Here is a 127,314-nt window from a genome sequence, read left to right as displayed (position 1 = left end):
TGTTGAGCTGCCAAAACGAAGGAGAAAGTCATGGCTCACAGTTGTGTGGTTGATGAAATTGTCTTTAAGTGCCATTTCAGAGGGACGTGTGTGCACCCTGGACTTCACCCCGCTGGATAAATCTGTCAAGACAAGTTGTTGTTCTTCTTCTTCTTAGCTTTGCCAGTGCTGCTTTATACCAAGCAATGCAATTATTCACTAGTCTTAATTGATGTGTTTTGCTAACACCCTTTTTCCTGAAGGTCTTTCAAGACGCTTCTCACCCCAATGTCAAGTGCTATTCCCTCATGTCCTTGATTGGTTGCTTCAAGTTGACTTTGAATTATTGAGCTCCATGGCAAAGCTCATCTGTGTAACTTTAATAAATGAATACCCTCGAGAAATAACCTGAAATAACTACTTCGTTAATTTGTCCTGTAATAAAGATATTTCTCTCATGACCATGAGCTGCCGGGGGTAAAATGGGTCTGGTTTCTTCAGATTGATCACTGGGAAGAATTTAATGGCACAGGACCTGAAATGTTAGCATTAGCACTGCTGCACTGTAAGGTATTATTACAGTGCGGCAACTGGGTTGTTAAGTTTGTTAAGATGAAGCTTAAATTACAGTTTCACTCTCTTTTAATGGGAAAGGAATAATTATTGTGGTTAATTAAGTAAGACCCGTGAATGCTCTCTGGATAATACAAGCATGAGTATTTATGCAGGGCTAAAAGTGAGGCACAGCTGTTTCTGCTGTAACCAGAGTCAGAATGGCCTTAAGGATTTGCTTTATCCTTCTCTGATTTAAACAAATATGGTGAAGAAAAAAAAACAACCTCTAAGAATAGCCTTGAAGACAGGAGGATGTGTATTTTGCCATTGACAGATTGCCGTGGTTTGAAGTTACACTGGAAGTCCAGGGTTGCAAACTGCAGAGAGCCTGAGCAGGTCACTGGTGGAGAGGAAGTCAGTGAAACATGATATGTATTGGTCAGCTCTTTCCTGAACCTAAAGGTCAGAAATCTCAATTGAGCATTCTTTTTATAGGATTAGAGATCCTTGACTTCATATACAGTGTCCTCTATATCTAATAGCTGTATTTTTGGCTCTTTATAAGTCATCTGGAGTAATAAAAATATATGCTGTTTTTAACCATGCTAGCGCCATGACTCTAGGGATGGTGATGTCAGTAGATCCACCAGTTTGGTCCAGACTAAACTCTCTCAACAGTCATTAGATGGATTGGCGTGGAATTATGCACACACATTGATGGTTCCCAGATGATGAATCCCACTGTCTTTCATGATCCCCTTACTTTTCTTTTATAGTGCTACAGTGAGTTTGACACGGTCTTTAGTGAAATATCACTACACCTACTGTATAGATTGCCATAACGTTTGCTACAGACATTCATGGCCCCCACAGGATGAATTGTGATAACTTTGGTGAGACCTTGGTGACTTTTCATTTAGCACCATCATCAGGTCAAAATGTTGGTTTATGGCCAAATACCTGCAAAATATCCGCTTCTGTTTTTTTTTTATTGATAAGTACTAAATGTTGTTAAATTATGACGGTAAACATTACACCTGCTAAACATCTGCATGCTAACATTGTCATTGTGAGCATGTCTGCCTGCTGACTCAAAACTTCACTGTGCCAAAGTGCAGCCTGACAGAGCTGTTGGCGTGGTTGTAGACTCATTGTGTTGTTTTAAATTCAAACAGCGTGAGTGTTAAGAGGTCATCATTTCACTGTCTCATCAGTTTGCAGTCACATATTTCCATTTTGAAACAAGGAAATGCAGTATGTCAGCTTAAATTGTTCTTAAAACCAATCCAGTGTTTGCACACAAGGTAACGTTACGTTAAAAATGACTGATTACTTATCCACTGAATTATAAAGAATTACACGAATGACTAATTTGATGTGATCACATTGTCAGTGTAGTATTACACTCCTCCCCAGCCTTGATGACAACCCGGCACTGTGTTTTAAGCGAACACAGTAAGATGAGTGTGCAGGGCCAGTTTGTAGCATCAACACCAACAGCGGAGCAAAGCAGTGTCAGGGTGTGTCTGCGGCGGGACGTGTCCAGGCTTCAGCAGACCTGACAGGCTGTGGCTCATTAAACCCCCATCAGACACAGGAGGTCACGATAACAGCTACAGCTCGGGCGACACACTCTGCCTCCATGCGTATTATGTAGACACACTGTGTAGGATAGGATAATACCGCAGACCTACCAGTTGTTTTATTTTTAGCCATTTAATATTTTTAGCCATTTAATCACTGCTGTCAACTGCTCAGAAATGTAGAGAAATCTTTAGATAAAGCATGAAGAGACGAACAGCTTATAGAATTATTATTCAGGACTGATGCACATGAGGATATGTTGTGTATGATAAAATGGAAAACGTTGAAGCTTTTGTTTTTACTCCGCTCTCACGACATACTTAATGCTACTTGTATTACTGCGCTTTCTGTGTGGGTGGATGGCTGGCTGGCTTTGGGTAAGCAGGTCGGCAATGTTGCTGCAGAAGGTTTCACAGTGGGGTAGAGAGAAAGGGACTGGGGGCACTGCTTGGCAAGGATGAAGTGATAAGCATAATTTCAGGTTGAAACATGCAGGCATAAACAGTGCTACTTGCTCGATCGTGTTTTATTCAAACGTGCGAGAATAACAGTGACAGCCATTGGCTTTTAACCAAGACTGAAATGCAAGTTATGTGTTTTTGGGTTCTCGATGTTGCGGCAACCAGCTCAACCGTTTCCCAACCTCTGACTCATGTCGCCTGAGCTGAAGTCCTGTAAGGTCAAACAAGTGAGTCCGATGCCAACCTCAGGCTGTGTGGCGCCTCTCGATCTCTATCTGACCTCTGTGCTTCCCTTTTTTCTCTCAGAGAGTGGGACAAAAGCACACACAATCCATATGCATCTCATAGCATTTCATTCTCACCCTCTTTCTGCTTTTTGTCTTTTAATCTCTCTTTACTCCCCACCTTCCTTATACCATTTCTGTATATGAAAAAACCACCAGAGACACCCTCTTTTGGCCAAGCATTAGAAGGGAGGATGGAAGAAGAGGATCTCTGTCAGATCTGCCTGTCCAATGACCAGTCAAGTGGAAAGGATTAGTTAGAGCCTGTCCTTCTCTCACTCTTTAAAGCAGTCTCATTAGGTCTGCCGGACCACAGGACCCAGAGTGCCCCTGCTAGCGCTGGACTTGGTGTTGCATTTAGGGAGGCACTGGGCACGATATCCCCACCCAGCCGAGTGTCATCATAGTCACACAGTCGCTTAAGAGGATTGGATCTTGGTGAGGTGATGTGCAATTGCTAATCTCCTGACAGTAGAACCGCAGATATTGGAATATTGTAAATACGTTTTGTATTACTGTAGGTGTGCTAAAGTAGGTTTAAAGGAATAGTTTGACATTTTGGGAAATGCAATTATTCATCTAATAAAGATACTGCCTGGAAACAGCTAGCTTGGCTTTGTGTGAGGCTAAAAAAATCCACCTACCTGCACGTCTGAAGTTAACTAATTGACATGACTTTTATTTGATGTGCACAAGAAATCTGATTGGATTTTTGGGTCAATACTGAAAAGGTTTTGCTAATGATATAAGTATATATAATATATATATAGATAAATACCAAGCAGGAGATTTTACCGCTGAAAAAATAAGCTTGTCAGTTCTCTCTTGCTGGCAAACTATGTAATGATGACGCTGTGTCTAAATTACTTCAAACCATAGACTATATATAAAGATAGAAAATATCGCAGATACAGCCACTGCCATCTTGTGCTGTCAAATCACCCACCTGAGCCAACCCCGAGTCAGAGATGGTTGTCAATCAAGACATTTCACTCCCTTTTTTAAAGCATCAGATGAAAACCAAAGTGATGAGAAAAATGAACATGACACCATCTTTGGGAAAACGTTTATTTATACCTGCAGTTTGAATTTTAAGTTTAACCTTTTTTCCATCTGCTAACATGGAGGGGGCGGGCTTTATGACTTGTACTGCAGCCAGCCACTCAAGGCAAGAAACCACAAACATATTTTCCAAAGTGTTAAACATTCCTTTGATAATGAGCTTTCTCTGTTGTATAATGTCCCTGTTTGTCTTTGGGATTCTGTTCCCCTACCTTGTGTATCTCTGTAGTCCTGTGTGTCAAGGTGACAGTGCCGCTCTGATAATGTCAGAGGAGCGTTGTCCGCTCTCTCCGGACATCACAGCTGTCAGGTCACTGTTGACTCAAACCAATCTTCACCATGTCAGCTACATCCTCAGCCAGCACGCACACACACATACACACACACACACTCACACACACACACACACACACACACAGCTGCTCCCCACGAAACACGTTGCAGCAAAACATAATATTTTTAATAGAGCTTTGCCGTGAGACTTCTCACCTTAGCAGCAGCTACGCCTGCCATTAGCACATAGAACATGTCATTACATATGGTGACTGAGCAGACAATAGGAGAATATGTCCTGCAAACAAACGGGGTAATTATTCATTGGCCGGGAAAATCTATAAAGATCTATATTTGTGTGAAAGTGCCATGCATCGCTGTAGATACAGAAATGATTCTGTGTAAACCAGCATTCGACTGCAGCTACAGGTTGTTAGCTTGCCTGTCAAAGTGTGTGTGCATTCAATGACCTCTATCGAACGCAAACTAGATTTTCCCATGTGACCGAGGATGTGCTGGAATGTGCACTAACTCCTATGTTGTGTGTTTACATAAAAACATAACGTCATCTGCAGCAAGCACAGTGAACATGAGGGAGTGTCTCTCCGTTTCTTTTGGTTTAGACGGTCATGTAGTGTGCTGGATTATGTTTGCATAAAACAAAGACACAGTTCCCATGTTGTGTTATACCTGTCTTTCAGGCTGTCACACTCTCTGAGACCATATCCTGAACTATGAAGCCAGAATTATGCATGACTTTTACACGTAGTGATGTGAAACACTGCAGCTCTCTAGGCCTCAGACAGCTGACAAAGGTTAAATAACAAAACAGCCTTCTGCCTGAAGTCACAGGATCTTTCCCGAGCTCGTTATGCAACAGACACTTTTTTCCCCTTTTTCTTTTACTGTCTCACACGTTCTCCTCACCCTCCAATGCTGTTTCTTTTCCTCTCCAGCTCATTTGCCATGTCTAAGACAGCGGTGAAGAAGCTGCACTGGCGTTCCAAGGTGCAGGACAGCTTCGTCCCCTTGCTGGGTTCGTCTGGGGAGCTGGGGATCGCCATTGGTGGAGGAGCAGATTATGGAGAGTTTCCTTTTGTCACGTCGGCTCCAGGGGGCGGCCTCACAGTGGGCGACATCATCCTAGAAATTGGGGGAACACCAGTACTAGGGATGACATTAGGAGATGTCCGCGGCGTCCTCAACTCCTGCCCCCATCCTATCCGCATCAAAACTGTGTCACCAGGTATGACTCAGCACCATAACTCACGCCTCTATAAATTAGTCTGCTGCTCATTGTTTTGTTAGATGTGTAACCACCACACAGTGAAGGAAAGGTGTGAACAAAACAGACTGCAAGGCCTTCCCCTCTGCTAATGGCATTTATGTATTACACATCGCCCATAATGATGCACTCAATCTTTAATTCTCGCTCGAACACTGCATACCGTTTAACTTGTTGCTGTTTATGTTGCACATCATTGCATTTACTTCATCACGCTACACCCAAACAATCTGTTACACTGGCATCCAAGCTGTCATCCATAATAATCTTGCCCTCCACTCACTCACCCAAATCTGCAGCCAGTAGCATTCTGATGTTGATTTGCACTCGTCAATTAGTCTGGATATGTCAAGGCAATCGGTCAATATGTGGTCAGGAGTTCAGAATTGCTGATGACACATGACAAGAGCGTGACGATATGGTTGTCTGTCACCCGCAAGAGGCCTTGATGTTTAGAACAGGGGGCTGGGAGGTAACGGATGTCTTTGTGGGCTCAAACAGAGCTATATGTCACTGGAGTGTCACCTGACCGCGGCTTCCGATGGCCTTGCTTGCTAGATTGATAGCTGATTCGGCCACAGGGGTGTAAATGGGGACCTTTGCTCCTGGTCCCTCTGCTGCTGGTAGATCCATTATCATTTCTGAAGTCTGCCTAGCCCTCCCTGAGCAGCCTGACTGCGTGTAGTGTGGACAGTGATGGATGAGCTGATGCTTCGGGTTGCTGTACCACACCTCCTCCTAGTCCTACTACTACTACAACTCCCTCTGCTCCAGCCCTCAAATACAGGACACCAGGTTGCTGTCTCCAGAGGCAGGCAGCAGTTTAAAGGTTTTAGCTCAAATACCGGTGCTCCATGGACAAAAATAAAAAGCAGTGATATAATCTGTCCATCAGGTGTTTCCTTCAGTGGTTCCTGACAGTGTAACCCGTGTATAGTAGCTCCTCTTTGGATTGCCAATAGCCTTGACATATGACATCTTTAATGGTCGCCTGTATGTGACATGTTTGCACAATGTACACGGGATCAGCTCGTTCAGATTCAGAGAGCTAATGTTGAAATCTGAATTTTGCTCTTTAACAGACTAGAAAAGAGCAGCTGTTTCATAACGTGATGAACAAAAGCCCCCACAATGCAGCTGGCTGGATTCATTTCCCTTTACAGGCAGCAGCCATATGTGGCCAGTCATATGTACGTGCCATCGACTGCCTCCACTAATAAAGTTATACCACTGTGACGTTTTTTTAATAGTGCACAGCAGATTCGAGTGTGCTACTGGGCAGAACCACTGCAACAGACGATGGGGGTGGGGGGGGCAGAGGGCGACGAGGGGCGTGGATTGCTGGACGGCAGCCTGTAGGGGAAGCACCGGCGGAGTGGTCGTCTGTCAGCGTGACAAGCTGGAGATGCTCTCAGCCCATCCATTGCAGCAAGTGACCTGTCATCTGAGGCCATAAAGCACTTGAAATGATATCGAGAGATCAGAGGGAGGAAACTGAGGCCCGGTGATCAGCTCTGCCTCCCCTGGTGACAGCGTTAACTGTTGTGCCTGAAGTGATTAACCTCAGTGGGTTGTTATGTATGCATGAGGGACTCGGGAAAACACATTTTATACTCAGGATCTCTGTAAAGTGATACAGTGAGATCAGTGGTTGTGAACGTGAAAGTCTAGGTTGCAAAATGGTCGCATTAAATCAAGCCTGCCAGCAGTAAAGATTAGTACTTTAAATAAATTTCAGTCTCTGTTTGACGGGCTACAAACAAATCGTACAGTAAATATACATCATCAGAGTGTTTGTGCTTACTGGGCTGATTTCTTTATGTCTCTCTCTCTCTCTCTCTCTCTCTCTCTCTCCCTCTCTCTCTCTCTCTCTCTCTCTCTCTCTCTCTCTCTCCCTCTGCTTCTTCCTTTCCCTGCCGTATGTGTATCTTTGCCCTTCCCTCAGGCTCCACATTGTGCAAGGATCTCAGGTTGTATCTGAGTAAGTGCTTCACACCCGGCTCAGTGGACAGCCAACTTCAGCAGGTCATCAGAGAGAACCTCTACCTCCGCGCTGTACCTTGTAAGTAATCTTCAATATGTTGTGTCTCTCTGTGTACCTTGTCTTTATATTTCTTTAACCTTCCCGCTCACATATTGTGCGTTTCACGTTTAAGTCTATTATTAAGTTGGTTTTCACCTTGCTCCTAACATTCGTCTATCCAGGCAATATCTCTCTTAACTCACTAATCTCATTAATTCTGTGATAACACATCTCATGCTGCTGCTGTGAGAATATGGTGGTGTTAATTGGCATTTAAGCCTGCACAATTGCACTTCCTTGTGTCAATATATGCAAGCAGAGCTAGGTTGATTTGGTGAAATAATAGCAAGATTAAAAAAAAAAAAGACTTATTATCTGCGCCTGGTTATAAGACTGAAATATCTTCGATCAAATTTGAGTGAGAGAGAACAGAAAATGCCACCGGTGCAATAAGTTTGGACATTGCCACAGCAACAGTCTGTATTGTCACAACACTGGGTTTATCCTTCATGGCAGCCCCCCCCTGCAATCCTCACCCCTATGCTCCAGGCTATTACTTTGTTTGGGTGGTGGTAAGATGGTATTAAATGTGATAGTAGTTGCGTTTGACAGGTGCTTTTTATTAGTGCAGCTTTTGTATGATCCCCTGAAAAGGAAGCATGTAGTCTACACAAGAAGTCTCATTATGATGCTCATGGATAAAATCAAGCACAATGGCAGCCAAAGGCAGCTAGTTGTAGTACATCTGTTGCTATCTTAATCCTCTATAATGTGACGTCATTGGAAATGGCAAAGGGATATAGCAGCCGGTCAGGCTTTTCTGAGGAAGATCTGTGTTTTTCATGCAATTTTTCAACTAGTGTTGGCCCGTTTTGCTGTTTTCCCTTTGAGGGGGTAGTATGGAGGAGACTGCCCACCTAGTGTGTCTGTAGTCTTAACCTTGCCGTGGCAGCGTGGAGTTGCTGCTAATCTCTCCTTTAGTCCACGAAGTAGGTCATGTGGGACAGTCTGCCACCATGCTACACCACCCACTCGCTGACAGAAAAAGGCACAGGTCAAAACTCCCAGGATGGTGCAAGGAAGACAAAACAGCCCCTCTCAGTATGCAACATGCATATTCATATTAAAGAGTAATTGCAGTTTTGTTCATCTCAAGCTTTCTCATTACTTAGCCATGCATGCGTGCATCCGGTTACATCTACAAGCAGCTGCTCGGGGGCTGAATTACCCAAATAAACAGTAGTGCTTTCAGCCATTTTAGAAAATGGATAAAGAGAATGGAATGAATAAAGGAGGATTATTATATACAAAGCTAGAGAGATAGTGATTTGATGTTTACCAAGGGAAGGTTGCAGGCGTTGTTCTAAAGACAGACTATATTTATCGGCAAAATATTGTAATATATTACATAAAGAAGTCCTTCTCGTGCCAGTGGTGTCAAACTTTGGAAACAACTTCTCATCTCTGAGTGCTGTCTTTTAGTAAGAGTGACAACAAGGCAGGCTCAGCCCCCGGGTGTGTAATCCTCTGATCTTCTGGAGATGACACTGTAAGATGCTGTTGTTCTCATGCCGATACCAGCACACGCATGCTGTCTTGATCCCGAGACGGCTTGGAAACCATCACGTCTTATTTCAGACCACTTGCAGATATAGACAAGCAGAATTTTCTTCTATTTGTTGTTTTTCCATCAAGGAGGCAGCTGCGCTTGACGCAACAGCTGAGGAGTTTTCATCAGTGGCTCTTTGTGGCCCCCTTCAGGATCATATGTATGTTCCTCTTGTTTCAGGAGACTCTTTGCTGTAGTTTGTTGTTTTCTCAACTTTGAAATATCTACAATTAATTAGCCTCAGAAGCCCATGGTACCTAGCTGAAGGTTTTAAATGTTTGTACTGTAAAGAAGCAAAGATAGTGTGATTGTTGTGGAATTTTTATTAAAATTTAGATGCTACTTCTTCTTCTGAAGCTGTAGCTTACTACTGGTGTGCTATTTAGAGAGTATCTCAGTCCCTGAATCCCTTTGATGAGACAATGTTCTCTGATGTGGGAGCTGGCACCGGTGCAAGAAATATCATTACAAAGGCTCAGTCAGGAGGGCAGTGCATAAAAATGGAAATGAATGACAGAGTTAAGTAAATGCAGGCTACTGTATCAATAATCTAAAGGGGGGAATGAGATTAAAAGCGAATGTGTATCAGTGCCAAAGAGGAGGAGGGGCTGACTGTGGTCTAATGGGTCTGTGTACTCAAACCCGGGGCAACAGGATGCTTACTGTGTAGCCTTTGGACTGTTGTGGTTCACAAGCATGAAAACTACCCTTTATATCCCTCATTCATACCGTTTTGTTCTGTCTGTGGGTTTTACATTACCCTCCTGAACTTTCCCATCCATATTTGTGTAATCGCGCTAACCATTTGTACATGTGCCCTTGGATGATTCAGAGCCAAAGTCATGTTTTCAAGGCTGCCTGTGTCTCTGTCTCCTCCATTAAAGACTTTCCTAATTGTCTTCAGAGTGAGTCAGAGATAAGAAACATCATCATTTAGTTATTCTAATATGCCCACTCCAGCGTTGTCAGGCAGACCGTCTGTGGCCTTTTCAACTGTGCGATTCATTGTTATCTATTTGTGTGCAGTGAACTTGACAGACAGCTCTCTCCGGGTGTTGATACAGAGTTCTGAGTAATTACCTCGTCAATCCCTATCTCCCCCCTCTCCCTGGGGATCAGTGCGCGGCGCCTACAGGGACAGGCGGGGAAGAAGAAGATGTCAATAATCCATCCTGTCCCCCCCGCTGACATGTCATATATATTTCCTAGGAGGGTGCATAGATAATGAATCCCTGCTTTGCACCATATCAGCTGGAGAGATACTATGTGTCCTGAGGGGAGGAAAAGAATTACACACACGTCAGATGCCATCAGGAGATTTGCTATCAGATCTTTAATTAGACATCGAGACCTCTAATTTCCTTTAACTGGGAGCAAGTACAAACCAGTTAATTTTTGCATTTTTTTGGCGAGCAGAGGTGCAAGCACAATCCTAGTGCTGCATGGTACAAAGCGGAGAGAAGACTGGAATTATTCAATACATTATACAGTATCAGCAGGCGGAGGTGGAGCGAGCTATAATGATGACCAAACATGCCAGCCCCTCTCATCCCCTTTAAAAGCCTCCGTTTTCTAATGAGCCGGGAAGCGAGGGCCAGACTTCTCAGGGAAGCACAAGGCTCAGCATAGTAAAATCCAACTAGAGCTGAATTCAATCGATGAGTTGGTTGATGAAAAATCAATCAGCAGCAATTTTGATAATTGTGTTGAAGTGTTTGTCATTTTTTAGAGCAAAAATGCCAAATATTCAATGTTTACAGCTTCCATCACAAATGTGGTGGACATTTTTCACTATGTTCGAACATTTTATAGATCAAATGATGAGTCAATTTATCAAGAAATAGTTGAAAAATGAATCGATAATGAAACGAAGCATATGTAGATATATATATATATATACATATATATATATATATATATATATATATATGTGAGGTTTGCTAGGTCTGTGTTGCATTTGTTACCTTTTTAACGCCATGAAAATTGCTTTTTGCATCAGCCTTTGTGATATAAAGCAATCAGAGCGGGTGTAATGTGTAAAATATACAAATTACAAGTTCTGGTTCTAACTGCTAGAACAAAATCAGAGGCCAGTGCCTCATCCGTTGTGGCTGATTGAGACACACACTGTACAGCAAATACACTTGGTGAAGAGGTCGGGCTTATGGTGATGCCTCATACTCTCTATTGTTTGTACATCCAGTCCTTTATGTCTGTGTGTCTACATGTGTGAGGTAGCTGTAGTGTGTGTTGGCACGCGTGCTCTGTGCTGTCCTGCATGTGTCATTGTGGCTGGGAGAGCAGCTCCCAGGACAGCAGTGCATTAATCATGGGTTTTATAGGGTAGCTGGGTGTGACTCCCTCCTGCCGGCCCCACGCTGACATCACATGTGGTCCTCCAAGAGAAGGACAGAGATTCGTCCTTAGTTTGGGCATGATATGATTGTGTCTTGGGAAAGGAATTGCTTCTCTCAAGGTCAGAAGGAGTGCCTTGTACTTCAATTTGCAAATTCTAATTATAGTGATTCCACAAGATCTGACTTAATGAGAATATCAGAATGTGATATGTGTCACTCTACATGCCTACACACGTATTTAATGGTGAGTGAGGAGATCTTGGTCCAAATACAGCAAACACTGAGCCTTAGCTCTGTGATTCTGTAGCGATGGGACGCTTTTTCTGCTGTGGTTTAGAATCGTCCAGGCCAAGGTCAGTGTGAATCAATTATGATGACAGACCATTGATCATCTGAGTGCTCCATCTTTGCAATAGTGATAGAAAGACTTTAAGACTTTCACAGGGCCTCATTAATGTTTAATTCTGTTCTTATTGATCTGTTCATAACAAAGAGGCCCTGGTAAATGCCTACTTCACCTTGCTCTTCATACCAAAGGCCAAATGGGTTTGTGGGTGGATGCTCTGTTGACATGGAACTAACTTTACATCAAAGTCAAACGCTGTAATTGAAGAGGTTACTTGTTATTTGTCATCAATTTTGAAGATTGTTTTTAGCTTTAAACACAACCAGAATAGATCCATAAGGCTGTCAGGTTTTGTTCTATAACTTTAATTTGCCAAACTAATGCTTGGACTATCTATGGTTTGCTGAATCGTCTTTTTTTTTCTAGACTCTGGATTCATGACCCGCGATGAGAGGAAAAGGTTTTAATTAATTGATGCATCATCTACATTAGACCTGGCAGTATTTCTAGCCTCATGGCTGTGATCTTTGGCACATACACAATATTTCCTGCTGTCTCCCTCTCCCAGGTACAACCAGACAGCCCAGAGATGGGGAAATCTCAGGGGTAGACTACAACTTTGTCTCCATTGAGGAGTTCTTCTCCTTGGAGGAGTCAGGAGCGCTGCTTGAGAGCGGAAAGTTCAAAGGTGAGGCTGAACTACTTGAACATTTCACCAAACTGTCCCGGCAACTTGAAAGACTACAAGTGAATTACTGAATGCTAAATTGAATGCATGGAGACGAAATTATACAATGCACTAAATAATAACAAGGTATTATCGTAGTTACAAGAGACACATACAACTTCTTGGAGTCTCTGCTGGTTGTCTGGCGATGTTAGGGCAAAGATGTGTTCATTAGTGAGCTTTAGAGGTTCTTGTAGGTGGATTTTGTCACCTTTTGTCAGGCTAGCTGTTTCCACCTGTTACCAGTCTTTTTGCAAAGCTAAGCTAACAACTGGCTGCTGACTGTAGCTTCATATTTACCATACATAAAAAAAACAAACACATAAATTCCCCCAAATCTCAAACTATTCCCTTTTGTCCTTTTTTTCATACCCTAAAAAAAGAACATTAATTAGTCTTTTGCTGTGACAAATGAAGTTCACGTATTTCATAATGGGACAGTCAGTGGTAAAGCCATCTATTTTATGCATATTAATGCCATCAGGTGGTGCCAAGCTGGAATCTCCCCCGCAGACTCCTCCCCCAGTAAGGGTTAGAGTGCTGCCTCTGATTAAAAAGCCTCCATACATTAGCATCCATAATTTATAAGAGTTTAATGGGAGGAATAAATGTCATCCTCACTTGCCTTACACGTGACATTGACAGACACATCGCTACAGCAAAGCAATCAGGAGTATCAGCAGCATGGTGCATGCAGTAGCCTGCAGAAAACCACAGTCAACGGTGACGGCTGGTGACCTTGTTGTTGAGTTCAGTAATCTAATGTTTACCCTCAACCCATTTGGATCTCCATGAGCCAAATGGAGGCTTTGAGGTAATTTAATTTGTTCTTTAGCAGCTGGAGCAGATGGCTAGAACTGAGAATATGGAATATATACAGCAAATGATCTCAGGGGATACATATGCACATACATACACACGTGTAGTATGTGCTGTATTATATGTGCATGATGATATGAACCCTGTCTGCGACTGAATATCTGAATACCTCATGAACTCATATCAGATTTGGATATAGAAACATGCTAATGCAGACTGTGTGCTGTCACTGACCACCTTTAGATGGATGTCAATAGATTTTATCAGTTATTTTATATCACATATGACCGATACTTGTTTTGAGCAAATGCACAGTTCGATTTTACAGTTTGATTATGTTCATTGCAATTCCTCAAGCAGTTTCTCAAGGCAAGACGCCTTTCTCCTGTCGTTCTGTGTCTCAGGGAATTACTACGGCACACCTCGGCCCGTTCACATCAGTGCAGAGAGCCCCCCCATCACCTACCAGGAGCACCGCAACCTGCTCAGAAACTTCCGCACACGCAGCAAATCACTCAGCAACCTGGAGAAGGCTGCAGAGGACGGTGAGAACAGCGAGGACGACTCCGGCCTGTCAGGCAAGTATCTCTAAACCTGGTGTGTATGACCGCATGTGTAGCCAAGGTCATAGATGTAAGTCGAAATATGTGGAGTATAACATAGTTATTGGAGCCTTTTGTGTGTTTTTTTAGACACATGGACAGTAGAAATCACATCTGTTAAGCCATGCACAGTAGCCAGCAGCTAAATACTGCATTGTCCCTCTATCTATAGCTCCAGTCTCTGATACCCAAATTAATCAATCATTAGCACGATTAGTATGCTCTAAACTCTCAGTGGGTCCGTGGCCTCATCGATTGCTGGATCACCTCCAAACGAAGGTCAGGCTACCTTAGGTCGAGGAAGCCAAGGAAGTAAGCAGATAGGCAAGTGTGCACACAGGGAGGTGTGGGGAAGGAAGTAGCGTGTTTGAATGGACACCGAAGCGTCAGCACACAGTCGTTATAGAATTTTTTTTCCTATCATAAGGCAATAGCTTTGTCTATTCAGATGTGATGGATGACTCATTGTTCCAGACATGGTTTATTATGTTAGATAGAAGGCTGAAAATGCTTTTTAATCACCAGTGCTGGAAGAAGTACTAAGTACATTTTTTAAGTGAAAGTACCAATACAAAAATGTAAAAATACTAAAAGTACACTAGTATTACTGAGTGGTGTTGTCCAGTGATCCCCAACCTGGGGGTCAAGTTCTGCTTCAAAATGCTTCTTTCATTTTTTGGACTGGTCTTTGCCTTTTTGTGACACATTAATAACTTTGCAGCTATAATAATAGCTGCAAAGTTATTTAAATGAAACAATGTGAGAACTGTAGAGGGAAAAAATCTCCTTGACTTTAATAAGGGATCACAAGGAATCAGTGAAATAAAATTTTTAAAGATGAGTAATGTTTTATAGGGGATAATATGTTGTTTCTATGCAATATCTTCAACTTCAAAGTGTGCAGGAACTATAGCAGTCAAATAATGTCGCTGAGACAGAAGCGAAAATTACATTGTACCTCAGAATGAATCATGTCCCCTTTACAGATGAAATCACGCAGGCAGTGCTGGAGACTAGAACTAGAACGCCAAAGCTGAGCAGAAGGCGAGCATGAGATTAGACGTTCAGGGTAAGGGAGCAAGGCAGCGCCATAGGGTGGTGGAGGAGGCAGGTAGGGAGGCTGAGTGTTAGGAAAGGTGGAGGCAGGGAGCCAGAGTGGTACAGAAGATAAGAGAGTGGGAGGTGAGAATTGCAGGCAGGCATAGATCCAGATAGTTAGAGATGGGCTCCAAACAGGCAGGTAGGATTAGCCTGGACTGAGGGCGGAGCGAATACAGGATGCAGGCAGGATGGAGTTTGAGAGAGCCATCCAACACCCTGACCTCTGCTGAGTCATCTTCTGAAGTGATACTGTGTGGGCGGATGGGTTCGGCAGCACTTGTCATGTGCAGCAGGACTCGGGACGCCTGTGTTATGTCGAATGTCTCTCAGATCCATGCAGGAGCTCACAGCTGAAGGACAGCTACAAGGACAGCTAGGCAAAAAATATGCTTATTTGTCTCCTGCTGGACGTGTGGCATGCATGGTCACACACTCTGCCTCCTTAGAGGGAGGACAAAGCCGACTGAGATGCTGACCTCAGGTCTTTTAGCCTGACAACCCCCTGTGGAATTGCCAGCATCAGGTCGTTACAGATTGAAGGAGAAACTTTTTCACCTACTGCAAATGTTGATATACAGTATATCACAATATATTGCTGATCATTATGTTCACTATAATTAGGAGGCTCTGCAGGTGTCAGCAGCAGCATCCCTCCTATCCATCGGTCCCCCGGTCGGCCCCGGGCATCCAGCAGCGGGAATGGTCGTGCCATAGCGAACGGGATCATCTGCAGCAGAAGTGGTGCCAGGGTGAGAGGTGTGATGCCTGATCACTGGGAGCAGGCCTTCAGTGACCCGGGAGAGTCTCATTACATAGAGTGAGCATCCACCTGCACTTCGCAAGTCTGTTAAAGGAATAGTTCAACATTTTGTGACCTACAGTTATCAAGCTCATCTCGCAGGAAGTTAGATTTCAAAATCAATACTGCACACATATCTGTTTGCTAAATATGAAACTGGAACCAGGAGGTGGTTAGCTTAAAACAGCTAGTGTGGCTCTGTCTGAAGAGCACACCTTAAGCTCACTGATTGAACACATAGAAACGTATTTAAATCCATATAAAAACTAAACTCTGGGAAGAACAAGTTGTGATTTCACGGTCACTGCCTCCGGCCAAGTCTGGTGTTTTGTCGATTTCTGATTCCCCTTATCTCAACCTAAGCACATAACCTCAATTGACTTTACCCTAATGCCAACCAGTCAACTCTGTGATGCATAACCATAATCTAACCTAAGCGCTAAGCATTATTTAAAGATGAAGGAAACACTGTCACACTGATACATTAACACCTATAAACCACGTTTATTTGTTTGTTTTTGTCTGGATTATCAAGATTTTGATTGTTATTTACTGAGCTTCAGAGGTGCTGGTAGTCAGATTTTATTACCTTTGGTCAGAGCCAGGCTAGCTGATTCTTCTGTTTCAAGGCTTAATGCTAAGCTAAGCTAACTGTCTACTGGCTCCAGCTTCACCGATTTTTAACCGATATGAGAGTGGCATCGATCCTCGCACCTAAGTCAGGGCAAGAGAGTGAATATGTATGTTTCCCAAAATGTGGAACTGTTCCTTTCAACATCCTCTGACTATGCAGAGTTGTAATGACTATCAATGGCAGGCATCTCTGTTCTGAGCGTATTAAATTAAAATGGTGTCAATTATATCCAGAAGTATTATGTTTCTGAAGAGGGAGGCTTTTCTTTTGCTGTCCCCCTTTGTCTCTCCAAGTCACAACCCAAAGAGGAGCAGCTGGCAGAGTCCTCGAGCCTCAAGCAGGGAAACCGTCTACAAAAATGAATGTGAGCGTCTTTGTTTCTTTCTCTCCCTTCTCTCTTTCTTGATGTAACTATTGAAATGCACTTAATTGTTGAAAAGCCTAAATGGAGCTTCATATTTGTGAAGCACGGAAGTGACAGACACAGCCAGCTCGTTAGAAATAAATGAGATGAAATGAGCTTTTAGCCGAACAGAGACATGTTAGTGATTAAGGCCTAAAGCTCGGAGATGCTGGCAAAGAGCCAGACCCGCTGCAGAGGCTGGCAGGGTCGACACGTGGATGGCACGTGACTGGCAACTTAATTTCATAATATGATCCCATGATTCGCTGTTAAAAGAACAAGGACAAAATCTAGTTGTTGACATCTGTCTGACATGGCTGATTGCAAAACTGTAAGAAACCCATCTGTTAAAGTGCTGTGGCTGCAGCTTGCCTCGGTAAAGTGCAGTACATGTGTGTCACCAGCAGAAGGTGATATAATCTCCATCATGGCCACAATTACCTGCTTGTGAAAGGATTATTGTAAAATCTGGTACAAGTGACAAACTGACACTGTCGTAATACGGTAGGGCGGACAGATGTTTAAATTGACATAACCTGAAATGATTGCTGGTCCACTTTACAAACATAGGGCTAAAATATGAAATGAAAATGGGAGGAAAATACATTTTCCACAGATCTGCTGATGCAAAGTAGAGTGAACAGTAAATAAAACGACCCAGATTACAGTAGTGAATCGGGTCAGTCTAATGGATTATGTGACTTATTTTTGAGGGGGTAGTAATGGATTCTGCTTCAAATGCAATCTTTCCACCAAACACTTTGGTTTGTGTGCACGTCTATTTATTCTTAAGTAATTTTTGTTAAAAGCCATCTGGCGATTGGTTTGCAACACTCTGACTCTCTCTCTTTTCCCTTACCCTTTCTAAAAACGTAGAGGAAACTGTTATCACTCCTCTCTCTCTCTGATATTACTCTGGTGTTTCATTGTTTTAATTCCCGCTGCACTGAAGACTTTTACAACTTATCCTCAGAGGTAAGCGTCATCATCACATCATCCTCTCCGCTTCTCTGCCTCTGTACATGGTGACTATCAGGGTTCACAGACCATCCTGGTGAGCTCAGGGGTTTCCCCGTGCACACACACTTGACCAAGGGCTCCAGAGGGTTCGGTTTCAACATCGTCGGGGGCAGCAGGCCAAGAGAGTTCCTCCAGGTCTACAGCGTGACTGCAAGTGGACCCTCAGCACTCAAGACAGGTACATTTGCAATCAGCCAGGGTTGATAACTGCATGAGGAAGCTTGCTGAAATGTATCGCTAACACAGATATGAGAGAGGAGAGGACACATTCTCAGATACCAACACACTTACTGGTATATTATTAGAAGTACAACACTTGCCATAGCTGCCGACTAAGAGCTGTGACCGCTGTTGCTTAAATCTTGCAAAACAGAAAAAAGTCTTGATCAGTGGTGCGTTTTAGCAGCCCGTCTCTCTAGTTCTCCGTCTACACTCTTTGGGATTATACTTCTGGAATTTTCTGACCTCCCTCAGCAAGTGTATATCACAATCAGTCCTTAATCCTCAGGGCTAGCACACCATGATCGAGCTATCATAGCACACACGCATATGCAACGGTATGCATCCACTTCACAGACACACACACACACAAATACTCATACAGGCAGATATCATCGCTCCAGGAAGCCACAGCGCAGGCTGTGTCTGCAGGGACTGATCTAGTTCATATCTGTTAATAGGCTGGTTTAGAGGGATTAGTCAGGTGGATTAGTCAACACCCACACAAAACATGCAGTCAGTGTTTCATGTACAAACTACACTTATTTGCACACTCCAGCATATGAAAGCGGTCATACTTAAAAACAATTACAAAAAGTAACTACAAAGGTAGAAAGGTGTGTCATTTTGCTGCAGATCATTAGAAATGATGTTATGTTCTGAGTGTTCTTCAGTAAATGTGTCGTAATGATATCTCTGTGTCTGTGTGCTTTCTTTTGTGCTTTATTAGCCGACATCCTGGTGTATGCCAATGACGTCTGTGTGTTGGGAGTGTCTCACAAAGAGGTGGTAGAGATGCTCAAGTCGGTGCCTGTGGGCCACAGTGTGGACGTAGAGGTTAGAAGAGGGTATCCCATGCTCTACAATCATGACGGCTGTCCCAAGCAACCCCCGCCGAGGCTGATGGACAACGGGGACCCCATTATACCACCCACCACCACCCAGCCTCAGCCTCTTCACCAACTACCTCGCCTCCCGACACCCACTCCCCAGACCCAGCACTTTAACTTTAACGGGGTCCACAGTGACGGGAGCTACATGGAACCAGGGGTGACTCAAGACGCCAATGGGAATGCCATGTCTTTCGCTACCAGACAGCCGCCCTCATACAGACGCTCCAGTATAAACAACGCTGACTCCTCCCCCCCCGTCCGTCCTCCTCGTTCCCTGAGAAGTTTAGCCAGGCTGCAATCGTTTGACCCAACACTTGCCAGCCAGAGTGACAGTGAAGTTGTCTCTGCCATTGGCTCACACAGGTAACACTCACATACACTGTTTCATCAACAGTTTTGATAATCGATTAATCATTTTCAAGCAAAAATGCCAAATATTTGATGGTGCCGACTTCACAAATGTGAGAATTTTGGTAAATTTTTTCATATATGAAATATCTTTAAGTTTTGAATGGACAAAAAAAGTAATTTAAGAGGGGACTGTGATGAGCATTTTTAGTCTATAACCAATCAATCAAATAACAGGCCAATTCAGTGATAATATAAATAATTTGTATATAAATTATTTGTAGTTACAGGCCAACATTTCAGTATGAGAGTGTGAGACAAAGTTAACACTTGCTGGAGAATTATTGATTTTAACTCTTCCCATTCTTTGTCATCAGGGCATCAATGATCCGTAATCACAACAATAACTCCCTCTCAACACCCCCTCGTCATCTTCGTTACGGCACATCCAAGTCATCTGAGAGTGACCTGTCCACCTGCACCCTGTCGGGGTCCCGGCTGCCCCTGCCTCAGTCACCGAGGAGGCCCTCATCCTCCCCCGGTGGGCCTCACAGCGCTCACTCCCGCCTCTTCAGACCGCAAACCTCACACCTCAGACCTCCGCCCACCCCTGACAGCCCCCATCACCGCAACTTCAACGGTTTCCATGGCAACTCCAGCCCCACTGCGAGTCCGAGCAGTGTGTCCTCTCCTGGGGCGATGAGTATGGGCAGTGGCGTTGGCAGTTTCAGCGGCGGGGAGTTGGTACCAGTGGCCCTGGCCCAGAGTGAAAGAGACCGAGGACTCGGCTTCAGCGTGACGGCTGGCGGTCCAGGAGGCAGGATGACCATAGTGAAAAGGGTCTGGGACAGGAAGCAGTGCAACTCCCTGCAGCCAGGGGATGCTATTGTTAAAATCAATGGAGCAGATGTCCAGAGTCTCAGCTCTGCACAGGTAGCACAGGACCAAATGGGAGGGAAGTCAGGAGAAATAATGTGAACCACAGTCCACAGTTCATAGTTGATGGGTTAAAACAGAGGTTTCTGACCTTTTTTGCTCAATATGATGTAATGTCTGCTTGCCACCCCTTGTCACAGGGTGGATGAACTGTAGTTTGTTCAATCAAAGGGGGATTTTCCCCTTAGATGGTTCATCTAAATAATTCTGGTGGCCTAAAGAGATCAGAATTTCACAAAAAGCTAAATTATTATTATTAATTATGTAAGAATTTAGTTTTTCCTTCTTACCTTCACAGGAATTCATCTCCCTAACTAAAGGTTGTGAACCACTGGGTTAAAAATGATAAATCATCAGTGTGGTGATTTAATTCAGTCTGAGAAATGATTATCTATCAGGAATGATCTGAATGATCACCCTGTTGTGTTCAAAATAACCCCCCTCAAAAAAAATTCTGAATGCGTCACAGTGTTATTATGTTTGTTCATAGGTACAAACAGTTCTCCAGGAACACACCAAACAGGCAGAAGTCATCTTGTTGGTTTACAGAGGAGGTAAATGATTCTCATTTGTTGTAGAGTGATTCAACAAACAAGTATTCTCTGTGGCTAAATTTATCTCACCCTTTTTTTCTCTCTGATTATTAGGCATCTATCACTCAACCATCTCCCCCGGCTCCATTCGGAGACTTCCTCCTCCTCTTCTCCGCCCCCCTCCTCCACCTGTTGGCTCAGACGGCTCCTCTGTACTCCCAGAAGCGCTGCCTATGCCCCGTGCTTCCATCAGTGCCCCTCCCTCCCCAGCCCCGACGCGCTCCTCGCTGATCCAGAGCACCAGTTTCTTGGAGTCGATTCCAGTGACCCTGACCATGGAGCCCAAAGACTGGATCAACACTGGCCTGGAGGACGAGGCGGGCGGTGTCACAGTGCCTGATTCGGGTCTGGAGAGGCAGGGTGGTGAGCGAACCCGGCCGCTCCGAGGGTTTGATGTGGAGCTCAGGAGAAAGCCAGGAGAGGGCTTTGGGTTCGTCATTGCTTCTCAGGACGTGGAGAATGGCAAAGGTGACAGCCAACTACAAAGTCACAAATCATATAGTTCAACATGTATATCAAATGAAATACTTAAAAAGTAGAACAGGACAGCATTACACAGCATTCACTTAACTTATTTTTTGGCCCAGTAGAACCATTTGGTTACCTGCCCAGGGAAACGGTTTTTATTTGGATGCCCTTGTGGACAGAAACACCATTAGACAATTACAGATTAAAAAGTGGTCACCGTGGCCACATGCCACCAGATGAGTCATGGTGCATCATCAAGACTCCAGGAAATCACTATCATGAAATAGTCTGGCACATAAGCCCCCTTAAAATTACAATGACTCATTCTACCACTTCAGTGGTTGTATTGATTAAACAAACAAGATATAATGTGTTAATAAGTGAGGTTTAGAGGTGCTGCTAGGTGGATCTTGTTACCTTGGGCTTTATGTTTCCCCTCTGATTACTTATGCTAAGCTAAGCAGTGCAGCGAAGCTGCAACTTGCTGTTTTCAGACTTTAGTTTTTGTGTGGCTCAAACAAACTGGATGTAACATGTCAAATCAGTGAGATTCACAGGTGCTGGTTTTGACCTTTTGACACAGCAAAGCTAGCTGCGTCCAGTTTTTATGCTAAGCTAACATAACCACCTCCTGGCTCCGGCTTCATATTTATCGTACAGACGTGGGAGTGGGATTGATCTTGTCATCTAACTCTCAGCATGAGGTGAAGCATATTTAAGCAAATGTCAAACTTATTCCCATATGAAGTTATCTGCAGGTTTTATATGAAGCCATGCTCTTTTTAATCTACTTTTGCAGCAAAATGACCTTTTGTATCATATTACTAGTATCTGACTCTGAGTCTCTCCATCCATTCTGACCTGACAGGACGTTGAGGCTTGTTTATGTTCTGTCTGGGAAGCGGACACATCCTGCCCTTATTAGCTTTTAGTGTAGTGCTTATGAACAGCAGGTTATCCAGCGCCGCCCCATGATGCATTACCCCCTCTCCCCTTCCTTTGTCTTGTATTGGCTGCCCTCTGTTCCGGTTTGATGCAGCTCAATTTGCTTTATGGCCCAAGCGAACATGCATTTATGTTGTCATGGCGAGATTAAGGTTGTAGGTGCACCCATCTCCGCAGTACACAGACCCTTCCTCCTTCCTCAGACCCTCATCTCCGCTGTGTCCTCACTCCCCCCTTCATTTCACTCCTGTCATGTCACAGAGAGAAGTCCCCTCTGTCACGCCATATCTGCCTTTATCCTCGATCGTTTCCTCTTCCTATCTCTCTCTGTCTCATTCTCTCATCAGTCTTTCTCTCCACCACTCTTCTCTCACTCTCACTGACAGGCTCTCTCTCTCTCTCTATCCCCCCTTCTCTCTCTCTCTCTCTCTCTCCCTCACACCCCTTTGCTCTGCAGTAAAAGCATCCAGCCTGGTTTTTCAAAAGATTAAAACTCTCCCTCTCTCTCTCTCCCCCTCTGTCTCTCCCTCCCTCCGCCTCCCACCTACCTCCTGCTCTCTCCATTGCTCTCTGAATGCTCAAGAGAAATGCTACGCTGAACATTTCCCTCGCAGAGGATGCAACAGAGGGAACAGCAAGCCTGTGTTTTAGCTCCTGTTAACCGTTACACGTGAATCTCAACACCTCCAAGCTACCTGACAAGGAATTCAGGATTTTTCTTTTTTTTTTTTTCTGTTTTTCTGCACATGCAAATCAAAGAGCCATGCTGGAGAGACTGCAGTCTGCTTTGAAAACTGTGAAGGAGTCTAAACGTAATTATTCACTCCACTTCTCGTTTGGTGTTTACTAAAAATGGAAGGGCACTGGTTTGGTGCAATGTTGAGCTTTGTGCACTAGCTAGAGGGTGTGATTCTGTGTCGTACGCTAAAGTTTGCTCGTGTTGACTTTGGCAGCATGAAAGTTGGATCCACAGGCTCACATGTTCTAGATTTCAGATAGCTGATCAATGCTGTGATCAATATCTACTGTGGTTATTTTCACTGTAAATACTGGATCAGATTGTAGTAACAACACCAGATGAAAGTGAAAGTAATAATTTAGAACATGTTTTATCCCTTCCAGGCTTATTGCGGTACACAACATGGTGTGGTGGTAATGGCCTGTCAGAGGTCAGAGCCATTTGTGAGCCACACAGGCGGTAAAACGAATGGAGTTAACAGTTAGTATTAGCGTTGCAGAGTTCAGCATTAACTAACCCGCATGCACACCGCTGTATGAATGATCCTACTAAAGATCAACAGTGCTCTCTCCGGCCTCCAGTTCTTAAAGGCATCTGCAGGCTGCTGTGGGGACATCTGCACCGGCTGATGCATCTGAGCTGCAGAGTGGGATTTTACGATGGCGGGGAGGGGGGCTGCTACCACTCCTGAGCGTTGATCAGTGCAGAGCGTCAGAGGCTGACTGGCTGCTGGGCATTCCGCAGTGGGATTACTCTGGACAGGAGAACATGGAGAGCCAGAGGAAAAGACACTAATATAAAGCAGTCCATTTGGATGCATCTGTGTGTAATTTAAGCGCCTGTGTGTGTGTGTTTATGTGTGTGTGTGTGTGTGCAGCTGAGTACATCTGTCCCAATCCCTCTGAGTCACTGTGCATGTATGTGTGCTTTTGTACATGTGTGTGCGTGTGTGTGTGTGTGTGTGTGTGCACAGTGGTGCTGTGTGTGTATGAGCATGGCCGTTGCATGTGTATTCATGCGTCTGGCAATTGCTGATGTTGGACCGATGTATTATGCATGATAAGAAGACTATTTACAAAGCTGCCTTGGCTTTGATTTGACCTGATTGCTGTTTCTGCCTGGGTCACCCAGATTAGGCCCAGATTGGAGATGCATCTCTGGGCTCTGAATTATAGGCTGTGCCTCTCAACGGGATCGTCACTCCAATGTGACATACACTTTGTTTCATATCCCTAGCTCCAACGATTACTATTTTCTCTAGAGGACAATTTAAACATGCTGTTTTTATCCTAGAGGGATACAGACTGACTATGTACCTCAGCTGAATGAGAGTATCAAAATGTTTATGCTGTCTGATGGGTTACATAAGGATACTGGCAAGACTCTAGAGGGGCCAGCTGTCACCAAAGCACAGCATAACCTTAAAGAGGGGTCAGAGAGAGAGAGAGTAGTAGTGAGTTTACTAAGATACGGAAGGAGCAGAAGACACAGACAGACGGTCCAGCCAAAAAACTGTAAGAAGCTTTTTATCTGGTGCAAGAGATTAATGGAAGCAAATTTATTTTTAGGCGGCTTGATATTTTTCTCATCAACCTCAGACACTGACCAGAGTTAAGCTTAATTACGAGTGATCTCTTTATAGAAGATAAGACAAATTGAGTTCATGATACATGAAGCTAATTGTCCCGCCTCCCATTGTAGCTGCCCTGCAATTCTAAGGTCAGTTGAATCTAACAAGAAGAAAACATGAACACTTGCACATCATCTGTGACCTCAGCTACACTCTCCTGTGTGTAGTAGCTCTCTAGGACCGATGTGTGGTGTGTTTGAGAAGCGTAGGGGCTGGTAGGAGATGAGAAAATTAATTTTGGGATACAAGCAGAAAGAGCTAAATATTCGCATGTATTTTTTATGTGTGTGTTTTGTATGCTAGGGCCATACTAATGCAGACAGGCTGCAAGGTTGTGCATCTTGTGCAAGAGCTGAGCGCAAGGACCACCAACGCTATGTAAACTGATGTGTAAATATCTTACGTCTGTTGCTATCTTGCCGTTTGACAGATTCGGGACAGAAAAAAATATTTCTGCAAAGCTCGTGTTCCATCACAGCTTGTTCTTGAGGAGGAAGACAAATCATTGAACAGCAAAAAACAGTTCCTGGTGTGTCAGCGGATGCAGAGATAGGTTGATAGATGGGAGGATGAAGGAAGAGGAGAGTGTTTCAAGGAGACAGTGGGCGAGGTGTAAAGAAAGGCTTCTGTGGAAAGTAATTTATAAAGTGAACCCTGCCAAAACGATCCAGAGCTTAATTACAGCTTGTTTTAGGAATTTTGGCAAACACCCTGGTGAAATAAATCTTCCAGCTTTTAAATTTATCCCCATTTGACCCCATTTATTACTCACTGCCTTCTGCTAAAAGGAAAGTTTTGTAGCTGGATGGAGTTTTGTTTTCAGTATGAACCACTCAACAAGTAACTCGAGCAACAAGTTATTTAAGGTGGTAGTAACTGTTGCATGTTTCCTGTCTTCTCTTCAGCGGCGTCACTTCTCCCTCACCGGTTTGTGACGGTCCGTCGAGGCAGCCCAGCGGCCAAGAGTGGTCAGATCCGGCCTGGAGATCGATTAGAGGCGGTAGAAGGACGATCAGTGGTGACTCTGCCTCATCGGGAGCTTGCTCAGATCCTTCGCCGCGCGGGAAATACTCTACGCCTAACGATCGTCCCCCGTCCCAGCACCTGTAAGCACAGGCACACATATCCAGGATGTACACACACACACACACAAATATACAGCCTGGTTCTTAATTCATAATCAAACGTTAATCTTTTTCAGATTCTTCGAGCCTTTCAGAAACCAACGAGTATGACCCCGGTCACAGAAGCAGAAAGGGTCAGAGGTCACGTCCAAAGGTGAGGGCAGCACCGCAATTTATAACGTGTGATCACTCTGCTCATCCGATCCACAGCCAGTGTTTAATATTTGCTGCATGATGATCACCTCCTCTGCACTCGTCCCCCAGCGTGACTCCAGGTATTACAGCGTAGACCTGGATCGTGGCCCCTCAGGCTTCGGCTTCAGCCTCCGAGGAGGCAGCGAGTACAACATGGGCCTCTATGTCCTGGGGTTGATGGGAGGGGGGCCAGCCTCACGGAGCCAAAAAATGCAGGTCTGTCCTCTTGCTGTGTGCATTTGAGATTTTGTCTTTGAACATATACTACTCCTTATTCCTGTTTCCTGTCTTTTGAATAATTCACTGCAAAAGCTCAGCAGCCATTTCATGAATTTATTAATGACAAGATGCTTGTAATGACTTATACTTCTAAATACAAATAATTGTGTAACCATATTCTCTTCTGTTACTTTTAATGGCTGTAGTTACAGTATATCTATTTAAACGTGCAGATGAGCCTTACTTTTGGTATATTTTCCAGCCAAAGCAAGATACTGAACAGCCCTGAAAACTTCAAATCAAGGAGTTCAAACTCAAAACTCAGCTAATCTGCTTCAGATTTGATTGACAGTGACTTGGCAGCTTCTGTTTGCTGCTGCAAACCTGCTAAACTAAGCTGTAATAGTGCTTAGAGTCAGCAAATGATAAAACTAAGAAACATCAGCTTGTTAGCATTGTAACTGTAAGCATGTTGCCATGATAGTGTAGCACAACTGCACACAGTAGCTGGTATTGCTGCAGATTAATCTTGTTCAGTCTATCCACACCAAATAAGTAAAGTAAGTAAACACAATGCAGTGTACACAAGTGTTACTGTTTCATGTTTACGTTACAGATTATTCAGTTATTTTAATGAGAATAATAGATAACATATTTAAAGGAATGGGGATGTTGCATGTTGTGGCTGCAGGTCAGTGATCAGCTTGTGGAGATCAATGGGGACAGCACAGCAGGGATGACCCACAGCCAGGCTGTCGAGCAGATCCGCAGAGGAGGCCACCGCATCCACCTGGTCCTCAAGAGAGGCAACGGCTACGTGCCCGACTACGGTAAGATACAGTAGGAGGATTTAGGACTGTTTCAGGACATCACCTCCATGTGTTTACAGGGGAAATTATAAGTATATGAGCATTAAAACAAAGGGAACCTCATGTCTTTTGCATGAATTTGTCTTGGGTGTGTACATTTTTCTTCTTCTTTTTCTGTGGAACTAAAATACTTTCTATCCTTCTATTCTTCTTTGTTTCCCACCTTTTAACCCATGTAACACTCCCGCACCACATTTTCCCTCCGGACTTGGCCTGTCTTGACTTCTCCTTGTTTCCCCTTCCAAATGTTTCTCTCCTTTCTGCTCCACTCCTTCCTTCCTTCTTTTCCCTCTACCTCCCTCTTTCTCCTCTTCTCTCAGTGGAGCTCTCCAGTTTGTCTCTATGTATGACCAACTCCAAGCTAGGAGAGCCTTGCTTCTATGTCATTGGACGGACAGAGAATACGCGGTTGGTAATGGTTCCTGTTAGTTCTCCCATTTTCTGTCTCTCTACATTCCTCTACTCAGTCACCGCTGCCGTCTTCACTTGTAGAGAAAGATACCTATCAGCCTGTGTGTTGGACCTCCTCGTTAGACCATAATCCTGATTATCAACTTAAGTAATGGTGTAGAAATTCACTGTATTATACTGAGCCCTGGCCCAGTTTAGTTTGAACTGACTTTGCCAGCTTTACAATTTGTAATCACACTGAATTATTTAACGAAGAGAATGGCTTACTTAAACGATTGTGGCGCGTACCGTTAATCAGATGTCTGCTGTATTTCTAATGTAGGTTTGTCTGAAGGTTGCACTAAAATAGAGAAGCAGCTGTTTTTCTGCATCTGATCTGATGCACCTCAGCAAAAAAACAAACACTTTCTGGATTTCAGAACTGCAGAATAGTAGATTACGTAATGCTTTCTGCCTCAGATTGTGCTCTTCCTCTCTTTTACCTGTGTATTTCTCTTTCTCTCTCTCTCCAACACCCCCCACCCCTCCTACTTATAATCTGTGTTTAGGCCGTGAGCACAGAGTCACCTCCCCCTCCCTCCTGCATCACCCCAAGGAGCAGAGTTTGGCTGCAGTAGACTCCACCGGGCGGAAGCGGCACAGCTCCAAGCAGAAGAAGAGAAGCAGGTCTTCAAACGGACACGAGAGAGGGAAAGGGACGGGAAGAAGGAAAATCCGGGGCAAGGGCGAGGGAGGAGGGCGCTCGGGTTTACAAAGCCCCGTCTCTGAGCGGGGAGAGAGGTCTCGGGAGGACACGGACAGGAGGGGGAGGAGGCGGAGAAAAAGGGAGTCTCGGAGTTTACCCAGAGACGCCCTCAGGAGTTATGATGATAGCGAGACAGAAAGGGGGACGGTGACGGGAAGGAAAAGGGAGAGGGAGAGAGGGAGGAGCAAAAGCAAAGAGAGGAAAAGCAGAAGCAAGGAGAGGGTGAGGAGAGCAGAGGAAGAGCCGGAGCAAGGGGAGGAGCAGGTGGTACCGCCAGTTGAGGAAACGGTGGAAGACCAGATGGAGGAGGTGGAGGAGGGAGTGAAGTTAGAGAGAGAAGAGAGTGAAGAGGATGAGGATGCTATCTTACCCATTCCAAGTCCTCAGCAAAAGCTTCCCAGACCCAAACAAAACTGGGAGGTGGAGGGTGATGAAAACTGGGACATGGCAGCAGAGTACAGGGAGCTGAGGAGAGAGAAGGAGGAGGAGGAGGAGCAGGAGGAGGAGCAGGAGCAGGAGAGGTCATGGGATGACGACAGGGGAGAAAATAGAGAGGCTGAGCTGAATGAGGATCATAAAGACGACAGCGCACAGAGCAGGCGTGTCCAGGGGCCTTTACCAAAAGTTGCTGTGGTAGATCCGGTGTCACAGAGAAAGCCCTTCTCCTTCCTCACCTCCACACTGTCCGCGGAGCAGCCAGGGGACGATGAGTCAGAGTCTGGAGGCAGCCAATCTGACAGCAGCGTGTCGGCTGCCAGCATCTCAGGCCTGTCTCTGGCCGCCACGGACGCAGGCGGGCGCAGGGCCGAGGTGCTGCCAGGCCCCTGGCTCATGCCCAGCCAGCAGAGGGCGGCTCAGGTCGTAGAGGGGAACGGGCGCCCCGGGAGGCGGACAGGGCAGGGAGGAGGAAGAAGCGGCGTCTCTCTTGACTTTTAACAGGAAGTAGAGCGTGCAGAGGCTGAATGATCGTGCGCCAGATTCCGTCAGCCTCACACTGTTAGACCTCGACTTGTTTTCTGCAGCTACCCACACTACCAACATCTTCTCTCAGTCACTTTGATATCTACAGTAGTATGAAGTCATGTTCTTTGTGCCTTTTTACAGCTGACCTCTGGCTGAAATCCACTCTCACATTTTAACTCATAAATGACACCAACATGGTAAAGTGAAATCTGTTTTCCAGCTGAAACAACCATGACACTGTCTTTTTTTTACGTTGCACTCCTCTCTTTACCTTTGCAGCATTTATGATAGATGTTTCTAGGTCAACAAGGTATACGAGACACCTTGGTTTAACCTACTTCCTATCTCTCCCTCACCTCACTGCATCTCTGTTTTCGAGCTACTTTAGCGGAGTGTCCCCCCCACCCCCCCGAAGTACCCCCTACTGTACAAAGACTGCATAGACATTCACTTATACCTCATGGAGATACTGAGCAATAATAATGCAACTTTCCAAGACTATCAGCCATCCATTTCCGCGGCAGCGCAACGATCTGGTCTGAGAGGAAATGGTGTATCGTGCTTGTACAGTATCCTCTTCATCTAATGTGGACACTTGCCTCGACTTGTAATGTTGTTCCATATAACTGAATATTTGATTGTGATGATGCAAATCGTTTTCGACAGCAGGTGTGAAATCTATATTCTGTAAATATTTGTAGAGAAATAAACGGCAGAACCTACTGTAAATACTATACTAACCGGAGCCAAGCCCTGATTGGTATTACTGTATTGTAATACATCATGATAAGTCTATGTATATATATATATAAATATATAATATATATATGAAAATATACAGTATATCTATATATTACATACAACAGCTTCCCATTCATAATATTTATTATTGAGTGATGAGAAATTTTGTGAAAATTGGTATATAGCTTTCGTGAAGGCTCAACATGTAAATACAGACTAAGAACTATATTGTACCTGCCCTGTTCATACATGAATGTTTTGTAATATGCTGCTTGAGTGTGGATAAGGATACTCTGTGTTGTACCCTACTTCAGAAGTCAGCAAAAGATGCCAAAAATATGCATCCGGCGTGCATATTTCGAGTACTGTTAATATTGTGTATGTGGGGTCGAGACAAAACCACAATCTAGATTCTAGAGAGTGCTGTGCCCATCGTGCCACGTACAGTTGCCTTGGTAACATAAACCACTTTATCCTATCCACTGATTTTTCTTACTGTGAAAACCCTTTGCTCTGAGGTCTAATACAAGAGAGGTGGGCGGGCCGTTTAGTAATTTCAGCCATGCCAAAAAAGGCCCTTAACTGTAAATCCACAAAAACAATAATCATAAGCCTCTACAGAATCTGAGCTCAGTGTCGCGTCGAAGATGGCAAAATAGCACATCATTATATTTTGCTTTTTTTTTTTTTTCTTAAAGATTCAGTTATAAAAAAGAATAACTCAAGCTGAATGGAAACTGTGAGATGTTATTTTTCTATGAAATTGTCTTTTTTGAAATACTCAGGTTTTCAGATACTTTGCTCTAGATTATAAGCCATTAGGAGGAAAAGCTACAAAGTGACTTCACGCCATTTTCATAGCACAGAGTGGATTCATATTATTTAAATGTTAAAGCAATCATGTCGACTCTTTTTTACGACAGCATGAGGAGACGCAGACTGTTAAAGCTGTTCGTTACCAGCCCATTAATTATCTAAAGGTTGATGCTATCAGTGAAGTCGTTCCTCCGTTCGTACCCACTCTGAACAAACCACAGAGCTGACATGAATCACTTGGTGTGCCCTGCCTATTTGTTTGCATTGCTGTGCTGCCCAGAAATGGCACCACAGTGAGCAAACCAACACACTATATCCCCCAACCAATGACCATACAGAGTAGCTTGGTAGCCTATATGTAAGACTTATTTTATAACGTTTGCTAATCTTTTTTTTTTTTTTTTTTTTTAGACTTTCATTTCCTAAGGGAGAGTATATGGCCGAACTGTATACATGTTCTAATAAAACTCCAAATAAAGTGCTGAACAAATTTCCTCAGTGGTCACGCATGTCTTTTTATTTTATTGCTTTTTTATGAACAGCAGGCAAGCCACAGTAATGGACAGCAGAGGGCAGCAAAATTACAGCATATTCAGAGGAGATGCAGGTGCATGTGTGAGTGTGTGTGTGTGTGTGAGATTATTTTAAGGATCCCATAGGATAGACTATATATTCAGCAACAGGATGAGGTGTGTGTCTATAAAATCAAAAATAAGAAATGAAGGAAATCATAGAATTGACACAAAAAGGGGATAAAAAAAAAATCTGATCATTTTCCACAGATGAAATATTAAACCTGCTTTTTGCGAGAACAGGGATTTTACATTTTCCTCCACTCAGTCTGACATTAGTCTCCTGTTCGCAGCAGCAGCATCCTCACCTGCGAGCTATCAGAGACAGAATATATAGCCCGAGTCTCAGTTCAGATACGAGCACTTAAGCACTGCCACTAAAAATAGCACCGCTCTGAGGCCTGCCTTTCTCTCATGTTGTCCTAAGCCGCATCCTTCTGTTCAAGTCCGCTCAGACGCAAAAACAAAAAAAAATAAATATATCACCGCAGTAAAAACACGGATGCTGCCCGTTTTTATCAGCATTCACAGGCTGTGGAGTCGGAAAGATGTAGACTTGAATAAGTAGATCTGAACTGTTCAAGTTAACTCAAATAGAGCTTGTGTGTTTAAACTATAGAAAAGCAGAGCAGAATGAGGTCTATGATGTCTTACAGGATTTGCATTACAGTCTATTGTATTGTTTTCTTCATGTGAACTCCTGATTCACAGGCGCTCAACAGGGTTCCCGGAGTGTGTAAAGTTACAAAAACTCATGCAAAATAAGATTCTGATTGCACCTTCAAAATAAAATGTTATATGGGGGCTACGCTTGGTCTTCATTCCTTTAGAGCAAATTTTCTTTGTAAAAATGTGTCTGTGTTTTATCTCTGCACATCATTTGTTGTCTCCCTAATCTGGCCACTTACCCTGATGATGAATGTGTGCTTTATATAGAGAGGAATTTATGGGAAAATACTATGACCTGTGTGATTTGGGGAAAAATGGAAAGTGATGTTTTTAAAATGTCTGAAATATTCTGGTGTACAGATGATCAAAAAACTGGAGTGGTTCTTTAGTTATATTTTTTTATAATAATGATAATAATTTTTATTACCATGATTATCATTTAGATGAATCAGATCATTTTAATATGTTTACTAATTTTGTCTCTCAAAATCCCAGAAAAGAAGTCAAGATTAACTATTTAACTAGTATTCTGGTTTCTCCTAATTTATACAACACACGCTTTAAATCAGCAATGTATACATTTAATTGCAGACATGAATTAAAGTCTAAAAATGTGTTTGACAATTTAATCTTTTCTTTGTTTGTCTTACTTAAAAAAAAAACTTTCATGGCAAGTAATAATGATAATCATCATCATCACCATCGTTATTATGATACATGCATTTATTATTGTTTTGGTTGTGATCAGTCTTTTCCTTTAAAAGGTATCATGCGTGTATGTTCCTCTTTTATTTTGAAACTCTTTACCGGAAGTCCGGTGTTATTGTGGCGGACTTGACCGTGATGCGCTCAGAGGAAAAGCCGCACGCATCTCTACAGTTCAGACGCTCAAGAAGCGACACCTCTCCGCATTTCTGCGCCACCGCAAAGAAGACGCACCGCTGCTCTCCTGTGTGATGGATTACCGACCTGCTGCACCCGAAACTCTTGTCAGATAAGTAGGAAATAACTCAACCTGTTCGTTTAAACCGATCCCAGATCAGCGTAGAAGTAGGCTCCCACAGTTTAAAGATTTGGCACAGCCTATTGAGACTTTCGGGCTGTTAAAAATATTCCGGATAGTTGTTGGTCCTTAAGTGGTGACACGTTTTTATTTCCAAGACCTGTGTTTATGAATACGCGACGTGGAGGTAAACTCTGCATTATTCTCGGATGAAAAAGCCCAAAGACGCACATTGTTTGGGAGCGAATCTGAATTTTAAGCGCTAGGATGTAGTTTTGTCGGACCAGAGGGGAGGATCTGGACCTCGACAATGAACTTAGTAAAGCACCTCTGCTCACTTTCTGTGCCGTAAAGACACATCAAGCCATGGGTTGAAAGCAACCATGATAGACTGCGGGGATATTCAACGTGGGAGGGAGCAGAATTTTCTCTGTTATGTAATGATTGACCGTGTCTGATAATTATTGGTAGATCATACATAACATTACCCCCCCCCCCCCCCCATTACCCCCACTCCCCCCTCCCCTGTACGTCGAGGAGGCTGAAGGTTGATGTATTTCAGATTTATTGTTTTTAATGCACAAGCTCTGAGAGTCAATGAGCAGGATATGTCACAGGTCAGTGGATTCATTGATAATCTAATTATTCAAGTCTGTATTTTTTGCAATGAAAGCAGCCTGAGTCCACTGTAGATCTTTGATCAGCCTCGCTCAGACAGTACCCCCTCCTCCAGCCAATCTCAGTCTTTTTTTCTTTTTTTTTTAAATATTTAGCTTAATGAATTAATTATATTCACCATGATGCCCCAAACTCCTCACCCGCCTCATGCTGATTTGGGATGGTCTGTAAAGATGACTGCGACTTCAAGAAATCAGACAATCAACAGTGTCTTGAGCTTCTTTTTGAGCTTTGAACTCTATTCTCGGCATTGCAACATTTTCAATGGCTGCTAAGATGCTATAATGCTCATTTTTGCCCTCAAATTTGGGGATATGTAGTCATTTTGACCTTCTCAGCATCTTTCTCTCTGTGACTTCCTTTTTCTGGACATCTGAAGCCATTAGTTAATCTTCATTAGAGACTTCGTCGGTCCCTCCCTCCCCCCCACTCTCCAGGGCTGGTGGGGGGGGTGGATCTCGGCCCCACGGGGTCGAAACTGTGGTGGTGGCTGGTGGTGGTCTTACCCCCAGAGGCAGGGCTCCCACCATGGAGACCAGCCCGGAGAGCCCCAACCGGGCAGTGGAGTACCTCTTGGAGCTCAACAACATCATCGAGAGCCAGGCCAAGCTCCTGGAGACCCAGCGCCGGCGCATCGAGGAGCTGGAGGGCCAACTGGACCGGGTCAGCCAAGAGAACCAGGACCTGAGGCAGGAACGCAGCCCGCGGACGCCTGGTTCGGACACCCCCGATCAGAACCACAACCACAGCCAGCCTCTGTCCCTCCCCATCCATCATGGCAGTGGTGGTGGCGGCGGTGGCAGCGGGAATGGTAGCACCTCGACGTCTCAGGCCACAGCTGGACCAGCCGCAACCCCAGCGCCCAGCAGGGAGAGGAGGACCCACACCAGGCTGACCCGAGGTCTCTCCTGCGGCTCCTCCACCACAGAGAGAGACCGGCTTGAGCGCACCGACAGCACAGACACCAACGCCAGCTCCACCATACGGAGAAAGTAAGTTCTTTGCAAACACAGAAGCCTCTTCTGTTGGTTTGATCTCCAACCAACGAATGATGAGCGTTGCTTCATGTCACATTACATGAATATCAGTGTCCATGTTGCTCTGAATCGTGGTGATGACCACAGTGTCCACGACATCCAATGTGACAGAACATTTATATGTTAAGCTCACTTAATGACAGGCTGTATGGGGCTGCAGCCTCTCTAGTCATCAGAGATAATCCTCACAGTAATGGGACTAAACCTAAGAAGGGATTTTTTTTTTAATACACCGGCATGAGGAAATATTCAGAGTGGTGGAGGATTATGGGTAGAGTGATAAGTGCTCAAGGTGTCCATTTCATCGTGCTTTGTGTGATTGTGCCTGCAGAGGGTTTGATCACTGTAATGATCACAATCTATTATGTGATGTGCGTGGGAGTTGCATAGTAGTTTGCTGAGGAAAAAACTGGAGTCCAGGCAGAAGGGGTTATGGGCCTTTTTTTATGATGATCTGTACTTTCTGGACCAGTGAAGCCCTTTTGTGTGAAAAATCTGCCCACAGGTTGCGAAAAAAGTGTGTTTTTCTTTTCCTCTTCACTCTGAACTGTAGGCTGGTCGCCCCCCCCCCCCCTCCAAACTCAAGGCTGACCTGAAGTTAGAGTGCTGCAAACACAGCTTTGGCAAACAGCAAGTGCATCTGTCCTTGCTTTTACTTAACCACGCACAGAAAGAATCGGCTTTTGTTCCGGAAGCATTAAGCTTGGAGAGTAGGCAGCAATACATGTGAAATAGCACACAGTGAAATACATTGTTTCAGTTTTAGCAGCAGGGACCATTAGTCTGCCTGCTTAAGATAACATGGCTCTACACACAATCATCTCAGCAATTATCACTGGATTTGCTCGCTATCTGTTTTCTTACGGTCCCCGTCGTCTTATCAATGATTGATTCAGACTTGACCAAATCCCTCATCGATTAGAGTTGTCTTTTCCTCTGCTGTCTGCCTCTCTGGCCCCCTCCCCTCATCCCCAGGGGCAACTTAGTCACTAGACAGAAGCACATATTAGTTATTTATGTAGGTGTTAAATGCGGTGATGAATTGCAAATGTAGATCTTGCTGATCCTCCCTTGTTAATTGCCTGTAGCTCTGGAACCAGGCTCAGGCAAGCGAATCATATGAAGTGTCACATTTAATAAAGAGTCACCCGCACAGTAGAGCCATATTGTCCCTGTCTGGCTGTGACCCAGCCTCTACTAAAACTGGCCTGTTAGCTTAGGTCAGCGACTAAACCCTCTCCTCTAATAATGGATCAGATACGAACACGGATTTCTTCAGCGTCAGTGCCTGTGACGCTCTGAATATGGCTCTGCCTATGGATCAGAGGAAGAGACAGAAGGAAGATGTGGGAAAGGTTTGGGGAGAAGAGAAAAATGACAAGAGGGAGGAAAGTGAGTGAGCGACCTTACTCAGCGTGCCTCAGTCTAAAAGAGAAAAGGTGGAACACACACACTGATTCGCCATCTGTCAACAGAGTGTGTAAGAGAGGGAGGGAGAGAGGAGAGGGGAGCCTGGCCCACAGAAGGCAAGGCTCAGAGAGCTGCCTTTGTTTTTGTCCAATTAGTTTTTTCTCCTCCAGCAGAGTCCTCATCTCTGCCCTGTGCTCTCTGCGCCTCACATAACAATTTAGATTTTGGACAAGGAAACTGAATAAACTTGCCCCATTTTTTACCCATGCATGCAGCAACTGCATCAACAAAGTCGCTCCCTCTTCCTCGCCTTCCTCCCAGCGGCACGCCGCACACAGCTGTCCCACATGCTTCACCATTCCATTCCCCTCCTCCTGCTAATGGCAGTGTGAACAATGTGAGTCGGAGGCCTCAAGGTGAACTGATTTTTGACGTCAAGTCACTCCTCCGAGAAGCAGCAGGTTTGAGGGCATCGCCGCGGCTCGCTGTGAGCGCGGCAGATGTTTTTTTGTTGTTATTTTGGGAGAGGTCACGCAAGTGCATTTCGTATGAGGCTATGTGTGCGTGTGTGTGTGTAAGTGTCTCTTTACATAATGTATGTGTGCAACAAATGTGTGAAAGAAGGAGGGCGGTCCACACAGAGTGCATGAGAGATTAATTAGTGTCACCAGAGTATAATTACCACTAGTGCTGTGGTGATAATTACAGCTGTGCCTATATCAATGTGTATGTGTTTTGTGTGTCTTTTTGGAGAGTGTGTATATGTGCACTGTGGGCTATAACCTGGGATGTCCATTAGTAGACAGCTGATGGGACCCAGCAGTGTGCCATGCAGGCTGCCACGTTATGACGGTGTGTCAGTTCTCGCCGCATGGGTGTGAGATTGTGTCCTTCATTATGTGCTACATGCATGTATGCAGCTGTCCACATGCAGGGGTGTGTGTGTGTGGGGGGGGCAGCTACAGGTCTTGGCGAAAGCCCCAGTGGTGATGATACTCAGCAGTATTATTATATAACAGCAAAGAAAAAGAGGAGCTGAGCTATCTTTTCCCTTCCTCACTTCGCTCTCACTGTCACAGTGGGAGTGTTCAGAAGCTCCGAAGAGCCCTGTGAAGGTACTTGTGTCTCGGCTCGTCTCTCTATTCCATCATCCGCCCATCTATCTTCCCCTCCACGCTGGGCATTGTGGGCATGTGCTCGACTCTCTGTGCTCGATTGACATTAATTCCGTTTGGGAAGTGTGGAGAATGGTAATGGTGTTTTGTTTCACAAGGAGCTCCACTACACACAACCCCATCCCCTTTACAACCTACTCTCCACCCCTCTCCCTCCGTCTTTCTTTGTAACTCTCTCTCACATACCCACGTACACAGACTCACTCTCTCCCCCTCGCTGTTTCTGTTTCCCACTGCTGCAGATATGACTCAGAGACGCTGCTGAAATTACTTTTGTGCCGTTCTCTTTCTCTTCCCCTCTTTTCACAGTTATTGTTCCCGACTAGGTTGATAGCATATTCCTCCATTTTGCTAATGATGAATACGCAATTTCGGTGGTGATTTGGTATTTTTGAGTAATATTTTGCATCCTATAGTGGTTAAAATAGTGCAGATACAACTTCGAAAAATGAGCTGGCCCCAGGCAAATGTGTGGGTAAGCTCAGCTGAGCCTGTGCTGACCTGCTCGAAACAGTCTGTGTGATGTGATGTGATGGGAGGTAATCTATCCTCTCCGGACTCACTGTGAGTTTCTAGAAGAAATGCAGTGAAGCTGCAGCTGCTGTTTTCTCAAAAACCCAGTCTCTCTCTCTCTCTCTCCTTTAAATGGTCTATTTCAGGATTGAGTGGATTAAATGATATTTAATTTTGGTCAGAATTAAAATATCGCCATAGTGCTAATGATTACTGTGTTGCTGTTTAGCTTGATGTATATTTAAATGATAGATGTGTGTGTGTGTGTGGGAGGCAAGTGTACGTGGGTGGTGTTTTTTTGCCTTCTTGAGTGCAGTGAGTGTTCATGGCTTCATACAGTGTGTGCAAAATGGAAAATCATACTGGGTTCTCATTTATATTTAGTCACATGTTACTCAGGAGTCACGAGGATACATATTTTCATTTATCAGTGGCCTAGTGAAAAGTAAGCGCCTGCATTTCATGTCCAGAGCGGACTCGCGAATAACCTCGGCTCTCTCCGAAGATAGTCACGCTCCACTTAATGAGACACTCTTTTTTTTTCATATTACATGTAAAGGCAGAGGGATTCTCTGTGGTGTTGAGTTTCACCTATTTCTGAATAGTTTATTGACAGCATACACTGCCCTGTACAGTTATATTCTACAGAAGCGACAGCACATGTGACGTCAGCAGACAGACTGACGGGCTATGTGACATTTCATTTTCTCATTTTGAAGTGCTACAAAACCTTTAACTAAAGAATTGGAGGCGGCACATTTTTGTACCCAAGATGATATGCTATATGCTACATGCCCTCTGTCTTGCCTCTGTCATTCTTAGTGCCTGCACTCTTAGAAATAAAGGTTCATCCTGAAGGCCTGTGGCTCTACCCCAAACCATTAGCTTCTGAAGACGACTTTCTTGAAGAAATTGTTCTTCAAGGGTTCTTTGTAAACCTAAGGGCTCCATTAAGAACCGTCTTTGGAGGAAAGAGTTCCTGAAGTATTGTAGAAAGCAGGGACGATAAACTGAGTGCAGTTAAATCAAACCAACTGAATTGCCACATGCAATCCAACATAGAGTGACACAGTTAAATCTGATGTCTGCATCAAACCCATCCTAAGCATTGAGAGCGGGGGGGGGCTGAGCACCTGCAGGAAGCACACATGAACACGGAGAGAGCATACAAAGGCCCTTCCAGCACCAGCCAGGCACACACCGCTAGGCAGCACTAGCCACAGAGAGACTGATTTTAAAGGTGTAATACATTTAAGTGTATCAACCTGGAAGGAGCCGATTCCATGAGCATAATCAGTCCAACTACTACTGAAGGAAACACAAACAAACCACCCTGATCCCACTGCCCTGCATATTTAGATCATTCAAACCAAGTATACAGTTGTACTGACTTTTCTTAAACGCGGTGAACATTAATATGCCACAGAATTAAAACCCCATAATCAACACTTGATATACAACACTTAGTGATTACTATAAAGCGTGATTGAGTTGTTGGTCAATCATGCACTGAATTTGAAAAAAGGAGGCAGGTCTCTTTGCCTTTTACCTCCCCCAGTTGAGAGGGCTCAAAGCTTAAGTTCTGGTCAGACCCCTTGTTTAGAAGCCGTTTGTGACAAATCTCTGCTATAGATCCTGATTGGACTCTTTTTTTTTCCAACAAGCGAAACAGCTCTGAAGAGTTGAGACGTGAATTTGATCAAATTTCTGATATTGTGCGGGCTCATTTTTAAGACAGTCAGGTTTTCCTTTGGATCCCACTGTTATATTGAGCCGACTATTTCAGACAAATACGTGCAGTGAGAGAAAAATAGGGTTGGGCTGAGACAACAGAGAGGCAATTTCTCAGGAGTTGAATTTAGGAATTATGAGAAAATGCTCAAAATCTCACTTGGATGTTAAACTGAGCTCAGGCATGTCTAGGAGAAGTAGGCTGGGCAAAGAAGAGCTCTTATTTTGAAATCTCCTTTCCTCATACGTCTTAACCGCTACATTAATGACCCACCCTGACAGAGGGTGTTTCTAAGATCAACATTCAGGTCACACAAAACAGGTGAATGCCTTTACAATTCAAGTACTTACCCTTGATCATGAGTGTGATTACTTGGGCTGATCTCTGTATGAATTGATACCAAAAAGGTGGATTGAAGTGACAGAAGATCATAAACTTCAGAGAATGAAGGTAAGCTAAATCTAATATCTTAAATCAGCAAGCTTGAGTTTAGCTAAGGACTTTTATTGTTGAAGGTGGAGTATTCTAATGCTGGCATTTATTTCTTGCTTTTTTGTAGAAATGAACTATACAGCGTGGATAAACAGTGATTTGTGCCAGTGGCTTGAACAAGAGGGTTTGGGTGATTACACCAACGCCTTTTCTATTGAGACAGTATAATGCTTTATCAGTGCTCGTGTTGTCCTATTAAACCTAAAACATGAAAGCAAATCTGACGCATCTTGAATTATATCATCAAAGTGCAACTCATTTTGTTGTTAAATGGATGCCCCAGTAAATATACGTACAGAAAAACACCACACCGCAAAACAACAAGAAAACACTGTAGTTGAGAGAAACATGGAAGGAGTCGAATAAGGAGCCGGCATTACTTTGTTGTTTGTAAATGGCTTTTGATTCATCTGGTGTAGTAAGCAGGCCTTGGCATGATGCTACTAACTATCTTTTTTTTTTGCTCTTCCCTCTTTTCTGTGTCATTATTGCTGGAGATGATATGAATTCACCTGCTGAGGAAAGCCTTCTTTCTATGCCAGCATCTTTACAGCCTCTTTTGCTCTGTTGGTTTATCCTCAGAGAGTCTCCCCCTCCTTATCCATACTCATTAAAATTGGTTGCCTTTTCAATTTAAACGTTGCTTATTGTAATAAACATTGTTATGATGGATGACCACAATAAACAATATATGGGATTTAATAATTTTTTGCTGCATCTGTTGAATACAATATGGTTCTTCTTAGAACTCTTTAGAGGACAAAAGGGTTATAGGTGGTTATAGGTTTCTTAGAGCTCCCCACAGTGAGTAGGAACATAAATGGAGATGGTTGCAGATGTTTCTAGGTATAAACCTCTTATGTTAGGTTCCTGGTGGAACCTTTTATAAAAATGTTCCACCAGAAACCATAAAGCTTCTCCTCCTTCGCCTGAAGCTCCTTTATTTCTAAGAGCGCACCTACAGTTATTTTCCATTCAGCCTCTATCTGTGGACGCCATCGCGCCTGACTTTGCTGAGATGGAAAGGAGACAAGTGAATAGCTGTGATGTACAGGAAGTGAAATGTCCTTGGACCGGGAGTGCTGTGAGAGATATAGTTGCTGTGGAAACTGTAAAGCTGTCCTCAAGGCACTTACAATATTATATTTCTGTCCACGCGTCATTTACTACCTCCCCCCACTTCCGACGCCCCAAACCTACCCAGGTTTGGAAGGGGAACGAAATTTACTGATCCTGACACAACCGCCTCCTGTTTTCCTCCTGTTACCCCTCAGAGTGGAGCTGCCTCCTTTCTCCTTTGCTTTGTTTTAAATGGCAGCTGTGTACAGATAACAGTCGAGTCCGAACAACAGCCGTGGTAAATTAGCACAGAGATTAGCAGCCTTGCTTTGTTATTAGCGAGGAAGGCAACGCACTAAGCCCTCTGTCCATTCATCAGTGGGTTAAACATCACTGTGGATCTAATCACACTCATGAACACTTCACAGTACTGCACACACTGCCTCTTTCTGCCACTGCCACTTTTATTTAGGGAAAAGAATTGATAAGATTCCATTGATATGAATGCCATTATCGACTCTTCTCGACTCTCTAATTAACTATATTACATTAGTTAGTTACAGCTAGCAGTGTTGTCAGCTTTCTTTGTGGCCATTTCTTCCTCTCTGTCTAAGACTCCAAGTTCCCAGCAGTGTAGATGAATGAGTTTGACATCATAGTTTTGCATTGGCAACTGTCAAAAACATGCCAACGTGAATAAAACGAACTGATAAGCTTGGAGCTATATGAATCAGATGGATCTGACAATGTGGAACTGCTTCTGAGCTGGAACCAGTTCTCAGTTTCCATCTATACTTTCACACCAGGTTACTTTAGCTGTAAATGCTGGTAGATTCTGGCAACTGGTACCATTTGTATGTTTAGATTATGTATTGACATATAGTTTCACCTTGTCCTGGTAATTGTACCTATTTTATCTCACTTCATTTGCTGATCTTATTGATATTTTCTTGATCACTGATTTGATCAGCCTCCCCTTCATTTCACAGCGTGTTTTACTTTGTATCTCTGCACGTGTGACAAACAGGGAGCCTTGAACCTTGAACTTTTAACCAAAATCATGATGAGCCCCTGGTGTAGTATGTGCATGTTTCACACTACCATTCACACTGGACTCTGTCGGTCAGCAGTAGATCAAGGTGCCCTTCCCTGGTCTTTTCCCAGCTGCTACTATAACTTTATTCATTGTCTTTCCCGTTCAAATGCAGAGAAGTGGCACTTTTGAGGCGGGATGTTTGTCAAACACTCATGCACACGTTCGGTGGAGCAGAATAGGGAGACTGGTTACCGTGGGAACGCTGTGAGCTCTTCTGTGAAGAACTCTGTGGGCGAGAGACACAGAATAGAGAGAGGGAGAGGAGTGAAGAGAGGGTAGGAGTGGGAGCAGGAGCAGGGTGAAAGACAGAAGCAGGATTGAATGACGGCTTGATGGGGATGGAGGAGACACACTGAAGACAGATGAGTGCTGCGACGTTTCGTTTATCACAGGCCACAGACTCTCTTTCATTTAAAAGTTGGGATGTGGTTTTTCTGGCTGGCAACCACAGACAATTAGTCATGCTTTATGACCGAGATCTGTTACAGACTTTACAGAATATCCCTTTGGTGATCTGTAAGGATATCATTTTCTTGAATTACTCCTTCTGTGTCTCCCACAACATATTTTAATGAAGTCTAATTGTTCTTTGCTGGGTGAATCATATCCATTTCAAACACACCTATACACAAGCGCTCACGTGTGCACACAAACTCACAGGGTACAGCAGGTGCCTGGTGTGCGTAGTTGAGTCGTAACTGTAACTGTGCCCCTCCTAGTCAGTGCTTTTGCCTGGCACTCAACGCCAAACGCCCACACAGGCAGTCCACACTGTTGCCAAGCAGCAGGAGACTCAAGCTCACAGTGGAAAGCAAAGGAGGGGGGGGGGGGGGGGGGGGTTTAGTTGTGGAAGAGCTGGTGGAGGAGAAGGGGAAAGGGGGGGTGTTGTGTATAAAAACACACTTAACTTTAGGCCACAACGCAGCGTGCGTGGTTATCAAACGTCTCTGTTTGTCAGCAGGAGTCAGGCGGGTTGCACACTGGAGGTGGGATGACGCAGTGCGCTCCCACACTCTTATTTCATAGACAATGGCCAAAATAATGTGAAAACACAATTTGAAATGGGTCGTACTGTGGCTGAATTGGACGTAGCGATTATACCTCACAAAATCCGTATGAATGTAAATGGAAGTGCTCTCTGACCGTGGGCTGCTTTACGAAATAGTTGTTTTGGTGTGTAAGCGTACAGAAAAAGCTTGCCACACCGGTGTTTGTGATGTCTTCCTGTGATCGCGGCATGTGAGCCTGGCTCCCACTCTCCTCACTCATCTATACATAGCCTCACCTACACGCTCGACACCCCCGTGCCACGGCACAGGTTCGAGGAAACACTGATTCCAGTGAAACATCCTGTTTCCATTTCACATTCCTCCTCCCCTCTCCGTCCTTCTCCCCTCCATTCCTGCTCTCTTGATTATTTTCACCCTTGCCCTCCTCCGTATTCAACCTCTCCCACTCTCACATGTAGCTTGCTCTCCTCCCACTCTTCCTCCTGCCTCCAGCTTCTGTCAACTAACTGCTTTAAATACATGCCACCTCACACATTCTCCCAATGTACCACTTTTCCTTTTAGCCTCGACTTCCTGTGTCCTCCCTGCTCTTCACTAATATCTTTTGACCTGCGGTGTGTTGATTCATCTTCTATCTATCTTGATCTCTTCTTTTTATTCCTTTGTTCCTCTGTGTGTGAGCCTGCTAATGACAGAAAGAGAGATGTATACATACTAAGAGCGTGTGTGGGTAGTATGTGTGTTTTGTTTTTCTATGGAGGAGTAGGAGCCGGAGGAGGTGCGATTGGGGCATTATGTCTGTTTTTATGGCAGTCAGGGATTCAGGCATATGAATCCTGCTCATGAAGCAGAAATCACATCCTAGATGAGCCTGTCAACACTTGCCACACTGGGGATACTCTAACAGGAGGCATTAGTTACCGCTGGTAAAATACAAATCTTGGCAGTCCAAGAGCACAGTGTGTACAATCATGGCTTGGGCTTACATAACTGCACCTCTGCCTCTCCTTGCATCTCCATCCAAAGCTGAACAGGTCAACGGGTTCATTTGTGCAGAATATTTAGTTTCTCTGTGTTATGGACACCTAATAAGACATAGTAACACCACATGGGCCACATCTTGTCAGGTTATTTGGCAATATAGAATCAGTGCTTGTAAATGAAGCCTAAAACTCGCCTTAACAACCCTTAGTGTAATCTTCATAAGTAGGAATGAACAAGGCGCTCTTGTTCCACACCCCACACTTCCACAATTAAAACAGCCACTGACAGCTTATTCTCATTTAATTGGAACTTTTTATCATTTGCACTAAGCAAACGAGTGCCCTGCCTACATGATTATATCCTTAAATGCTCACTTTTACTATTCTCTCTGGTGAGAAACCCTTAAACTCTTACTAAGGGCCCTGTGTGCTACACTTGTGTCCTCTCTGCACCGGAAGTATATGGCAGGTGGTATTCTATACTTCCGTCATTGTTAACAAATCCAAAGTCAATATCTTCAACTTCTTTTCCCTTCTGTGGCTCTCAGCGTCAAGCCCATTTGCTCCTACAGAAGAATCATTAAACCTGCAACAACTGTTAATATGTTAATATAGTTATATAGTTAATATGGGGACCTTATTATCAATTATAGTTTCCAGCAGTTACAGAGCAACATTAACATTCATTTGGAGTCCAATATTTAGTTCTGTTTTTGATCTCTACCAACTCCTGAGGGAACTATCTGATTCTTCAGTGGCAAAATGCTCCACTGCGTTCACTAGCTGGTCACTAAGTGTGTCTGTTGGCTGATTGGTGCTAAGCAGGTAGTGCACAGCAGTTTTTTAGAGTGAGAGTGAAAAAAAGTAGCAGTAAAGCTGATTTGAGACTGTTAAGCTCAAAAGCAGAAGGGACCTGCAGATTCAGGCGATTATACTCTGTGGTTCACTGCTATGACCGACCCCTTTTACATTGTCACATCGTTTTTTACATTGTTAATTGATAACATGGTTATTATTTCTAAGAAAGGTCAAGTACATAATTTCACTTTTAAAAAAGGCTCAGTGATTTTCATCATTTTAGATATTACTCAAACAGGAGTAATTATCGTATTTGTTTGGGACTTTTTTCAGCTGCTGATTTTCTGCACTTATTTTTTCTGCAATTATTTTTTTTGTGGCAGCAGGAGGGTGTGTGTGGGTTTGACATAAATAAAACTACAGTACCCTGGTTCATGATAATGAAGCAATGTGTTACCCAGTGCAATATTGCTCATTTAATAGTTTTTGAACCACAATGGAGCTTTATGGCACATATGAGCTACAGTGGGGCAAAAAAGTATTTTGTCAGCCACCAATTGTGCAAGTTCTCCCACTTAAAAAGATGAGAGAGGCCTGTAATTTTCATCATAGGTATACCTCAACTATGAGAGACAAAATTCTGATTTTTAAAGAATTTATTTGCAAATTATGGTGGAAAGTAAGTATTTGGTCAATAACAAAAGTTCATCTCAATACTTTGTTATATACCCTTTGTTGGCAATGACAGAGGTCAAACGTTTTCACAAGGTTTTCACACACTGTTGCTGGTATTTTGGCCCATTCCTCCATGCAGATCTCCTCTAGAGCAGTGATGTTTTGGGGCTGTCGCTGGGCAACACGGACTTTCAACTCCATCCAAAGATTTTCTATGGGGTTGAGATCTGGAGACTGGCTAGGCCACTCCAGGACCTTGAAATGCTTCTTACGAAGCCACTCCTTCGTTGCCCGCGCGGTGTGTTTGGGATCATTGCCATGCTGAAAGACCCAGCCACGTTTCATCTTCAATGCCCTTGCTGATGGAAGGAAGTTTTCACTCAAAATCTCACGATACATGGCCCCATTCATTCTTTCCTTTACACGGATCAGTCGTCCTGGTCCCTTTGCAGAAAAACAGCCCCAAAGCATGATGTTTCCACCCCCATGCTTCACAGTAGGTATGGTGTTCTTTGGATGCAACTCAGCATTCTTTCTCCAGAAATCTTGCTTGTTTGTAGGCGACCAAATACTTATTTTACCGAGGAATTTATCAATTAATTCATTAAAAATCCTACAATGTGATTTCCTGGATTCTTTCCCCCCATTCTGTCTCTCATAGTTGAAGTGTACCTATGATGAAAATTACAGGCCTCTCTCATCTTTTTAAGTGGGAGAACTTGCACAATTGGTGGCTGACTAAATACTTTTTTGCCCCACTGTATATGACTACACAGGCAACACTTGTCACTAGGAACAAGTCATGTTAGTTTGATTAATTGACAACAAGAAAAATATAGAATATCCCTAAACACATGCTTTAACAGTCGTGTTTGTAGCTTATAATAAAAGTCGTTTTCTTTGATGCAGTCATGTTTTTTTTTTAAGTGAATATCAATAATAATTTTGAACTTCGTTTTTTTTGTCCTTCACAGCTGGCCATAAAACAAGCTGGTAAACTAAAGTGAACTGCTTAAGTGTTGCAATATCTCACTTACTTTCTCACTCTCTTTGCTGCATCTCGTCTCGTCCCCGTGCCTCTCTGAGAGTGTTTCCATGCTAAAATGACAGGGACTGCGTGTCCTTGACAGCAGCTGGCCCCAGTGAGAAACCAGCCATTTACATGCTAATCTCAACCACTGCTCACTCTTCAGCTGCTCACTCACAATCTGCAGATGGAACACCTCTAATTCCTGCCAAAGTAGAAGGGGAGCAGAGAGGCTTTTGTGTTATATGTGCACTTTTGCATGCATTACAGGAAGTGGTTTCGCATTTTCAGATGATCCACAGAAGATGTAGACCAGAATAGAGCTTTATATAATCCATCAAAGTGGTTGGAGTTTCCCACACAAAACCCATTTATGAACTCTGTCTATAAGGATTTCTTGATGTTTCTTTCTTAAACCTTGATCTTGAACTCTACTCTCTTAAACCTGCACCCTATTTTTACATCATTTGAGTTTGAAATGATCGGAAGGTACAAAAACTTTTGGTTCAGTAGATGGTCTCCACTGGCAGGAGGGTCAGCGAATAAGCTGTAATGGCTGCAGCATAATCTTTCAGGACAATTGCGCCAGATCAAAGTACGGCCACTTAACCTGCTTGTTTTTGCCACTGACGAGCCCAGATCGTCATTCAAAATGTCCAACAACATTACACAAAGGTCCCTACAGAGATAAACATGTAAGATCCCCTTTGTTTAACGAGAAAGAGACATTTTATTGTGTTAGTCAAGCTTACCAGACCCCATTGACAAAAATAGCCAATTTTACCTCACAGAACACAAGAGTGGCTGGTTTGCTTTGATCTGGCACTATTGCCCTTTTACTCTGCAGCCACAGTATCTCGTTTGCCAACCCAAAATTAAAAATAGTAAGGAGTTATCCATTTAAGTGTAAGAGGGAGAGTAGAGTTCAAGGTCAAGGTTTAAGAAAGAAAAATACAGAAATCTTCATAGCCAGAGTTGATAAATGGGTTTTGTGTGAAAAACTCTAACCACTTTAATGGATTACATAAAGCTCAACGCTGGTCTACATCTTCTGTGGAGCTTCAAACGTTACCTACCAGTCATTTACAGCCCAAACTTTGTAAAAAATGTAGCACAGGTTTAAAAGTACAGGAGTCATCCTTTAACTCACCTGTGACATATCTGCAAGGAGTTGGTCGACAAAACCCTGTGGTGTTTGTGAGAGTCTCTCAAACCTCGCTGTTGTCAGAATCTGTACCAGTTGTCACACATCTACCTCTCTTTACTCCTTTTAAACGTGTCATTCCTTGTACGACCATTGCTGCTCTATGATTTGTCACTATCAATGTGCAGCTTCAAATCAATGCTCTCTCTCTTTCTGTCTCTCTTTCTGCTTCGGCGCTGACTGTTTGTGTGTCTGTTTCTCTGCTTTCTCCATGTCTGTGTGTGTCGTCTGTCTGTGGCCCCTCCTGTCAGTGTCCAGCCGTCGTCTATCTCAGGGCAGCCCATCTCGGCTCCCACCACTCCTACGGCTGCCTATGCCACTCTGTTCCCCACCAGTCTGACTGTTCACAGCTTCGTCAGCCTCCATCAGTACTGCTGCCCCTCTACTGACCAAAACTTACAACAGGAGGACAGGTAAGGGTCACTGCAGGGCCTGAGTACAGTGAGTACGAAACAATTAAGACTAAAAACCCCTTCAACCCCTCAAGAAGCCTTGAAAGTCACCTGCAACAGTCCTAAAAAATCTCAAGGTCTCTGTGACCTGTCACTATCACTTTCTTTACATTTCATCCTTGTCTGCCTGCTGTCCTGCTTTACCTTTCTGCACCCCTGCCTCCTAATCCTGACTAAGAGCCTGTGCTTCAGTCTGTGACTAATAGCTAGAGTTAGACCTTTCTGCCAACTCGAAAAGCACACAGCTCCTCACAGAGAGCAAGAGGAAGTAGTCATCTTCCATAAACTATGGGACCAAGGTAGACTGAGTCACAAGTGAACCTGGTGAATTCTCACCCTCTTTCTCTCTCTCCCTTGTTTACCCTCCACCTGATGCTGCTTTGAGACACATCAGTGCATGATGCTGCAACACTGCCATCTAATGGCATCAGGCAGCTGTGATGTGCACATACAGTTTACCTTTAATCTAAATGCCTGTTTTAACTAAACCTGCAGCCTGCTCCAGGCTTTTCTAGTCCCCACCTGTTTGCTTTCTGCATTCTCTGCTTTGTTTGTGTCTCGTGCTGTTTTTCACTCTGTCCTTCTCTTTCTTTTTCTCTCTGTCTTGTCTGTCCGCCTTCCTGTGCAATCTTTTTTGTGTTTTGACTTGCCCCGTGTTGCTTTCCAAGAGAGGAGGGTGAGGATGAGGGTGCCCATCAGTTCTGTTGCTCTGCCTCAGGCTGCAGCAGCCCCTCCTCCCGCTGAGCTGAGGTGTGACTGACCACACAACAACACACTCGCCCATTTACCTGTGAAAAGACTATCACAGTTAATGCTGCCAGAAAACGGAGACCTCACTGTGGACAGAAAAAAAAACAATGATTTCAGAAGGAAAAAAAACAGCAATGCATGCAACTTGTAGTGTTTGTGACTGCTGGTATATGTGATATCACTGATTTATTTGTGTCTCATATGGTTTATGCTTTAATTTACATCTTAAGGAATCTTGATGTTGTCTTCTCTCTGTATTCTTTGCTATTTATTTATTTTTCTTGCAGCCATAATAAGCTGTCAGAACGCATAACCATCGTCTGCTCATTACTGTCTCACTCGTGCTTATCTTGGATCCACTAGTTGAGTCATGTCAGTTTAGATATGCTCACTAGTCCCCATTTGTTATCTGTGCAAATCACTATACAGTCCTTTCAACAACCATCATGCAATGTCAGACAAGCTAGCCTCCCATACGATGTAAAGACATTATGTCCAATTTGTTTAACATTTGATTGTTCCTACACATCAGATGGTTATTGTCTCACCTATTATCCTGTTTACTCATGACTTTGAATAGAATTATCATGTTGATTTAATTCTGGACAAAATAAAACTCTCTAGTTCCTGAACACACTTCATTTCTTTCTTTTAAAATGTCTGAAGGTGAAATATGCGCTGATGTAATTGCCCCGTGTTGTTTCGGTCTTGGTGGAATGCTGCTCATACACACCCACCTCGCTCATCTCCACCTCGGGTACAATGTACTCATCCACATGCAGAAATTAATTATACAAATTCTATTTTTAGTTATGTATTGATTTTGTGGCGCGTATAATCCTTGAATGTTAATGCTTCGTCTTGCAGAACACACTGTTCGTACCCAATCATTGTTTTTAACCTGATTAGCACATTGCTATAGTTGGTGGAAACCTTTGGAAGATAATCAGCTTTGTTTTCAGCCAAACATTGTACAATGATATAAATGCACACAGTAGTGTGTAATCTTTCAGTTGATGGCAAATCCCAAAAAAGTGTAAAGTGTTTTAGTGTTGTTTAATGTTGTTTCTCAGGACATTTATCTCTGTGCACTGCAGCAAAACCAACTACTGAACCACACAGAGCATCATCTACTCACATCTAGAAAACATAGCACTTACATTTTGCAGACAATTCTTATTTGATAATACTTTCATTCAGTATCTAAAGCATCTTTCATTCAAACTGTCTAATTTTCATCTATGCCATCCATATCAGCTGCTTCAACACACTACCCATGTGTTTTTCACCTGCATTCATATAGAAAGCACGGACCTAAAGGTTAACCAGTGATGCAACCTGTCATATATATTTTTTTATCTTAAAAGTGGGATATAAAAGCAAAAGAGAAAACATACATGTCTTATTTTTCTCCTCCCCCTTTTTTTCAATAAATGAATTCACTTCTTCTCTGTGTCCCTTCGTCTGTTCCTATTAGCCATGTTGCTGTGACGTGTTTTTGTTTGGTTTTCTGACGTCTGACTAGAAATGACTGCGCCTGTATCAGTGATCTGGCGCAGGGAGGGTGGAGGGAACAAGCTGGGCAGGGTGAGGGCAGTTCTTAGCTGTCAAAAGGCTGTCAAGAATGTAGCCTGTACAGCTTTACAGGACGCGCAGAGGCCAGTGAGTGTGTGTGTGTGTGTATGAAAGAGTGCAAAAGAGTGAGAGAGTCAGAGGGAGAGAGAGAGGGTGTGTTTGTTATTACACTGCTCCAGTTATAGTGTGGGACCTTTCCCTGCCAGTAGCAGCATGGTAAGAGCTTGGCTTGTTTCACTTTTCTTTCACTTGAAAAACTGTCAGAAAAGAGCATTTCGTTTGGCAGTGAGAGATGTGTTTGTATGGTGGCTTTCACTACAGTGAGGAGGTGCCTGTGACATGTGGGTTGTACTGATCATCAGTCTGAGTGCTCTGTGTAAGCAAAATGTAACTGAATCATCACAGACAGCAATACACAGGTAAACTGGTTAATGCAAAAGATAAATGTCTGTAAGTGTCTGTAGAGTGCTTAATAATAATGAAGGGTTGTTGTTGAGTTGTTTAACATGTGCATGTGTCTTTAACAGAAGCAAATATTTTGGGAAGAAACTAGATGGACAGAGATAGAGTGATTAACGAGGCACCTGTGTGACTGAGTGTACATGCCGCTCAGATGACAGATCACATACCTTTCAAAGTCAAGTCAGTTCTGTGTCATGGGTGTCACTCTTTAGGAAATGTATAATCATTATTCAGAACAAATAACATAATTGCATAATTAGTTAAAATAACAAACACTTCTGCAAGGGTTTGCCACGGTAGTTTAAATGCCTGTCAGGAGGATATGTCGACTACAGTGTAGGTCTGCAGTCAGCACTTTGATACATGAGCACGAGCTCTGCAGAAGACAAATCAGCTGAACCTCCCAATCTGGAGGTGAATCAGTCAAACAGCATCAGAATTATGCAGTTTGTCTTTGGGAACCATCTCAAAAGTAGTGGCTAATACAGACAGGCTTCCATTGCACTGTGATACGAGACATCATTTTCTAATGAAAGTTTACATTCTTTTGTCTACCCGCCTGTATATACAAGATTTATCTCTTCAGTCTTTCTTGCTTCAGTGCCACAGATTATCTGATATGTTTATGCTTACTAAACACTGCCAATTTTCAGCTACATCACTCCACAGGCCCGCAGATTTTATCTCGTTATTCACTACCTGGACTCAGCGTGAAGAGTCATTCTCTGCTGACAAAACCATAGAGCATATTTAAGCTGTGAACTGCAGGTTCTGGGTCACAGAAAGAAGTGAATAGTTTGTGCGATGGGAAGCTCACAGCTTGAGACAGCGATGTGGCAGAGGAGTGTTGGCGGTGGAGGAATGCTCCGATCTGACCCATGAATGATTTGATTGTTTCCTTTCAGTTTGGCCATTTGAAAGAATGAGATCACATGTGATAAAGAGTATCCGGATTGTTCCGCTAGACGATTTGACTAACACCCTGTTTTTAATATATTATCACAACACCAAAGTAATCAGCTGTGATCTGCTCCTTTCACCTTTCACAGTCCACATTGAGGTCACTATTTATATTGGCTGCTAAGCTTTGGAACAAATGGCAAAAGTTGAAGATTAAGAGATTAGAAAAGATATGAGATAACTGCGCTGAGTCAATGTGAAGGAGGAAATTATTCAACAGACAGATCCATGGAATTTTTGGCATCTCCATGGCAGACAGAAGAGGGGTTAATCCCCCAGCCTTCGTGTCCTGCTGCGAGTTCGATGGCACAGTCAGACCTACTGCCACTCTTTCATACACACACACTCTCACACATACTGTCAGCACATCAATATTATATGAGTGGGGGACAGGAGGCAGGGGACTGCTGGCAGTTGACATTGTACTTTACTGAGCACGCCCCCCATTCACTTTTCAATTTCTCTCATCTGAGCTCTTGTCAATTTCCGCCCACTGCTTTTATTCCTCTAACAATATCAGCGATCACTCTCCTGTTTATTACATTCCAACCATCTGTTTTAGCTCCAATTAGGTGGTTGGAGGTAGTGAAACTGTGTGCTGATCTTTATGAGGGAGCCTCTAGGGAGAACCTCTCCCTGGCACTGTAACAGGAATACAGGGTTTCTTACATAAGTAATGAGGTGCAGACGCCAGCTGCGATATGGCCACACTCATGTTTTATACAACAAACTTTTTACTCGTATATCATCCTCACCTTGTCTCTCACCGCATATTACTGCTTGGCTCTTGCTGCAGGCAAAACCAAATGAAAAGTCTTGTTAAATGCATACAGAGCCTTCAGAGGGTTGCAGAGCCTTGCATAGGGAAAAAGTCAATGCTGAAACCGAACTCATTTATTTCATTACAATGCTGTAAGTATCTCTCTAACTTGAAAACATTCCCCCCAATGCTCAGATGAAGAAATAGTGACAGTGTGACAACTGTGACATTTGCAGAGGTCTTGCTGCATATAGATGGTGAAGAGTGTGTGTGGATACTGTCACATAATCCATACAGTTGATCAGTGATTCAGTGGTAGTAGAGCCACTGCAGAAAATATCATTCTTGTCTGACAAATGTTGATTTTCCCTCTTGCGAGATGTGAACAGATGACAGCTGACGTTTATTTGGAGGTCAGATCAATCCAAAGAACAACTATGAATATTCAGAGACAAACTAATGAAACTTGTGGCTCCTTAATGCTATGTTGCATGTATTTTAGGTTTCTGTGACTCACTTGAATGAAAATACCATCTGCTCCTGCTGATGTGCATGGCAGGAAGTTACAGTGGAGCTGAGTCCCTGCCTGCGTCTACCTGTTGGCACTGTGCAGAGGCACTCATGTGGCTAGTTTCCATTCCTTAAAAGGAGCAGTTTTAAGCAGCTCTGAAGAAGACAGAATTTTCTATTGAAATATAAACTATACAAGACAATATAGAGAATACAACATAAATGCTAAATAAAGTTCTGTATTTAATAAACTAAGTTATTTAGACAATTCTTTTTTTATAGGTTCACTCTGCACAGATGTACTATCAATATGTATTTTATCGGTTTTCATAACAAGACAAGTATTGTGTAGACTGTCATTCACAACCTGTGGAGCATCTTCAACACCTACCTCAATGGTGATAACAGTCAATGCATCGTCATGGCAACTACGCTTCTAGTCCTAACAACTGCCTCACCGCCCACAAAGGTCCCACAGCAACCGTCACCAAGCAACCCCCTCCCTCTTCTCAGTGTCTCTATTTAAGGAGCAGAGGAGGAGGAATGATAAATGATGCTGCACAGAGAAAAAACATTTTCAAGAGAAAGAGAGAGAGAGTTTTGTACAACAAGTTGCTTGTAATTAATTTTCTCAAAATGGAAACAAATCACAGCTTATAATTGTTGTGATGAATTCCCTGCAAACAGTACAAATACAAATATGTAGATATATGCATGCCGTATGTGAGATATATATGCTAAATATTGACAACTAAGCTTAGCTGTGGTGATATGTACATTCCTGTAGATGTCAGGATTGTGTCTTTTTATCGCTGGGCATTTTGACTCCTGTGTTATGCAACATAATGGAGTTGTCCTGAGTGTTGTTGTTACATTCAACAATAATTTAGCCGGGTCATGTGACGCTGGAAGGCACAGGATGTCCTGCTGAAAAACCCTACATTGTACAATGTGTTCCCCTCTATGCGCTCAAAAGACTCCCAGCCTTGTTAAATGAACTGACATGTGGTGTGGTGTATTTCAATGTAACTTAACAAGATCAAAATCTTAACAAATTAAAATAGTTACAAGTTATTTTCTTGTTCCTTGAGAAGGCTTTTCCTTCTTGGCTTGTTTCTACCAACTCAACACTAACGCAGGAAGCCTCTGTTGATTCATGGACAACTCAAGGAGGAAGGGAGGATATTAGCTAACCCACTGAGAGCAAAAATGATCAAAGTCAACAAGGCATCATTTCAGTCCTTTTTTGTTATCGGCATCAAAATGTGATGCCAGAACCTAAACTATGCAAAAGGTAGAAACCACTCAAGCAATGCTTTACCACCAAGGTCTGCATGTTTGATGTGCTGTATGTGATGTAATGCTCGTGCACATCTCTGACCCTGGCTCTCCACTCTGCCTCGTTATGGGACGGGACAGCAGACAGAAGGGGGTGCGGCCAACACCAGCAGGAAATGTGGACAGGAACATGTGACTGCAGTTGTTCTCCCAAACACAGTCAGACTAACTGACTTGGGGTGGATTTTGTCTGGACAAACGTGTGTAACAGGACACTGGAGGACTTGTGGACGTACTCTAATCCTGATAAGTTTTGTAGTTATTATTGTACTCACTGCAAATTGGATGCCATTTGAATCAAGCTAAACTTAATTGGCGATTTGGTTGTACATCTCTGCTGCTTGCTATTACTTACTGTCTAATAGACTGAGTGAGTCTGAAGGTGGAAAGGGATGGTAATTGCATGTGTTGTTTCTCAAGATAATTCAGTAAACTGAAGTGCCTGTTTTACACCAGCTGCTAACATAACAACCTGGTCTTTCCTGTCAGTGTGGTGTTGCTGGTATGTGGCAGTGGAGGACTGTGTTAATGACTCCTCGAAATGCGCGACCACTCCTGTGTTTGTCAGACAAGGATACACTGAGAGACAGACAGAGATGGAAAGAGGAAACAAGAGAGTGAGAAGCAGGATATGTCAGCGCATTGACACTAGCAGGCTTGGCTAAACATAGTAGTATATTAACTCATCCCCTGGACTCAATAAAGGATGACGATAGGGGGCAGAGGCCTTTGTGTCTATTGGATCATCAACTCATAATGTAGACAAGGAATGTTGTGAGACTTAAGGCTTTGGCACCGCTTTGAAGCAATAGGAATTCACAAGTGATATAAGTTCAGCATGAGTTCCACGAGGAGATGGTTAGCTTCTCATCGCTCCAAACTTTACATGTAAGTCCTTTTATGTAAGCTCCTCAGTCCTATTTTACATAATTTAGTGACCCTATACTTATTCAATCATCCATTCAGCCTCTAGTTTGCACTTGTGTTATATTTTGTCAAGACACTTACTGTATGACTCACTTTAAAAGCTTCTGCTCATTTTCTCTTGCAGTGTGGAAGGGGAGTCCCAGTGTCCAGAGACGGGCACCCACAAAGACAGCTCATTCAGTCAGGCACCTTACCTGCGCGGCTCAGAACGCTACACTGACAGCAGCAGCAGTGCGCCCTCAGGATCCAGGGACCCTTCATGTGTGGCTGCCTCCAGTTCAGCCAGCTTGGCGTGGGCACTGCGGACACGCCACCAACCTGCAAGTCTGGCCCTCCGAAAGCAAGAGGAAGAGGAGAACAAGAGATGCAAAGCCCTGTCAGACAGCTATGAGCTCTCAACAGATCTGCAGGATAAAAAGGTATCAATGCCGAGGATGCTGGTGGTCCTGTTGCTGTTGGAGGATTTGCAAATGTTTGTGTTCTTTGGTGTTTCCCAGAAGCTGTGAGCACTTTTTTTTCAGTTGGGGTGTTAATGGGTGAAAGACAACCAGAAAGTGATGTGATCTGTGTTCCTCTTTGTTTTTTTCTTTTCCCCAACTGTTTTCCAGGTGGAGATGCTGGAGAGAAAGTACGGTGGCTCCTTTGTAAGTCGCAGAGCAGCTAAGACCATTCAGACGGCCTTCAGACAGTATCGCATGAACAAGAACTTTGAGCGCCTCAGAAGTTCCGCTTCCGAGAGCCGCATGACGCGCCGCATCATACTGTCTAACATGAGACTGCAGTATTCCTTTGACGAGCGGCAGCCTCAGCAGCAGGCCCAGACACAGACGAACTTCACCCACAGTGTGGCCATAGGGCCTCCTCACTCCCCCGACACAGACCGCCCAGGAGACTACACCCACTTAGAGGACACCTTCTCCAAACAGGTATAAGTGTTGTGAGTTTTCTGCTTGTGATGGCCTTTAAAGTGACTGTGTTTTTTCGGTCCATTTATTTATATATAACCTTTTATGATATAAAAGTCTCAAAGGTCTTTACACTGACAGAAAGAAACAGACTAAGGAGAAATGAACAGAAGGAAAAACCTAAACAGATCTAAGTCTGTTACCCACCTATTTTAGATATGTACCAAATGTACTATGATAATAAGTTGTACTGTCTGACATGAGGAATGCTGAATTCCTACCCTACTTTGTGTCCCCTCTAGGTTAAGTCCTTAGCTGACTCCATAGACGATGCACTTACCTGCCGCGCGGGTCGCGATGATTCCCAGGAGGGCAGCAGGGAGGGTGGAGGGATTAGTGAAGACTTTGGGGAGTGTGTGTGGAGCAGCAGCAGCAACCCCTCTTCCCAAAGAGGCTTGGGAGAACGAGCCAGGGGTGCTGGAGGAGGACACAGCATGCATGGCGACAGCACCGCCACCTCATACAGTGACGTCACCCTTTACATGGATGATGGCATGCCGTCATCCCCGCTGTCCCTGGATCGGGCCCCCAGCAGTACAGATACGGAGTACTGGGGCCCTGGTGGTGGTGTCGGAGGACGTGAGGATAGCAGGGACACTGAGGGAGGGGGCAGCAGCAACAGTCGGCGAAGCACCCCATGTACTGAGTGCAGGGACTATCGTCTAAGGGGTGCACATCTGCCTCTCCTCACTATTGAGCCGCCCAGTGACAGCTCAGTGGACATGAGTGACCGTTCAGATCGTGGCTCTCTGAGCAGACAGCTGGTCTATGAGCAGGAGCCTGGGGTAGGGGCTGGCTCCCCTCAGGGAACCCTCAAACACTCCCCCAACACGGGCACCCGGCCTTCCTCCACAGCAGCTGCCCAGGGTCAGACCCGGGCCCCTGGCAGACCCATACCCACACACATCCCTCACCAAGTGGCAGCACACCACCACCATCACCACCACCCTATCCACCACCATCAGTACCCTGACACACCCTCGTCGTCGTCCTCCCCTCAGCAGCCCCCCACCACCCCTCTGTCCTCCTCCTCCTCTACAGTTCTGCCCTCCGGTGGTCTGGAGCAGCCGTGCTGCTCGGACGGAGACAACGACTCACTCAACTCCACAACCAACTCAAACGAGACAGTCAACTGCAGCTCTGGCTCCTCATCTCAGGACAGTCTGCGGGAGCCTTTGCCACCTCTGGGAAAACAGACCTACCAGAGAGAAAGTCGCCATAGCTGGGACTCCCCACCCTTCAACAGTGATGTGGTGCAGAGACGGCAGTACCGCATAGGTCTCAACCTCTTCAACAAGTAAGATGCTTGTACAATTAATAACCAGAAGTACTGACATTTTTATGGTAACCATACAATGAAAATGGTCAAGTTGTGGTGAGAAATTTCTTTTTCCTTGACTATAGGAAGCCAGAGAAAGGGATCCAGTACCTGATAGAGAGAGGCTTTGTTTCCGACACTCCGGTTGGGATTGCTCGCTTCATCCTGGAGAGGAAGGGCCTCAGCAGGCAGATGATTGGAGAGTTCCTGGGGAACCGACAGAAACAATTCAACAAAGACGTTTTAGAGTGAGTATGGGAATATAAAGCACAGGGGATGCAGGAGTTTTTGAGAGTTGTAATAGATCAAATATAAGACAAACATGTCAAAAACATCCAGAGGAATATGTATCTGTACACACACAAACATGGAGTGTAATAATGCATGAAATGTCTTACAATCTGCATGGGTGGATGAATACTGAGTTTTCAGGGTGAGAAATATGTGAGATTACTCTGTGACTTCTACTGTGTGTTTCAGCTGTGTGGTGGATGAGATGGACTTCTCAGGTATGGACTTGGATGACGCTCTCAGGAAGTTCCAGGCTCAGATTAAAGTTCAAGGAGAAGCCCAGAAAGTGGAAAGGCTCATAGAAGCTTTTAGGTTTGTATGTGTTGGATACAGTGACGTTACAATATAGAAATGTCCGAGTGATATTTTATAAAAAACACACTGACTTTTACAGCTGTGCAGCTGCAGTATCAACATGTTGTCTCTGTCTCTCATGCAGTCAGAGATACTGTGTGTGTAATCCAACCCTGGTCCGGCAGTTCCAGAACCCGGACACCATCTTCATCTTGGCCTTTGCTATAATCCTCCTCAACACAGACATGTACAGCCCCAACGTCAAAGCAGAGAGGAAGATGAAACTAGAGGACTTCATCAAGAATTTGAGAGGTGCTGCTGGACAGAAAATACACACACTTAACACATGACTTAATTTCTTGGTTCCATGATGGTGCTCCCTAGTTTTGCATTAATTCAATGAAATACCATTCTGGTATCTATCGATGTAGATGGAATTTTATTTTGATACAGCCAATCAAATCTTGCACAAAGCGGCCATGCACATGAGCCACAGACCCCTTTTTATATAACTTAACGAACGTAAACATGTCTTGTCCTGCAGCTTGTAGAACAAGCGACCAAGCAAGTATTCGCCAGGGGAAAGCGTACTGCTAACATCAGTTTGCAGGCTGGATAGCTAATTAGCTATTCAGCTGCAGCATGTGCAGCATATGGTGCAGCTGTCACATAGGGTGCAAAGGAAAACATGACATGAGAGAAGTTTGGTGAAACAGGTGAACTGTGCCAGATTTATTCAACATGCCTAACCATCCTCCATGGATAGGGACATCTAAGTAAAGGTTCAATGCACCTTCTCCTTAAATAATATTCATCATTTATTAAGGATGTAATGATTGTTGTAAAACGGTGTTTGTGCAAAATACCATGTGTAGACTACAGTAAGATAGATCATGTTAGTTGCTGTTGTTAGTTGTTATAATACAGCTGGTATAGAGACATCGGCATTATTAAAACAAGTGGGGACGAATATTTATGATTTCGGTTGGACTTAAAGTGTGTTTTGTTAGAAATATGTCTTGCTTCCTCTTGTGTGAAGGCTGTAAATATTACAAGAAGTTTGGCGTGAAACACACTGCATAATTTGTGATTTGCATAGTGCAGTTCTGATAATTGTCATTTCCTAAACGCTTCCCCTTTCTCCATTCAAGGTGTAGACAATGGTCAGGATATACCCAGGGACCTGCTGGTTGGGATCTACCAGCGAATACAGAAGTGGGAGCTACGGACCAATGATGACCACGTGTCCCAAGTGCAGGCGGTTGAGAGAGTCATTGTGGGCAAGAAGCCTGTGAGCTTAGTAACTGAATAAGGCATATGTAACATGCTATCACTACACGTTTATTCATTTACTTGTACTGTTTTTGCCTATATAGGTGCTGTCCCTTCCTCATCGTAGGCTGGTGTGTTGCTGCCAGCTTTATGAGGTTCCTGACCCCAACAGACCTCAGCGAACAGGAGTGCACCAACGAGAGGTCTTCCTATTTAATGACCTTCTGGTGGTAAGATTAGCATTCATCACTTTGGACAGACATGGCAAACAAGAAATGGAAATTTGTATTTCATTCAAGGAGGGTCATAAAGGGCAGGTGATGCCTCGGACTGATCCACCGGACTGATCCATTGGCCTCATCGACTGCTGGACTCTTTATTAGATTGTTTGTTCGCTTACACTTGTTTATTTCAGTGAACTTTGTAAAGCACTATGAGACACTCTGTTGTGATATTGGGCTATACAAATAAAATTGAATTGAATTGAATTGAATTTAAAACATGCTGTAAAACCTTATCTATGTTGTGTATCAGGTGACCAAAATCTTCCAGAAGAAGAAAACCTCAGTGACTTATAGTTTCAGACAATCGTTCCCTCTGGTTGAGATGCAAGTGCACATGTTCCAGAATTCATGTAAGAGACTATTTTTCATGTTATGCAATTCAACTATCCTTAATTGTCCTCTATGTCTATCAAGTATTTTATTTCTCTCTGTTTGCGTCTCTTAGACTACCCTCATGGTATCCGCCTGACCTCAGCAGTACTGGGAGGAGAAAGGAAGGTTCTTATCGTGTTTATGGCACCCAGTCAGCAAGACCGCACCCGCTTTGTTAGTGACCTCAGGGAAAGTATTGCCGAAGTGCAAGAGATGGAGAAATACAGAGTTGAATGTAAGTACTCCATCTGCTGGTCATTCCTGTGAACTATAACTTTCTATCAAGAAATTGATAGAAAAATTGCTTTTGGTTGCTATTATGTGGCTTATTCTTCTCTGCAACGTGTCTCCATTTCATGTTCAATTCCCCCTGCACCCTTTGTGCTTATTTACAGCGGAGTTGGAGAAACAGAAAGGTGTGATGCGGCCCAGCTTGCTTACTGGAGGTGTGGTTGGAGGAGGTGTAGGTGTGAAGAGTGATGTTGTGAATGGCACCCTGGGAGGGACAAGTTTTGACGACAACTGCTCAGTGGGTGAGGGTCTCAAACGCACAGCGCTCAGCTCATCTCTCAGGGACCTATCAGACGCAGGTGAGACAGCAGCACCTCATAGAGGGGGTCAGCTCCATTTCCCTCCTGTCATCTGGGTTGAATTGGGTGGCACAGCTTCTACAATGATTTTGTTTTCTATTGTTTCTATTGCTACATCCTGATCATCTTTCTCACTGACATTCAGACACAGCATATGCAGTTCCTATCTTTTTTAAACATTATGAACACACGCTCAAATCTTCCACTCTTTGCTAACCTGACTCTTCCTGGTGGGGTGCAGGGAAACGTGGTCGCAGGAACAGTGTTGGTTCTCTGGACAGTACCATGGAAGTAAGTGTCAAAGGCTAGATTTTGACTTGTAACCTTTAATAGACCTGCAGCTCCCGTCACTGGTGCTTTAACTTCCCGAGCATGCTCAGTGTGTGTACAGTGGGCATATAGATGGTGTGCGCGTGTACATGCATGCCTGTCCTGCACTGACATCCTTTGCATGGCTGTGTGCTCATACTTGTCCTTCACGTCCTGATGCAAATTTGCCCATAGTGTGATGACATAAGTGGGACCAGGGGCTTTAGTGCAGTCCTCCAGTGATTTTTCTAATGCACGATGATGCTCTATCCTCTCAGGGCTCCATCATTAGCAGCCCACAGCCTCACCAGCGCTATCCAATGCCAGGTGTGGTTCCTGGCTGCTACGGAACAGAAGACTTCCGGCCTCACCGCCCCATCCTGAGCCCCGGAACGGGGGTGGGGGGTGGGCCGGGGCAGCAACATACCACTGCTGGGACAGGAGTTGGGGGAGTCTCCAGCAGTGTAGAGAGAGCAGGAGCGGGGAGCAGCACTGGGGGGAGCAGCAACAACACCAGCGGCTCCTTCCTGGGCTCCCTATTCGGCAGCAAACGCGCCAAACCACCGGGGCCCCTTATTCCACCGGGGCCACCATTCCCCGCACCTGTCCCCCCACCGACTACTGGAGGGCCCCCTCCTCACTCCCCTTCATCTCTGTGCCAGATGGACGGGGGGCCTTCCAAGATCCAGGCATTGCACGCACAATACTGTCACGCGGGCACCGTGCAGCCCCCACCACCTTACTACCATCACCATCGTTACCACGTCCAAACTGTCCCACCTCCTTTGCAAGGCATGCCCCCGCACACTATGCAGAGAGGTCCACTACCTTGTCGTCCACCGCTTGGGCCCCCACACGTCCCACACCCGCAGCTGGCCCATCTCTCCCAGCTCTCCCAGCATGGGCTTCCGGGTCGTTATGCCAACATGGTGGTGGGATGTCCCCCCCCCCTTTCTCCTCTCTCCCAACATTCCCAGAACCCACAGTTCGCCCTCTACCACGCGCAACCCACACACTCTATCAGAGGGGGCGCCGTCCCTGGTACCAAACTTCCACTCACCTTGTCTCACTCCCACCCGCACCCCCACGCACACTCCCAAACCCACCCCGGACACGTGCACACACCACACCCAACCAGCCATTCTACCCACCAAACACACTTCATATTCGGCACTCTGCCCCACAATCTACCGTCCGCATCCGTCAATGCGCATCACGTAGCCTCCGCCGCCCCGTATCTGCCCCAGTACCCTCCGCTCTCCTCTATCCCTCCTCCCCCACCACACTCCCCTTTACCCCCCCCTTCATCCCCCCTTACCCCTCTTACACCTCTCTCCCCTCACCCCCCCCAGCACCCCGGGCAGCCTCAGCAGGGGCCGCAGGTGACGGGGGCTGGAGCGACAGGTACAGGGGGCAGCTCCAAATCCAAGCCTATCAACCGGATAAGTACCGTGGTGTGAGCAGGATGTGGGGCCACAGAGGTCAGAGGTCAGATTATAGAATGGAGGAGGTTGGCAGAACTAGGTCCAGGACCAAGTCTGCCAGGACGGAAAGTAATAGCAGCAGCGCTAGTGACAAGAGGAAACGCAGCTTGCTTCGTCTCTGTTACTTTCACCTCCGTTTCCCACATATGTAGGTGGAGATAAAAAGCACAGCTCAAAATAAATAGCATGTGCACACGTCTTTGAAACCTGCACACACACACAAACACATCTACGTGAACAAACACTGTCCACACACAATATCAGAAAAGTCTATAGCCATATAATTTCAGATGAAACTAAATCTATATCTACTGTAGGTATTCTGCCTCAGTTTTAATTTGTTTGAAGTCTAGTTGAGTCTATATGAGACTACTTACATGTACAGTACCAAGATGTGATAATGTGACACTGGAAAAACGAAGACCATATATGTCCAGCTGCTTACATGGGGATGTAAATAAAGACTAAACCACCAAATGCATTCAAGCGGAGTTTGGCATTAAAAACAGCAGAGAGTTGCAAAAAATGTCCCTCGACTTTGCAATAATTTACTTGGCTTCACGATGTCTCTGTCCATTTTCGCAGGTTCCGCTTTGCTGACAGGCACCTTTTTTTTTTCTTTTCTAAAGAAGACCTCAGATATGTCGCGTTGTCTTAAACTTCTAAAACCAGTGCACGGTTTCCTGACAGTCTTTTGCTTAATGGTCTTTTACATGTCAACAGGAAGCCACCTGGCTTTATAATGCATTCCTTGTTGGGTATGGGAATCAATGATACAATCAATAATATATTTTGAATGTTTCTGAAGCTTCTTGCTGTTTTATCGATATTATAATATACCTGCTATGAGTATGATGAATATTGTTCGATAATTGTTTTGATCAGTGATTAATTATATCAGCAGATGTTTGTACATGGTTATAGAGAGTATATGCACATATAAATTCCCTCAGTTTGCCATAGCCACTAGAGGGTGTTCTAATATGTGAAGTGTGATTTATTTCCATAGTACCATGGTTTCCATTGAGTTCATCTTTTTAATAATTAGTAATATTGATTGTAGAAAATAATGAATGAGGTTTAGTTTTGTTAAAATTGATTTGAACACCAACAATATTCCTCCTTTTAAGCTTTGTTTGATGTGAGCAAAGTGGGGTGTCAAACAAAACTTGAACTTACAGAGTGGATCTGTGTTAATGTTTCATTTTTTACAGTTATGAGACTCCCAGTTATGGAAAAAGGATTAAACAAGGTTGTGGAAATTGGAAAAAGGATTTCCTGGATTTTATCAGATGCCATTCCCTTATGATGATACAGGGCACCTATGCTCACTTCCTCGCAGTCATCAGATTTAGTCATTGTGTGTTTTTCTATGTTTTGAAGAAGCACGCTTTTACATGAGGTTTTGTGGTTTTGCACACGTGATGTCTTAAGTCAGAAATGGCCTTCTTCTTATCCTCCCTCCTCTGCCACTTTGCCACTTTTAGAAATCTCTTATTAAATTTTCTGATGCCATGGGCATCCTGCTGAGGGCTTCTTGTTAAAAACATAACAAGAGTCAAGAATGTAAAATAGCCTACAGGTACATACTGTATTTCCCCCTTTTTTCTGTGGGCTTCGTGTAGGTGTCGCCCCTTTTGCTACTGCATTCTTTGAGGTTGTAATTGAGCACTGATGTGGTTTACCTTCAGTGCCATTAATTACCAAGGGAAAACTACATATATATTCTGATTTAGGAGAGAATGAATGGGTGTGGACAAAGTTTAAAAAAAATAAAAGTCTGTGGAGCAAGCTACTGACAGATGGCGAAGTTCAAGAAGATCTGAATCCTCAAGAAAAAGATTTTAAGGAGGTTTGGAGACAGTCAAGAAAGTCAGATGAAGATTTTATATAAGTATGTGTTGGCTAGCCTTTTCTTTTTATGGTGTCCTTTTTGACTCTTGTTGCATGAATATATCTGCACTTATTGAATAGATTGTACTGTATAAATCTGAATGTACATATTATACTATACATAGGCTTCTTATCATAACTATGGGACGAACTACTCCCATTCTGTATTCAGGTGCGTGCATGTGAGTGCCACTAAGTATGTAAATATAACAAAGGGACAGGAATAGGAGATGTTGGCCAAAAGGAATACTCACTTATTTTTCTTTTCTCATTATTTCAGACTGAAGGTGAGAGAATGAGTTACCGCGAAATAAATTGAAGCCTAAAAAAAGTTTATATGTCAGTGCACTTATTGTTATCATTTTAAACAAATGATTTCAATTTTTTTCTTTGTGTATGTATTATGTGTACTGAAAGAATAGAGAATTGAGATGTGAATATTTATTGCTTCTGATAAATAAAAGTGTCCTTGCAGTGGACTGGTCTGTGTGTGCTTTTTATAGAACTTATCATCTGCTCCCACCATTAAATTACTCCAAAAATGAGCTGTTTATGACATTAATAGTTAACCTAACCAGATAAGATACTTTAAAGATCTATGATGAGACTATACATGTCAACTGTAATGACAAGATGGGGGAAAAAAAGCTTCAGATTATATGTTTGTCGTTGCAAACATACAACAGAGGGCTTCTGACCCTGCAACCAAACAAATACATTGAAGGGCCAGTGGATTTAGGGTCATTTCACAGTATTTCATTACTTTTTTATTGGGTACAAAAAAGAGTGTGAGTGTTATTTAGAAGCAACAAAAAATCCACTTTATGCAGCTTTGAGAGGGAAATATTGTTTATTTTTTAATCCACATTGACAGCTAGCTGCATATGAATGTAGAGAACATAACGTAAACAAGCTATTCATTTTGAAATATTGTAGACACCAAGCAGTGTATATAAAGGTGAATTTCACTCTTTATTGACTAGTTCACTGCTCCCAGATTAAAATGATAATAACACTGCAAGAAGGGCCTCACACACGAGTACGTTTACGTGTTATGACATGTGACGTACTTTTAAAATTAAATTGAAGTGGTGTAACTATTCAAACGCAGCCTGTGAGACTATGTTGACGCCGTGGCCTTGCTAATTGTACTTACATGAGTGGTGTATCCGCTCCACTGCTGGCCCCGTTGTGAATTACATGGCTGTCACTGGCGTACGTGGGTACTATTTTCAGGGAGTAAACGTGAGGGACGTGGTGTGAAGATTTGAGGTTGTGCTTCGGTCGTGAGAAAAAACTAAGATGGCGTCTCGTCAAGAAAGATAGCTTGGCCTGAGGAGAGTGATGATGCTAGTCGGGAAATGATTGATAACGGCATAATTGATAAAGTTTAAGACTTTCGTTTACTATTAAACGAGCGTCTGCCGTCCATGTTTTGATCCTGTGTGTTTGACAGAGCGGAGTATATGGAGAACTGAGCCTGAGAAACGGCCAACTTTGCTAGCATCGGTAGCTAGCCAACTGGACCGAGCACAGCTGGCCAACGTTAGCTAACCAGTAGTCACCACAACAACAGAGGAAGGAGAGCGGCCACAAGCCCTATCATACCCCGGGACATCGAGGTGTCTTCGGGTCAGTGATGGGAATGCCACGACACATTGTAGTGATGAACCAGTAACTGCATGTAGCATTTCTTCTTACACGTACACATACACGTATAGCTGCATGAGTAACGTTAACTAGCTGGTTGTTAGCGTCGATGTGAGTATGTAGGTTCTCTTGCTTTGCTGCTATGTTGATGACCCCCCCCTGTTGTCTCGGTTAACATTAGCTAACTAATGCTAGTTACCTGAAACCGTGGGAGGCGATGGGACTGGGCTGAGGAGAGTGGAGGCCTCGATGCTAACGTTAGCCGTGAGCAGCGTTATCGCTTCTGATAGCTGAACAATGGACACAAACACACTTCATGATTGGTCGAAGAAGGGAAATGAATGATACCTAGTTATCTAATCCACCTTAAATAATTTAATCGGAGAATTTGCTTATCTTGAATTCTCGGGTTGGGGCTGTCAGCTCGAAGGTAATGTTAATTTTAACGCTAGTTCTAAGTTTAGTAGCCAGTAGCTAACTGTTGTCAGGTAATTGTTATATCGATCATTGAGTGATGTTAACAAGATGTAAGGCAACGTCGACATTAAATTGGGACAGTTTGACTTTTGCTATCTATAAATTGTGTATATACTTCGCCAAAGCTTATTAATTAATCCAGTCCAGCCCACTGGCGAGAAGTGATGGCCTTCTATACCTCAGGGTTCATGGCCTCCACGCCATTGTTTGTCTGAAGGCCCTTGAAGAATCAGATAGATGGGATACATGTAACCCAAGTCCCAGCATAAAGTTGTGTTGATTTTGATGTGATTTTTACCAGGATTGCCCCAGGACAAAGGTCATAGCTTTTGAGTTTCTTGTGCATACAAATCATATGAAACAAGTGCCTACAACTGGAGTGCATACAGAAATGTTGCCATCACTTATGTATTTAAATCACACTATTATGTTTCTGTACTGCCATTGACAATGTTTCACTTTTGCCCTTTTCCACACCGGGGCCTTGTTGATTCACCAGAGCATGGCATTTGTTTTGTTGTGTCTGATGTTGGGGGAGGGGTTTTTAACGAGGAGCACTTTGGGGACAAAAAAACCCCACACTGTGATTCTCCATGTCTCCTGTTATTGACTATTGTGTGAAGTTTTGGAGGGGAGGGGGATGACAAACTAAGAAATGTAAAGAGGAACTTACTGTCATATGTAAATCTGGCAACATAACAATGCTGTGCTCGGCCAGGAAGTGATGATTTTGCATGAGTATCCAAATGCAGTAACCTTATGTCCTAACTGTGTACAGTTTTTGTTTTCTCATATCCTGGTCCGTTTTACTCCTCAGTGGGTTAAGCTGGCATGGTAACTTTACATTGCCAATGTAAAATTGTATCAGTCCACAAATCATTAGTTTCAGTTTTCTAGTATTAGAACATTTACTGAGATAACGTGTGTCACATGAATGTAATTTCTGAAGACAACGTTTGTCAAAAGTATCAGTTTCACACAACTTTCAGCACTGGTGGAAAGACTTGTCTGCACATGAACTGTTCCAGGGTGTGTGGAGCTCATGAAGTCATAAAGAAGATGTAGATCTATTCAGCAAAATGCAAATGAAGGCTTTAAATTGCCTTTACAAAGTATGAAAGGATTTAGGGTGTTCAGTTGTCCTCTGCAAATTAAAAACAAGTTTTGCGCACATATAATGCTATTTGAGGCGCTGTATTGATGCTGTCATGCCCATTAGAGTTCATTAACTTGTTTTCGTTGTTGATCTTGTTGACAGGGCAATGGAGGTGGAAGAGTTTGTGCCTCCTCCGGAGTGTCCAGTGTTTGAGCCGTCATGGGAGGAGTTTCAGGATCCCCTGGGCTACATCGCCAAGATACGTCCAATTGCAGAGAAATCTGGAATCTGCAAAATTCGACCTCCACCAGTAAATATTAACTTATGCTTGGATAATGTAGAAGAAACGGCATGTTACCTGAGTCGTATGTGTAGCATGCACTGGGTTTTAAAGTAAAAAGCCCGTGGACTGTGTGACCGTGTTAGTCCTGAAAATGTTTCACCAATCATCTGAGAGGCTCCTGCGGTTCTGGTCACATAAATGACAAAGATTTTTATTTTTCCTTATTTTGTTTTGTCAGGCTATCTTTGGATTTGCAGGCAGCACAAAACCTAATCCTGGTGATCCTGTATAGCCAGTCAGACAAATTGAGTTATTGAGTGTTTCTGTCAGCTGGAGGTTTCCTACTCATGCTTTGTCCTTGAATAATGTGCCTTTTTTTAACATTATTTTGGTTTTGTGCAACAACAACAAAAAAAGTGCAGCATGTTGAGATAAGATCAAATAACTGATTCCCGTTGGAAAGGCAAAAATAATGATTCAGTGCTTAAATATGTAGAATATTCACTCGAAAATGAGTTATAAAAACATTACAACAGTTGTCAGAAGTAATTTTCCATAAACATATTTCCCAAAAACAAGATCTACACTTACGTTCATTTGCATTTATGTTCCATAAATTATATTTTGTGTTTCTCCTAAATACCGTAATTTGCTAACATTTGGAACAAATGCATTAAGCAATACATTACATTGTTAAAAGAGATGCATTACAAAATAAAACATTTTAACAAAAGTAAAGCTTTAAGTAAAGTGGGTAGAGAGGATTACTGTTGTGTAAATTAAAGCCATATCACTATTTATCTTTAGGGCCAGATGGATATAATCATAGTTACATATTTAGTAGTTCTAATAAATGCTAGTCACATTACTGACAGAGCTGTGTTTTTCCTACATCAAAATCTTGTGAAAATTCAGAAATGATTGGTATGGAAGCAGGCCTTTAGTTGTTGATTTTGTGAACTTCACTTGCTCGTCTGTCTGCAACCTTGACTGTTCTTCCAGGTTAAAGCTCAGCCAAGTTCTTGAGACTGAAAGCCAGAGTTATATCAGGGTTAAGCCCAAACTAAGCTCACTATCTCATTAATATCCAGTGTCCCTGTTCATTTGTTGTTTGTAGTAAGCTCCTTGAATGACAGAGGTCAGCATCAACGAAAGACATTACACGAGCTGTTATTTTATTATAGAGGCTTACAGGTTTAATATAAGGTCTTTTACTCCCAACTAGGACTGGCAACCACCATTCTCAGTGGAGCTGGATACCTTCCGCTTCACACCCCGCATCCAGAGGCTCAATGAGTTGGAGGTAAGTTCCTCTTATTTCCCTTAAAGTTGTACATTGTTGACAGATAATGGAAATTGTTGATGGAACTGGCCATTGTAATCATGGTGGTCTCTCATGCATTTCATTTTAGGCGGAGACCAGAGTGAAGCTAAATTATTTGGACCGCATCGCCAGGTTTTGGGAGATCCAGGCATCCTCCTTGAAAATCCCTCATATCGAAAGGCGCATCCTTGATCTTTTCGGCCTGTCAAGGGTAGATATAAAGTTAATTGTTTATACTTAGAAAATACATTTTGAAATATATTTTGTTTCTTGTTCCATACCTGTTGCTAAAATTGTCAAAAAATGATTTTCTGTTTCAGATTGTGACAGATGAAGGAGGTTTTGAGATGGTCTGTAAGGAACGACGCTGGGCTCGTGTGGCCCAGAGGCTGGGCTACCCTCCAGGCAAGAACATTGGCTCCCTGCTGCGCTCGCATTACGAGAGGATCGTCTACCCCTTTGAAATGTTCCAGTCTGGTGCCAGCATGCCGGTATCACTACACATTCTCATCTCTTCTTTATGTCACCAGGAGTGATCAGTTAATATATTCCAAATGAGTCGGTCTGTAAAGCGTACTCACTGTATGATTCACTGTACACTTTCTTTTAGTTAGACCTACTAACTAGACCTGCTATGTTTGGTCATCTGTAGCACGTATGGACATGTTTTCATGTAAGCACTCTCTTTTTACGTAATTTCTAGCATTGCAAGCCTAAGCACTATGATGGTGAGGATGTGGACAAAGAGTACAAGCCCCACTCTATCCCCCTGCGACAGTCTGTGCAGCCATCCAAAATGAACAGCTATGGACGCAGAGCGAACCGCTGCCAGCCTGATGTGAGTGAGAGTACCTATCCTTACTTGTAATCAATAAATTTGTCACTTGAACATATTTATTTGCATCATATTTCTGTATGCACCTTGCTACCTAAAAATCAAGCCTTGAAAATGGTCACTCAGAAACACACACGTTTATTTAGCCATTTTTCAAGACCAAGGAATTCGCTGGGGTTTGGTGCAGCTGATTTGTCAAAGAGGAATTCCAGCTTTGGCACATTGGCACAGCATTAAAGTTGTGAATTTCAAAGCCCAAACAAATTTACTTCCAGGTATTAAGGCTGCCGTGACCTATAATTACAGTGATGGTTTCTCAGAGGACTTAAACCTCACATCAGAATCCTTGCCACTGCTGATGATATCTGTATTTGTTGATTTGTAATCACAGTCGCCTTAACAAGTCCCACTAATTGTTGTGCTAGTGTGTTTTTAGCCGTGATTGAAAAAAATCTGCATTTTATTTCCAGGACTTAAAACCTCAGTGTACAGCACATGCTGACATGATGATCTGGGTTGAGCCGCAAACATAAAAGCCTGTGGCACTCTCTTATAATGTAAAATTTTAGTGCTAGTACTTTTACGGTTTGCTGCGTGCTGATCAGCCACATGAATAACGACACAGCTTCCATCATTGCAGGCTACCAAAAAGTCAAGCCAACAATCAAGCGTTTGTTGGATGACAATCTTCTGATGTGTGACATACTGTCATATTGTTAACTGTGCTCATCCATGTGCCCTTGTGCATAGGTTACAGTGTAGTGTCTGAAGGATGTGACAATGCACTCAGAGCGCATCCCTGCTTGCTTACTCTCCATCCCGCCATGCTGCTACGCTTAACTCTGCTGTTTTTGCTGTCTGGTTCATTGCTTTTTTTGTTCTCTGCTTTGTCTCCTCCACTTCCTTCCATCTCACAGGTCGACACACATCTGTCTGTTTCATAGGCCACAAACTGTCACAAAACATCTTTTTTTTTTTTTTTTTACATCAACATAACCAATACACAGTTCAACTTCTGGACCAGCCTGCATTCTGTTAATTCATGCTTATTACATGCAAGCTAATGATGCTTCATTTTCTACATCCCCTGCCCCCAGGCTGTGAATGACCTACTCATCATACCTTGAGTATGTAGTGCTCACCAGTGGGTTTTAGTTTTTTCATTTATTGTGCTGGAATACACTTTTTGTTTTGCATATTAGCTCTAAACTGAATTGCTAGAACTAAAACTAAGTTTGATGCAGATTATTGAAAATAGATGTCTGAAGATATGAGACGATTGATGCAGTAAATACTCTATTATTATATTATATAATATTTATCTATCTAATACTTTATTTGATATTGCTGAATTTTTCCTTTGCATTACTTGAAAATTCACAAATGACAAAATACTGCCCTGTATAAGTTGTTTAAGAATTATTTTCAGCATTTCAGAGGGGATTTTATTTCATAGTTATTAAGCTTAATTTACAGATGCATCAAATTAAATATCCAGTAGATTCTCTCTCTTATTTGTGACCAGCTGGACTTCAGCATGCGTTTGTATTCCAAGCATTCTGCACGATAACGAACGTCCCGATCCCATTTCTTTTTGGTGCCAAACTCCCCCATTGAGAATTAATCATGTTGGTGCAACAGCAGAATCACCCGCCAGTTGTTGGCTGCAACTTGTAAGGTCGGAGCTGAGGTAACAGAAATATTGTTGTCTCAAACTGTAGGCACACATCTCTTTTATAATAGTCCTAGCTTGCAACAGAAATGAATCCACAACATACTGGTCTGGAACTGTTCTGTCAGACTACAAAATAAACAAGACAGACCTGAATGATGCAGCCCTACCCGAAGCATTACCACATATACCAACAATGCAGAAGATAGACTTGATGTTGAATTTGAAAGACAGAATTTAGTATCTGTCCACAAAACTTTCAGAACAAAAAATTTGGAATTTAGGTCCTACACCAAATGTGACGGCGGTCTCATAATGTGTCCCTGTGATATTTTTCCTACCAAAACTGGCTCTATTGTTTCCAGGCTCTATCCGTTCCTCTCTCATCTCCTTTCCTCTTGTCTTAGTTTATTGTTGCTGTTATTGTCTCCCCTTGCAGGGTCCAGAGGATCTGGCCCCCCATCCTCTCACCACTGGCTCTCAACTCATCTCTGCGGTACTGCCTCTTGAGCATATGAGCTCACCTTCTGCCCCTGCTCTCTTCCCGCCTCTTTTCCTAGACCACCTCACCCCGTCTGAAGTTGTCTAAATGTTTCGCTTTTTATTTTAACTAACCACGAAAACATTTTCATTAACATGCATTCAAACACCTCGATTTTGTAAGTGTAGGCGTCGCAACCCATGATTTGGTCACATGACTATTGGAGACATGTTGCCATAAAAACCCTCTCTGGCATTACAATAATGGTTGGTGCAAGTTAATAAGTCAGCATAGTCTTCACCACAATTACTAGATAAAACGAGGAATATGTGGACAAAGATGTTTTGGCGCCCTGCCAGTGTGTTTTAAGGCCTTACATTATACACTGAAGACAAAAACTTGCCATTGGTCTTGATTTTGAAATAGTAAGCATTTTGGATCCCAGTACCAGTGTTATTGAGAACTAATGTTTCAGATGTCGTAAATGATGTTACTTTCTGTTTGCTCTTGGAAAAAAACAACTTTCACTTTATCCCCAATTGTCAAACACGCATCTCTAGTTTGGTTGTTGGGCTGATGTGCCCTCTCTCTCTTTCTCTGTGGTTGTTCCTGGCTTGAATTGCTTTGCCACTGGGCTCTCTGTGTCCATTTTGCACTTTTGCTGTAATACCTTGCTGTCTACTCTCTACAACAGCTAACAGTGTGGCTGCATATGTTCTCTTTTGAGTGCACTCACAGAGGAACCTAGTAGGATTAATTTGTTGAGGTTTTGCTCACAGAGCACCATAGGCTGATGATGGACAGTAAAATATTGACTCTTCAGGCACTGAAGCATTAAAAAAAAAAAAAAAAGTAATCTTTTTGAACACAATTGTTGCTGGCCTTGGAAGTGTTTGTAGGTTGGCTTGTTTGAGGCCAAACCATGATTTCATTATCCCCCATTATCAAGCTCCACTCATCCGCTCACGTGGCAGGAAAAGACCCCTGTTTTTGTGTACACAGAAAATATAGAACAATGTTTGGGCAGCAAGAGTTACATCTGAAGGGAGTACAATTGAATACAGACGGCATAGTCAAAAGCATGTGCTTCTTTTATTAGCCTCCTTGGAAAAAGTCTTGAATGGCATCTTTTATGGCATTTCATCTGTCCAGTACTACCAGTACACTACAAGTAATAATATTGCCATGACACACAGACATGTATTTTCCTGCTGTGGGAAAGGCTGTGTTCTCGCTGCACATGGACTACAGATTTCTTGGCACATATCTGAGTAGGAAAAGTGTTCATATGATCAAATGTTTTGGGCAAACGTCTGCTAGATTAGCACTGAATTGCCAATGTGAAAGCACCTTAAATGGATGTTTAAAGAAGTTCTGACTTTAAACCTCAACTATGAATTTTGTGAATGTGCTCTTTAGATCTACTGACTGATTACTGAAAGTGACATTAAGACCATCTGTGTTTCCACCTATAATGCCAATGACACGACTGGTGTGCACTGAAGTTTGGCCACACTAGGTCCAGTCTGCCATGTGATTGCAAATGAAAAGAGTGATACATCATTTGAAGGGGGGGGGGGGTAGCCCTAAATCTCAAGATGCTAGTTTGCATGGGACTAATATTATCATACAATCCCTGCGTTTGCCTAACTATGGTTGGTAATTTGCAGTGGTATTTTTAATTTACAAATTATGGACATGGCAGATTTTCACGGGATTAAGATCATAGACCAGTTCCCAGGTAATACTAGTCCTGTGCAAATAGGGCTTATGATGTAAATTCAAAAATGGATTTAGAAAATATTGAAATACAAGGCAACTGTAGATCCTTCACCCACTGACCGGGCCAGAGGGTCAAGGATCTACAGTCGAACTTCTCATGAACTGGATTGAACTTGAGTACAGTTTTCAGGTATTGTAATACTTAACAGCTGTAAAATGGTTAACATATTAATGCATCAATAATTATGATCCAATAATATAATGGGCCAGTCTGCATAATAAATACTTTTCCTTTTGGTGCTTAAAGTATATTTTGATACTGCAGTATTTTTTACTTGGTAAGTAAAAGCAAAATTTAAAATTCAGGACTTATAACAGTATTTTTAAACTGTGGTATTGCTACATTTAAGCTACACACAGCAAATGTTTGCGTTTGTTTGCATTGTTGTTTCAACTAGCTGCCATTTCATCTATGAAGGAAACGAGCCTGTCTGTGTCCGTCCTGCTCCACTCACAGGACTATATGCTGCATATTCCTACCTGAAGAACAGACACAGTCAGAGAGAAGTCTCAGAGAGTAGAGCAGACTTAGTCATGTCGAAGCAATGTTCTGTAAATTATTTGAAGTAAATAATTTCTGTTTTTGAGCACTGGCTCGATTGGTCAACAGGCTGATCGTGGATTTCTATTGTTGGAAATATGATACAACAGGAAACGGTTCTGACTTAATATATTTTATAATTTCATTATCTTACAATTGCATTAGAATCAAAGGAGTTCTTGGACAATGTTAAAATCTAACTATTTATGTATGACATCTTTCCACACACAAATTGAGGAATCTTGCTTGTTATATGCTATAGATGCTATAAATAAGCTTTACCTGCTTCATGAATGCAAATGATGTTACAGAACATGTTATATTAAAGAATAAGAATCTTGTATTTTGATGGGGAACTGACAGAAAATCAGCTGCTATGAGAGCAGCCAGGGACGGTGGGGAAAAAAAAAAAAAAGCTTACTGGACACAAGACCGTAACAGTCAACACCAGTTGGTGAGACGGAAATAAAAGGTAATAATAGGTCTATACTGCAGTTGTCTCTGCAGCTCTGCACAGTGGTCCTAATTACCTAGAATCAGCTAACGTTAACACATCCAATTCAAGTAAAAGAACCTATGAAACAGTGGATATATCAGTTTAATATAAAGATGTCTACTTTCTACACTTTATTCTTTTTACATAAAAAAATCCAAAACACTATAAAATTTATGACTAACGTAAAAAGAGTTTTTTTTCCTTTTGGTTTATTGCAAACATCTGCTACCTATTTGATAAAACCAGGATCAGAATTAAAGCCCTGCTCTAACTATGGTTGCAACTGCTGGTGATTGTGTGTTCTGGTGGTGGGTCTTAACTCTTAAGCTTTCACTGTGATGTAAGCTAACTTTTCCTTACTTTCTAACCGAGCATAGACCCTTCTCGTGATGCATCGCTATGCACTCATGTTTTAACAGTTTGTTCTGCATTTGGCGTAGCTCCTTGCTTTGCTCTGTGTGCTTTGGAGAGTAGTTGTTGTCTGTCTATTCCTTCTTGACGAAAACTTACATTCATCCACAGCCTGAACCTACAGAGGAAGACATAGAGAAGAACCCAGAACTGAAGAAGTTGCAGATCTATGGCGCAGGGCCTAAGATGATGGGACTTGGACTGGTGGCAAGGGACAAAGGCCTCAGGAAGAAAGGTAGGTGGCAGCACAACAGCCTCACTTAACCACCTAAGCAGACACACAACACACACACACAACCATACACACACCTAAAAAGTCTTAAATGATTAGAAACAGTAATGCTGAGGAAACTAGAAGTAGATGCAGCACTGCATCGCATACATTATTTTGATGCGACGAAAGCAATAAGTCCTTATTTATTGATTTAAATCGGATCAATCGTGAGCTTGCTTTTGGTTTAAATGTAACCATCTCACTAACTTGGAGCCCTGCTAAAAATTGTTCCGTCTGTGATAACTGATCTGAAAACTCGTTGTTCTTCTGTTAGATGAGCTGCCTCAAACGGTTACCATAAAGGAGAACACGTCTCCTCCTCCCGCCGATGGCTCAGTCAAAGCAGAGCCACTGGAGCCTCAAGAGAGGCAGGGTGACGGGGGTACATCCAGCCCCCAGCTGCCTCCCTCAAGCATCACAGTTAAGACAGAAGCGAAGAAAGAAGAACCAGAGGAAGAGGATGGGAAAGAGAATGATGAGGAGGAAGATGATGCAGATAGACCTTGTACCAAAATGACCATGAGGCTTAGACGCAACCTCAACAACCCACAGTGTGTAAGTAGACCAAAGGATGCTCTCAGGTGGCCGTTGAAGTTGTCAACCTTGAATATTAAACTACCATAAGAAGTCAAATGATTCTACAGGGCTGTAAACACAATCCACTGTTCTCTTTATTACTTTTCACTCATATTCGACTAAACATTGTCTTTTACCTGTGTAGTGCTTTGTAGGACACTGGTTGTGTCCGATAGTTAAAAGTGACCCACACGCATCCTGCTCCAAGTCTGTGAGTCAGTGTTTTTTACTGTGTTCTTACTTTTTCACAGGTGGATTCTTTTGTGTGTCGGATGTGTGGTCGGGGAGATGATGACGAGAAACTCTTGCTGTGTGATGGCTGCGATGATAACTACCACACCTACTGTCTACTGCCCCCACTCACTGATCCTCCTAAAGGCAACTGGCGATGCCCTAAGTGTGTGGCAGAGGTAATTGAAACATTAAAGCACTTGTGTGTGTCTGTAATACTCATGGCATGTTTTCTTGGGTTTCTATTAACCCACAAGACTAATTGTTGTTTTGATTTACTCACTTCTTAGGAGTGCAAGAAACCTGCAGAAGCGTTCGGCTTTGAACAGGCTACACGAGAGTACACTCTGCAGAGTTTTGGTGAAATGGCGGACGCCTTCAAAGCAGATTACTTCAACATGCCTGTCCACGTAAGTGCACCTACACAAGACATCACCCATTCATTATGAGGCCTGACTGGTGATGATGTGAGAGGCTAATCTCCAGCCTGTGTGTGTGTGTTGTCCTCGGTGTAGATGGTTCCCACTGAGCTTGTGGAGAGGGAGTTCTGGAGGCTAGTTAGCAGTATCGAGGAAGACGTGACTGTTGAGTACGGAGCGGACATACACTCCAAAGAGTTTGGCAGTGGCTTCCCGATGAACAATGGCAAGAGGCAGCTCACAAAGGAAGAGGAGGTATGGACGTTCTTTGGTGATCTCAAAGTTTTTGTTAAATCTTTGCATTCTACAAATGAATCCCTATTCAGTTCAGTGATGCTCTTGAAAATAACATGTTCGCTTCAACAGAGACTCACTGTAACTGCTCAGTTTTGACAGCCAAAGGTAGATAAGAAAACAATTAGTTTGTTGTTCTGCTGTTGAGGGATTAGTCGGTCCTTGGTTGAGATTGTAAGATACACATGAAAAGATTCGAAAAATCTCTTTCAAATGTGCAGCAAATGACTTGCAGCCTGGTATTACAGCCTAAGTCTGCTGGGAATACATTAGCATTCCTTAAACATTTCAAGAATTGAAATGGCGATCTGGATCGATGAGCTGAAGTGGAATCAGACTCAATGAATAAAATAAAACCTCAGTAACAGTATCACTATTGGTTACTATGTAATTCAGAATGTACTTGAGTGAAATATCAGTTTCTAATAATTATTTTTTTTAAAGTGTAAAAGACAGTGTGTGGAAAAAGCTCCTCAGTTCAGGTGTTTTTTTGTAATCGAGCCTTTTCATAATCACAGTCCAGTGCTTATTTTCAGTGCGCACTGTTTTCGTTGTCGTTCAGGAATACGCCCGCAGTGGCTGGAACTTGAATGTGATGCCCGTGCTGGAGCAGTCACTCCTGTGCCACATTAATGGAGACATCTCTGGGATGAAGGTGCCCTGGCTTTATGTAGGCATGGTGTTCTCAGCTTTCTGCTGGCACATCGAGGATCACTGGAGCTACTCCATCAACTACCTGCACTGGTACAGAAGGCGTTTTGTGTATTGTTGTGGGTGTGGTGTTACATTATCGTTGAAGCTTTTGATGTAGTGAATATGATAATGTCATGTGAAGGACTACTTTGACTGAAAGAGTTTTCCCTTTCCACTTTCTTATCATCTTCAGGGGTGAACCCAAGACTTGGTATGGGGTTCCCTCTGTGGCAGCTGAGCGGCTTGAGGGGGTGATGAAGAAGCTGACGCCAGAGCTGTTTGAGTTTCAACCTGACCTCCTGCACCAGCTGGTCACAATCATGAACCCCAATATCCTCATGTCACACGGTGTACCGGTCAGTCTCACAGAATCATGCAGAGACACAGCATAAATATGGCTTGTTAGAATGTTTTCTTTGATTTGACCTCTGTGTTTCTGATTGACAGGTTGTTCGTACCAACCAGTGTGCTGGTGAGTTCGTCATCACCTTCCCCAGAGCCTACCACAGTGGTTTCAATCAGGGATATAACTTTGCTGAAGCTGTTAACTTCTGCACTGCAGACTGGGTACGTCTGTTTACGCTGCCCGTCTCAACTTGTCGATTCACATTGTTCACAATGTTGCATAATCAAGATCACTCTTCTCTCTCTCTCTCTCTCAGCTGCCTGCTGGCCGTTCCTGTATTGAGCATTACCGACGTCTAAGGAGGTATTGTGTGTTTTCCCACGAGGAGCTCACCTGTAAAATGGCTGCCAGCCCTGAGAAGCTAGACCTCAACCTGGCTGCAGCTACGCACCGGGAAATGTTTATTATAGTTCAGGAGGAGAGGAAGCTGCGGAAGAGTCTAATGGAAAGGGTGAGACAGAAACAGATCTTGCAGATTGTTTGATTCTCAATTTATCAATCGATTTCATATGTGTTGGTGAATAATAGGACTCAGTTTGGCAACACACTGAATGAGAATACAGGAAAAACTTTGACTGTGTAATAAAATCTGCGTGTTGTACCTGCAGGGCATTACTGAAGCAGAGCGTGAGGCTTTCGAGCTGCTGCCTGATGATGAGAGACAGTGCGATAAATGTAAGACCACATGCTTCCTTTCTGCTCTGGCCTGCTCAAACTGTCCAGAGCGTCTGGTGTGTCTCTACCACACTCAGGATCTGTGCAACTGCCCCACTGAAAAACTCTACCTCAGGTATTTATTTCTTGTGTGTACGTATGCGTTACAACAAGCCATAGTATACTAAGTGACAGCATTTTAATTTTCTCTCTGATTTGATCTCTGCTGGCTGTGTTCATCTTCTCCGTTCTCACTCCACTTTGCAGGTACAGATATACCCTGGATGAGTTGTTAGCCATGTTACACCGACTAAAGGTTCGGTCCGAGTCCTTTGATTCCTGGGCCAACAGAGTAAAAGAAGCACTGGAGCAGGAAGAGGGAAACAAGATAGGTGAGAAATCAACATAACGGAAACGGAAAAATCTGATCTCAAAAGAAATCTGTAAGATCCAACGGTTATTGAATTGCAGGAATTGATGACCTGGAGATCTTGAAGATGGAAGCAGCAGAGAAAAAGTTTCCCGACAACGAACATCTGCGGAAACTCAACGCTGTTCTTAAAGACATAGAGAACTGCCAACAGACGAGCACTGAACTGCTCAGTAATTCAAAGACCGGGTATGAGGAACACAAGCTGTTTTTTTTTTTTTTTTTTACACTGACTGTTCAGTTACATGCATATATACTTACATATTGTTTTCTTTTAGTGAAAGTAAGATGACTTTGGCTGAGCTGAAATCTCTGGTAGACAAGGTGCAAAACCTGCCCTGTGTGATGAACCAGTTGGAGGAAGTGCAGGTGAGAAGTTGTGCCACACTGAGCCATAACCATCCATTCTGTGGATATATATTTTAGACTTTCCTCAGTTGTACTATTACTTAGTGCACTCACAGTTTACTTCTGTACATCTGACTTTCAAGGCGGTTCTGCGGACTGTGGAGGAATTCCAGAGCCAAGCTCAAGCACTGGTCAATGACAGGGACTGGAGGAGGGACTCTCCACCACCTGAGCAGTTGCAGACTCTGTTGGAGCAGGGGGCCAAGCTGCCTGTGGTGGTGATGGAGTGTAATTTACTCCAGGGCCTAAAGGAGCAGGGCCACTGGCTGGCAGAGGTGAGGCGCACCCTGGGCACAGAAGGAGGGGAGAGGCAGGAGGTGACGTTAGATGTATTGAGGAATCTGATGGAAGCGGGCTGCAACGTACCCCAGAGTGTGTCTGTGGAGACTGCCATGGCAGAGCTTCAGGAGCTGCTGACCATTGCAGAACGTTGGGAGGAGAAAGCACAGATCTGCCTTGAGCAAAGGTAAGAAAGACAATTCAAACCATAAACCTTCTTTTATACTTCACTCTCAGTACACACAACCAGTTATTCCAGTTGCAAAGACATCCAATTCATTTTGTCAATGTTTGCTTCTTCCAGGCAAAAGCACCCTCTCTCTACCCTGGAGGCAATAGTAAACGAGGCCCAGCTTATTCCAGTCAAGCTGCCCAACATTCTGGCATTACAGGGCTGCCTCACTCGAGCACGAGCCTGGGTAACCGACCTAGAGGAGATCCAGGTAAAAAAAAAAAAAAACAACCTCTCTGGGGTTTTTTTAATTTTTTTTATTTACATTGGCCTTTTTTTTTTCTTCCCCTTCTCTACTGATGTGATTTGTAATTAAATTGAAATACCTGGCTCGTTAAATCTTCCTTCACTCTTTTATTGTTTGTAGAATGGGGAGCATTACCCATGTCTGGATGACCTAGAGGGCCTGGTGGCTATTGGAAGGGACTTGCCAGTCTTCATGGAAGAGCTACGACAGCTGGAACTGCAGGTAGCCAGCGCTCACTCCTGGAGGGACAAAGCCAGCAAGACCTTCCTGAAGAAGAGCAGTCCGCACAGTCTGCTAGAGGTGAGCAACTCCAAGGAAATTGTTTATAAGTTAAACTGAAATAGACCTGTTCGGTCAACATTGAGCAACATGTCTTATTTGTGTACTTACAGTGCAGCCCGCCTTTTCAGAAGCCAAGCTCTTATTAAAGTAACCTTCATGTTGGCGTGCATTAAACTCCAGTGTTGCTCTGCAGGTATTATGTCCGTGTGCAAAAAGGCGAGAGAGGCGAAATGAGACGGAGCAGTTGGAGGAGCCTTTAGATGATTCTGACACCAACACACTCGGCCTCTCTGCTCAGGACCTGAGGGACCCTGCAGCTATTGTGAGTTTATCGTGAATGTCGTCGTCTAGTGTTAATCTCTTAGATTTTGATATCCCTTTTTTTTTTCAGCATGTGTTTGTTTTATGAGTAAATTCTAAATTTTGTGTGTGAACTTGTTGTGTGCCTTGTCTCTAGGTGGTGGCGTTCAAAGAAGGGGAGCACCAGGAGAAGGAGGCACTACTGAGGTTACAGAAGGTGAACTTGTGTAAATCTGGACGTAACACTGCAAGTCATAAGGAGGACAAGGAGAATGGGAGGTGGGACGACTCCATGGAGACGGACACATCCAGCCACTCAGAGAACTCTGTAAAAGAGAACGGTAACAGCAACCACACCTGCAGCACCCCTCCTCAGTTGGCGTGTGTGTGCGGCGGTCAGCCCTGTGCCCCTCAACTCCGCTGCCATCTGTGTAAGGACTGGTTCCATGGTGGCTGTGTTCCCTTCCCCTCCCTGCTCCCCTCCTCCGGACCACCAGTGAACCCCCTCTGCTGGTGGGACTGGGACTCACGCTTCTTGTGCCCGCGGTGCCAGCGGTCGCGGCGCCCACGCCTGGAGACTATCCTGGCACTACTTGTTGCCCTGCAGAGGCTGCCGGTGCGTCTGCCTGAAGGTGAAGCACTGCAGTGTCTCACAGAGAGGGCCATCACCTGGCAGGGCCGAGCCAAGGAGGCACTGGAGACACCGGAGCTGCAGCGGGCACTTGAGAGGCTACAAGAACTCAAAGAGACTCTCAATTGGGAAACGGAGAAAGAGGAAGGCGTAGCAAAGGGGACAGAAGGGAGCTCAGTGATTGTTTTGTCAGACTCTGAGGGAGGAGAAGGAGAGGATGGAGTCATTGATCTGACAGACGACAAATCACCTAAAAAGAACGCCAAGGAAAGCAGTGGCACTCAGGTAAAAACCTTTTTCTGACTCTTTATTGTAATATCAAAACCCAATACAGAAAAGCTTTTGTTAGCTGAATGATAATTGACGATCTGATGGTGTCATTGCTACTTCAGACTTTATCATACTGTGTCCAGCCTGCCTAGTTTATGAAATGCTTGTTTGCTCACAGGCTGGATGTGAAAACGGCATCAGCAAGAAGTCAAATGTTACAGGTAAGACGCTGTGTTTTCAAAAGCAAACATCACACGTTGTGTCCCACAGATGCCAGACACCGCTTTCTTTCTTTCTGCCCACTTCCCAGGTGTGGGGTTTCTGCTGCCCCTGCTGCCTTCGCTAAAAGGCCAGGTAGTGGAGCTTTTACCCGCCACCAGGGTCCAGCTGGAGGAGCTGCAACTGGAAGGAGATCTGCTGGAGGTGTCTTTGGACCAGACACTCCTCATCCACAGAGTCCTGCAAGCTGCCTCTGTTCCATCCAGAGAAACATTGCACACACTCATTCAGGTCAGGAAAATAAATTTTCACTTTTTTTAAATTTTGAGTGGGGAAGATGTTAAAAGGCAGACATAAAACATGCAACATTAAATTGAATCACAGAAGCTTAAATCTAAAGCTACATTAGTGTAAACTTACCCAAAAAATAGAAGGAGAAATAGATAAAGACCTTTTTCACACACGTTTCATCTATGTTTTCTAATCAAACCACCTTTCAGTGCCTTTCATGCAGGTGCACGCATTTTCTGTTTACATTCAGTGTGGAAAGCACTGTTAGTGTCCTTCAGGCGTCACAAACCTGTTGGATGCCTTTGCCTCCTCTTAAAACATTTGCAAAGCTGGTCTTTCTTCAAAGTTTAAAACCTGTGATGTTTACCTCCATGTTTACCTGCCAGTCATCCTCCGCTCTGCAGTTCAGTGGAATGTTGTGAGACCATTGCCTTAAATGGGTATCACCCAAAAGATCAAACCAACCAAAAACAAAAAGATATCTAAAAACATAATGATACGAGTGATCAGATACAGGATCACATTGGTGCTGTAGGTGACTGTCGGTGTTCATTATGAGTGAGATGATGAATTCCAGATGAGGTTAACTGAGGTATACCACATAATCTTCCCATAGTCTGTTAAAAAGCTTTAATTTATTAGTTTTATGATCAGATTATATAAAAATATGCAACAATCTTTTCTTTTTATTAGCTTTCACAGCATTTCAGTGTGTGAAATGCTTTTCTGTTTGATCAAATAAAAAAGTGACTCACTAAACATATTGCAGGTTTGCTTTTTTTTTTTTTTTTGGAGAAAAAGAGAAAATTAGTTGTTGAGTTTTTTTATCTTGTCACATGTTTAGAGAGGTTTGTCCTCCTCAGCTCCCTTAACATTCTCATCCTCTCTCTGTCAGATTGAGCTGGAGGAGCAGAGGCGATCCGGCCGCGGACGAGCCAAGGACTCCAAAAGGAAGAGAAAGAGCCACAGAGGCAGGGAAGGGGCAGGAGAAAGGTCACTGGATGCTTCGGAGTCAAAGAAGACATGTCCCCTCAGCCACAGCCCCTCTCCGCACTTACCTGTCCACACCCTTCCAGAGGTAATGGCCCCTTTACGCTAAATATTCACAAATAAAGTTTTAGACTGACTTCGGCTTTATTGGAAATTAAAGTTCTTTCTACTTTTTAAAAAATTTATTTTATTTTTTTTACACAGACTTTGTGATAAAGTCAGCGCCGGAGCTATGTGAAAATGGATCGGTCGGAGGGATTGGATGGACAGAGCGCTCTGTGCCAGATAACAGTGTCAAGTTATAGAAAGATGCAGGACATCCCCCGCCCTGTACCCCACATCCCCTCTCATCCCTCGCTCATACATTCAGACACTAACAGAGCGATGACTCTTCGTATACACTCCACTGTCTCATCCAAAACTCGGCCATATTTCTCCCATCGTGGCTTTTTTTCTTTGAGACTCGCTGTCTTATCCAAACTTTACTCTCCGCCTACCCTGGCCCCATTTTCCCTGTGAACATATTAAGACTGTGTTGGACCGAAGTGAGACTCTGCGCAGTAGGAGTGTCTTTGGTCTAGAGTTGTCTCTGGGGACAGTCAGTATGCTATGTTATCCCAAACGTATTAAAAGCTAGTTCAACCGAAGCCCATTTCGGCATCGGCAGCCGCAGTTTGATTTCACTTGAGCCCACCCATCGAAGTTGGATAAGCTATGGGTTTATGTAGACAGTTCTGTTTGGGCGTGAAGCCTGAAGCTGAGGTACAGCAGACGGCTCTCACAGCTGACCGTAGACAACAGCACCGTGGTTACACTTGTATTTTTTTTAGTTGTATTGAATCTTGTGTTTGATGCCGTTTTTGAGGGGACATGCATTTTGAAGAAACTGAGTAAATTTTGGGAAGTGTTAAAAACAGGCATTAATGTTTTTGGTGCTACTTTCCCAAAATTGATATCTGTACCTCTTTGCTTCGTCTTTTTCCTCCCTTCCCTCTCCTCGATGCCTCCCCCCCTTTTTTTTTTTTTTTAAAAGCACCCATCCTTTTGACTCCATGTTTTATTCCTTTTATTTTTTACCTCTTTTCCTCCCTCCCTTGTTCTCTCTCTCCAAATTAAGGTAACTTCACTGTAACTCACTTTGTCACAATTTATTTTGTTTCCAGGGTTTAAATGATTATATTATTATTATTATTATTATTATTGATATTGCAGACACACAGTTGTCGTGAGTTTGTGTATAAACTTTTCATTTTAATGTTGCCTTTGTTTCTTTTCACTCTTGTTAGAAAAATAAAGGTTTAGAATTGTTTAGGATATGTGGCCTCATTATTCCTGATGTGCTATAGTCTTAAAGTCACACAGCAGCAAATACATGGTACCAAAACAGTTTTCAGAATCACAGCATTTATTTAGAAAAACTTGCACTGTGAAATGGCAGACACAGGACGTCACAATATTGAACAAGTACAACCATGTTTTCTTTTCCTATGCTAGAATTTTAAGCAAGTTTCATAGAAAGACACATCCACAATTACAGTATGTTAAAGGCTTTTAAGTACATGAGGAAAAAAAACTTACTTTTGCCTCAATATCAAACATGCATGTCAGCCAAATGAAAAATCAGCTTCTTTTCTTCAGGTTTTATAAATAAGTCACTAAATTCTTGGTTGTTATTGCCATCCTAGGAACTTCTGCTGGATAATTCCGTGGTTAGTTCCGAAAGCACATAACTAAAAAGTGAGAACGTGTGAAGTGTAGGAAGGACACACATGACAGGAAACCCACAGGTGACGTAGCAGCAGAATTAGTTAACAGTGGGATTGTTTTGTAGCAAAGAATAAAACCCATTTGTGATTTAATAGCCTTGTTCACAGTCACTGAAATAAATCTTTTGCATACAGACCAAAAGTTATTGATCTGGTAAAAACATATCTGAGCATGTTTTATCCATTTAAATGGCAAATATGCCTTTTTGAATGATATTTCAAATGTTTCTTGTGCTTTGTACGACACAGTGTGGCTGTCTGTAAAACAACTACAAGCCTGTCATTTGCTCTGTGCTTCAGTGTTCACCCTCTCAGATACCATTTTTGTATCGCTTTGAAAATTGTGCTATACAGTCAAGTCTGCCTGAAAAGAAGGCACCGCTCAGCTCCTCATTATCAAAAAGCGTCTGTGCTCTGACAGTGATGCTGCATTTCCTGTGTCAAAACAAAGGAGCATTTGTACATGACACACAGCAAGAATGAAAAAAAAATCTACATTAACTGGCACACAATGTTCTTTTGAAAAAGTTCTTTATGGACACAAATATACAGTTTCATGGCACAGAAGTGGCTTTTTCTTTTTTTTTTTTCACAGTTTAGCCCCACTTTTCCCCTATTAGTTCATTCATAAAACTGCAGAGACCTGCAAATATTACTTTTAAGTTGTGCACCACCTCTATGTCTAATCAGCAGCTCTCTCACTGTTTTTTCTTAGTGTAAGAAGACAGATCTCAAGAGGTTATGTATTTCCAAATGGATTCCTGTGAATATGTTATTGTTTCAAAAATGCTAATCTGTGCTATATTTCCGCTTAATATCTGAGTCTGTCTACTTGTTCGCCCCATACGCTTCATTTTTGGCCTTGTGCACTCACCGTGACGCCCAGATTTCAAATCTGACAAGCTGGAACAGGTTTCTGTCAGAGATGAAAGAGCCGCATTCTACAGTGTGAGGTAAAGTATCGTGAAAATGCTTGAAAGAGTTATTTTCTGGTTGAACCAGAATAACTAAGGTGGAATACAATGTATTTAAATTAGACTGTAGTTTTGGGAAATCGGTGGGATGCATTTCTGAAATGCAGCGTCAATTCAACAATAATCTAAGTGTGGTCATTGTCTCTGTTTAGGACGAATGTTTGCAGTCTCAGTCTTTGAGCTTTTCTCCAGCATAAACATTTTAGGTCAATGCCTAACCTGTGCTACTTTGTATTACCATCGTGGGCTTTGTGTTTCAGAATGTTCCTGCATCCCTGCAGGTGAATATTTGTGCCAATGTGTACTGAAGCAGCTTGTGTTCAGCCTGTAGGCCCCATCAAAGCACTTTGGCACTTTATCTCTCCCTAATTCTGCACCTCCTTCTCTCCAACCTGGACTCAGACTGTGGTGACAGACAGCAGGGGGTTATAGACTTTCTTCCCATCCGCAGACCTGGTCCCATGGGCCAGTAGCTCCTGTATAGTGATCCAGTTGTCCAGGATTCTGCGACTGCGCTTCTTCATGCTCCTGCGGTGGCACAGCTCCAGGATGGAGGTGGGCTCCTGCTGGTTTGTCGTCCCCTGCTGTCCTCCGCCGCTGCTGCCCTGCTCCCTGTCACGCTCTTTCAAACAGTCGAGGCGGCTCTGCATCATGAACTCCCTGCGCCGCCGCTGCTCTCTGGCCTTAAGCAGCTGCTGCTTGCGCTCCTCTTTGCTCCAATAACGGCCCATCTTCATCTCACTCACGGCGTCGTCATCCGTCGTCATGCCACTGCGCTCCTCTCTTATCTTCATGGCACGCGCCTTCAGGAGGCGATCCCTCACAGGCCGTTTGGCCACGTAGCGTGAGCCATCACTGCGGATCTTCACCTTCCACTCCATACGAGTTGAGGTGGGCAGCAGCGGAGGGGACAAGGGTAAGGGTACATCACCTGGGGCCTGGGCAACATCTTTACATGTGCTACCCAAGCTCATTGGGCTGGCGTCGCCCTCGGTCTCCATGCCGCCCTTTCTGGGAGCATCTCTGAGTCCACCAAGCCGCTCAGACGGGGAGGGAGACCTTAGCTGCATGCAGCTCAGGTAGCGCTGAGGTGGCTTTGCTTCGGTCTGACGGCGGGACAGGTAAGGGCTGTTCTCTGCGCTGCATCCGCCAGACCTCCCAGCTGCCCCATTGGCTTTGGGGTTACGTCTCACCCCTCCATCTGAGCCCCGCCTGGTTCCTGCATCCCGGGAGAGGGACTTAACCTTCGCTCCAGGGCTTGAGGTCTTAGATTCGGCTCCTCTCCTGTGAGTGTGTGGGGAGCAGGGTTGGTTGAGGTTTGCTTGCATCCCGTCCCCTCTTTCGCCCCTGGTTGCTCTGTCTCTCTGCCTGGTGGAGGTTGGAGGAGGCTCTCCTCTGTCCAGGCTCTGTGTAGAGGGCGAAGGGTACTGTTCGTTGACCAGAGGGGTGCTCCTGCAGCTTTCTCCTCCAGTGTTGTAGGCACTCGTACTGTCCTTGTCTGAACGCTCCCTCTCTGGGAGCTCATTGATATCTGATAGAGCATGGTGACATGATTCCTCATTGACCAAAGTACCACTAATGTCCAAGCGTCCACTTCCTACTCCAGCCCCTGCGGTGGCTCCATTCTTGTCCTCGAGAGGCCAAGCCTTCAGACAACGCTCCCTAAGCTGCTGCATCTTCTGTGCCCTCAAGATGTTACGACACTTGAACTCCAAGTGGCGCAGTTCCTCTTCCAGAAGGGCCATCTCATGCTGCGTCAGGCTCTCATTCCTATTCACATCCAGCGAGACCCCTACTTCCTCTTGAACCAGCCCCTGACCTCCCAGCAGCATCAGATCATTACTGTTCTTCTCATAGTAGCACTTGATTTCCAAGAGCTCTTTGTACCTCTCACACTCCTCCTCAGTCAGCCCGGGCATCATCATCCTCACAGGATCTACCACATAGGCCCTCTCCAATCGCTCCATCTGTTCCAGCCCTCCTCCACTGACACAGTCCAGCCCTAAGAGGGAGTCTGTGCTGAACTGGAAGTCCTGGGAGTGCAGCAGTGGTGGAGTGTCCCCTCGCCCGGACAAAAACTTGCGCATGCTGCCAGGCGTATTGGTGGCGTTCGTATTGGAGGCACTGGTGTGGTCGTCTCCCAGAAGGTCGTGTTCCGAAGACTCCTCATAACGTGTGCTTTCATCGGTACGACCCACCCCACTGTCCAGCTCCTGGCTGTTGCTCAGCACCGTGTGGAGCAAATCAGGTGAGTCCCTGTTCACTGAGCAACTGTGGCTACCTGGTGCACCCCCACTGGCAACACTGCCTGGTCCAGCACCCAGGGCGGAGGTGCTGTTCTTCCCTCTATGGCTGCTGGGCAGATGAACAGCGTTGTCCAGTGGCTCCAGGTCCAGCTCTTCTGGGTCCAGCTGGTTGTCATTCTGACACGTAACAGTGGATCAGGCACAGGTTGTTGAATTTAGTTGATGGCATCACAGTGGAAGAATGGAGCCCATTGTAGAAGAGACAAAGAAAAGATAAAGGAAAGGGATGCATTAGAAAATCACTTCGAGCTTGCTGTTTCTCGATATTTGAGCCTCGCTGTGCAGGACAATGTATCTGCAGTGCTTCACACTAGATGTGTGTTTTCACCGTTATCTACTGAGGAGGGAACATTTCTTTGTGCTCAGCTTAAATCTCAAGTCCTATATGTGCAAGATATTTGTGACATCACAACTACCATAACACAATTATCATTATTACATAAGTGTATTTGTATTTTAGATCTGGTCTGGAGGGAATATTGAACACTACTAACGCAATAACCATATTTCTAAAGCTGCAGAGTTGAGTGATGAATCTTTGTGGATTCATCACAGTGAGTGACCCCTTTCAAAATAAAAAGCCTAATTATAAAATATTAATTACAGCAGCTTTATTGTTGAGTGCAGCACATTTCTGAACCAGCAGTGCTCCTTTCTGTCACTAGATGGAGCCAGTGCTGTGTGAGGTTTTAACATCTTTTAAAAACTCTACAATAGCATTTGGTTTCCAGTAAGCAATAATTTTTAGATAAAACCAATGATTGAAATGGAATACATCTAAACATTACCTGATAGTGTGGAAACTGATTTTTCATGGTATTCAGTATAAGAGGAAGAAATGTCCATCCAGAATGATCCAATATTTCATAAGAACTGTTATTGTTGCTGATGTGTTCAGTTTGCCATTTTGATCAGCATCCCCTTAAAAGCTGATCAAATATAATGGAAATACTTGCACTTACATTAGTAAACAATTTACTCCTCAGAGCGAGGTTGATCTCAGCTAATTGGTTTGATTTGAATGTGAATCGCGTGCAGACTGGGAGACAAAGTATTGATTATCTTCATCTTCATTCTTATTCTTCGACAACCCCTTCAGTTCTCTCTCTCTCGGGCTCCCCTAAGACAACAGATCAAGCTTTAATCTCTGCTTGTGCATTTTCCTCTGATGATTCACCGTCCTCCCCTCTCTCACTTGAATCTTAATGCGGGACCATGCCTTTGCAATATAAATCTTGTCAGCCTTTCACAGGTAGCACTTGTGCTCGTCTCTCCCAATACAAGGACATATTTAAACAGAGCAGAGGAGAGGTTATTTATGAGAGTGTGTGTGTGTGTGTGTGTGTCTTTGACTTAGACCCATTTTAATGAGTGCCTTTTAAATCTGCCCTTTAGCTCATTCTACCAATTCTGTACAGCCAGCATACAGATTTTTGTATTCTCCCTATGTACAGTCTCCATCTGCAGCTTATTTTTACAATGACGTGCAGCGCAGTTCGATTTGGTTGGGTCGACATATGTCAAGTTATTTGTTTACAAGTAATTTGGCAGAGGCATGTTATTGAGGGGTGCCCGGTGTGTGTTACAATGGCCTCCTATCTGCCAGAAGAGTGACCTTGAGGGAAACAAAGCGGAGCCACATTAACACTGTGAGCACAAGCACTATTTGTCTCTGCCTGTCTCTTCACACTATCTGTGTTCTCATCATGTTTTTGCACCTCTTTGCCTTTGTGACTCCTCACACAAGTCAGCACGCAGGATAGGACAAAGCAGAGCACCAAAACAAAATGTTCACACAGAGCACTGCCTTCACAAAGCCAAGCATGTAAGTTAATTTCTTACTCCATCCAGAGAGAGATAAAGGGGGAAGAATGATTTTTTTTAGGTCAGTATTCAGACTGAGCTGTGCAGCGCGGTCCCCGAGGACTGCATATCCAATTTCCTCACCTCTAGCTCGGGTCGTGCAAGGAGCAGGGAGACATTAGTGCTGTCCTCTCTGGTGAGAAATGCCACAGCCTCCTCTCTGTCCTGGATGTCCACCCCGTTTATCTGACAAGAGAAAGAGGAGAATAAAATTGAGCTAATGTCAGATAACGAAAGACCCTTTACACCGAGGCAAGATTAAATTAAATTAAATTACTCGATTCAGGAAATTGTTTTTCTTTTTTAATAACAGCGCTGAAAAAAAGTCTCTCTTTAGCTTAATAGCATGAGTAATGACATTCACTCGCTTGTGAAAGAATTCAGAATAAATGCTGAAGAATTATCACTTTCCTTTAAAAAGTGAATGAGGCGGATAAAAGTGACTTGACTCCAGCTCTATTGTGGACCAGGGGTTATCTAATGCTTTGGTTATCCAAGACTCCAGTTTCATGCATTACATAACTGAACAAAAACTTTTATAAAAATAGGTGTCAAACACTTTGCTGGTTTAACTGTTGCTGTGAAGAGTTATACAACAATGTGGTATTGATAATAGTACTTTCTGTGGAATCCACTAATCCACAGCAAACCTGTACCTGGAGTATTCTGTCTCCCTTGCGGATGCGTCCATCTATTGCAGCAATGCTGTTTGGGTTCACCTGGAGAAAAAAAGACAGTTTAGGAGCATAAAGAAATGTGAAAGACTTATTGAAAATGTAGATTTCATGGCACAATCTTCACCTCTCCCACATATATCCCCAGGTCCTCCTCATCATCAGTTCTGTAGCACACTGTCAGACCGAGTTTATCCTGCTGACAAGACTTGTACAACTCCACCTCCTAGAGCGGTTAGAGAAAAGTTGGAGGATGTCAGACAGAGAGCAGCAGGGCGGCTTTCTGTGGCAGAGTTTGAGGAGCTAATGGGCTCTCACCTCGTATTCCATCTCATCCTGTCTGTCCACTTCATGCTGAGTGATATCGAAGTAGTCAGTGGGGTCATAGTACACAGGCTCTATAAAGCTGAGAATGACAATATTCAGAACATAAGATTTCAGTAATGAGGGCAGATGCGTGAACAGAATGGCCTGGACTAGGACCAAGACGGCAGATGAGAGGTGGTCTGACATGCTGCAGAGGCCTATTATACCGCTCCCACTCACAGTTCATTGAATAGATATGGCTCCAGCAGTGGCGGTAGCGGAGGTGACGGCGGAGGGTCGGGTGGGGGTGGAGCTCCACAGGGATGCTGGCTGCTCTTGCCCAGAGTCAACATATGCTGGAAGCTGATGTCTGTTTGGGTGCAGCTGTCCACACAGTCGGCCATGCCCATGGTCACTGGCACCAACCCTCCAGGGGCCCCCGCTAGGCCCGTCCTTCTGCGGGCCCCCCGCCTCAGTATGTTGGACAGCACGGGGTCCCGTATGTCCAGGGTGGGATCCCTAGAAAGGCGGGACAGCTCCTTTCCATTCACCTGGAAAACACAGATAGTTGAGATCAAATGGTGGAGGAGTCGGAGGAGAGGAGGAAAAGAAAAAGAGGAGGAGGGGGTGCAATTACAGGAGAATTGGTGCAAGGATGAAAATGTAAAAAAACAGGTGTAAAATGAGTGATTCTCTATCTACAAAATGCAGAAGAAGCTGACAAAGTTTTGGAAACTTAGTCGCAAACCGAGCTGTGAGAAGATGAACCAGATAGATGCTGACATGGATAACAGGAAGGGAGGGAGACAGGGGGATAGACAGACCCACATCAACAGTTTTATCAGACAGACAGGGTTAGTTTATAGAAGTAAAGCTGCCTCAGAAAAACACAGAGAACAGGAGAGGGAACTACAGCTACACACACGCCTAAAACAAAGAAAGACTGAGGTTAGTCTACAGAAAACTAGAAAAACTACACTTCAGCAGACATGTAAGAGTATTAAAACTGTCACACAGCTGATAAGAGTTTCTGCAGGCACACAGAGACCAAAAACAAAAGAAAACAGGTTGTGACAGCACATCAAACAAGGCAGCAGAGCAGAAGGCTTTATACTGAGACCTTTAATCGACCGTCAGCGTCAAAAGAGCACATGTTGCTTATGTGACCCTTCTGTGGAGAGAAGGAAAGAAAGCAAGAAGAAAGTGAATACGCAAAGGGCTGAAAAATGACAAGGGCTTCCAGACAGCTTAAATAAGAAAGGAGAGAACCAGAGGTGGTTCAAGAGGAGAGAAAACATATATTCAAGTTAACAGTCACACAGATAAAAATGACTTTCCTTAGTACATTAGTTTAGCACGAGTCCTTCTGAATACTCTTCAACAAAACACTGTTATCTTTCTTTTGTGTGCATCAGAAGTGGTTCCACTCTGCAAATATGCTTATTTTTTTAGCAAGGCCAGCTTCACTGAAAGTTATTAATAAATATAATTTGTGCTGGAGCGTTACGCTTTCAGACGTTTAGATTTGGAGAAATAAAACATCACTAGCTCGGAGCTACACTATGTTACACTTTGATATTCCTGTTCTCTTCAGCGCTCCCTTTCCCTTTTTTTTCGTTTTGTGGACACAGACGGTTCATTTCAATAGTCCTCATATGTACAATGCAAAACCTGGTGATATATAGCAACCTCTCCCCTCTCTCTCAATGCTGGTCCATACAAGAAGAAGGAAAGAAAGGGTAATTAATAATTAAAGATTATTAATAAGATATCGGGAGGAGGAATCAAAGCAACCACAAATCAAACAGGACTCCCCACACACCTTACAGAGAAATATTCATTCAGTATTTATCACTCGCCATTCTAGCCGTGTGGCTTTTCTGATATTGTCCAGACTGACATATCTATAGATGCCCATTCAATTTTGCAGAATTCATGGTCCCCGGAGGATGTATTTGATGATCCCCTGACTTTTCCTCGAGCGCACCGATGAAATAAATCAGGATCAACTGCAGAGATTGGCACCACATTTGTTTAATGCTCTGGTCGTTTTATGACCAGAACTGTGGACTTTTCTATCAGCCTCAGCCGTACATCTCATCTGGTGTTCATTAGCAAATGTTAGCATGTGACTAAACTACTTTCACGGTGAACATGGTAAACGTATCGCTCAAAGCACTTCTGTGTTTAAGTACAGTAGCATGTCTGCAGGTTTAAGTTGACACACTTTTCTACATTTATGAAAAGAACACATAGATTCATTAAATTCTCTTGATTTCATTACACGAGACAGACAGTTACATGATGATGTTGGGGTGGCAGGCAGTTACAGAGCCAGACAGCCTTTGTAGAGTCTCATTCATGTTGCACACAGTCGTTGACCTTGGCTGTCTGCAAGTCTCCACGTCTTAACCACCCTGCTTCATTCTCCCACTCCCTCTCGCTTCTCTTGTCCCCTTCCAGTAATTGCATGTCAAATCAATGTTCCCCTGTGCAGCCAAGCACAAAAACTTTCTTGCCACATTCAGCCCCTACTTCCTTTTTTTTCCTGATTTGGTTCTCTCTCATACAGCTACAACACCACACCACCACCACCAGCCCTCTGGGTCTATCTTTCCTCCTTTGCCATTGTGCTTCACATTAATTTCCCTTTCTTTTCCTTCCCCTCTACCCATGTCCTCTCACTCCTGCCTCTTCTCTCTCCTGTTTTTTTTCTTTTTCAGACTCCGGGTTTCTTGCGCTGTGCTGCCTCAGCAGTTCTTTCTGCTGTGTCCCTTCTCTCGAGATGACAACTCACACTCCTCTATTTCAGCCGGTCCATCTCCTTGTGTGCGTTAGTCCTTCCTCACACTAATGTTCCTCCATAAATCTTGCTGTCTGTCTTAATGAGCCCCTTCGCTTGGAAACAAAAAAACATGCCTCCTCCCTACATGGTCTATTGCTGAAGAAAATGAACGCTGTGTAGTTTGCATGTTTGTAACATGTTTGTAACATCCTTCATATTCACCCATTTCTGCTCTCACCTCATCTCTTGTTTTTTCCACTCTAAACAACAGAATCCATCTATTGTTTCAGCGCTCTGTGCACATGACCACACAGCCCAGCTCTCCAGGATCAGAGAGAGGCTATTAGGAAGCAGCTCTGTGGTCATGAGTGACAGGCATGCATACTGAGAGAGCATGAAGAGGGGGATTTCTCATTCATTATCAATGAGAGGTGCTGAGATTGCTTTGAAGATGCAGGGTAATGGTGGTTGTGTGTTCGACAGCTTTTTGGCCCTGACTTGATGGAGAATCCATTACACTCTTAAAATGAGCTGTTCTCTATCACCACAGAGTATGTAGGTCATTACATGCACTTACTATTTATAAGCGACACAACATGCAGATAATAAAGCCATGGGTGCACGCCCATCCCCACCCTCCGTTCTTATCCTGTATATTTGTGTTAAAAACAGAATTGAAATTCAGAAAAACTGCCATGCCTCCAGAATTCACAGTAGGGGGTGGGCGGTGGTGGTATCGGCGGCAGCTGCAGAGCTAAGGGTGGAGTTGGGGATGATGTGAGTAGAGATGAAAGAGATGCAAAGAGTTCAAAGTGAGAGAGAAAGCAAAGGAGCAGAGACACAGAGGGAGCAAAGAGGAAGCGAGGTGAAGGAAGGGTAATGATGCAGGAGTAACAGAGAAAACATGCTTTCAAGGAATACCCGGGCTAATGCAGCCTAAATAGTGAGCAACTCTGGCTCAGGGTTCAGTACTTGTATGTAAACACACGCACAACGGAAGCTCATGGGAAATTACAAAGTGGTTGATGCATAATTAGTTTTTATCTGTAGGCCCTTTAAAGAGCAAATGAATCTGGTGTGCTGTACGACAGGCTGAGATTAGAAAAAGGGGGAAGGTGACTATTGACATCATACTAACACACATTATCCCACACAAAGCCTTTAATGAGTGGAAAAATACACAGTCAAAGTCTTAATCTGAAGTGTTTCCTTATTGTCCCTCCAGTATTGCAGAGTTTTTCCCAAACATGAATTCATGTCCTTTTTTCCAGTGCTGTGTGTAAAAGCCGCTGCCATACCCCAACGCATTGAATTCCACTTGTTCGGTAATTGATTTTTCTCATCTCCATTGCTTTGAAGGCTGGAGCAGTCACCTCCTCAGAAAATCAATTAATGTTGAGACAGAGTTGACCTACTCCGACTGTAACCCCTGTTGTTTGATATCACTGAGCTAATTCAAACAGACAAGCAGGGAGCGGTAGGCCTATTATTAAGTAATAACAGTGAGAAGATATTGATTTCAAAACAGTTCAAATATTCTTTGAAAGGATGGCCATGTAGCTAACAAGCCTCAGTGGGACTATGGAGTATATGAATTTGCCAATGCATTCATCAGTTAGAACAAAAGATGAATTATGGGCGTATTTTCTTTCATTTGTGAAGCAGCTAGTCGGTCTGTGAAATGGCAACGACTCCCAGACTATATGGGACTTGACAAAAATGCCCTCCGTCCTCTCCTTTTTCTGTCACTCCTGTCCTATTAAATGAGAGCTGAGAGTGACATCTTCTCCTTTTACATCATTTTGTCTCGTCCCCATGTCACATGCCTGAGAAGGCTGCAAGGTGAAGAGCGACACACTCATGCAGTTCTGCACAGACACATATTGCATATTAGGATGCTAGCCTGCACTGGATCTGAGAGAAAACCAAGACACACCCTGGGTGTAAAAAGAAGCTGACTAGCTAAAAAATACTGAGCAGATCATTTGAGTCAGATGATCATATTAAGCAGAATGAACAGGTTTTTTTTGCAGCAGCAGCACTTAAAATTAAGGTAACCAGGAGACAGCAGTCATGTGACCTGGGTTTGGCAGATATAAATACACAAGGTTAAAGAGATATTTAGAGGAAATTAATATTTTAGAAGAAATAAAATGGTTAACACATAATTCTAAGTCTCCCTTTAAGCATCTATGTTTTGCTGTATATAAATGTTTAATAAATAGTTTATAACACATATATTAATGTGGTTATAAGCAGATATAATATTTCTGAGTGCTTATTGACGACCTTCATAACTGGTTGCTGGTGTATGAATATATAATGAAATATGATTTTATTTAACACAATTATAAAAAAAACATGTCTTCACAGGAGAAGTTATAATTGTTAAAAATATTGTACATTAACAAACAGTTTAGGACAAATGTCCTAATGATTTATTATGATGTTAATTGACTGCTTGCAGATGCCTAATATGGTGAGATAAAGTAAAGTGTTACAAATAGAATAATGGGAAACAATATTACATCATTAGTGAAAAGTGCAGCAACAGTTTCATTTGAAAATCTGGGACGTTGGAGTACTTGACAGTCTAATGCAGTCTAACATGAAAGCCCTGCTATGCGCAGCACCTACAGTATAATGCTCAGTGTTTGTTGAGGCACTAGTGTGTGGTCACATTATGGCAGCTGATGTTCCTTTTATTTTGTCCACCTCCAGTATGTATGTTCATGTGTGGGTATCTGTGTCATTCACACACATGCAACCCTGCACCTATGTCAGGCGGTCAGTGGTACGTATTGATTCTCATCTGTTTGCTTCTTGCAACTGTCAGCATGTTTCTTCGTGTCATTGTGAATAAGAGCACATTTGTTTAATGACGCTGGTTGCCATGGAAACAGACTCCTGTTTTACAGTGACGGGGAGAGAAGAAGAAGGGAGCGGCTGAAGGGCTCAGGGGTGCAGAGGTTTACTGTGTGTGTCTGTGTGTGTGTGTGTGAGAGAGGCTCAGGTACTCTGTAAAATGCATGTAAAATGCAACATCTTGCTCAAAATGTGCACACAGGTTCACAACTGAGTCTGTAATTCATTATCTGAACAACAACGTGCCTTTTTACTTGGGGCTACAGGAGACGAAATTGATCAGAAACATGCCAATGGGTGTGTACCAGCCACCAGTGTGCAGCGTATGTGTAGCAGAGGCCCGATGTATAATGCATGAATTTTATTCCTTTGGCAAGAGAAGCAAGTGTTTTGATATAGTCAGATTTAACAGCCTGGTTTTCCAGCCTGATCGCTGTAAGCTGTTTAATAGCTGTATTTATTGTCTAAAGACAGTCACTAAGTAGACTGCATCTAATTTGAAGGTGTAATTATACATGTTGGTTCAAGAAAGCAACTCAAAGCTGCAAATGTCTGAAGGGAAGAGCCTTGAAATGTGTGGTGAAATATAATTATGTTTCCTTTTTATTATTTTTTTTATTATGGTTGGACACCGTATACCTCCATCTTTTTCTTGGCATGATCTCTGGATTAATCAGCCATCTGCACAGCAAGAAATGCTGCATTTGTAATCATTACAACCAAGATTTACGGAAAAAAACAGCATGCAGCCTGTGATTACTCGGCTGTCTGTAGTATCTGGGTTTTTTACTTTGTACAAATGTACTTCTTTTGCAAATGAACAGACACAACCTCATGCCTCTTATGTGAGACTTCCAAGTTTCAATTAACGCACTCTCATTTCCATGTACCAGTGAGCCTCTCAAAGCCAAAGGCTGTGGCTGTGGTTCAGTATCCATCTGCGTTTGTTCTCTCCATCTATCTCATGCTCCTCTGCTCCTAGCCAGCAACGCCATTTCAGGCTTAGCAGACCTCAATATGCACACTTGCTGCTTCACCATTCACACAATAGCTTCTACGCAACTCCTACACATGCTTCAAATCATACAACATATCTCCTGCCATCAGCGTTCACTCCCCTCATTGCCACACCCATCTGGAAGCCATGTGCAGGTGCTCTGCCTGACAGAGCTGAGACGGACTTCTAGGGATTGGACCTTCAGGCACAGTTGCCCTCACACTGCCAGATCACTGGAATTATTTGATATCCACTTTCAAAGACATTGACCTGCTTGCTGTCAGTGTCATTACTGCTGAACCCTGTTAGATGAGGTCATTGATTATGGAATGTGGTGGCTCTGCTGTGGTATTGTGATCACATCCCCGACTGCACACATGCTCCTCGCTCCTCATTTTTCTGACACTTCACCCCGGGGATTTGTGAAGTCGCTCAAGCCTTTCTATTCACCTATTTGATTTGAAGGGCTCAAATCAAATAGGGTATGTCTGACATCCTAAAAGGAAGAAAGAAAAACAGTCTGACTTTCCCTCTCTCTTTCATTTGCCTGCTATCTCCTTCCTAGACTCTTTATCATACCTCCATTTGGACTCCCTTCATGCATTCCTCTCTCTTGGCACTGGCTCTGGCACCAGATGCAGCTGGCCCAGACCCGGACTCCAACATGCTTCAGAGACCCAGCTGAGGCTTCTGGTGCCACATATACTGAGCATGTTGCACTGCATACCCACGAGTGCTTAGCATTTTTCATGCTTAGTAAGCATGGGACTTATTTTGGCCACCGCATGTATCATCGTGTCGTGGAGCAGGAGCTTCCATAGGCGCTGCGCAGCCAGATGAGCTTACTCACATACAGTCTGTGGTCCCAGTTGGCAGGTGGTGCTGAGGCTGTAACCGTGGCAACCCCTCTCTCCCATAACACTTTAGCCCAGCTTTAAAAACCCATCCATCCTGCTGCCTCTGTGGCTCTGCACCACTCCACTCTCTCCACACCGGTGTATCACTCTATCTCATGCAATGTACTTCTTCTCTGAGCTCTCTGATCATAATCACTGTAATCAGCATGAAGTATCATTATCGTGATTATCAGTATTATCATCACTGAATGACTATTTCAAAACAGCAATTAATAATAACCTTGCTCAAGAGGTACAAAGTGGTTTCCACTTCTATGCCAATGCATAAGCATAAAACCTGCGCAAAAAGATCTGGAGCTTCTATTAAATTCAGTTCTGTTCAATAAATTCACTGTTAATTAATTAATCAGATGAATTTTATTAATTTCTCATTGTAGTATCATTATCATGCTTTATTTACATGATAGTGCTAATTAGCTGACGATTCTATCTATGACATGTACCTTCAGTACAAATAACTGTGGGTGATAAAATTAAAAATTGATTTGGGATTCAAAATCGTTAATTAGGAATTTAACTTGTGCATGGTTTGCGTGTTAAACGACTACGTTAACATTATGAGTGTCTGCAGGTCGAAGCATGAAATGTTCAACAACACTGTTTAAGGGACCAAGTTAAGACTAAATAGAAAAAACTTGACACACAAAGAAATGCTTTGGCTTGAAGGCTGAAAGAAGGACATGGAAAAAAAAGGCAGACAGAGAGAGAAGAGAGCAGACAGAATGCTCACCTGGAACATGACCCTGTATTGTTCTTCAGGCTTTTGAACCACACACATGTTGCACCCCATTGTGACTTTGGACAAGGTGCTGGACTGTGCAGGTCCAAAACTGCCCTGTTCTCACACCAGGACTCACTCTGTCAAGGTCTTTGTCTGTGGCAGTGGGAGAGCCCCACCCTCATTCGCAGGGTTGTGGTATATTAGAGTACTCCTTCTCAGAGTAACACACAACACATCCCTGCAAGGGACGGATGCACAGTTTATTTGGGTGTGTTGCTGTTCTCCTCTTCTTGTTCACAATTCAAGTGTTATAATCCAGACTACATTTAAATGTGGAGATAGTTTCAGAGCTGCGAGACCATGTGTTTGTTTGTGTCTCCATCGCAGACAAAGTCTTTGCTTGTCAAGGTTCTTGTGCTTGTTGTGGATCATCCAGTTTCACTGTAATCTTGAATCTGGAGAAAAAATTAAGAGTCTTGGTTTGTGCTTTCGTCATTAAATAGGTTTGGCAGTAGTTTCAGAAAATCAATGCTCATCCGGTGACTTGTCCAAAGTGATCATACAGTGCACGTGCTGTCCCCTGCCTTGTTTGTTCTTTAATGTTGAAAACTGCAGTATAGAGCAAGGTTTTCCCAGCAGAACTCTCACTGAACTCCCCCACACTGTTCCTGATTTTTTTTTCACTCGCAGCACTAAACCTCCAAACAGCACATTTTCAGCAATGCCCTTTGAACAAGGTAGATACGAACAATGCAGCTATCAAACAACTTGCCTCAGTCCTGTTTTATCGCCTGTTTTCCTCACTCCCACACCGAGCTTCCCACCTACTACACCCTCTGCTTTCCAGGATCGCTGAAGGGTTCCTGAGTGTGGCTCTGAGATAACTTCTCCTCCTGAGAGCCCTGTCAGGACTCGCTCCCCCTGCTCTACTCCTCCAATTCAGAGTCAATGAATTGTTAAAGGTATCTCCTCATTTAACTTAAAGTGGAGAGGTTGGGTGGTGCGAAGTGGTGCCCATTACACCATAAGCCAGGATTTCTAAGCCCCTGCTGTGCAGCTAAGATAAGGTGTAGGCCAGAGATACGAGCCCAAACAACACGCACACCTGCACGCGCATCGAGACAGGCAACAGCAAACACTTCTTTCAACTAAAATACAAACTTCACACGCAAGCCGCCAAATTTCATGTAACCGTCAGCAGAAGTGCCATCAATGGAGAAGTCATTTTTTTCACAAGACATGTAAACAACACATGCTGCAACTGTAAGATTGTTACAGTAGACTCCAGCTAGAGTGCACTGTGTTTATCTGATCTGTTGTCAGATATCATGACAAGATTCTCGAAGCTACAGCATACTCAGCACTCTTAGCACAGCTGCTTTAGGGTGAGCCCGAATGACGGATTATGATCAAATTAGTGACCTCTTAAGCAGAGGTCAGACAAGAGTCTATGCTGATTGTGTAGAGAAATCAATACCAAACCATCTCATGGATCAATTGGATTTTGTGCTTGCTTGGTTGTCGGGGAAATCAAGATTGTTTTTCACAAGTACCATCAATGTTTGCCTTTTACATATCCAATGATTTCATTTATTCAGGCAGGTTATGTTTCTGCGGATATACCCTGTAATATTCTCTGACGCAAAAATTTAATTGTCATTGTCCGGCTACTATAAATGGCCTCGGTCTATTGATATGGAACTCCCACTCACTCCAGGATTAGCCTCGTTCACATCCCTCCAGGATAACCTAAATTAGAAGGGTAACAAAATCTCAGTGTAACTTTCCCAACTGTCTTCCTGTCGCCTTCCTTGCCCTCCAAGTCTCATCATGTCAGTTAAACCTTTATCTTTAACCCTCCAGTGAGGGCTGTCAGCGCTGTCGTGGCTTGACAGTCTTGTCTAAAAGGTCCATCGCCCTGTGTGCTGCCAACGACAAGGTGTTAGAGCTGCTAATCCTCATTCAAGGCTCCACTACACCTGTATCCTTTCCAGAGGCAGTGTAATCCCAAACTCTGGCTCCTAGCACAAACCACGCACACACAAACACTTGCAGTTGCACACTCATACACACAAGCACACAGGAAAGCTATCTCTACTCAGTGAGAAGCATGATAACTTGGGAAAAGACACCCTGATAGTCAAACTCTGGAGAGCAGGCACTAATCGAGCTACAGCGAGGTGTCAGACATGTTCACCAACTGTCACCCCCTCTGCCCATCTCCATTTCCTGCCCACCACCATATTCCTCTATCTACCAGAGTATCAGTCCTACATGATTATTGCAGTGAAGAGTCTATGATCATCCCCTGCACGCCATGCTTTCAGAATAACATGAAATTAAATAACAAATTATTCTGAAAAATGCCTGTATTCTAAGCCCTGAGTGCAGAATTATGTCCTCATATGGCACAAATGCACCTGTAAAAGTTCAGTCTTCAGCAGGAAAACAAAAGGAAATTCAAGAATGGCAGTCAGTAAGTCCATTTTAATCCTCCTTCTGTCCTATGGACATGCTATGAGACATATCCATGTGCATGTGTTTAAGAAAAGAGATAAAAACCATGGTGAGTATTCCAGGTGGTCAGAGTGTTGAGCAGAGTGCAGTGCCTGTCTCGGGTCAGTGATAAATCACCATCAGCAGCCTCACAAGATGAGAAGAATCACTAACGGCTGATTGGAGGATACTTCTTGGCTTCTCCCCTTGGGCGCGACGGTAAATGCACTTCCCCACTGCAGCGGGGGGGAACACAAAAGGCGGTTGTTCCCCAGCGGTGAAGGAGCCTGCTGAGCTGTTCACTGCACTACTACTAAAGCTGAATTCGTCTGGATTTTACACTGTATAATGTCTCTCTCTCTCTCTCTCTCTCTTTCTCTCTCTCCCGCCCCCCCCCCCAACCATCTTTCTCTCCTTTTCCAGGGCTGGGCTACTGCTCTCTTTTTTAGTCCCCCATAATTTTTACCCACACCTCATTTGCTACCCTCTCCCTCCCCTCCTTACGCTCTCCTCTCCCCTGCCTCTCTCTGCTTGTCTGCAGGCAAGAGAGCAAGCACTGGAAAGCCTATGCATACTGTTTGAGCAGGACAGGACGAGATAACCACCAAAGCTACATAAAAGTGAATGAAATATCAAGGTATGCATGCACGGCAACATCAAGACATGCAGACGAGCAGAGAATAGGTTAATTCATTTTATGGCGTACAAGCAATTCTGTGTCACCTTGAGTTGTTATGGGATGATATCAGAAAGTAAAGGATGATTGCACTTTTTCATACCAGTGAAAATGCCCAGAGCAGGTAGAGAGCTCATGACTGGCTGTGCATTTAGATGAGGTTCTTTGCTGCCACAAAGAAGGAGAGAAAAGAAACACAGGGGGAAAAGAGGGAAAACAATTGAATAACAGGTGTGACAGGATGAATTGAAAGATATGGAAGTGAGCCAAAAGAAAAAATGCTAATGACTGTGTGGGAGAGGAGAGGAGAAGCAGAGATGGGATAGAACAACGGCTTTTCTGCAGTAATCAAAATGACCTGCTGGGGGTGGGGGTGGGGGGCGGGGTGAGGCATATGGAGACATTTCATTATAAGTATCTACCCAGCCTGGGAGATATTTGTGAGTAAAATTCCTCTTTCCTGTTCTCCCAGTGAAACTCACACAATCACAACACTACTCACAGCTAATTTTCAATTTAAAAAAAGCTTCACGGGCACATTCACTGCAGTGCCTCTGCCAAGCACCTCAGGGCTGGAGGATTGAGGCAGACCACAGGGCAGAAAGGATTAAAGTGGCTGATACCAACAGGCTAAGATGAATTTCTGTACGCAGCCACACTCCAGGCTGACCTTACTATGATGATACTGTAATTTTCTACTTGTCAGTCTGCTATTTTTCCATCTTTATGTGCTTGAACGCTCTTTCTGCAACATTCGAGAGGTACTTATCAGCTGTCAAGAAATAAAGAACACCTTCCGTAAGCATGCAGTGCTGTTTCACTTATTTTGTGGGTTTATCTGCTGCGCTCTCACACACATCCACACACACAAACACACAAACACACACACATTTTAACCTCCCTCGTTGGTGTAAGCCAGTCTAAAACAGGATTTCATGGTGGCTGTGTCTGGTTCAATAGGCTTACACATATTTTAGCCCATCTCAGAATGCTGCAGAGCCACTAATACTGAATGCACCCCACATAGTTAACACTTACTCACACAAACGAGCACACACTGACTGGCAACTTGTCTTGCTACGTGTTGCTGTCCTGCATCACTCAGCCCCAATCTGTCTGCTTTAGATCTTCATCTCAACACAAAAGGTCAGCGTGTTATGCGAAAAACCCTCTGAAATATCAACTGCCCGTTTCCATAAGACAGTGAAAAGTAGAGATAATCACATTTAAACAGACAGGTCCACCTTGTACAGCTCATGTCATGATATGTTTTCAGCTTTAACACCAGCACTTGTCATCTCATATTATCCGCCACTGAGTCTTGCACGTTTTTCATCCATAACTGGACAAAGGGCAGGTAGTCTGGAGTATGCCGCCCTTCATTTTCTCCACTGAGCTCTACCTTTGGTCTGACATTAGTACACCTCCACAGATCTCAACTCTACATGATTAATGAGCACAAATGCAGAGGAAAAGCTGAAAGGCATTCAGCATCCCACGTTCTGCAAGTTCTGTATGAGAGGGAAGAGTTGTGAGCTTCTGTCTCATAAAAATGTTAATGGAAAATATTATGCATACATGAGTAAAAGTAGAGGTAGTAAGAGCGATATTTGACAGAGACTCAGCAGAGAAGTTTTTCAAGGGGCGTTAAAAGGGAAAAGGAGACGTGAAGAAGATGGAGAGAGGGGTGAACAGGGTTGAAGATGAAAGCAAAAACAATACAAATATGTAAAAAGAAAAGGAAAAAGAAAAACCAGCCTCTTTCTTTCCAGCAAGGCCTTCCTTTTCTTTTAGAGAGAGGCAGAGCAGGGCGGCAGAGGACTGAGCAGAGCGGTGGACTACTGGCAGAATTTTAACAGTGTTCTCATTATTTATTTACTGCTCTGAGGAAAAGATTGCCTGTACATTATACGCTGCTGCAAGAGCCGTATTTGTGTTTGTGTTTGAACGTGTATGTGCGTGTGTGTGTGTGTGTGTGCGTGTGTGTGTATTCATGTGACATGATTGCCATAGCATAGTAAGGGTTATGACTGACAGGTAATGGAAAATGACCCCTCGCAGCAGCTTCATTCACATTCTAGAAAAGTCACTGTGTGTGTTAAAACTATTTCACAGAGGAAATGGTGAGGGTCAGATCCCTCAAAGCGGTACTGAAATGGCATGAGATGGGGACTTAGATGGGCTGTGGTAAATGAAAGAATAGAGGTCAGGGGAAGCCAATGTGTGGACTTAGAGGAGAGGAGGCTCTATGATGGAGCAATCGCTAACTGTGTCTAATCGTAGTTGAGTGGAGGAAACTTGGTCAGCAGAAGCATGCTGCTGTTAATTAACTAGGTGAGGAAAATAGACTCAAGACAGGAATCAACACTGATGTACATCAAGAGAATACATGAGGGCAGACACTGTGCTGCCAAGTGATTCATTCTAGCAAAAGAAGTTATCTCTTGTTTTTAATTTGGTTGTTGTGGATGACATTGTTAACTCACTTAAAGAAAAGAGAAAAACAAACAGGACTCAGGCATGAAAGATTTGAAATACATTTAACCCTGTCCTAGGAAAAATGGAAAATTTGTGACCACATTCACAAATCTATAGATCAAATTTTGACGTGATACTGGGTCAAATGTCCATAGCAAATACTATAGTAATGATAGACAGACCTGAGAGAATTTCCATAATAGTTGACAAACAAAACATCACATAGAATAACTAAATGAAGACTGAATAAAATGGAAATAATAATAATGTTATCTTAAAATACTGCATTTCAATGTATATGGCATTGGCAGCCATATTTTGTTTATGCAAAAAGAAATGAAAGTCACATGACTGCAGGTGTCTGATAACAGGCCTGCAGGTGAACTGGGCTTCATCAACATCAGCTCACTGAAATGAATGGGTGTTAACAACCACCTGAACCTATTAGGAGTCCATTACTAGCCCATGTATTTGGGACAGGTGTGTGATGATTGCGTCTATTCAGTAGGCTAATAACATTGAAATCAGGTGGATGTGTGGCTGGTTCAAATCATAACTCTCTGGCAGAGATCTGTTGTGGCCGTTGTCTTCAAATCAAGACACCAAAATGGCTGATAAAGGTGTCCCACAAGGATCAATATTAGACACCCTGCTATTTAATCTATCTGACCATAATGTGTATTTTCCAACTGAGAACTGCAATGTCCATATTTATATTGATGATACAATGTTGTATAACATCTGCTGTACCTAAAAACAGGCCCTCTCTCTATATTACAGTCTGTTTGACCTCCAGTCTTCCTTTATAAATTGAAATTATTCCTATTCCTATTAACCTTCCTACTCAGTTCATCCCCTCAATAGGAATCTGATATTGAGCATTGTTGGAAATTGGATTAGATAGCAGATTGTCCCACAAAAACCCATGTTAAACATTTCACTTGGAAACTGAAAAATTGAATTGGATTCTTATGGTGGAAAAAGCTTGTTTCTCCCTTCAAAGCAGAGGAAATATTATATAGTTCTCAATGCTGTCTACACAGGATTGTGGGGTTGCTCATGCCGCTGCCACTACCCTTAATCCACTACGCACTATTTACCACAGTGCCGCTTGATTCATTACACAAGATAGCTATCACACTAGCTTTGTATAGCTATATCTATAACTATAATGCATTGCTGTCTAAGTTGCCAAGATTTTTAACATCGTAGGTGGACTCAAAGTGATGCCAGATCACAGAAGAGCTTAGCATTAAAAGCGCCTTGTAACAACTCTGAACTGGTTGCCAGCACTACATCATACACCTTATTACTGGAATGAACAAAAAAAAACTAATTTAAGTCAAAGACGTTCCTCTGAGGGATTTTACAGTTCTACTCACTGACATTTTTGATAATATTTGTGATTGTTTTAATTAGCGTGTCTGTGTGGGTGGGATGATAGTTATGTGCGACTGAGTCATCTTGTTTTGATCTTTTATTCTCAGGGCTCTCCTGCAACAAATCAAGCTTAACTAACTAATGCAAAAAAGAGGAAATCATCCAGTGAAGATTTTGAGAAAGCTGCAGCCAAAAAAAGTTGTTGTAACACCATGTAAGTAACAAAGATATTTTCTTATGAAAGGGGAGAGAAGTGAGACAGAGACAGGCAGATACACTGGAGTGTTGTTGAGTAGTATAAAGAACTGAATTATCTGTCTATCTTAAGAGGCTGACTGGCAAGTGGGACATGTAAGTCCTCTTACACAAATTAATGGCTTTTCATGGTAGTCGGGGAGATGGGGCGGGGACGGGAGGTGCGGTATTCCCTCATGTCAACCCATCACTGTTCACAAATGTTCACTCCTCACAACTCTATACAATCTACTCCCAATTCTCAACTCGCTCTGCTATTGTGTCACAACAGACTAAGTACAGAGCAGGGATGGGGCAGAAAGAGGAGCTGAGGGAAGTAATGAGGGTGTTAGGGGTACAGGAGGGGCGGAGGCAAGGGATTAAGCAAAATGAAAAAATGGGAGAGACTGGACACAGAAGGGGTGATGTGAGGGTGAAGAGAGTATGAGAGAAAGTTGGGGCGGAGGAGAGGATGTGAGTTAAGCCGCAGGCTGAGAAACAAAGGGATTTGAGTAAAGCACAAAACAAGTGCAGTGGGCGTTTATTTGAATTTTCCAAAGGGAAAGGTGATTTCCATGGTACCATAGAGGAGGAGGAAGGCTTAGTGAGAGTGGTCTAATTAATTTGAGTGCTAATACAGAGATCACAATATGGAATCTTTATCACCAATGCATGGATGACAGCAAGCTCCAACCCATCTCAGCCTGCACACGATATACACAAATTCATATATAACAGCACGGACAGTAACCTGGTGTCACATTAAAGCAACACAGGAAGTGGATGGCACTGCAGCATCAGCCGGGTAGAATAATGGATTAATATAGACTCAGTGAGAGCTAAAATAATGTCTTAATTAATATACTATATCAGATTTTTATAATTTACACCTGCCGCCTGCGACGACTCCAGCTGAGAGATTCCAGATTATTCCCACAGAGTTTTCCCACCATGATGCTTCATCCTCACTGATCAATAAAGTCTGTGCCATTCACCCAGCAATGTATTTAATGATCAATAACAACATCTTTCACCCACTTGCCTACAGCAACTCGTGCGTGGACACGTACACACAAGTGCACACCTTGATGCATTATGAAGAGAGAACGTACAAAATCCCTTTAATTCCACCCCATCCCTCTCTCTCCGCCCTGAGTGATCTCATCTAATGTGATCCCCAATGACCGTCCGCTGTTAATGCCTGCTTTTATAGCCAGAAGCACCGATAGTATTCTGGTCTAGCTCTGTCTGACAGCTGAGCTATTATTTTTGTAACATAAAAATCTATTAAAATTTACTCCAAATTGCTCTTCAGATGCAAACACTGCAATGTAATATTGAAATATAAATGGTGTTTTTGTGTAAAGTTGCGTAAGCCTGGCTCAGATAATATAGCATGTTCCTCTCTCCTTCCATCTAAATATACAATAAACAAAACTTATCCCACCCAGGTGTTTTAAGACATCTGCAAGCTGTGGTTCTCCTCCTCCCACACACTCCTACTTATATGCCCCAGGCTCAGCCAAATCAATATGTCATTAGCCAGTCTTTCCACTCACCCCCACTATTCTCCATCCAGAAAACCCTGCCACCCTCGTACTCCACTCTTACTCTGTCCTCCCCTCCCATTTCACACGTTTTCATGCTGTTTTTCTCCCTTTACCACATCTCTCATCTTCACCCCTCTGGCCTCCACCTCCTCCCCACTCTCGCTCCAGCTCTGCCTCCTTCCTTTGTGTATTTCTCTGAACCCACTGCTGATATGAAGGACAGTGTGAAAGAGGGGTAAAATGGGAAATGGAGGTGGGGGGGAGGTTAAAGGTGTATGAAAGGAATTTGAGCCGTATCAGGTAGAGATGGAGATGGTGAGTGAGGGCAGGTGTTGCAGAAATATGAAGGGAGGGTAAAAGGAGCGTGAAGAAAAGCATGGAGGGGGGTGGGGAGCATGAGGGGGAGGGGAGCCTTGCTGGCTGGCTTGCTCTGCGGGTGAAATGAATGTGTAATTGCGTTGTAGTGGCTCAACTCTTCACCAGACAACTGAGTGATGGCAGGAGCGACAGCCTCAACACTCCCCAGTGAAGAGGCTCAGCCCGTGGGTTGCTGTGCTGTCGGGTAAACAGAGAAGGTTGTCAGTATCAGTGTAAAGGCACCAGGTAGCAACACGCCCATAACCTACTGGGTAAGTGTGAAACATGGCAAGCGATGAGCATACATGGGTCAGGAATGCTTTAAGCCAGAGTGAATGCTGGTTATTTTTATTGGTGAAAGAAAAGGTTAGAAAAGCACATTTTAAAAATGGCACTGTGGGCCTGTATTGTAGCAGTTAAAAATATGGACTGTATTATTGGCCCACTTGTGGATAAAAACAGTGCATCTCCCCTTCACTGCCTCTTCTAGCTCCTTTCCTCGCCCAAAGCAGGCCACCTATTCGCTCACAGTCCACCTCGCCCTTCTTAGAATTTTTTTATATTCACTCCTCAATCTCCCCTTTATTTTCCTCCCCCCCTCCTCTTTCCCTCCACTTACAGCGACTCATGGAGGGGTGAAGAAGAGGGTAATTAAAATGGGGATGCTGTGCAGTGAAATGAAGCCAGTGCGAAGACACACCTCATCCCTAAGAGATGAAAATATGAATGGAATAAATTCGATTCGATTCAATTCAATTCAGTCGTTTTATTATCATATGTGCAGATAGAAGCAACTTTCACTGCAAAATGAAATTCTTGATTTGCCCCTTTGCCTTCAATGCCTGAAGCTTCAGGATTAAAAAGAATAAAGATAGATAAATAGATCAATAGAAAAAGAAAGGAGATAAATAAACAGTAGCTAAACAGAATACACACACAAGATTAAAAAATATGTTCAAGAAGAAAAACTATATACAATTAAAGTAATACCAGTGTGTTGGTAGGCTACAGAAATATGTAAACAATAAACCGTTTCTCTCATTTTCACCAAACGCAGTGATAGAAATAGCAGACTTCGGTGACCTCTCTCACCCAAACACACACACGAGGAACAAAGCAGCAACACAGAGCTTTGATTGATGTGCATAGCTCCAGGATAACTAATGAAACAGGTGAGACAGCGACAGCTCACAAAAAAGAAGAGAGGAATCAGATCCCAGTAACTCTACCATGGTTACTGCAGAGGGAGGGTGGGTTTGGCAAGACCAGGGAGGGTGCAGATGGAGGAGTCACCTTGAGGGAGAAGAGGGGAAGGAGGGAGGGAATGGACACAGTGGCGATGCCAATGTATTTCTTTTCAGGTCATAAGCTTGTAGATATTGAGAATCACACTTGATGAGCGATTAAACTGCGCCCTGATGTGGAGCTTGAGAAAATCCCTGTAATCCTGACAACGTCCTCACAGGTGTCAGCTACTGTTGCATTCATGTTTGTTTGTGGTGCAGAGCACAGTCTGTTCAGTAACTAGACACAGGAGCCAGTTCCTCTCAGTGGAGGTGCAAGAGGAAATCAAACAATTTTGATTTAATTCTCAGGTGCAGCTTTCTAGATTGATTTTCCTACCAGAATATGAGTATGCCCTCTGTGGAAAGTCAATGTAGTATTCATTCACAACAGCGCTGTCCCTGTGACCACCTGGGTCACTGCTTATCACAGCTATAAATTCAGGTTTGTGCTCTGTAGGGAGATAAGACAGAAGCACTCAAAGAGGCAGAGTAAGTAGGAGGAATTAATCAGTTCCTGCAGTCTGTAAAGTCAAATAATATAATAATATATAGTTTTGGAATGAATTACAAGAGTTTATTTTCAATGTTGTCAGGTGCTAATGATGATTTACTGCTATTTTGAAATCCTGAAAACAAACGAGGATACAATTTCCCCTCAATGAACAACAGTGACATCTGTTGGTGGAGTAATGACAGAGACTCAAAGGTATGATATTCTACATTTTTTTTATTGTCAGCAAATCCAGTGAAAAGAGGAAAACTGACAAGGAATTTATCTGTGTAGCCAAAGAATGATAAATCTTAACCCTCAGAACCTCTAACCTCCAAAATCTATTAAACACATCAGTGAGCCACACCATAGCAGCAGGTAATATGCCCAATCATGGTCATGAATGAGGGCAGTGCAGGTTATTTTGAGTCAATCCTACATACACTGTCCTGCTGCCCTAAATCCTCCTCAAAGTGAATCGCACATGAAAACAGTCCCCAACAAATACGCTATTTACTCTTATTTAAGCAGCTTTTGCTAAAAACTAAAGTGCCTAGCTATTTTAAGAAATTACTAGGCAATTTTTTTTAAAAGAAGAAGAAGAAGAAATTAAAGTGTGTATCTGTAGGCCACTTTTAAAGATTTTTAATGTCAAATGGGCTTGGGGCTGAGAGCCACTGATAAGCTGGGGAAGTCAGAAAGTATCAAAAAATGGACTAACACACTTTTGGTTTTAGTATTTTTGTTAAGTACTAATTATCATAATTATTGGTTTCTTTGATCTAAGGATAAATTAAATGATCAATCTTCTAAATGTGCTGCATTGTTTTGGGAGATGCCACGCAAAAAAATCAATCTAACAACTGATGGTGGTAACTGGAGAGCTGAGATGGTACCATATAATACCACTGGGCTTTTTCACAGCAGACATTCTGACTTGCCATGGCAGTAAAAGTAAAGGTGTCAATAACATTAATGATGACTCCGGTCTATCAAAGCGCCTCAGTAAACATAATTAATTTTGATATTTTCCTGCTGTGACACACCACTATTATAATGCATTAGATAGCCAAACGTACCATGTGTGCTTCACTGTCAACGAAATCCTGATAATCTAAACAGAGTCGTAGAAAATTATCATTAATTAATTTGTAACTACTCGGGATTATTTTTACCTGACTGTAAAGTGTTACCATGGAATGGAAAGAGGGAGAAATCTCAAAACGTGCTAATGCCAGTATTAGAGGGCCAATGTGTACCAACAATAACCAAGAAGGGAGCATCTTTGATGTTTCTGAAAAAGGTTTTACTTCAGAAAGTAACTGTATGAGCATAACAGTGTTAAACTCAAAGGAACTTCTGATGGTTTTCTGAGTTTCTGATGTGTGTCTGAGTCATAGCTGGGCTGACACTGATGAATATACAGACAGAACAGTAAGGGTAATATAACATGTGGGAGTGTAAAGACAGAAAACATGTACGAGTTTCCTGGCAGGTATTTGGACAGAGATAAAGCACCAGCCAGGGCATTATGGGCTACACAAACACATGACAATACAGGACAAATACAGGTAATATTAAGTTATAATAGGGCATTACAAGCCTATGTGGAGAGCCTCAGTCGTGTACCTCACACAGTATGAGCTTCTGTCCTAATCACTGCCACCTCTGTCTGGTTCGTTAATGGTCACACAAAACAGAGGTCACTGCAGTAGTACTGAGAATGTTTTTTTAGGTATGGTTCTGAAGAGGAGAGCCTTTAATGTTAAAATTCTTCATGTCTCAAAGTGCTCTTGACTATAATTGTGAAGATGCACTACATTTGCTGCACCCATTATTGGACATAATGTCAGTAAAGCCTTTGTTGAGAAGACCAAGGACATTCCACTTCTTGAGTGCTTATGAAATACACTTTGATCTAGTGCTAATTTCGGAAGATTTCAGAAGATGCACACACACGCAAACACACTGCAGTTCTCTATTATAACTGAAAATATTGTATTAGGCCACTTCTGAGAAAATGGAAATTGTAATTTAAAGTAAAGTTTGTCGTCTGATGTCCTGCGAAACACTTTTTGTCTGCAAATTTCATGTAAAAGCATGCTGATTTGTTCAGGTGTTGTCATCATTGCCCTGCGACACACTTTTAATGCACCACAGTGAGGCATGGGTTATTGTGTGTAAGTAATGCAGGAACTAATCAAATATTTGATATTCTCCACCCTTTGACATCGTTGTAATTTTGACAACATAGAAAATACATTATATAACATATGTATCATAAACTATATATAATTCAGTGAGTCCAGTAGGAATATCAGCTACGTTTATGTATTGTGATTTAGTCTGATTTAGACTGGGTCACACTTTTTGATAGCTGTTAACCAAAATTTGTGACTTTATAATAGATTGAGTCACACATTTTCATAACTGCATGAAAAGTGTGTCACAATGTCACAGCTAACATTGGTCTTTCTGTATTTGTGAGCCTGTATCTGTGGACTAATTTCCTCCTTTGATAAAGTGTGATAAAGCAGTTATTCAGGCCACAGAATATAATGGATGACAGAATTCGGTGTAACACCGGCCAGCAGGGGTCCTCAGTGCACCGTGTGGTGGTTTTCACTGTGCCTGAGCAGACATAGGCACAACGACACTCTCCTCTTCACTGTTTTAACAACAACAGCGAAGATTGACGTTGTTTTATCTGAACACTTAGATGCAACAAAATGACTGTTAATTACCTCTGTTTAGCGGTCGTTTGGCGTTATTAATTATAAATAAACCGGCCTGCATTCACACAACCGCATGAACCAGCCTCACGAGGATGCGCGCGCGTCTTGGCAACGGAAGTTGACTGTTGTTTCTGCCGATAACTTCCTCAGCCGGAGCTAACACTTACAGCAAACTGTTTTTAAGTAAAATGTCGGCCTGCTGCGTCTCTGGCTGTAAAAATCGGCATTCCTCCAGCAGCAAACTCAAATTTTACAGAATACCGTCAGATTATCGGCCGTTTCAGGCCAACAGGAGACGGTTATGGCTTCGAGCAATCCGACAAGTAAACGGCAGCACCGAGGAGCTGAGAGGAAACGCTCGGGTTTGTAGCGCTCATTTTATATCCGGTAAGATAACTGTGGTTTTATTTTACTACCCACCATAATGACCAGCTGGGTTATTGGTTGAGGTGTAACGTGAGTTGACTATAACTCTGAAAGTGGTGTTTTTGTTAATGTTTTGTAGGGGAAGCGTCCATGGACCACGACAGTCCCGACTTTGTGCCCTCTGTGTTTAACGTTACAAGCACGAAACAGAGCCCGAGTCCCAAGAAAAGAGTGAAAGGGTAAGAAATGAAAAACTAGTGCTGTTAGCTACATATTCTATAACCTGGTTAAGTTAGGGAGTTAATATGTAATCTGCGAGGGCATAGTGGTTACTGTAAAATGCCACTTTGTGTTTCTCATAGTGATAACTCCATAAATTGGGGTTAGCGTTAGCTAGCTAGCAAAACATTAGTACTTTTCTGCAGGGAAAATGGCGGAAGTTGACTGGGAATTACGCGATGTCAACACAATGTTTAGAAGTATATGAAAAGTTTATTTATTAGAAGTATATATGTGTGTATCGTGTTCACGATATGAGTCCTGCTGAAAGCTGCAGTCTTGCGGTATCCACAACATAGGAGGTGAAAATCTTCTGAAAGCTCCGACATGTTCATGTTTTCAGAATTGGAATTTAAAGTTAAATATTCAATAGATGGTGAGCTAATATATTGTAGTTGTATAGTTTTTCTCAGTTATTTTATGTCTGAGGAAAATGTTGATATTGTCAATGGCTCCATAGCTCCTGCATTAACTTTACCCTCTCACCAGTTAGCTTAGTTGTTAGCCTCAGTGGCCTCTAGATGCAGACAGTTTTATATCATAAACTGTGCTAAAGAAGTAGACATGGCTTCTGGGTCTGAAAAGAGAAGCTAATGCAGAAGTGCCCTAAACCTGCATTATTTGTAATGGCCAACAGGGGGCGACTCCACTGGCTCCAAATGACTACTTTTCCTTTGATTTATTACCTCAGTTAACGCTTTCCAAATTAGCTTAGTTGCTCAGTCATTCATTTTATAGATTATGGTCCTGTTTGGAATAAAACAGCTGATAAGACAGGGTATGCATTAGGGCGAAACCAACTTGTGACTAGCCAATCAGACACGGGCCATGCCTTAGCCTAACCAATCAGAGGTGGGAGGAAAACTCATGCATCACTTCTGGCTCCAAAATCAAGATAGTGACAGCCTTTTTAACCAAAAAGGCAATGTCCGAAATGCTAAACTGGAGGCTTCAAAATGGCAGTCCATCTACTAGTGGCGACATAGTATCTTTATCCACTACATTTACCAGTTGACCCTTATCACTTACCGCTATTATATTGAAATAAACAGACATCTTTTATGTTTGGGTCAAATTGAACCCAGAAATTTAAACCTACAAAAAAATTACTGTAATTGACAGTGTTACCTAAGTTTAGTTCTTACCAAGGGGCACATATCAGTCAATCACTATTGGGGGAAAACACCATTAAAAACTATATAACAACTCTGTTTTATTCTTTCTGTCGTTATTTTGATTCTGAACATAATAGGAGAATTAAAACAGTCTCTCTCTGGCCGCGGTGACCTCTGCTCGGTACTGGGTTTGTCTTTGGGTCTCCAGGATTCTGATGGTGATCTGTAAAACAGTTAGCAAATGGTCCAGGGGGTAAAATATTGACCACATCAATGAAATAACCCCCCACTCCTCACCAAATAAAAAAAAAAAAAAAAAAACATTTACACTACTACTATCCACTAATGATATCTATGATGGTTTACAAAGCTAGAATCATTAGTTGCCTTCCTGTTTTTATGTTGTTGGACATAATATGTCATAAAGAAACATGATTCTCCATCATTTATGTGGCCTACATACATATGGCCACTACATTACAGTATCTAGTAGCTAAATGAAATAAATTGAAATAGTTTCCACTTTTTTTTTTCAAAGGCTTTTTGGTCATAGAAAAAAGCGCCGTCGCACAGCCAAGCCAGAACCAGAAGAGCATGCAAATCCACCCAGAGTTGATTTTCCTGTAGCCCTCCAGCCCTTGATTTTGCTGAAGGACATACAGATATCATCAACTCCAACTGCAGAGGTAGAAGCCACTACTTGTTAAGTCTGCATTTATTTTACATTTTTAGAAAACATAAAATCACTATATTTCATTTGATGTCATTGTGTTTTATAAGACATAAAAGTTGACTGTTCTCCTTGTGTGTGTTTTGTAGGAAAGAGGAAAATTGACTAAAGGAACAAAGACTGAAACTAAAACCAAAACATTAAAATTGCAAACAACGTCAAGCCCAAACAAGGCACCACCAGTATCTAAAGCCTTGGCAGACTTCCTAAAAGTAGACAATAGGATACCCATCGTGCTTCTAAAACATGTATTTAAACCCGCTGGAGGGTATCAGTGTGAGCTGTGCAATCAGAACTTCACCACTGTATCACAGCTTGTAAAACATAGACAGCTGCATGAAGAAGAAGAAAGGTCCTTTCTCTGTGAAACTTGTGGCAAACACTTCTCGCATCAGGCAGATGTCACTGAGCACCAGTGTGTCCATGAGCTCTCCTTTCCGTGCAACATTTGCGACCGATCTTTCACTACAAGTCATAACCTCAAACGTCATAAACTGCTACATGTCAAAGACGGCAGGAAGTGCCCCAAGTGTGGCGTACTCTTCTGTCAACGTCATAATCACGTATTATTCCTGCCACAGACCGAGTCTGTGATAGAATCTGAACAGGATTCCTCAATCATTGAGCCAGAAACTATAGGCAGTAAGGTGGTGCCAGAAAACGATCTGCTGGACAAGCCTGAGCCAATCCACACTGCTGACCTGGAGGATGACGCTCAGAGCACCATGACTGTAACACCTTTGCCGACAACTACTGCACAGACTGGTGCACCTGCACCCCCAAACACTGAACCTGTATCCGAGAGCCATAAGCTCCTACCTCCAGTCTTTCACACAAGAGTCTCATCAAAAATCCCTTTGCCGAGGCTGATCAGACCTTTCTCAGTGGCATGTCCGTCCCTGCCACTATCCAAGTGCTCAAGAAACCAAGGTAGCTCATCTAAGCTTAAGCGGCCCCTGCCCGACTACCCTGCAAACTTCCTTCAGCCCCATCTCCCCCAACATCCAGAACTCCCATCCTCACAGCAGATGTTTTCACCTCAGTGCCTCACCTCAGCATTACTAGAGGTTAAAAGAAATTATGAATATATTCTAAGCAAACCAAGAGATGTGAAGAACAAGAAAGTTGTTGTGAAGGAGGAACAATGCGAGCTGCCGCTGATTTCTCCAGATGAGCAAAGGGTTGAGCACAGCAGAATGGAAAGAACTGCTTATGACCTGGAGATTGTGCTCTGATCTTAACAGTGACTAATGGGGGGTGGGGGTGGGGGGGGGTTGAACATGAACATTTGCTTTTATCTTTTAAAAGCAAATGTGAATGACTCCTTTACTTTGTTTCACCACAATTTAACCTCAGTTGCTGAACAGGCCTGTTTTCCCCAGCTGCTGCTGTTTTACATTTCACTTCTACTCATACCAAGGCTTGTATCATGAAGCTAATCTGGTTTAGCACTCTGATATCCTGTAATGAAACTGACTGGACTCGTAATGCTGTTACTTTTATTTAGTGAACATTCTGTATTTAGGGTGCTGTCATTTCTTAATCACTGACAAGGTGAAGTTTGTTCATGTTGGGTAAATGATACTGTTGTGAAGTTTAAGGGGTTTGTGACCTGCAGGTGGCATTTGGACTGCAGGCTGTAGTTTACATTTGTAGTTTGTGAGGGAAGAATCAGTTTAGTCTGTGAGCAAATGCAAATGATATCATCAGTAGTGAACATATCTGAAAAGAAAATTGTCAGAGACTTGTGAATAAGACACTAGTCCTATTCCTGCTGCAGGGCCGCTGCTCTGTAGCTGACACTGACCCCTGAGACCCTGTGAGGGGAGACAAGTCAAACATACTGCATCATATTTATGCTGCTGTGTGCATCTTAGGATGCAGCTGAAGGTTTAAAAACAGCTGTAAGCTTACTGGTAATCCGTGTTTTTAAAATGATTTTATATCATTTTCTATCACTACAGTCGATGGATGACAATTTTATAACAAATGTTTTCATGCAAATGTTTTTTTTGCCTCTAAATCCTGACATTAAAACTCCCTTTAAACCAAATGGAATTGCAAATGCCATGGGGGCATTTCTGTGCCCAAAAAGCTCAAGATTTACAGGCCAAGAAGTGATTTTTCAGATTTGTCCCAATGGGAGGGGTTGGTTAAATTGGCCCAAAACTCTGCTTGTTTGTCTCGGGCCGCCCATCTATCAGTGTGCCATATCGCATTAAAATGTCCGTCTTGTTGTGTAAGCTGCGATACAATCCCATCGCTGGAGAACGACCACAGAACAAATACCAATAAGGTGCCATCACTCTTTATTCATTGGGCTTTCTTGTCACAATATTTGTGGTTCCCAAAGGGGATTCAAGCTGCTACAGCAGCATGGTTCAGAGGTAAGACTGAAAGAGGTCAATAGTGCAACCTACTTACAACCAGGCTGTTTTGTAAAAGCTTTATTTGGTTGCGCCTGCCACGATTGTGTTAGAATAAAGTGAAGAAATGTTTTCTTTGTGTGTGTTTTTAAGCAACAGTATCATTTTCTAATAAAAGTTTCAGCTGTTTGATGATTGAGCGTTATTGATGGTTGATAAATAATTTACTAAGCTTAATAGATCAGGCACAAGCCTTTAATAAGAACTTTGAGTTTCCAGTTTGGGATGACTCTGGCATGTTTTTATTTTCATTTACAACTGCAGACTTGATTGTTAAAAAAAAATGTAATTACTTTTTATTAATTCCATCTAAAAGTGCAGAATTAAAAGTTAATGAGAACTTTTGTCCCTTTAGATTATTAATGCCTTTCAAACCTTCATAATTGCAGACCTATTGGCTTACTAGAAAGTGTGAAACTCATAATAATGACTTTTTAACATTTCTAACTGCAGAATTGGTTAATTATTAAAAAGTAAGATCCATTAACCTTTATCAACGAGGGGTAGACGCAACCAACCACATATTCTGAGTTAATGGCTTATTATTGAATGATGAATCATTACTAAATGAATGTTTAACCATTAGGACATTAATTATAGCTTCTAAACCCTTTAGAGAAGATGGCTTATTGCTACAGTCACATTATTTGCTTGTGTTTTTCTGCAGTTCTAAATTTCATGCAGAGGACATATTTTTTAACTTTCAGTATCACTGTAACAAGAATATAAATTTGAATGTGTGACTAACGAATCCCCTGCAAAGAAAAATTAGGTTACTGATCAGGTGTATTGATTTTATTAGTCATACCCACTGATCATCCCTCCAGAGCCTCTTGTGCCACATCTCTGAGCCAGATGAGAGTTCACTGTCCCCGTCTGTATTCCATCTGCACGCTGTACACGTCCCATTGGTCAGGGGGCACCGGTAATGGTGGGCGATGACTCTGATTGGCCGCTCCAGCTGTCAGTTCGGGCCAGCGACAGCAGTGATTGGCTGACGTGCCCGGGCCCAAGCAGCTGATTGGTTGATGCTTCTCCGCCTGGCTGAATACATGACAGGCAAGTGGTGCTGATGCTGTGACAATGGGAGTCATCCAGATAAGCAGCATCTGGACCGAGCGTGCTTAAAACACAGCGGCAGCACAGACGCTGAACTGACTGTAAAGGGACGGAAAGGCAGCTGGGGAGAAACACGGGGAAGGATCCTCCAGCTGCTGCTCTAAAAGGGTAAGTTTCCCTCTAAAAAAAAAACACACACACACACTGACATGCCCGGGGCCAGTCCGGGTTAGCTGTTTCTGATGTGGGGGCAGGGGATCAGCGCTTAAGTACATTGGCAGTAAAAGTGTAGACCGTGCTGGCTAGGTGAAGCAAGGTTAGCGGTGTTTCCCGCAGAAATGGAAGATGCTTTGCTTCAAGTCTCGCAGCGCTGAACACACTGTACTGGTGATGCAGCGGTTGTAGGAAGGCAGCTGTGAGTCAACTCATCCCCTCGGTCGACTGCATTGCGGAGACAGCATGCCTTGCAGAATTGCATGTGTCTACTATTCTACATACTGGCCTCTTAATAAGTCGTCAGTAGAGACTAACGCAGCGTTAAACAGGCCTGATTCAGCATCTTTATTGTACTATATGCTCCTCATGCAATCTGACTCCTCATCATCACTCCCATGGGTCCAATTTGATGCATTTGTTTACAAAAAAACAAAAAAAATTATAATGAATCAGTGCACATTTAGATAGCAAAAGTGTGCTGAAAAAAATATCACTGAAACTCTTGACAGATATCCCATGGATTTGCACAGATTTGTAGTGCATGCTGGGATTTGAAGTTTGAGGTGATGTCTTTCTGTTGACAGTGACAGAGGGATTAAGTGAGCAGTCTGTGCATGCCTGCATGTGTGCGCATGAGTGCAGTACACATACAGGGTGTGTGTGTACTCGTGTATTATAGCCATATCTATATACAGAGTCATCATTTGTTGCTGCTGTTAAATGCGGTGTTTGGCTTCCTTCTGCTTTTCAAGTCTAGTGATGGGAGCATTCAGCCGCCAGAAGTTTTTCCAGGAGCTTGCTCATGGCTGCCTGCTGCCTACAGCTCAGCAGGGCCTGGAGCAGGTATGGCAGCTGCTGGTTATCTGCCTGCTGTGTCGGCTTCTCTGGATGTTGGGTGAGAGTCCTGTTATTTTGTGCTCACTCGGTGTTATTCATCCCCTCGCCAAGCATCATCTTCACCTGTACTATCCTTTGAACCCTTTCCTCCTACGCCAGGCCTCCCCTCTTTCGTGAAACACCTGGGCACAGTAGCCGGGGGCTTCTACACTCTCTACCTGTTCTTTGAGCTTCATATGATCTGGGTGGTCCTCCTCAGCCTTCTCTGCTACCTCTTCCTCTTCCTGTGCCGCCACTCTACCATTCGAGGCACCTTCCTCTCCATCACTGTGATGATCTACTTGCTGCTGGGGTAAGGGAACACTTCTTATAGGCGGCGTTGTGCAGTGAAGCTGAATTTGCGGCGAGAACTACATCAAACCTGAAACTTTTCTTATCCAATTTCATCAGAGAGCTGCACATGATGGACACCACCAACTGGCACAAGATGAGAGGTAGGCCAGGCAGCATTTGACACATTTCTGTATGTGAATGTTCTAGGCTTGCCTTTATATTCAGCATTGATAATGGCCTTGTGTTGGTATCTAGTGACTATTTAAGTGCTGCCGCTGCTGTCCAGGTTCACAGATGGTGGTTGCCATGAAAGCCATCTCTCTGGCCTTTGATTTGGACAGAGGTGTCGTAGCCAGTGTACCCTCACCCATTGAGTTCATGGGTTATATTTACTTTGTGGGCACAGTCATCTTTGGTCCCTGGATCAGCTTCAACAGCTACAAAGAAGCTTTAGAGGGACGTAAGCTGGTAAGTGTGATGACAGTATCTCTAAAGTATGGAAGAAGGTGGGGGGTGAGGATTATTCAAAAGATTTTTTCCTGAGCCGCTAACTGTTCAAATCTCTGGTTCTTTCTTCTCCTCAGAGCCTTTCATGGCTTCTAAAGGTGTCTGTTAGCTGGGTGAAGAGCCAGGTCTGCCTTGTTATCTCTAACTGTGTGGCACCCTACCTCTTCCCTTATTTCATACCGGTCTATGGAGACAAGCTGCTACGAAGGTGAGAGGAACACACAGATGCTCATAAACAAAATATCAAATATCAAAATATATCAAAATCCCTGTTTATTCTCTGACTTGGATTGCTTATGGTCTATTTCTTCTTCTATTACCTGTTTTGTTTACAGCAAAAAGAGAAGGAAGATCAGGTAATTAAATGTCCACCTCAGTGATTCTGAACATACTTAAAATTGCAGACATGCCCTCCATCTTTTTTTTTTTTTTAAATATTCTTTTAATGCATGCTTTCTTTCTGTTTACAATAAAACATTCATGCGAATGTAATGTGTCATTAACACTAACTGCTACGCCTTCTCTCTTTATTCTCTTGCGTCTCAGAGGGACACCGGCAAAGTATGTGTATTAGTTTTGTGACATTAATTCATTAATCCATTTGATTTAACCCGAAATTGGAGTGTAATGTCTGTTTCCTCTTTTTTTTCATCGCATTAGGTGGTTGCTGGCGTATGAGAACACAATGTCTTTCCACTTCAGCAATTATTTTGTTGGTTATTTGAGCGAGACCACCACTACTCTGGCTGGGGCAGGCTTCACTGAGGAGAAAGACAACCTCAAATGGTCAGAATTGTGTGCACATCATTAAAATAAAAAAACATTTTTCTCTATATTTTTAAACAAACCCTCTCCCTTTTACATTTGGCTTTGTAGGGACATGACCGTGTCCAAGCCACTGAGCATCGAGTTTCCCCGGTCGATGGTGGAGGTGGTAACGTCGTGGAATCAGCCCATGTCTTCCTTTCTGCACACCTGTGAGTTATAACGTTATAACAGTGATTGCTTGATGGCAGCAGCTGTTTAAGCTCTTCGCTCTCATTATGAGCGACACGATGATGGCTCTTTTAAACACTCTCAAGCAAGCCGATGCTCTCATCTCACAGATGTTTTTAAGAGTGCTCTCAAATTTGGGACGTTCTCCGCCGTCATGGTGACATATACTGCCAGCGCTCTTCTGCATGTGAGTATCAAGGGGGAGTGTTACAAAGGCAATTATAGCTCCTAATCTGTGCTGTTGTGTGTCTGGTTCAACAAGTGGACTGTTTTGATTCTGACTCTTGTGTCTGGCAGGGTTTGAGTTTTCATTTGGGTGCAGTACTAATATCTCTTGGGTTCATCACGTACATTGAGCACGGTGAGAGTCTGTCTAATGTTGTCTCTTTTCCGCATTAGAACCTTTCCATTTAGAGAAAGTGCTTAGTTTTGCAGTGATGGTTAATTGCACTCACTATTACACACTGTGTCTGTTCACTGCAGTGCTTGTAATTTACCTCTTATGGTTGGAAATGAACTCTTCCTCTGGCTTCTTTTTAATGCTTTGGTCTTCTTTTGTGTTTCAGTGTTGCGGAAGAGGCTTGCAGCCATTTTCAATGCCTGTGTACTGTCAAAGAAATGTCAGCCAAACTGCACTCACAGGAACAAAAAAGTAATATGCACCATTCTCTTCCTTTCCTGTTTTTTTTGAGAGTTTTATTATCAGTCATTCAAGATTAGCAGTGCACTCTTCAGGTTTGACTGAATATTAAAGTAATAGTTAATGAAAAATCAGGAGACCATTAGCTTCGCAGACCCCCTTGTTTTTCAAGGGGGTTATGTGCTGAACTTTTTCTTGGCTGGGTGCAGTGACTTCCTGACTTCCCCCTGCAGTTTTTATGCTTCATATTGAGAGCACAGACATGAGACTTGCATTGATCTTTCATCTAATTCTCAGTAAGAAAGTGCTTAAGTACATTTCCCTAAATGTCAAACTAGGACTTTTAGGAATAATTCACCTGATGGTTTGCACTCTGAACCTGGGGTCTTTCTGTGCGGAGTTTGCATGTTCTCCACGTGCTTGTGTGGGTTTTCTCCAGGTACTCCGGCTTCCTCCCACAGTCCAAAGACTTGCAGGTTAATTGGTGACTCTAAATTGCCCGTAGGTGTGAGTGAGTGTGAATTGTTGTCTGTCTCTATGTGTCGGCCCTGTGATTGATTGGCGACCAGTCCACATTGTACCCCGCCTCTCACCCAAAGTCAGCTGGGATTGGCTCCAGCCCCCCCATGAACCTTAAGGATAAGCGGTATAGACAATGAATGGATGGATGGATGGATGGATAGTGCAGCTCCAAATGTAACCGATATTTACAGTTTTTACAGTTGTGTATTGCTAATTTGTTTTTATATTGTAAATGCTTAATTTCTTTGTTTAGCTATAGTTGATTTAATTTTATTTTTTCTGTTGTTTGATCATAAAATTTGTGTTTAACTAATGCTTCATGCTGCACAAACAGAAATCTCTATGCCAACCACAGGCATGTTGTACATGTTTTGTGCATATTCTGGTTTTCTTCCAAATATTGTATCTGTGCAAATGGCCATTACACTGGCAATGCTGGCACTTCCTTTTAGAGCAGGAGGTGCTCAAAGGGGGCCGAGGTAGTGGATCTTCTGGCCTGGTTTGCATTCAGAAAAAAATGTGTTCTCTATTTTTACTCTGCATATTTGTAAAATCAAAACCCCTTTTTTATATATATTTATTTATTTATTTATTTATTTTTATTTACCCTATAGCAACAATACTACAATAGTAAACTCAGCAGGCTCAGTATCTGTCTGCATACTCTGTCTGAAATAGTCTAATCACTAAAAAGATATACCAAATGTATTACTAAAGTACTGTGGACTTCAGGCCTTAATGCCAGAAAAAAACACATCTGCAGCAGTTAAAATACAGCAGCCACTGTGGTCAGCCTCGGGCTGTCAGTTGATATATTTTGGGAGTTCACTGGCAAGGTGCCCAGCAAAAATCCCTTATGTTATATTGGTTACACACATCAAGAACAGCAGAGAGGGGGGATAATGATTTATGCCAAGAGGAGGAAGCCTGCATTGCCTGCAACATAGTGCTGATCACAACTTAGGCAATGATATGTTAAAGCCCCTGAAAGTGTGCTTTTAAGCCTTATTACGTACTACTTCTCGATAACACTGAATATTCATTACTAAATGTGCATCTATCTCTGTCTACAGACACCCATACATTTATTTAGCAATCAAACCCTCAGCTAATTTGCTCCAATAAGACTGTGTAAGATGCAGAGAGAATGGGTTTTCAAGATAACAAAGAGAAACACATTTGACAAAGAAAAAGAACTGGATAAAAGAGCCTGAAATACTGATTTAAGGTACCTGTTCTTATGCGATGCCTTGTCTCTCCCTCTGCAGGCGCTATGGGTGTATATGATTAACATCACATTCAGCGCATTGGCAATACTCCACCTGACGTATCTTGGCTCTGTGTTCAACTCCAGTGTGGACTACATGGAGGAGGATGAGGTGAGGTCACAACATGATTAAGAGTTTAGGCGACTATATTTATAGAAGTCAATTTTATTTATGTAGCCCCACATCACAAAATACAAATTTACCTCAAGTGGCATTACAATCCTTGAATCTGGGATGGACAGACATGCAACACATGTTGTGTGCACAGCATAGACCATGTGAAATTACACCCTGTGCTTTGCTACTAAAATGTACACCTCACCATGTGACATGTGAACATGTGAAATGCCACATAGGAATGTAACCTCAGCTGTGGCATTTGTAGTTCAAAGTAGAGTAGAAGTTTACTGTCATATAGTTATTTTTGTGTACAAGTGGTTTAATACTAGTTCTACATCTGTCCAGAAAGTAAAACCAAATGAATTACTAATCCCACTGTTTTGTCTAAATGTTTTTATGAATGGTATGAATAAGGTTTGTGTGTGTGTGCGCATTGTCCCATTGATCTTACATAGTATGTCCTGCCCCCTACAGGACGACATAACCCATCATACCATTCAGAAGTGGTCAGAGCTGAGCTGGACAAGCCACTGGCTCACATTTGGATGTTGGATATTGTACCGCCTCATTCTCTAATAATAAGAGACAGAGATACAAAGAAAGCGAAGGAAGCAATAATGAGATTTGTAAGGCTGGTTCTCCACTTCTGCACTGTGACTTTATTCGGCATCAGACCGAGGAGAACCAAATCAACCTGTGTACAACAATAAACCAACGCGCAGTGTTCAGGTTGCGCCGCATGTTGGCTGGGTAATCTATTATTCTAACCTGCTGGGGACTAGTTTTGATATCCATGAAATGAAAGCCCACTCCTCCCTCCTTTACTCCTTATCGCATCCTTTTTATCTGAGCCGCAGTTGTCGAGCCCTCATGTTGTGACAGCAGTTACCGATGTCTCACTGTGAGTCGCAGTCAATACCTGTCAACATGGTGGAGATCGGCTGCTCCTTTCTGTGGACACATGATAGAGCCCATTATCTAGGTTTCAGCGTAGACTGCAGCAGATGTCCTCCAGATGTGGTTTCCCCTCACCTCAAGTGTTTTACAATTGTATTTTTAGGCTTAAAGGATAAGACTGGTGATAATCTGCGGTTTTCTAATTTTTAACAAATACTCTCTGACTTCCCCATCCCGTGCCATGGCTCGGAGCCCCAAACCCACTCAATGTACTTATGTTTTTAAAAAGGCTGAATCATTTGCCAAAACAGCTGGGCACTGCAGTTTTTAGCAAACGCTTCTCAAAGAAGAGGAAATAGCAAATTTGTTGGGACCTATTTTCAGCAGCGGATTAATACACATTTCATGCTCTCGTGAATACATACAGCAGCAGGACGGTGTATGTGGGACTGACTCAAAATAAACTACAGTGCCCCCGTTCATTGTAAGGAATGAACATGTCACTCCGTGCAGCAGTGTGACTCACTGATACATTTTGGACAGCGATAGAGGTCTATGACACAGAAGAATAAGCCATGTCGGGCTTCGGCGACAGAGATGCTAGCTCCTAGTTGAATGAATTAATTGCTTGGTTTTGGTGGCATTTGTTGGCAATAAGATAAATACAGAATATCACCAGACCTCTCCTTTGATGGAGCATGTTTCTTAATGTGTAAGACAACAAAGAGTTTACTCTTGAATGAAAAGAGCACAGGTTATGGTTATGAGGCATCAATTATAATGACGTCCCCATTTGTGAATTTTAGATAAAGGTGATTGATCAGTTGTGGTGAAATATTCCAATGGTGTTTGTATTTTGTGTTATTTTGATAACTTTCTTTAAATCGTATTCTTTGCTTTTGCCTAGAGAAGGTTGTATTAGTATTTGTGAACGTTTTAAACACTATTTTACTCATCAGAATTGAAAATAAAAGCATAGAATCAGGGTATTTCACACATTACTGTAGGGGGAAAACATTTAAACTTCTCTTCCAGTTTAATATCTAGTGAAATTATACAAAACAAAATATTAAATATTTATTACAAGAATAAGTACAGATTTTTATTACACTGCTGCTTTTAATGATGTATTTAAGTAATTGGTGATCACCTGGCGAGAGAATCAAATGGCCGTCTGTATCAGATTGTGTTCACACTTTGTCTATACCTTTCTTAAACCTAGAAAGTCAAAGGATTTGCTTGTTGACTAAAATGTAG

The 127,314-nt window shown here is 43.2% G+C and overlaps 6 protein-coding genes across 8 annotated transcripts in view; 5 read left to right on the top strand and 1 right to left on the bottom strand.

The window, feature by feature from the left end:
• Positions 1-28,129, top strand: part of LOC139210257 (membrane-associated guanylate kinase, WW and PDZ domain-containing protein 1) — a 32,954-nt gene extending 4,825 nt beyond the window's left edge. The window contains exons 2-19 of the mRNA XM_070840270.1: positions 5,155-5,444; positions 7,429-7,545; positions 12,387-12,506; positions 13,769-13,933; positions 15,689-15,884; positions 16,794-16,864; positions 17,940-18,101; positions 18,873-19,398; positions 19,761-20,316; positions 20,810-20,873; positions 20,967-21,379; positions 23,074-23,137; positions 25,600-25,800; positions 25,896-25,972; positions 26,083-26,229; positions 26,924-27,062; positions 27,422-27,525; positions 28,061-28,129. Of these exons, the coding sequence (XP_070696371.1) occupies positions 5,155-5,444; positions 7,429-7,545; positions 12,387-12,506; positions 13,769-13,933; positions 15,689-15,884; positions 16,794-16,864; positions 17,940-18,101; positions 18,873-19,398; positions 19,761-20,316; positions 20,810-20,873; positions 20,967-21,379; positions 23,074-23,137; positions 25,600-25,800; positions 25,896-25,972; positions 26,083-26,229; positions 26,924-27,062; positions 27,422-27,525; positions 28,061-28,129 (3,481 nt within the window). The remainder of the gene's footprint in view (positions 1-5,154; positions 5,445-7,428; positions 7,546-12,386; positions 12,507-13,768; positions 13,934-15,688; positions 15,885-16,793; positions 16,865-17,939; positions 18,102-18,872; positions 19,399-19,760; positions 20,317-20,809; positions 20,874-20,966; positions 21,380-23,073; positions 23,138-25,599; positions 25,801-25,895; positions 25,973-26,082; positions 26,230-26,923; positions 27,063-27,421; positions 27,526-28,060) is intronic.
• A 6,098-nt stretch (positions 28,130-34,227) lies between these two features.
• iqsec2b (IQ motif and Sec7 domain ArfGEF 2b) lies at positions 34,228-65,160 on the top strand. 2 transcript variants are annotated; one of them, XM_070839241.1, is made up of 14 exons: positions 34,228-34,691; positions 55,769-56,063; positions 56,253-56,570; positions 56,852-57,906; positions 58,014-58,175; positions 58,408-58,530; positions 58,658-58,824; positions 59,664-59,803; positions 59,889-60,014; positions 60,319-60,418; positions 60,514-60,675; positions 60,836-61,030; positions 61,272-61,321; positions 61,618-65,160. In XM_070839241.1, the coding sequence occupies exons 1-14, from the start codon at positions 34,228-34,230 to the stop codon at positions 62,797-62,799; spliced, it is 4,539 nt and encodes a 1,512-aa protein (XP_070695342.1). In that variant the 3' UTR covers positions 62,800-65,160. The 2 variants fall into 2 exon arrangements, with proteins under 2 accessions (XP_070695342.1, XP_070695343.1); XM_070839242.1 differs by lacking the exon at positions 34,228-34,691 and adding an exon at positions 54,885-55,605.
• An 859-nt stretch (positions 65,161-66,019) lies between these two features.
• On the top strand, positions 66,020-85,204 carry kdm5c (lysine demethylase 5C). Of its 2 annotated transcripts, XM_070838848.1 has the most exons (29): positions 66,020-66,348; positions 68,102-68,249; positions 69,448-69,525; positions 69,635-69,757; positions 69,867-70,037; positions 70,250-70,384; positions 72,493-72,549; positions 75,876-75,999; positions 76,313-76,593; positions 76,866-77,024; positions 77,136-77,255; positions 77,361-77,519; positions 78,121-78,302; positions 78,445-78,607; positions 78,699-78,818; positions 78,914-79,108; positions 79,266-79,447; positions 79,579-79,703; positions 79,783-79,930; positions 80,020-80,110; positions 80,233-80,615; positions 80,733-80,871; positions 81,028-81,207; positions 81,383-81,511; positions 81,647-82,405; positions 82,569-82,611; positions 82,701-82,900; positions 83,796-83,978; positions 84,095-85,204. In XM_070838848.1, exons 2-29 carry the CDS (start codon positions 68,106-68,108, stop codon positions 84,101-84,103), a joined length of 4,782 nt encoding a protein of 1,593 aa, XP_070694949.1. In that variant the 5' UTR covers positions 66,020-66,348; positions 68,102-68,105; the 3' UTR covers positions 84,104-85,204. The 2 variants fall into 2 exon arrangements, with proteins under 2 accessions (XP_070694949.1, XP_070694950.1); XM_070838849.1 differs by lacking the exon at positions 72,493-72,549.
• Positions 85,205-87,028: 1,824 nt separating this feature from the next.
• Positions 87,029-100,133, bottom strand: LOC139209218 (PDZ domain-containing protein 4-like). Its single transcript, XM_070838850.1, has 8 exons — positions 100,074-100,133; positions 92,900-92,950; positions 92,020-92,330; positions 91,792-91,879; positions 91,601-91,699; positions 91,456-91,518; positions 90,884-90,985; positions 87,029-89,053 (listed from the first exon to the last, which is right to left on the bottom strand). Exons 1-8 carry the CDS (start codon positions 100,131-100,133, stop codon positions 87,029-87,031), a joined length of 2,799 nt encoding a protein of 932 aa, XP_070694951.1.
• Positions 100,134-113,917: 13,784 nt separating this feature from the next.
• On the top strand, positions 113,918-117,471 carry LOC139209314 (uncharacterized). The gene is made up of 4 exons (XM_070838964.1): positions 113,918-114,133; positions 114,252-114,351; positions 116,045-116,192; positions 116,326-117,471. Exons 1-4 carry the CDS (start codon positions 113,935-113,937, stop codon positions 117,469-117,471), a joined length of 1,593 nt encoding a protein of 530 aa, XP_070695065.1. The 5' UTR covers positions 113,918-113,934.
• Positions 117,472-120,696: 3,225 nt separating this feature from the next.
• LOC139210141 (protein-serine O-palmitoleoyltransferase porcupine-like) lies at positions 120,697-125,736 on the top strand. Its single transcript, XM_070840124.1, has 14 exons — positions 120,697-120,832; positions 120,934-121,126; positions 121,225-121,268; positions 121,394-121,575; positions 121,692-121,822; positions 121,950-121,970; positions 122,161-122,175; positions 122,275-122,400; positions 122,491-122,591; positions 122,721-122,797; positions 122,908-122,971; positions 123,177-123,262; positions 125,041-125,151; positions 125,635-125,736. The coding sequence occupies exons 1-14, from the start codon at positions 120,697-120,699 to the stop codon at positions 125,734-125,736; spliced, it is 1,389 nt and encodes a 462-aa protein (XP_070696225.1).
• Positions 125,737-127,314: the final 1,578 nt, after the last annotated feature.

This window comes from Pempheris klunzingeri, chromosome 11 (genome assembly GCF_042242105.1).
Source record: "Pempheris klunzingeri isolate RE-2024b chromosome 11, fPemKlu1.hap1, whole genome shotgun sequence".
Lineage (NCBI taxonomy): Eukaryota > Metazoa > Chordata > Actinopteri > Acropomatiformes > Pempheridae > Pempheris > Pempheris klunzingeri.
This window is presented reverse-complemented; position numbering and strand designations above follow the sequence as displayed.

Bases quoted from the DNA above. Each gene is read 5' to 3' on its own strand.
- iqsec2b (XM_070839241.1), top strand. From the start codon at position 34,228: ATGGAGACCAGCCCGGAGAGCCCCAACCGGGCAGTGGAGTACCTCTTG. The intron at 34,692-55,768 runs GTAAGTTCTTTG...TTTCTCTTGCAG, and splicing joins AGCTCCACCATACGGAGAAA to TGTGGAAGGGGAGTCCCAGT. The intron at 58,176-58,407 runs GTGAGTATGGGA...TGTGTGTTTCAG, and splicing joins TTCAACAAAGACGTTTTAGA to CTGTGTGGTGGATGAGATGG.
- kdm5c (XM_070838848.1), top strand. From the start codon at position 68,106: ATGGAGGTGGAAGAGTTTGTGCCTCCTCCGGAGTGTCCAGTGTTTGAG. The intron at 76,594-76,865 runs GTAAGTAGACCA...ACTTTTTCACAG, and splicing joins ACCTCAACAACCCACAGTGT to GTGGATTCTTTTGTGTGTCG. The intron at 78,819-78,913 runs GTACGTCTGTTT...TCTCTCTCTCAG, and splicing joins ACTTCTGCACTGCAGACTGG to CTGCCTGCTGGCCGTTCCTG.
- LOC139209218 (XM_070838850.1), bottom strand. From the start codon at position 100,133: ATGGGGTGCAACATGTGTGTGGTTCAAAAGCCTGAAGAACAATACAGG. The intron at 92,331-92,899 runs GTCTCAGTATAA...TGTGTTTTCCAG, and splicing joins ACGCTGACGGTCGATTAAAG to GTGAATGGAAAGGAGCTGTC. The intron at 89,054-90,883 runs GTGAGGAAATTG...GTTACGTGTCAG, and splicing joins TTGCACGACCCGAGCTAGAG to AATGACAACCAGCTGGACCC.
- LOC139209314 (XM_070838964.1), top strand. From the start codon at position 113,935: ATGTCGGCCTGCTGCGTCTCTGGCTGTAAAAATCGGCATTCCTCCAGC. The intron at 114,352-116,044 runs GTAAGAAATGAA...TTTTTTTCAAAG, and splicing joins CCCAAGAAAAGAGTGAAAGG to GCTTTTTGGTCATAGAAAAA. The intron at 116,193-116,325 runs GTAGAAGCCACT...TGTGTTTTGTAG, and splicing joins CATCAACTCCAACTGCAGAG to GAAAGAGGAAAATTGACTAA.
- LOC139210141 (XM_070840124.1), top strand. From the start codon at position 120,697: ATGGGAGCATTCAGCCGCCAGAAGTTTTTCCAGGAGCTTGCTCATGGC. The intron at 122,401-122,490 runs GTCAGAATTGTG...TTGGCTTTGTAG, and splicing joins GAGAAAGACAACCTCAAATG to GGACATGACCGTGTCCAAGC. The intron at 125,152-125,634 runs GTGAGGTCACAA...TGCCCCCTACAG, and splicing joins ACTACATGGAGGAGGATGAG to GACGACATAACCCATCATAC.